This window comes from Molossus molossus, unplaced genomic scaffold (genome assembly GCF_014108415.1).
Source record: "Molossus molossus isolate mMolMol1 unplaced genomic scaffold, mMolMol1.p scaffold_m16_p_10, whole genome shotgun sequence".
Lineage (NCBI taxonomy): Eukaryota > Metazoa > Chordata > Mammalia > Chiroptera > Molossidae > Molossus > Molossus molossus.
In genome coordinates, this window is record NW_023425345.1 from 97,498,361 (window position 1) to 97,642,539 (window position 144,179).

Below are 144,179 nucleotides of genomic sequence, written 5' to 3' on the forward strand. Positions count from 1 at the left end.
CAGCTTCAGGTTAAAAGTACCTCCTTTTCTCCCCCTTTTTACAAGAGGAGGGGTGTCCCCCCCAGTAGCTTTTGTAGTCTGGGTAAGGGCACCCCTTCATTTCCCGTCTCTGTTAACCCGTAAGGAGGCAGGAGAAGAGCTGGGCCTGTCCTGGGCCTGCGGTAGTTCCGGCCTCCAGCCCCTTGGGTTGAAAGTGCCACTTCTTTCCTTTACAGGGGGAGGGGAGCCCCTGGGCTTCTGCAGCTTGAGAAAGGGCACTGCTGTAGCTCCACCCTGGAGGGGGAGAATTTGGAGCTTAAAAGATTCACTTTTATTTGTTTTCCTTTAATTATCTTAGCCTTGTTTACATTTTTAATGACCCAGAAGTTTAAACTGGGTAAGTGTCCCTCCCTAACGAGGGAAGGGGCATCTGGGATTCACAAGAGAGGCGTGACTAACAGTGAGATCCGGAGGCTGGGTGAGGGGAGCCTTGAGGACGACCTCCCACCCTGGTGACCAGCCAGGACGGGGCAGGAAGGGCCCTGGAGAGTGAGCCAGAGCAGAGCAAGCGGTTCCTGTGTCTAACAATGAACCTGCCACGTCGAGGGTCACCCTTGGCTCTGTCCTTTCGATATGATGTGCTTGTGGTGGGGCCGACGGGAGCATTTGGCCCTGTCAGTTCAAGGCCATGGTGTGGGTAGGTTCTGATCCAGGGATCCTCCAGCCCCTGGGACAAGCCCTCTTTCAGTGCAGGAACTTGTCACAGAGGGGGCATGGCCCTTGAGGGTCCCTCTTATCCACAGAAATAACACTGGCCCTTTGATGTTTCTAGTATTCCAGGAGCTAGGTGCCCTGAGGTGACAGATGGCTTAAAACTGAGCCATTTGTGTCTCTGGGCTGCCTTCTGGCTCTGTCTTTGCCCATCTCAGTTGTTAAAAACACTGGAAGTCATTGCTACCAGTTGCTCCGTGGGGGTCTGGGTCCTAAGGCTAGTTTTTTTAACCTTTCCCTAATGTCTTTCCTAACCCTAACCCTAACCCTTTCCCTAATGTCTTCCCTAACCCTAACCCTAACCCTAACCCTAACCCTTTCTCTAATGTCGTCCCTAACCCTAACCCTAACCCTAACCATAACCCTAACCCTAACCTGTTGGATAAAATCGATCCCCTAAGTGCTTGGTCCTTAACAGACCCAAAGAATTGCTTTAACAGGCTCCCTATGTATTATCCTTAAAGATAACATGTTAGGGTCTGGGTGATAATTAGCTTCCTCAGTTCTTAGGTAAATTCCCCAGGGTCATCTGTAAAACTCCCCAACCTGTCCTTTATGCCTATTAAAAAATTTTTTTTTCTTTATTGATTTTAGAGAAAGAGGAAGGGAGAGAAAGATAGAAACATTGATGAGAAAGAACATCAGTTGGCTGCCTCCTGCACGCCCCCCACTGGGGATCAGGCCCACAACCTGGGCATGTGTCCTGACCAGGAACCAAACCGGTGACCTCTTGGTGCCTGGGTCGATGCTCAACCAGAGCCACACCGGCCGGGCTCCTTTATGCCTATTAAATCTTGCATGTTAAATGGGACCTGAATTCTTATTATTCTCCCCTGTCCTGGGGCTTCCCTTAAGGGAAGAGCCGGGGTGGTATTTTTGTCTTCTTTCGGAACCGTTGCTTGGGCCTCCTCGGACCGACTGCCTCAGCACAGGCGGTGCGGCTCTGGGCAGCCGGGTGAAGCTCTGCGGGGGAGTCGGGTTCGCTCTCCATTTAGCTCCTTCTTTGCCTCGGCTGCTGGGAGTGCGGATCCACCTTAAGTCCTTGTGTGATTTGGAGATATTTCTCAGGGCCATGGAGACCTGGACGTGTGGTACTTCTGACCACTTGCCCTGCCTTCAGGGGATGAGTCTGATTGTAAGACTGTATTATGGTGTTGGCTCCCGCTCTCGGCCACACTCCCCCATCTCCCCATTCACACTGGGGCCGAGCTGGACTGCCAGACAGTCAGTGTTTTCTCTTTAAGGTCTGAGGGTCAAAGTGGTCCCAGTTCTTTCACACGTGTCCCAGTGGACTGGTGGTGCTGAATGTGGGTTTCCCACCTGAAAGCGAACAGAGACCCCAGGGGAGAGGGGCGTCCCCCTCCATCTCCTATGAAACCGCCTGGAGAAGGCGTCCCTGCTCAGCCGGGGGTTTCTAGACTCAACCTAGTCTCACCATGGAACCCGTAAGGATGTCCAGATTTAACCAGTCCTTACCGAGTGACCTGTGTCCTGGGTTCCAGACTTAACTCGTCTTTCTGTGTAATATCCTGCCCCCCAGGAGTCTCTATTCTCAGTGGACCTAAAACCTCCGTCCTCCAACCCCTCCTTCCCTGTGCTGCGGGGGAGGCCTCGTGCCTTCGGGGTGCGCTCCTAATCTATCCAGGGGGCAATGCCACCAGTTACTGGCCTGCCTTTCCTGCCAAGGCCCTGCTGGTAAGAGTTGTGGCATTTCTAGTCCCGCCAGCCTTTATAAAGACAGGACTCTTCCAAATTCTTGCACTATTCTTATTCCCTCGAAAAATGTGCTCTCCCATACATCTGTCCATTGGAATGTCTGAACATCTGCCTTTCCCGTCTGCTGCCCTGCCGCGGGGCCCCGGAGCCGTGCACAGCAGACGCCTGAGAGCACGGCCGGCCTTCCTCTGTCCACATCCAAACAGGTCAGGAGCTGAGAGCCCCCAGGTGTCGGTGAGGCTCGGCAGGACCAAGCCAACCTTCCGGCTGCGCCTGTCCGCTTTCTCAGGACATCTGACAAATTGTCTTGGAGAGTCAGAATTAGGTATCAGAGCCCAGAGAGCATGTACATGGAAAGGTCCCCTTATCCCATTTGTTCTATAATTGGTGCAGAACTAGTCCGCTAATTACTGGGGAGGAACGAAGAGCCCTAATTGGCCTGGCAGCACCTTTAGGATCCTGGCCTCAATCTGTTGGGCCAGAGCGGCCTGCTGAGGCATCTGTTCACGTGTGGGCAGAGCTGGTAACTCCTCAGGCCCGTCTCTCCGGGCCGTGTCTGCAAGGGCAGCCTAAGGCGGGAACTTCCTCTGGGATTTTGGGATAAAACTCTGAAACCTGAGGGATCCTTAATCGATTCTTTCCCCTGCAGCCCTGCAAATGCAACACTCTCCTGTCTGCATTTTCTACAAGGGGGACACACATGTAAATAGAGCTTCCAAAGCCGTGGGGTGGGGAGGGGCAGAGAGGACAGCAGACTGACAGCTGATGGGCAATTTAAACTCATTCTCTCCTGGCCATGCTCCAAGGCAGAGGAGCTAAGGGTCTCATGTCGGGGGTCGAATGTGCTGCCTGTGGAGGGAGCTCCCAGAGGCCGTGGGACCTGTGGCATCTCCGCTCCTCTCCCCGTCTCAGTGGCTCTCGCTGGCTGTCCTGAACAACCGTGGGACCCGGAGCGCTGGGGGACCGGGCCTTATGTGCACTCCCTGGCGAGTCAAAGTTTAATTACAGTTGTATTTTAGAGACCCTATGAGGCCCCTGCACAGCTTAGGGTTCAACCCAGACACCCCCCCTCAGCCCTTACTCACAGAAGGACCTTTGAGACTCCAACCAGAGGGAGGAATTTGCCTCTTTGTTCTTTGGAGCTTGGGTGGGAGCCCACTCACTCACTTGGCTTTATTTTTAACTGTCTGCCCCGGAGCACAAGCCTCGTATGTCTTGCTAATTTTTGTGATGCTGCAACCCCCTAACCCCAAAGGCAAAACAGGAAAAGAAATCCCGAGGGACTGAACTCACTGCGACCTGTTGGAGAGGATCGAGGACAACCGTGCAGCAGAGTTAACTGCAGTGATCCCTCTCAGCTCCCACCATGCTTTGGTCCCAGTCAAGGCACCAGGATGTGACAGGCACCTCTCACAGAAAGCACGGAGGGTTACTGGACAGCCCTCCCTGAGTCAGAGGGAGTGGGCCATCTTCAACCTTGATCCTTGCTTTCTCATATAAATGAGTTTACAGGAGAGACCTTGATTGCAATGTGTAATGTATTGTGAAATCATTAATGCAAGTGAATGTATTAAAACATTAAAGCGTGCACATGTATTAATGAAACAAAGCGAGCAAACCTATACATCTGGCTTATGAAGCACAGACGGGCTCTCAGCTAATCTGAGGAGCCACTGGGGTGGGCGGTTTCTGCCTTATACACCCTCTGTCTATAAGTTTTTAAAAGTTCCTTAGCTAGATATCCTGGTACAGATTAACTCTGAAAATCTCCCCTTTTTTTATGATCATTTTCCCACAATTTATGTGAAGCCCTTGGCTTTTTGTTTACACTCCTCTTTTCTCCTCCTCCCTGCTGTTGTAACAATTTCAGGATGATTAGCAGGAGTGGTCTTTGCTTCCTCCTCCTCTCCCCCTTCCCTTCCCCTCCCCTCCTGCATTCTTGTGTGAGAAGGAGAGGTTTTAACCTTGTTCTCAACATAAGGCTCTGCTACAAGCAGTCTGTAAAGCTTTTGGTTTTGTTTAATTTCCTGCCTCAATTTCCCCATTCCTCTTGTCCCAGAATTTTTCTAGCTTTTTATTGTCCTACAACAGAGCCAGGGCCCACCACTGAGGCACCGGGTGATGTCAGACCCACATTTGCTAGTGGGCAAAGCAACTTCGGATTCCCGTTTGAAGGGTTTAATCACGTTTTGCTGGACTGTGTTTTGAAGATTTTACATCCTGGCATGAACAGCTGCGTGTAACTCCAGGCTGCTTCAGAAAGTCACTGGCAACCAGAAAGCAGTTCTGGTGGAGTCTTCTGAGATCGGTTGCTTAGGAACCACTTGATAATCCTGCCTGATTAACCAGTGAACGAGGGGCGAGGGAGTTGCCTGAAATGTCCTTTTTACTGTCAGCTCTTCAAACACAGGAGGCCTTATATTTCTCTGTAAGTGGCTCAGGTTGTGGAGTCTGCCAAGCTGTTTAAGACAAAACCTGTTTTCAGAAGCCTACAACCCCAGTCTAGACACTGCCCTCCACGCCTGAATGTCCTCTGTGCACAAGGTTGCAGCTATGGGACTGGAAGTGACAACCAGCCGGACAGTTACACCTGAGCTTTACAAGAATGACAAGATTGAGGAAGAACAAGGAATAACCTCCACTATCCATCCAAGAGCATGAACATAGGAAGAAAGACATAAGCAGAAGAAAAAAGGAAGGTGTAATAATGGATTTTATTACATTAGAAAATTAGGACTACAGGCTCATAACTCACTAGCTACATCCCCAATGGCCAGAAGCTGAGAGGTTTCTTTGTCTTTCTCATTTGGTGGCAAAACTTGCCCTAAAACAATGTGAGGCAAATTAGGATCTTAATTCATTACACTTAGGGTGATGAAATGTTACGCTAGCTACAGAAATGTCAATGAGTTTAATTACGAGGAATTGTCCTAGACCCCGGGGCTATTACATAAAATAGGATGTTTGCACTTATCACCTTCCTAAAAATCTGAAAATTTCTGAAATCTAAACACATTTGGCCTCCAGGGTTCTGAATAAGGATTGTGGGTCGTCTCTGCATGCCCAGGAGGCAGAGAAAACAGCCACCAAGATGCCTGGTGAGGGAGGCAGTCTGGTTGCTTTGGACTCTGCTTCATCCTTCTCTCTTTGGGAAAGAAAATAGCCTGGCGGTAATTTGATTCACGTCTGCACTTGTTTTCTGGATGAACAGGCTTCAGATGTGTCTTGGTTTCCTATGGCGCTGAGTTCTGAGCAAAGTATTGGGTGCAGTGAATGATAAAGGAACGATAAACAATGGGATGCATGGAGCTGCCCTGCGCCTCCTCCCCCTCCATCTCTGCAGAGTTAGAACAGGGCAGATAACCGTCGGACTGGGCCTGAGCAACCTTCTACCTTGCAAAAGAACTGTCTGCAAAAGTAACTCGAAAGCAGTTATTACTACTCCTGGACTGATGACTCCTAGACTGAAAATTAAAACACTGTTTAGAATTAACAGCACTGTGCTATATTATCTGCACCAATAGAATTGTCTTCCTCCTAGTAGACCCAGAAACATGGAAGTAGGGCACAGACTAACATCCCTCGGAAGAGGGGGTGGGGTGGGTGGGAAGAGATAAACCACAGAATTTATATGCATGTATGCATGACCAATGGACTTGGACAACTAAGCCGGGGACGAGGTGGGGCGGGGGTGGGGAGGGGGGTGCCAATGGGGTAAAAAAGGTAAGATATCTGTAACAAAAAAATAAATAAATAATTTTAAAAAAAGAAAAAAAAAAAGAGAATTGTCTTCCTCCTATCGATGTAACTTCCCCTTCTCTTTCTTAGACATACCCGTTGTTTTTGTCTCCTAATCAGAACACAGTTTGGGCTTCTGCCTGAATTAATTTCCTGACAAGCTGTTCTTATGGATCTCAATACATGCCTGTCGCCTCTCACTTTGGAAGGTCCTTTCCTTTGAGGTTAGCAAAATGGACCTGGCCCAGGAGTTCTTCTGTGTGTGGCCAATGGGAACAAACTGCGCTGCTCCCAGTGGCATTTGTGTGTGTGTGTGTGTGTGTGTGTGTGTGTGCGCGCGCATGCCCACACTGATGTTGATTGCTCCTTGTTCATTCATTCATTCATTCATTCATTCATTCGTTCATTCGTTCATTCGTTCATTCGTTCATTCATTCATTCACGAGCAATTTTGACCCCTTGCTAAGGGCCAGCACAGAGCATGCACTGGCCGGCTTCCACTGCGGGGCACTTCCAGTACAGTAGAGAGATCCACACCGCACGGAACGTGGTAAGTGTGATGACAGAGGCAAGCACAGGGCGCCAGGAGAACTCACAGGAGGTAGAGTCAACCCAGCCTTGGGGGTCAGAGAAGAAACGTTTCCGGAAGAACGGAAGCGGAGGCAAGAAGGGGAGAGGGGAGGAGCCACAGGAAGACAGGCGGGGAGGGAAGATGACCCGCTTCACCGTACCGGAGGTGCACCCCGCTCGAGCCAGGGGTGGGCTGCAGTGAGGCAGCACCTGGATCTGAAGATGGGGCGGGTGTGGGAACGTCGCTGAGGACTTCTGGGAGCCCTGGTGTCTGGCGCCACATTCTGCAGTCCCCGTCAGGGGTGCTGCGCTGTCCCCGCTGCCCGGCCAGGCTCCGAGGTCAGGGGCAGGGGTGTCAGGAGCAACAGCAAAGCCGGGGAGCCAGGGAGACTCCTGGCATAGGGAGGGCTCTGCGTGTCCCTCAGGGGTCAGGCGGGCTTGAGGAACCAGGACTGTCGAAGGTCAGGCGGCAAAGCCCAGGGCCTAGGCAGCCACAGGCTGGCTGTCCAGGGAACAGACCGCGGAGCGTCTGCTTTCAGGCTGATGTTCTCTGCACTTCGTGGGTGTCCTGTGTCTCCTGGCGGAGAACCTGCAGGCACGGTTCCCGCTGGGGCAAAGCTGCAGGCAGAGGGCACGTGCTGCTGTTCCTCTGAGACCAGCCCCACACAACCTGCCGGGAGGGGCTCTCGGGGGCCGGGAGGGGCTCTCCGGGGGCCGGGAGGGGCTCTCGGGGGGCCGGGAGGGGGCTCTCCGGGGGCCGGGAAGGGCTCTCTGTTCCTTGCCAACTCATGCTCCTCTGACACTCAGCAAAACTGGGTGCTAGGAGGTCTCAGATCTCCCCAGAAGAGCTCATGGCCTTCTGTTCAAAGTCAAAGTGTTTTATTCCGACCTGGAGTCCATTGAATTAATTCCTCAGGAAAGTCAAGGATCCCCGTGAGTGTTGGGGTTCGCACAGCTGTGTCCTGAGTGGGAAGATCCCGGGACACTTGGAAAGCCCGAGGGAGGGCCAAGCCGGGGTGGGCGGGTGGTGTGTGTGGTCTGGATTAGCTGAGGTTCAGGCCCAGGTGATATTTACAACCCCTGCAACCAGGCGGAAGTCATTGTCCGGGAGTTACACACAGGCCTTGGGGGAAGCGCAGGGCTTAGAGGCTCCAGAATCAAGATCTGAATATGGGACAAAGTGAAAATAAAAGCAGAATATGGATTTTAAGCATTGCTAGTACATTTTTTATTGGAAAGAGAATGTATGAGCCATAGTTTTTGTTACCGGAAAGGGGCCCTGGCCCCCAGTGGCTCAGCCTAGGGCCGGGCGGTCGTGTGTGGGTTCTTGCTTCATGCAGGGAGTTTCACAACGCGAGTCCAGGTGATGTTAGAGGATGTTTATTAAATTGGGGACAGTGAAACAAGGAAGGGCTGGGGAATGAGCCTCGGCCGGGCTCTGGCTCACTAAGAAGCCAGAGGAAAGGGCAGGTTCAGGGATTAGCCTGGGATGAGCTGCCCTGCCCGTGGCTGCCCTGGTTGCAAGCCTCGTGGGGTCCCCAGAGTCTAGGAGATGGGGGCCTGGGGGCGCGGGAGGAAAGGAGGGGCATGGGCGTGCTCCTGGGAAGGAGAGTGGGTGCTGGCTCCTTTGTCTTGAGGCTTTTATTTCTCTCTTGCAGGTGGGCTCTTATGGGAGGTCTCAGGGCAGAGTTTCAACAGAATATTCATTAGTTTTCCAGGTGTGGTCCTTCAGGGTCGTGGTCATCACTGATTGTCAGATGAGGGCAGAGTGTCCTTAGTCATTGCAGCTGGTCCTGGTGTTGCTCACCTGGTTTTGCTGCTTTTCTGGGTCTGGAGCTGAAATACAACTGGGGCTTAGATGTTATTTCTAGGCAGGCGAGCTTCTGTATCGGCTGTAAATTGCTCTGCCTCAGTTTCCCTGTTCCACTTGTCCTGGCTCACTGGCCTGGCTCATTTCTTGCATCATAACAAATGCCTGTGACCTTCAGCTCTCACAACAGGGGTCAGCTCTCTGGCTTGAACCAACTCAGACATGCAGAGGTCAGAAAAGCAGAAATCTTGGTAAAAATACAAGTTGGCCACTTGAACCCATTTCCCTAAACAGCAGGTTGACGTCCGGTCTTCCATTTACTGTTGGTGGCTAAAGGCATTTAGACTTCTTTTTCTTGTGATTCCTCTGAACTAATTTTTTGGAGATAATTCTGAAAGCCTTGTTCCAAAACATGTAGGGAAAAATGCCCACCGAGGTGCTTATTTTGTAGAGAACAAGGCTTCCTTAGCTATATATTGTGGCATGTTCAGTTCGACTCGGTAAGTGTCTATGAAGCTCCTCCCACATGAGGGACACTGTGCAGAGGATCCTGTCCCCTGAAAGGTCATCACCTGGTGAGGGAGGTGGACATAAAGCAAATCAACAGTGAACGCAATTGTGACAAGCACTATGAAGGATGTTTTTGTGAGAAGGGGCATTTGGTTAGAACAGGAGGCTGATCCGAGCTCTCCCCTCTGTGACAGGGTCCACATGCCCGCTGGCTCCCCCAGTGAGGAGCGACGATGTGGTAGTCGAATGGGCCGGTGAAGGGACCAGGCACAGGAAACAACAGTGAGGAGCTCTTCAGTGAGTCAGGACCTCAGACAGGATAACAGGTCAACCCCACACTCAGGCGGGTGGACCTGACCTGGGTTCATGTCATGGCGGGAGTTCCCTGTAGTTCCCTGTGGTTCCTTGTGCTTCTGTCTGGTCCATTTGCTCTCACACTTCGTGCTGGCTGTAATACTCCTCAAGTCGCCAGAACCAACTCTTAGGCTGCCCCAAGTGATACGTTTTATTATTAAGGAACCAGAGAGGATAAAGAAAGTGTCACCCAGCCGGTGTGGTTCAGTGGTTGAGCATCGACCCATGCACCAAGAGGTCACTGGTTCGATTCCTGGTCAGGGCACATGCCCGGGTTGTGGGCCCGATCCCCAGTGGGGGGCATGCAGGAGTCGGCCAGTCGAAGTTCTCTCTCATTGGTGTTTCCACCTCTCTCTCCCTCTCCCTTCCTCTGGTCGGCTCCTTCCGGCTCCTGTCACCACACATCCGCTCAGCTCAGCTCTTGTCCTGCCTAGAGTCACAGAGGCAGCCACCCCTTCCGAACAGAAACATGTGGAAGCTTCGGAAGATACCAGATCTGTGTCTGTAAAAATATATTTATTTACCCTAAGGGTTTATGTCAACTCAGTTTGATCCATTTTGTTCAGAAATGTCGGTCACTACTTTCCGGATAGTTCTTTAAAAGAATCTCAATGGCCCTGGCTGGAGCGGCTCTGGGCTGAGGACCATCCTGAAGCCGTTCGTCCCTGCCGGTGCCCACGCTGGGCTGTGGGCTTGGTCCCGCTGGAGGCGGGCAGGAGGCGGCAGATGGGTGTTTCGCGCTCACATCAGTGTTCTCTCTCCTCCTCCCTCTCTCCTCCTCTTTCTCTAAAAATCAATAAAAAAATATTTTTTAAAAAATAGTTCCAATGAGGTGAATTTACCTGACTTGTTACCCAGAGGCCAGAATGAAGGGTCTGACTCTACAGGTGGGTTGAGCGGGTATTCGGTTGGGCACAGGCAGTTGCTAGGCTTCCTCTGACGACTTCGGTTCCTGAGATGAGCCAGGTCTCCAGGTCTTGGCTCAAGCTGTTCCTTCGGCCCGGAACACCCCTCTCCCTGCCCAGAGAAGCTCAGCCCATCCCTGGGTTCTCAGTTTAGATTGTGCTTCCTCCTGGAAGCCTTCTCATGCCCGGTGAGCCTGAGTGAGGTGCTGCTTCTCTGAGCTCCCAGCACCCAGTGTCTCCCCCGGGACGGTTTTTACCAAACAACATTTACTTACTTGGATCCCCATTAGACCTGCGCTCAGGGAGGCAGGGCTATGTCTGAGCTGCTGCCATGGTCCCAGGACCTACAATGACGCCGGGCACAGCACAGGCTGTAATGCAGATTGGTTGGCTGTGTGATGAACAGGTCCAGGGTCCCTCCCATTTCACTGTTGCTGGGCCACGGCTCCAGGGACTCGGGGACAGATAGAGCCGGGCTGTTCCCTTGGAACCAAGGACTAGCCTGGCCTTCTTCCTACCTGTATGCACACAACCAGTTAGGTAAAAAGTGACCTCTTCATTTATTATTTCATTAGAAACCTCCTTTGTAACAACTTTCTTAAAAATGTTGCTATCTACCTCAATGAATATCTAATATTTATTCCCATTAATCATAATAAAAATAATAAAGTCAATGAAGAAAAGACAAAAACCATTTAGCTGTAAAATATTATAGTAATTAAATGAATAGAACTATATTTAAGGTAGAATTTCTTATTAGCTATAAAAGTAGACTTTTCCAAGGAGAGTAACTCTCACAGTTGCCATTTAATTTAGATATCTTTTTGGGGATAGTTTATGCAAATGCATGTGTGTGTTTTTAAAAACATACTTTTTCCTGCCCGGCTGGTATGGCTCAGTGGACTGAGTGTTGTCCTATGGACTGACAGGTCCCAGTTCGATTCCAGTCAGGGCGCGTGCCTGGGTTGCAGGCTTGATCTCCAGTAGGGGGCGTGCAGGAGGCAGCCGATTGATGTTTCTCGCTCACATCAATGTTTCTAACGCTCTCTTCTTTCCTCTCTGTCTAAAAAAACAATAAAAACATGTTTAAAATAAAATAAAAACATACTCCTTAAACATTCAACAACTAAGGAAAACTTCTTATCAATAGATTACACCTTCTTTTTGGCTCATCACAGCCAAGAACAACACAGTTCAAATAACTTGCCTGGAGGCTAGATGAGATATTTTCATAATTTTATAGGGAAAGAAATCTCTGTTCTTCTTCTCATACTCTAATCGGTTCTGACCTTTCAAGAGAGGCCGTTCCTCAGATCAGTCCAGCGAACGGCCCTGACCTGTGGGGCAACGCAGGCCCGAGCTCCCCGAGGACGTCCTGCCGCAGACCCTGGCTCTGTGTCAGCACCTTTTGGTTTTCAGGACACAGGATCTACTGTGTTTATAATAATGTCCTCACCATTTTAACGTCAAGGGATGGTGACAGTATGCATTTGGATTTTTCACAGAAATTCTATATTTTGTGTCATTTGTGAAGCTTTGTAACAGCAGGGAGCATGCCGCTCAGCACACAGCAAGGCACTTCCCACAGGGACCAGCTCAGGCCTGGAGATTCCTCCAGCAGCTCCATCGTGTTACTTCTGAGGAAGGCTGGATGGTCTTCCCTGTAACGGGTAGAACTCTCAGGGAAGACAGAATCAAAGCTCACTCTTCCAGTCTACAGAATGTCATTGTGGCCCTATTGCCCTTAAGAAAAACCGACCTGTGGTTTCAGGTCTGCACTGCCAGAACTCAGCCTTTGCTTCTTTCGAAGTTGAGTTTCAGATGCATCGTTGTGTTGGGGCTGCAAGAAGTGAGCCTCACCCTCCCTGCAGGGCAGGTACTGAGCGAAGGCTCTGTGTGCTTGGACTCCTGCCTTGAACAAAGACCCGTTCCCAGGTGGGTCATTGCAGTGGAAAACTTATTAAAGTTTGGGAGAGTTTAGAGGCAATGGGGAATTATAACATACTTTTCCTTAACTTGTAAGAATGTATTTCTCACTCACACACAGACTTCTGGGGATCCGATGCCTTTCTAAGACAACTCCCTTCCATGTGGCAACTCAGGGATCCAGGCAGGTTCCATCTTGTTTTCCCCCCATCTCGTGATAGAGAAAGGGCAGTGAGTGTTCTCAGAGCAGAGGGACGTCTAGGGAGCATCCCTGGGATCCCTGTCCCCTTCACGCATTTGGGAGAAGTGGAAGTGTCACCTACCTGGCTTGACGTGAAACAGGAAGACCTGAGAACTTGGCTCCCTGTGTAGATATCCGGTCTCTTGCATAGAAAAGATTATGGTGCGTAGATTTTAAACAGTGGAAACTTTGTTTTCAGTCCCAGCTCCCAGTAGGGAAAGGGTGGGTTTCACCCCTACCCACTCCCGCTCCCCTCTGTCTCCGTCACAGAGAACCCATCCAGAAGGTGGCAGCAGTCCTCAGAGCAGCAACGCTGATCATGGCAGGAGACAGGGCCAGCCATGGGGCACCGGCTGAGAGACAGAGGCACAAATGCTGGGGGGCCTCTGGAACATCACCTCACGGCACAGCCGTCCTTAGAAATCAGTGAGGAAAGACTTGGCACGTCCAAATTTGACTGTAAGCAAGAACATGAGCAATCGCTAAGGTTTAGTAGTCAGGGCTCAGCATCCAGAAGCAGGTGTCCTAGGGCAGAATGTCAGCATGGGGGCACCTAGAGACACAAAGTGAGGAATCCAGGCTAGGCCACAGCGGTTCTTTAACCACAGAGACACATGCTGAGGAGCAGAGAAACGGAACTGAAAGTGTATTGAGCATTTACAATGCGCTGTAAGTGCTTTTCCCATCAAAACTCCCTTAATCCATCTTGCCCTAAGTCTGGAGCAAGTTTGGGTGTGACATAAACATTCTAAAGAGTATGGTCTAGCTGGTCTCAAAGAATATATATATTTCCTTTTTGTTGTTGTTGTTGTTCATCCTCACCCAAAGTTATTTTTTCATTGATTTTTAGATAGGGAGGGAGGGAGGGAGGAAGGGAGGGAGGGAGAGAGAGAAACATGGATGTGAGAGAGACACATTGACTGGCTGCGCTCCCCCCCCCCCCCCAGCACAACCCTGAGCGGGGCTGGAGATCAACCCTGAAACCCAGCTGTGTGCCCTTGACCAGGAATTGAACCCGCCACCCTTTGGTCCACAGGCTGACACTCTAACTGCTCAGCCAAACTGGCCAGGGCTCAGAATATTTTCTCTCCCGTGGTCAGCGAAGTGAGATACGAGGACTTCTAGACAAAGCCTTGTAGGTGCGGGCTGCCGATGGAGAGGCCTGTCATGAGCCCGTGGGTCAAGATTCTGGCCTGGTGAATTCCAGTATTAGGTTTTTCCCATCTGATCCCCCAAACAATGGTACTATTTATTCACATGAGCTTATAGTACAGAATTGAGTACAAATTAAAGTTGGTTTCCCCACCCCTGAAGCGAACCCTAAGACCTCCACAGTCAGAGCAGTTCCCATTGCCCTTGACCGAGTCCCTCATGCACCGCCCTGCACGGACCCCCAGGGGGCGCTGCACGCTCCATGTCGGCCACACTGACAGCTTCAGGCCCCAGAGGGGAACAGGCTCCCACCACAAGGCTCATGGAAAGTCCCTGGGGCCTGGAAGGTATTGCCTCTCCGTAAAAGCCTCTCTTTCCGTCTCAGAACGATTCAGAGAGCAATGCAGGCCCCGGGGAGAAGCCACTGAGCACCATCTTCGCAGGAGTGGAGGGGCCGGCCTGACAGCCTGAGTATCCGGAGCGTCAGGCAGGTCCGGGCTTGAGTGGCCATTCGTAGTGCGGGCAGTGGTCCTACTCACGTGACAGAACAAGCAGCCTCTGGGACAGCAAACCAGGGGGAGTGAGTTCCCTGAACAGGGACAGTGAGAGCTAGTGGGCTGTTGGGGCTCAACGGGGCCCCAAATCCCTTTGTCTTCCTGCCCGGCCACAGGACCTTTGTGCCCCTCTGAGCCCGGAGGGAGGGTGTGGGCAACACCGAGAAGAGCCTTCCCCAACCTTCCGGTGACGGTGACGGGGCTCTGACACGGAGGAGGAGTCTCCCGGAACCGGCAAAGGTCCAGGTCCGATGTGACACAGGGAGGGCTCCAGAACTCTGACCCGGCCGCATGGGCAGTGCCAGGAGGTCTGGGCTCACAGTGGAGGCTCCATGACGCTGATCACGGGCCGGTGTGAGCAGGAGGGGCCGCTTGGCTGTGCTGGGAGGTGGCTTTCCATGGCTGTGGAGGGGCTCCGGCTGGCTCTTGGCACCGATGGAGGCCTCGGTGGCAGCCCCAGCAGGGACCGCCCCAGTAGAGGAAAAGAATGGCAGACATGTCCGGTCGGTGTGGCTCAGTGGTTGAGCATGGACCTTCACCAAGAGGTCGCCGGTTTGATTCCTGGTCAGGACACACGCCCAGGTTGTGGGTCCGATCCCCAGTGGGGTCATGTAGGAGGCAGCCAATCAATGTTCTCTCTCATGGAGGTTTCTACCTCTCTCTCTCCCTTCCTCTCTATAAATATCAATAAATGAAAGAAAAAAAAAAAAAGAATGGCAGAAATAAGGGAGGAGCCAGGGTGTGCCGTTCATTCTCTTACTGTGATCTTGACTTTTACCCTAGGCGTGGGGAAACCCTACATGCTACAGTACTCTAAATCCACAGGCTAAAAGGGACTTTCTTTTCTTCCCTGGTTCCAAGCAAGAGCAGAAACCCCCCCAACACGAAGCTCCAAGGAGCTAATCCGTCTCCACGGTCACCCGTTCTGGAATCATTAGACCAAGACATGTGGGTGGCCTAGGCAGGCGGTCAGCACACCGGGCAGTCGTCTTTAAATACACCGTCACCGGCTGGTTGGGAGATGAGCAGAGACCGCTGTCGGCAGGAGTCCGCGTCCCTCTTACCATCAGCATTTGGGGGGCACAGTTCTCCTTCATGCCGACTTCCCTGCACGTTGCAGGTGGCCCAGCATCCCTGGCCGCTGTCCTCTAAGTGCTAGTAGCTCCCCCTAGTCTCCTGCCCCATTACTGCCCTAGGGAGGCAGTGTCGCCTTGAGAAGCACCTGCAGACACTGCTGAGCACAATAGAAACTCTGCAAGTACCCAGACCCTCCTCCTCACCAAGAAACCTCCTCCCAAACATCTGAGGAAGTCAGGGGGTTTCCTGCTGGGGCTCTACCCCCTAACGTGGTTTATCAGAACACTCTTTTCAACCACATCCAGTACATGCTTAACTTGAGAGACGTTCTGGAAAGTAAAATTTTTTCCATCTCATTGTATTTCATGCAGCCCCATGGAGCCTGCGGCCTGGCTAATCCACCCTTTAATCTACTTCTGGGGCCGTTGCTACCCTATCAGCTAGAAAGTGCTCTCTGGCTCATTTTCTGCTCGTTTTCATCCTGCTGGCCGACTTGTGAATCCACAGCCTCTCGCTCAGTTTTTGGTTGAGAATGGGACTCAACCCTGTTGAAGGCAAGTGTGTTTGCAGTCATCACTTTAATCTTTGCTCTTCTTTTCCTCCTCCCTCAATCAATCAAATTGAGAGCTCATTTATCAAAGTTTCTACATCAAACACTTTACTGTGCAGGTTGAAAATTTGATTTTATAGAATGTTATATACATTTGATACTTATTTTAGCTGCACCTATTGCACCAATAGCTTCTGACACATGTTTTTTTTTTAAATGTTTTTATTGATATTTTAGAGAGAGAAGAAGAGAGAAAGAGGTAGAAACATCGATGTGAGAGAAATATCAATCGGTGCCTCCTGCACGCCCCCTGCTGGGGATGGTACCTACCACCCAGGCGTGTGCACAGACTGAGAATGGGACCAGGACCTCTCAGTCATGGGCTGATGCTCCATCCTCTGAGCCACACCAGCCGGGCGAAACCTGTGTCTAGAGAACGCACACCTGCTCACATATCTCTGAATGTCTGTCCTCCTTAGTGGCTCCCCAGGACCCACGTGGGAGAAGTCAGAATTCTCTGGCTTGATATCCAGGCCCCTCATAGTCAGCCCTCCCCTCTTTCCCTCTCCAAGCTCCCCTCCCATGGACTTTGGCTGTACCCACCCTGGAAATGATGCGCACAGCTGTGGCTTTTCCAGGATCACAGGACAAACCTCACAGAGACAAACACCCAGTCACCCAGCAGACCCCTGGACTGTGCACTTCCTGGTACATCTGGGAAACTCGGTGATGTGGCAGCTCCGTCCAGCGCACAGTGAGAACACTTACGAGCGCGTATGTGTCAGACCCAAGGCACAGCGTGGACCACCCAGCAGCCCCTCATTGCTCAGGCCCTTACGTCACCGCGGCCCACCACCGCCCTAGACAGTGAGCATCCCCAACAGGAGGCTGAGGGCGTTGGTTTTTAGATAGTGTTTATCTAATGTTTCTCTTCTCGGCCCCTTGGTACACCATGATGCATGTCCTTGAAGGTCCCATCCGAACCGGGACAGAGAAACTTCCCCATGACGGAGCCACAGAATCACCCCCAGCTTGAATAATTAGAAAACTCGGCAAAATATATGACACAAGAGTTCTCATTCACGGGACGACAGGCACACAGGACACTGAGCTCCGAGAAAGGGGAATAAATGACATGAGCCTGCACTGCCTGCGTAGTGACCAGTAACCTACAGAGCATTTCTAGTCTGGTGCTCAGAGAGGGCCGTCCAAACGGAACGCGGCTAACCTGACCCGACAGCGTCAGGGTTCAGGAAGGCTGAATTGGCCAGAATTTCTGAGGAAATATCAGAGACAGGGGAGCTCACAGAGAGAGGGGTCCTGTGGAGTGTGTGTACTGTGCAAGGAGACTGTCTGAAGCCAGGAAAAGAACCATCAGAAAGAAGTAGGCAGAAAACTCAAAGGAGATCACAAAGAGCTAGAAATAATTTGTATTCCCATCAGCCAGGGTGAGACCTCAGAATCCAGAGGGTATCCGGTACAGATTTCAGAGGACATTGCCTTAAGGGTGGGGCCAAAGTAGCCCTAGATCCGCCCTGACCAAACAGAGAAACAAGGATTGATTCAGTCCTTAAAAGGACTAAGTTGCTTGCCAGAGCAGACCCCAATAATATACAAAGGAATACAGCACAATCCATAAAACGTATACACCGAATCAAACCCCATGCACGGCATCCACTAAAAAATTAGCACGTGTGAGAATCACCTGTGGGGCTTGTTAACAGGCAGATGACTGCCACCTTCTCCTCCACCCCCAGAGTTTCTGATTCCGTAAGTCTTGCGGGCGGGGGGGGGGGGGCAAGACTTTGCATTTTAACAGGTTTCCAGGTGATGCTGATGCTGGTCCTAGGATTACACTTTGAGAAACGTCAATCAACAGTCATCTCTCACAGAACACAAGCATGTTCTATTCTTCTCTGTATCCCTCACACCCAGTGTGGTGCTGGCACACAGTAGGTGCTTAGTATATGTTTTGGTAGAGTAACTAGATGGCTACATGGATTGATCAAAATACACTCTACTAACACCCCTAGCAGAAATTATTACAGCTTCTTGACCAAATTCTATACTGCTGTGGTGTAGCGACGTAAAAAACCATAAAATAAATATTAGCTATCTGTCACTTATATCTTGTCCGACTCTCTCACAAAATAATCTGCCCCTGCCCCTTCCCCAGATTGTTGTCCATGTCCACTGTTCATGCATACATGCGTATAAGTTCTGTGGTTCATCCCTCCCCCACCTCCCCACTCCTTAGGGGATTGTCAGTCTGTACCCCGCTTCCGCATCTCTGGGACTACCCCATTCATCAAACTGTTATGTTCATTATATTCCACAAATCAGTGAGATCATATGAAATTTGTCTTTCTCTGTTTGGCTTGTTTCACTTAGGATGATACTTTCCAAATCCCTCCGTGTAGTCTCAAAGGATAAGAGATCTTTCTTTCTTACCGCTGCGTAGTACACCATTGTGTATATGTACCACAGCTTTTTGATCCATTCGTCTACTGATGGGCACTTGGGCTGTTTCCAGATCTTAGCGATTGTAAATAGTGCTGCTACAAAGATAGGGGTACATATATTCTTTCTTATTGGTGTTTTATGCTTCTTAGGGTATATTCCTAGAAGTGGGATCACTGGGTCAAATGGAAGTTCAATTTTTAATTTTTTGAGGTAGCACCATATTGTTTTCCATAGCGGCTGCACCAGTCTGCATTCCCACCAGCAGTGTACTAGAGTCCCCTTTTCTCCACACCCTCGCCAACACTTGTTGTTTGATGATTTGTTGATGGCAGCCATTCTGACAGGTGTGAGGTGATACCTCATTGTTGTTTTAATTTGCATCTCTCTGATGATTAGTGATGATGAGCATTTCTTCATATGTTTCTTAGCCATTTGTATGTCCTGTTTGGAGAGGTGTCTATTTAGTTCCTCTGCCCATTTTTTAATTGGATTCTTTGTCTTCCTTTTGTGGAGTTGTATGAGCACTCTATATATATTAGAAATTAACCCTTTATCTGATATATCATTGGCAGTGATGCTCTCCCATACAGTGGGTAGCCTTTCCATTTTGATGATTGTATCTTTCGCTGTGCAGAAGCTTTTGAGTTTGATGTAGTCCCATGTGTTCATTTTCTCCTTTGTTTCTATTGCCTTAGGTGATGTGTCAGTAAAAATTCTGCTGCATATGATGTCTGAAATTTTGTTGCCCACAGTCTCCTCTAGGATTTTTATGGATTCATGAGTTACATTTAAGTCTTTTATCCATTTTGAGTTTATTTTGGTGTAGGGTGTAAGTTGATGGTCTAGTTTCATTTTTCGGCAAGTAGCTGTCCAATTTTCCCAGTACCATTTATTAAAGAGGCTGTCCTTACTCTACTGTATGCTCTTGCCTCCTTTGTCAAATATTAATTGAGCATATTGCCTTGGGTCTATTTCTGGGTTCAAGAGACATATAGTTTTGAGAGAAAAAAAAATGACTAATAACGGGAGAGTCACAAGTGACACATTAAGTTTTCAGCGCAGGGTTTCAATACAGCATGAACTCCCACAGTTTCTTCTGTGATGGTGATGTGTTGGAACGGGGCGGAAGCCTGTTTACTATTTGCTGTGCTTCCACACTCGGCATCTTACGAAATGTCACTGTCCGATACAAGAGCTGTCATCCGCTTCAGGTTAGAAGTAATGGGTCGTTACCTTTATTACTCAGATAGACCAGAATGGTTGCTTATGCTATTCTATTAATCCGATAAATGGGTATATCTTCAAAAATAGAATTAAGAAGACACTTAAAGTTGAGGTTTTCCATTTCTTATAAAACATATGGAGTATTTTGGCATCTTTATCATGGTTCTGTTAAGGGAAAAGAATATGTGCTTCGACCTCCTCCAGTAAGCGTGCCCTGCGGGACAACGCTCTGTCGCCTGGCGGGGCGAATCCACGCTGCCGCCCTGTCTCGGCTGGGCCCCTCCCCGCTGGCGAAGGAAGCTGGCAGGGACCCAGCTCTGTCAGCTGGTTAAACATTTCAGGACATGGTCCGGTTTCCTTGTCAGGCCCTCTGCTTTATCTGATTACAGGCTCCGCCGCTACATTTCACTTCACATGACAACAGGCAGGAGCACAATCCCTCGTCACGCGCTCCCTTCACACTAACTTGACTCTGTCGTGTGAAACGCAGGCCGTCGTCCCAGAGCCCTGCTTCCTGAGACCTGTGAGCTCATCCCCACCCGGAGGCTCGAGGCCACATCTCCAGGCAGCACAGGAGGAGGGGGGAACACCCAGACCGAGATCGCCCTCATACTTTCTTTGGCAAATAAATAGTTTTGCTTCTCTCATTAATGGCTATTTTTTTTTTTTTTTTTTGGTACGTGCCTTAGCGGGACCCGAACCCGGGTCTCTCTGGATTGCAGGCCGACGCTCTAACTGCTGAGCCAAATCAGCCAGGGCTGTTATCCTTATTTTACAGAAGAGACATTGGAGACTTAGTGAGGTCATGTAACCTCCCCAGAGTCATGCAATCCTGGTGGATTTCAAGGTGTGCGTCCTTTTCACCTCCGTACCCAGGTGTCCCCTGGCTTTGGTGCCTTCTTCAGCAATTCTTAACCGTGGAAGAGAGATTCCCCGACAAGGCAGGGCACGCTGTGCTACTTCCTCCTCCCCTTTCTCGGCCCCAGTAATGCCCATCCAGAAAGGGCTGCTAGGGCATTGCCTCTGGTCTTCCCTCAGGGGCTCGTGAACACCCGTTGCAGGTCTGGAGATCCCACTGCCAGCACGGACTCTGTCTCCTCAGACGGGCACCGTGGGCTGCAAGGCCAACACACCACTGTGGGTCCTGACCCACCACCACCACCACCAGCAGCACCGACAATCCTGGGCTGGAAGAGGGTGAGACGCTGCACTTACTCCGAGGCCCGGGCCTTTCTCCCTCGGGGGTCGGGACACTGAGTGTTTTCAGCTCACCGCCTCCATCACTGCAGGACTTGCCGTCACAGCCCTGGGACAAGACGCCAACTGCCCTGGTGGGCGAGTCAAGGCTGCAAAGGGGCCCTTGGGAAAGGGGCCTCGTGTTGTCTCCCCAGCACCTGCCTTGTCTGCGCTGTGCTGTGCAGCCTGGGTCAGAAAAACAAGGAAAAGTGTCAGCACCACACCTCCCTGGTCAGCCAGAGTCATTAAGGAAAAGATGGAGGCTTATACCCAGGTCTGCTCCTTTTCCTCGGACTTCTTCACCCCAATGCCTGGTATTCAAGCCTGTGGCTCTCGAGAGTGGAGCGCAGAGGGTGGGACCCGCGGTGCCCGCTCAGGGGCCCTTCTCACCTGCTCACGTCTCCTCTGGGGGAAGGTCTGCGCCTCACCAGGCTCTGCGAACACGGAGGCAGCAGCCCGACTCAGGTCTCCCCTTGTCTGTGTCCGGCTCCTGCTCAAGGAGCAACGGAGTCCGGCAGGAGCACAGCCCAGACGTAGCAGCCGATGCCCCAGGACAGACGCGCAGAGGAGAAGGGAGCAGGCCGGAGTCTTAAGCAAGGAAGGAAGTGAGAACAGAACAAGAGAGGCCGGGCCCAGGGTCAGCTATCAGGCCTGTTAGTCTGCTAGGCCGCTGTGACCAAGTTCCACCGACTGGCTGGCTTAAACCTTGGGGATTTATTCTCTCCCAATCTGGAGGCTCCAAGCCCAAGATCAAGGGGTCAGCAAGGCTGTGCTCCCTCTGAAGGCCCTGTCCCCACCCCTCCCAGCTCCTGGTAGCTCTGAGGTTGGCACAGCCTGGCCCCGTCTTCACATGGCATCGCCCTGTGTGTCAGTGCGTCTGTCTGTGTCCAACCCTCCCTCTTACACGGACACCAGTCACATTGGATTAGGCCCCACCGCACTTCAGTAGGGGTTTAACTATTTTTGTTTTTCTTTATTGATTTTAGAGAAAGAAGAAGGGAGAGGGAGAGAGAGATAGAAACATCGATGAGAGAGGACATCAATTGGCCACCCCCTGCATGCCCCCACTGGGGATTTGACCGGGAATCGAACCAGTGACCTTTTGGTGCATGGGTCGACGCTCAACAGCTGAGCCACACTGGGCCGGCCAGTCTTATCTTAATTACATCTCTAACAACCCAATTTCCAAACATGTAAGTTTCCATTCTGAGGTCCTTGAGTTTAGGATTTGGAGGATAGATTCAGCCAAAACAAAGTTCACCTCTGAGAACAATCTGAGAGTCAAAGTGGGGTGTAAATGAACAGGTCAGGGTGGAAGGTTCGGGAACAAGGTACCTTTCCAGAGGGGTTGGGGGACTGCCGATCCAAGGCCCGGGCTGCAGGCACAGGGAGGGGTTCGGGAGGCAGCGAAGGGCCCCCTCAGCCCTGACGCTGTGTGCTGGGCCTCCTGGTGCTCCTCGGTTCAGGGTCACCGAGCAGGCGTTTCCTGGGCCCGCCCGTGCTCAGAGCCGGGCACACTGTTGCTGCCCTCCCCCAGCACCCTCCCCAAGAGCTCACAGCTTTATGGTTAAATGGCAACATTTTTACAGAGTTCAGAACAGTTACATTACTTTTCTAAACACAAGTTTGTCTGGAGTTAGACAGAAAGCTATAAAAACAGTAAATCCAGCCCTGGCCAGTTTGGCTCAGTGGTTAGAGTATCAGCCCTTGGTCCAAAGAGTCAAGGGTTCAATTCTGGTCAAGTACAGGTACCTTGGTTGCGGTTTGGTGCCCGGCCCTGCTTGGGTCGGGCAGGAGACAACCAGGTGATGTGTCTCTGTCACATCGATATCTCTCTCTCTCTCTGTCTCCCTCCCTCCTATTCTTTTTCTTTTATTCTCACGTGAGGACATTTTTGCATTTAGCTTCAGATAAAGCGGGAGGAAGAGAGGGGAGAAGAGAGAGAGAAACATCCATGTGAGAGAGACACATTGAGTGGTTGCCTCCTACAGGACCCTAACTGGGGCCGGGGACAAACTGCAACTGAGGTATGTGCCCTTAGCGGGAACCAAACCCAGGACTCTCTGGTCTGCAGGTCAATGCCCCAACTGCTGAGCCAAACCAGCCAGGGCCCTCCCTCCTATTCCATCTGAACATGAATGTATCCTCAGGTGAGGATTTAAAAACACACACACAGTGAAACCATCAGCTACTGCTAAAATTTCAGAAGAAAAGTTGTGCAGTGTCAGCTTTCTGTTGGCTTCAAAGCAAATAGCAATGGGTAGTGGGGGGATCACACAGAGGGGATATCACTCTCTTAGTGGGGATGTCACTCTCTTAGTGGGGGCGGGGCCACACAGAGGGGATGTCACTCTCTTAGTGGGGGCGGGGCCACACAGAGGGGATGTCACTCTCTGCAGTGGGGGTGGGGTCACACAGAGGGGATGTCACTCTCTGCAGGTGGCTTTATGTTTACAGAAATGACAGTATCGTTGGCTCTGCTGAGACCAGGTTGTAGCAAATTTATGTCTGAGACTCAAGACAGAGCGTCTCTGCTCAAGGCTCCCAAGTTTGCAATCATTAATTTGCAGGTGTTTATATAACAGTCTCTTAATAGTAGTTAAGTTAATACAGCACATCCTGTTTGGAAAAGCCTGAATTTCATACCCAGACACACCTGTCTCCTGCCTGCCACCAACTCCTGAGCCACCTTGTTTCAGAGGCTGGGCCTGCTGTTTCTGGTTGGCACAATGAAAAACGTAATAAAAATTTTCTAGAATTTGGTGAAGATTAGATAGACAAGGTAACACATGAAAGAACCGAGCCCAAGCCTGGCGCACCGCGGGCATTTATAAAAATATTCCTGGGCTTGCGTCTGTGTCACTGTGGTTTCACAGGAGTTTTGAGGGGCCAGAGCTGGGCAATGGGGAGCAGGGTCGGGGGCCCAACACAAGGACTGGCCACAAAGGACGACAGAAACGGGGACACAGAGGCACCGGGAAGCTCATCGTCAGAGACCATCTGAACCACATCAGAGGCCACGAAACCCAGGAGGCTACTTCTGGGCCTGTGTGGCTACTTCCCAAATACCTTTTGAGTCTCACATCTGCTTCTGTCAACCCCACTGCCACCATCTGAGGTCTAGACACCTGAGCTCCTTCAGGTTCACCTAACACCCCCTTCCCTTCTGCCCCTCCGCTCCGCCCCTCTGCAGTAAGAATGCAAATCCAGGCTCATCCACCGGCCCTACAGCCTCCCTGACTGCTAGCGGCCTTGCATATGGAGTCACACTTCTTCCCATGGTCTGCAGTCAGCTAGCCCCTTGCTGACAGGTAGGCTGAAGAAACAGTCCCTCCGTCCTACCAAGTTGCATGTGGTGTCTGGGCCTCTGCACATTCTGTTCCCTAAGCTGAGACCACTCTTACCCCTTGTCTTCTTTCCTGGTGTCTTTTATTCGCCTCTCGGACCTTTGATTTTGCATGTTTCTTCCTCCAGGAAGACCTCCTTGCCTGTCTGCCCAGCCCAAGACTTAGCTACTCTCAGTTGCTTGAGGGCACCGCACACGGGAGGGAGCCGGCGAATGTTTGCTGGATACACAGATCCACCTGGAGGGAGCTGCAGGCTCCCTTAGCAGATAACGTTGAGATGATTTACCCTGAACCTCGCACTGTTTTTTCCCACTGATGTCAGTCAGGGCTCCAACAGGGACCAGACGGCTCAGGAAACCAAGACAATCGAGGCGACTGCAACCAAGCTGATTTTTACAGAGGTATAAGGGTCAAGAGATTCTAACCAGGGAGGGAGAAAAACCTTCCCTGGGACTGGGGACAACAACCCGGGCATGTGTCCTGACCGGGAATTGAACCGGGACCTCTCAGTCCATGGGACGACGCTCATCCACTGAGCCACACCGGCTGGGCAAAATAAAGACTTTTAAACCTTGGTTTGATTTGGACTCTGTGTCTTATTTGGAATTTAATAAAAGTTGCTTTTAAATTTCAATATAAATTTTAGATATCTGCTTGGAGATTTGTCCCAACCTGGCATATAACTCAGTCTACATCTGCCAGTGAATGTGCCCTCCGCCAAATGGGCCGGGATCTAAGCAACGGCCTTGCCTCTGAACCGAGAGGTGCCCCTTTCCGAGATGAGCGATGTCTCAACGGGGACAGATGACAGTTTCCCCCCTGCCTGGCCATCAGTCACGAAAGTTAAGTGCCGGGCCCAGCAGTACCTCGCAATAGGAGGGTTAAGATATTGTCACCTGGAAGACGTCAGTATGGAGTCAGGAACAGACGAACACTTCCGACCCGGCACATCCCCGAATAGCCAGCCTCCTGTCTGCTGAACCCGGTGCACTGTGATGATGCCAAAGCCAGGCAGTGCGCACGGGCTCCCCGTGTGTACGAAGTGCTTGCAACACCATCTGCTCTGTCTGTATTTAGGCGCTCAGTTTGTTAGCTCCCGGTGCTAACAAGTTAAGGTTGCAGGGGCCAGATGCTACCGGGGCCTCATTTCACTCAAAGCAAACCTAATATTCAACCACAACCAGAGCAACCACAACAGAAGACTTTTGTACATGCACCTCCTTCACTCTCCACCCAAGTTCAATACCTCTCCCCTAGGGAATCAGCTTCGAATGGCCACACGTCTGTGTGACGTGGTCCTGCTCTGTTGGGACTGCTTCAGGGGACCGTGACATCCTTGCTTAGAGCTGGTTACAGCTGCCTGAGCTGGACAAGACAGGCATAGTGCGTGGGTGCTGTGGACTGAGTGTGTGTCCTCCCAGTGTGACGTTGTTAGGAGGCGGGGTCTCTGGGGTGACTACGTCATGAGGGTGGACCCCTCTAGGTGGGATTCGTGCCTTTAGACAAACAGACATGGAAGAGATGCTGTCTCCGCCACGTGAGGTCGCAGCAAGAAGGTGGCTGTCTGCAAACCAGGGAGAAGGCCCTCACAGACACTGGGTCTGCTGGCGCCTTGACCTGGGATTTCTGAGCCTCCAGAACTGTGAGGATAAATTGTTGTTTGAGCCACACAGTCCATGGTGCTGTTATAGCAGCCTGAACTGGCTCGGACAGCGAGGATGTGAGGTATGTATGGTGGACACTGTGCTAAATTTTTTTTCTAAGATTCCTTGAGTGAAACCATTTAACTGTGGTTTGTTACCCAAAACTCTACGAAGCTGTGGCTATCCAGGAGAATTGGCCCAAATATATATATAAATTTGGATTTCCTGTTCCTTTTGGGAGGGGGGGGGTTTCATTTAAAATGTAGCTTATAGAAGAACAACTTTGTAAATAAATTGAGGAGCAAATCTGGGGAAGGGAGAGGGAGAAAAAGCAGGTAGAGAGGGTCCCCTTGAGTGGCTGGTGCAGAGGGAGGAGCGGGGAGCCCAGGAGAGCAGGCCAAGGCCATGGGTGTGGACTCGGAGCCGGATGGGCCACAGCCACAGAGCAAAGTCCTGAAACCGAGAACTTGGTCTCTTCCATCGATGGGGCTCTGAGCTCGGCGGAGACAAGTGCAGGGAATGAGGAGGCGGGGTCTGTCTTCAGGACCAGGGAGGTGCTTTGGGGACAGCAGGTGCCCCAGTACCTGGGGGATTTGCAGGCACTGTGTCCACTGGGCTGCGGCTTCTGGTGAAGGCCTGAAGTCCCAAAGGCAGGACATAATTTAACCAGCACAAGACCGAACTGAAAAGGGGGAGGGAGGACGATGGCTCTGTGGTCACGGAGACTGGCCTCCAATCCCGGGTCTACACCGTTCCTGATCTTCCCTGGACCTCCATTTCTTCCTCTGCAGGGTAGGGGAGAACAGCACTTCCTCACAAGGTTTGGCTGAGGTCTAAAGGTACTGTGTGCCAGGGACCCGCTCACGGTGGGTTCTCGGTAAAGGGGAGCGATCACCACCATGAGTGCAGGAGGAGGGCCTGGGTGGGGCAGATTTTCCAGAACCCACAAGTGCTTGCTGGCACACAAGGGGAGGCGCAAATGCTGTCAGTCCTGCATGCCGGTGACATGTGTTATTAAGCATCATTGTGTTGGGCAGGCTGTGAGCATGGACCTGACCAAGCCCGGGGCCTCCTGGAGACACTCCACGGGCAGGGGAGGAGCCTAGGCATGCAGACATCACTTCGTTCCTCCTCATCCCCCCCCCCCAAACTCAGCCATGTATGGAGAGATGGGACAAGGATGGCAATCAGTAGCTAAGCAAGTACACAACACACCCAATTAAACATGGTCTGAATGAGATGAGCCAGTCCGGCCATCAGACCCTCAAGTCAAACAGAGTGAGTGTAACTTTCTGTAACGACCCCTCCCCGCAGTCCCAAAGTGTGTATTCATAATGGAGCATCTCCATAAGCTCTGCCTCCCTCAGAAACCCATCTCAGACCCGCAGGACCATCACTGCCCACGCAGGATGTGCTGGGTCTTCCCAGGCCGGGACGCTTGGATTCCAGGGCTGTGGGTTCTGGGAGGCCTCCCGGAGCTGACGTCGGCTGAGCAGGGCTGAGCAGACCGTGCCGCCTGCCCGCAGCAGCAAGGGCCCCGGGCACAGTCCTGTAGCAGGTGGCGGAGGACCGCCGGTCCGGCTCTCAGAACGGGGACCTGTCCCACCAGGTTTCTGTGCGGCAGGCCGGCACAGCAGCATTAGACCAGGGCGGGAATACCAGCGGCCTGGCAGCGGACCCGTGCTGCTTGTCACACACACGGACCACGCGCACATCTGTCCCGCGGGACCGGAGCTCCCCGGCTCAGCGCTCCTGACCGGAAACACCGCTCAGGCCGGGACACTCTGGCCTCTTCCCCGTGGCTCGAACCCTGCAGGTTTGCAGGAGCTGCTCCGTGACACCAGACAGGACTCTTCAGAGTGCAGGCGGGATTTGAGCTCTGGAAGGTTCTAGATAAGAGAAAGACAAGTTAATTAAGTTGTCAAATCCTTCCTCTTACCACAAATGTGGTTAAGTTCTTGTATGGCGAAGCCTCGTTTCCCGGAGCCTATTCCTCTGTTTCTCCTCCGCTGGGCTCGGGCGCACGTGGCCAGTCTGGTGGTCACGGCGAGGCCGGGAGCATCCTGTGCCATGGGGCTCTCACCTGTGTGTCCGTGTAGGCGGAAGCTTCACGCATTGTTGACCGTTCAGAGTTGACTCGTGTTTTCCTGCCCAAACGTTGCTGCCCGCTCCTGAGTTAACTCATGTTTGCACTTGCAATAGCTACTTCAATTTTAGAAACTCAGGGTAATATAGGATTATGGTATTTGTGACTCTTCGCCCTGAGGGTCGAAGTTTGAAAAACAGCACATCCTTCTGTATTCTTGAAGTAGCGAGGGAATGGGTATCTGCTGGTTCAAGTGAATGCAGCTCAGAACCTATCGCTTCTCCTGGTGCTTCCAGAAGAGCTCCTGACATTGACTCACCTCTTAGGCTTTCAGGGCAACTAAAGACCACGTTTTAGAAAAACAGTCACTGGTATAAAAAAAAAATCCAACTAGCACGTGTAGTGTGTGTTTCAAAAGGAAAGCGCAGCGAAACCAGATATATTTGCAAAACGTGTTGGGACCATTACACGTAGGAGATTGTCACACAGTATACCGCACCAAAAAAATTACTAAAATACAGAATATGTATAAAATAGGTACATATGTACAAAGTTTCATTTACATTCATTATGCATAAAGTATACTGAGGTTTATTTAGATTGTTTCACTTTCATACTCAATTACCAAAAAACAGCCAGTGACATGAGATGACTTCTGCGTCAAGTTGCCGGGCAGCAGTGCTGACAGGTGCGAGGCGCTGACGCGGAGAGTCCAAAACTGTAAATAAAAGTTGCAGTTTTATTTAAATAGTTTTTTCTTTTGATATATGCCCCTAGCAGGAACCGAACCGGGACTCTCTGGTCCACAGGTCGACGCTCTAACCACTGAGCCAAACCGGCCAGGGCTTAAATTGTTTTGACATATATTTTTGATATTCATGCATTGTAAATATCAATGCTTTTAAAATTTCATAAATGGTTTTATATACTTTGGGAGAAAAATAAGTGTTTTGAAAACTAATTTTAATTTGCATTTTTGATGGAAACTTATTCAAAATTTATACACTTTGAATACAACCGCATGTATTTTTCAGTCCTTTGAGTCATTGAGCGTGAATGCAGTTGAGATTGTGACAGGTACAGGAAATAAAACATGGAGCTCAAAAAAGGAAAACATAGAAAATCTTGAAAGAGATTGCTTAAATTTTTAAAAACTGGAAACAATAAATCTCAGAAACCACATTTACCCTAGTGAGTATGGCCCACATAAAATGTACAGATAGAATGTAACCAATTCTTTGTTTAATGAAGATTTAATTACTAATCAAGACAATGGAAATGGATTAAATAAGAAAGAAAACTATTCTATAAATCAATAACTTGAATAGGTCAAATAGGATCTTTGAAACTTCATATTCTTACCATATGAAGATTTTATTACTGATCAAAACAATGAGAATGTAAGTGAGCCTTCCTGTCTGCTCTTGTCAGGGCCTCGGAAATGTTAGGGGCAGCCCTGGGCTGCGTAGGTTCTGGCTGTAAACCTGCGTGGGCTGGGGGTCCCCGGGCATAGATTTCCATACTCAGAACCCAGGACTTGCCACCAGACCAAGCCCATTGGAATAATGCATAATCTCAAAGTTCCCAGCACACTGGCTGGCACAAAACAGACTTCAATAATGCTTTTTATATTTATTTGAAAATACTCAGCAAGCTTGCAGTCCTGTGGATGGGAGCAGTTGGCTGTTCTTTAAATCAATCTATATTGAGTGAAGACAAGGACCTGGCTTCCTGGAGCTTTTAGTCCAGTGAAGAAGGCAGATGGATTCAAAGCCTCAGGCAAGGCGACCTTCAGAGAAGCATCACTGCTCACCCCAGCGACCCCTCCCACAGCGAGAGCCCAGGATGAAGGACTGGGTGTCCTGTGCATCCCTCCTGGCACTGTCCTCCTCTCTCCCTCCCTCTGCGAGTAACCCCTGTGGTTTCATGTGGGCTGAAACCTGAAATTCCTATTAGGAAGTGGCAGTATGCAAATGAATGGAAATTTGGCTAAGGGAGACAGCATTAGTGAAGCTTATGTTTAAAAAATCATCATGATGATGAACGGTCTCCGCGGAGAAGTGAGCGTGTCCTGCAGTGTGTGAGCAATGGAACAGCTGCCTCAGGCAGCTGGGCTGTGAATGTGGTTTGGAGATTTTAGCTGGTGCTGTAAACACAGGCTGTGGACAGAGAGAAAAATAAGAAGCTGGAGCTGCAGATGGGCGGAAGTCTAATGGATTCCTATAGAAATAGAGCATTTTAAATTAGCTTGGCATAAAAATAATCAGGGCCGTGGGGCTGACTTACTAAGTATATTCGCTGCCTGTCTCTGTTTTGGGAAATGCAGGGTGCATCTAGGCTCCCGCAAAGGCTCCATCCCAGCTCCTAGCCTCGGGGACTGTGGCTGCGGCTGTTCTGGGGAGTCTGCTCCTGGGGGCAGGCTCCACCTCCCACCTGGGCTTTAGACAGGAGCCTTCCTGTTGCCCCTGCCTGTTGGGGCAAAATTCTTAGTTTCCTCCTTCATGACATCTTGCTGCATTCCTACAGAAGTCCAGAAATCCTTGAGCCTTTTCATTTCATTTCATTTTATCTTTTCCCCCTGAGATTAACTTATTCAGTGACACAAGGGAACCTGGGCCCAGGACTTGATAATTAATACACAAGTAAATATTTTAATAAAGTTGAATGTTTAGGGTCTCAATGAAGAAGGCCTCTGACCATATGATAATCAACATACCTGTGTTTGTAAAGTAACATCATGGGTATAAATTTGTACCAAGATGTAACAAGTATCAGAAATGCTGCATTCCTTCGTTCTTCTCAGGCAATTGACCCCACTGGGGTGGTGGCAGAGCAGACCTCTGTCACTGTGAGGGTGACCCGCCGCTAGGGGACGAGAGGCTCAGGGCACCTGCTGCCCTGGGGAGAGGTCCCCGCCCTCTGTGCCCTGCCCAGGGCTCTGGGCACCTCCGACGGCAGAGTCTGCACCTGCTCCTGCAGGCAGGGGGCTCGCTCAGGAGCAGGGCTGTCATTGTGCCCAGGGCAGTGCCCGCGAGTGGGTGCTGACTCCCACTGTTCTTGGTCCTCCCAGACTTTGAAAGTCCTCCTGCCCTCCACCAGGTACCCTCCCCTCGCATCCTTCAGAACCTTCCTCCTCTGGGGTTCCCAGCTGCAGGCTTTATAAAGCTTCATTTTTTTTTGTTATTGACATTATGCCAAGGGAAATTAGTCAGAGAAAGACAAATACTACATGCTCTCACTTATATAAAGCTTAACTTTGAAAGACAAAGACCTAATACCCACATGCAAAAGAACTGCTTTGGGATGAGGGGAGATGGGTACAGGGTTTCCCTTCTGGGTGCAAGGAGGAGGCTTTGGGGAAGTTTCAGCTTTGCCGTCTCTGAACCTTGAGGAAACTTCCATGAGAATTTCAGATCAGCTCAAACCCCTGACTGAGTGAGGCTGGTACCTGCCCATGCAGGGCACCCCACCCCCCCAGCCTCACCCCACCCCCTCAGTCACAGCTGGTCTCCATTACAACGGGGTCTTGAGGGAGGAGGAGCAAACAGGTCACCACATTGTGTCTGCAGGGGGGCGCCCTCCTTGCCTGGTTCTGAGCTGCAGAGAGTGCCTGTGGCTGAGGCAGGCTGTCCTCAGCCTTGGGGGGCCGCAGGGTCACAGGGCTCAGGGGAACAACACGGGCTGGCTTGGCGCAGCCTTGGCTCAGGGTCAAGGACAAGGAGTGAGACTCCTACTTGGAGCAATGCAGCCATCCAAGGACGTGGCGTGGATGGGAATTCTGGGCAAGTATTGTCTTCAGCTGTTTTATGACTCCTCCAGGGAGGTGACAGAGGATTGTTTAGGTCTAGAGAAGAATTGGGAGGGGACCCGTGTTCATGGACCACTGATATCGGGGATGCCACCACGTGGTCTAGCTCCAGCCTGGGGATTCGGGGATGAATAATCTACAGTCCTGGCCCTCAGGAGCTGAGCCTCGGGAAGGACACCGCCAATGGGACATGTGTACATGCATACCGTGCGAGGGGAGATGGCGGCCACGCCAGCCTCTGTGACCTGTTACCGTGGGGCGGGGGGGGGGACTCTCCATCTCAGCTGTGGGGTCACAGTCAAGCCCAGTGTCAAGGAGCACAGAGCCGGTGGCACAGCAGGTACTTAGTAAGAGATCGCTGTGAGGCAAACCAACAAGGATTCTTGCAGGGGACCAGAGGCGGGGCAGGTCCCATGTTCCCGTCAGCAGCCCTGTGAGGCGGGTTCCAGTCTCACCTTCCTGAGTGAATCCTTGAGTGAGGGAGGAAGGCCCGCGGCTGTGTCAGGGGTCAGCCACAAACTCGCCCAGGGAAGGCTTTTATCTGCCTTCACCTTTCCTTTTGTATTATTTCCTCCCATGCTCATGGCGGAGTCATTGCAGCAAGTCATGAAGCTACTAAAACATAGAGTTGCCATTTTAAAGCCCAGGCTTCGCAGGCCGGGGGACAGGGAGGCCAGAGAAGAGGCCAGAGACAGGACGAAGGTCTCTGCAGCCGGGCTCTGGTCTTGGAAATGAAAACAGCTCTCATAACCCGAGTCTGATAGTCAGGCCAGTAATAACATTACCACCCATGCTCAGAAGATCGTACTAAGGGGACTCAGGGTCTGGGATTGCCTCCCAGGTACATGATCAGGACAGAAGCATGACATCTGGACACCGGCAGGGCCCTGACAGGCGCCGGAGGAAGGCGGATGTGACAGAAATCAGGGGCATGTCCCCAGTGCTGCTCCTCATGGGTTGATTTCCGACCTGGCTTTGCTTTTCCAAGGCCGAGTCCGAGCTCGGGGTAGAGGCCTTTCCACTCCTTCCTCTGTATCTGAATGTCTTTTCTGATGACGGAACGTGTTTCAATGCCCAACCGTAGCACTGGAGGATGTGGGCAGAGGGAGGCTGGCGACTCACAGCCTGGGAGGCACCAGTCCCCACCAGCTGTGTGTGCAGCCATCGTGACGGCCCTGGGGCCCGGGAGCCCCATGAAGACTCGATTGCTTTACTCGTGCAGACTTGGCGCGTCCCCTCAGCACCCTTTCCCGGAGGGTGCAGAATAAACCTGCCCCTGCTGTGGGTCACCAGGGGCCTGCACAGGACCTGTGCTTTGTTTCTTTTTAACAAATGTGTTTATTTTTATTACAGACGTGCCTACTGGTTTCGGGGCGCACGGCGACAGGACTGCGAAGGAGCCCTGCTGCAAAGCTGCAGAGCAGTGTGTTTCTGTCGTCACAGCCAGGCCACCTTGAAAAGGACGGTGGGAAAGCAAAGCTGGACTTGGAACACAGGCCAGAGCAGCACAGGGCTGGGCCGAGGGCGCTTCGCCCCGTCTCGCCTACAGGACCTTTGTTTGCTTATGATCCGAGACGGAATTGGGATGTGAAGACCAGGGCACGCCCAGGCCTGAGCTCAAACCCAGTGCTGGATTTGTGGAACCTGGGATAGTGCTTCCTCTCCCCCAGCCTCAGGTGCCCCACACGACAAGGTGGAGAAAAGCACCTTCACCGGAATTCTCTGCGGACAGACACACTGAATTTGTGCAGAGAAGCGCACTGTGGTCAGGCGTGGAACCTCAGCACACTTGCCAGTGCCCTGGGTGGTTTGGATCAGCGGTGGCACGGTTGGCTCGTGGACCAGAGAGGCCCAGGTTTGGTTCCTGCTGAGGGCACATGCCTTGGTTGCAGTTTGACCCCAGCCCCGGTGGCAGCCGCTCGATGTGTCTCTCTCACATCGATGTTTTTCTCTCTTCCTCCCTCTCTCCCTCCTGCTCTTTCTGAAGATAAATGCTAAAATGTCCTTGGGTGATGATTAAAAAAACCCCACAAACAAACAATAAACAAACAAAAACAAAACACCTGCCAACAAAATCGCCTTCTACAGAGAGTGAGCCTTGCTGACTGGCAGTCGGGCTGTTCTGGGGAGCGTCCTGGGCACATCAATACTCACGAAGCACTTGTGAGCAGGGAGAGAGCCCAAGGCCCAGTCCCTTCGATCCTGCCCCCACCCTTGCCTGGCCGGCTGCAGCCTCAAAGGGTCTCTGGGCGGTGTGGGTTGTTTCAGGACATTTGCTATATCTCCCTCCTCTGCCTTCTCTAAGAAATCTTCAGGAAACTTTCCCTCCTGCTCTGCTGTATGTCGCTGGAATTTGGTCCAGGGATTCCAAGAGATGCTGAGGCTGTGCTCAGATTGGCATGGAAGAAAAATTGTGTATGGCTGCAGCTAATAACGAATCTCATACCTCAAACCTGGCGCAGAGGAAGCCTCCACACACAGTGTCTGTGAGCACTTTCACCGTAAGGAAAACGAGTCTCTCCATCCCTCTTCCTGCCCAGTGCTGCCTGCTTCCCCTCCCGGTGGGCCAGATGCCGCAGCATCTGCTGTGTTCCCTGTGCTCAGCACCAAGGCCACGCTGTGTGCAGGGAAGGGCTGCAGGATCCAGCAAGCAGGAGCTCAGAAACCCTCAGACCCAGTTAGGGCCCCAGTCTTGGCTCCCGCAGGGGATCTGCTGTCCCTGCAGCAGTGCTAGTCAGGACCATAGTAGGCTGGGCTGCTCCTGTGATGTTGCTGCCTCCAGGCAGTCTGCCCAGAGCACCCAAGCACTTGTTTGTATTCTCTGACCTCATCACTCCTCCATGAGGAAGACTTACCTGTCTGCGGCACCTCTGGTGTGGCATTTTTTAATTTCCTCTTTGGTTTTTTTCATGCTTTCGATATGTTTATCACACACTGTTTGGCTTGAGCAACTTGAGAACTGGGGCGTCCTGTTCATTCCAGCATCTTGCACAGGCCCTGATGTGTGTTTCTCCCCAGATACCTTTCAGACTTTGGCATAAACACAAAACTCCCTCCCAAAGTGTTTTTTTTAAGCCTCACCCGAGGCTATTTTTCTGTTTATCTTCAGACAGAGTGTGAGGGAGGGGGAGTATGTGTCAGAGAGAGAGAAAGAAAGAAAGAGAGAGAGAGAGAAACACCGATGTGAGAGAGACACATTAGTTGGTTGCCTCCCACACGGCCTTGGTAGGGGACCAAACTGCAATCGAGGTACATGCCCTTGACTGGAATCAAACCCGCAACTCTTCGGTCGCAGGCTGAAGCTCTAATTACTGAAACAAACTGGCCAGGGCCCAAAGAACTTTTGACAAGGATTCTAGAAGCTTCAGCACCAGCCCACAAGGGTGTGCTGTAACCTTGAGTTGTTTATGCCCTGGAACACAGCGGGGCACAGGGGCTGACAGGCGCACCCTCACCGGAGCTTTATGACTGGGGTGACCAGACAGCTTCTTGCCCAAACCCGGGCACACAGAGAGCTCCCGACTCACTTCATTAAGCAGGATTCTACTGCAGCCCCCAGTCTCAGAACTGTCCCTGAGCCGCACGGGCCTCCGAGACAAGAGAGCCACCACTGAGTCATGGGATCCTGGAGCTAGAAGGGCTCCGGGACACTTCCTGTCATGCCCTTTACAGATGGGGAAACTGAGGCCAATTCACCCAAAGCAACGTGGTGGCAGAGTCTAGACTGAAACATTTTTGCACTTTGCCCATAAACCTCCATAACCAAACCCTGTTTCCCTGCCCTCAGGAAAGAGCTTTTTAAAATGCTATTTTTAAAATGCCCGTACACTCCGTGGTTCCTCTTCAGCTTATCTGTCTGCTTCAGGTAAGTCAGTGTCCACTCATTCATTCACTCATTTGTCAGGCTGGCAGACATGGACTACGGTCACCCTCCCAAACCCTGCTCCAGGGGACTGCTGCCCTCCAGGGCCCACAGTGCACCAGGAGCCACACTGGGGGAACTCGTGATGGGCAGAGCAGAGAGGCTTGGTTAGCCAATGGTGCGGGGCAGGAGGCAGGCAGGGGGAGGGGCCAAGGGATTCCCTGGAGACCAGGTGATGCTTAAACTGAATCTTAAAACACAAGCAAGTTTTTCTTTTGTTCTGGTTACAGCTTCTAGATCTGATCAGCCTCTTCCTCTGAAATCACGAAGAAGAGGAGGAGTCAGGAATTTCAAAAATTAAGATTATTTTGAGTTTAAAAAGAACATGTTTCAGAATTATATGCCAATTAGTCTCATACTGAGGGTAATTTAAAAATTCAGAACATGTTGAAGAACCAGTGAGAGTGATGCGTAGGCTTTTTTATTATTTTAATTTAATTTAACTTTTTTTTATCCTCACCCGAGGACACTTTTCCATTTTTTGTTCAGGTAGAGTGGGAGGGAGAGAGGAAGAGAGAGAGAGAAATATCGATGGTAAAGGGACACATTGAGGTGCTGCCACCCACACGACCAACCAAGGCCAGGGACAAACTGCAACCGAGGTACGTGCCCTTAGTGGGAACCGAACCTGGGTCTCTCAGGACCGCAGGTTGATGCTCTAACCGCTGAGCCAAACCGGCCAGGGCTGATACATAGGCTTTAAAGTCAATCTTTTTAGTCCTATGTCCATGGCCAACTTTTTTTTTCCCTCACCTGAGGACATTTTTTTTTTTTTCATTTATTTTCAGATAGAGAGGGAGGAAGAGAGAGAAAAAAACATCGATGTGAGAGAGACATTGACTGGTCACCACCCACACAACCCCAAATGGGGCAGGGGACAAACTGCAACGAAGGTACGTGCCCTTAGCGGGAACCGAACCCAGGATCCTCCGGTCCTCGGGCCAACGCTCTAACTGCTGAGCCTGTGTCCAGGGCCATGAACAACTTTTTGAAGCTAAGTGTTGTTATCTGTGGACCAGAAATGAAAATATTTATCTCAAGGAGTCAATGTGAGAATTAGATGAAAATGTAAAAGGTGTTTTGCACAGTGTCCAGCACAGGGTAAAGAGTCAATAAAATATGCTGTAATTTACAATATAGTACCTATTATTTACAGTATATATAATTTATAATATAATATAGTGAATAATGAGAAATGAATTCTTGTTGACTTAAAAAGTGATAGTAATTTAACATATATTTATATTTTGGTGTTAGCATAGCTATAGCCATAGTAAATCAGGATTTTAGCAGAAGTTGAACATCTCTAGTAAAATCTTTATCTTTACGTGACGGAAATTCTGGATAGTGATTGACTGGGGAGGGAGGGAGTGGAACAGGTCAGGCATGACTACAATGACTTTTCCTTAGAAACTCACTGACCGCCTGCAACCAGACTGAATCCACTGTCTTAGTCCGTTGGGGCCGCTGTAACAAACCACCGCAGACCGGGTGGCTTATGAGCAACGGAATTTATTTCTCACAGTTCTGGAGGCTGGAAGACCAAGCTCCAGGCACCAGCATGGGTGAGGTCTGGGGAGGACTCTCTTTCTAGTTCCTTAGCCCGCACCTTCTCCTGACATCGTCTGGGGCCTTTGATAAGAGCATGGATCCCATATATGGGGGCCCCACCTTCATGACCTAATCACCTCCCAAAGGCCCCAGTTTTCACACGGTCACATTGGACATCAGGATTTCAAGCTGTGAATGTGGGCGGGGGCGGGGGCACACATTCAGACCTCAGCACTGCTTTCGGTTGAAACCGCTCCATGAACAGCCCGGGACATTTAGCGACAGGTCATTACATTTGTTTTTTGCTGCGGTGGCGGGTGTTCTGATGCACTGGTAACAGTGAGAGCTGAGAGACCGGGGGCAGGGGCCATGCGAGGAAGAGCGCGGCCAGGAGGTGGGGAAGGAGAGGGGCCATGAGTGGAGGGATCCGAGGCGGGGACATCTCAGCCGCGCTGGAGGGGTGGGAGGTGTGCGCAGGAAGCAGGGGCTGGAAGTTCACTCTGAGATGGTGCGTTCCTGCAGACGAGGGTCCTGGTGAGGCTGAGGGAGGGGCCGAAGTTACCGCAGGGCCTTGGGGTGCAGGCATTTTCGTGGAGGTGAGGGAACTTTGTCCAGGGTGTTGGGGGTCATCCGCATGGATGGCGAAGTGGCAGGCGGTAGGCAGAGGAAGAGGCTGGGCCTGGGCCTGAAGCCCTGACCAATGGTGGGAAATGAGTTGGAGGCTGGGTGGGAAGCAGGTGACTGTGATGGCCTGGCCTCCAGCTGCATGAAGAGAGCCACCTGCGGGGGTGGGGGAGGCGCAAGGACACTGGACGCCCTGACCTCTTGTGTTCTGCTCCTGTGGGAGGGGAGAGGAGCCATCTGCGGGGGTGGGGGAGGCACAAGGGCACTGGCCGCCCTGACCTCTTGTGTTCTGCTCCTGTGGGAGGGGAGAGGAGCCAGTCAGCTGTGTGCAGCGAGAGGGTCTCCTCAGGGGCCTCCTCAGCTGGCGCCTGCTGACCTCAAGGAGCTCGATGAGCCCTGGGAGGGTGTGGCCTGTCCCTGAGGTAAGGGGCTGGGAGGTGTTTGTGTGTTGGGGTCGGAAGTTGGGCATATCTCTCTGAGCATGGGTAGCACTTGGGGATTTTGAGCTGATGGTGAGCTCTGTGTGTCAGCCTGGTGATGTGGTTGTCCCATACACTGACTTTAACTTGGAAGACCTTGGTCGAAGTATGGAATAGCTGTAGTAGTGTATAAAGGGGGTGATGGTCTGCTTCCCTAAGCATCTAGAACGTGGTATTTGGTTCTGGCGCCTGAGTTGATCCACATTTAGAGTGGAGGAATATTTGGAGGAGGGAGAGCAGAGTGGGAGGATCTGGACATGGGTCTGTGAGGATGATTTGAAGGAAGGTTTCTTAAAGTGGGGCCTCCAGATACAGTGCAGGGAGTTTGTGAACACCCCTGCCCCAGGTGTGTGGAGAATTGTACATCCATATGTGCATTTCCGGGGAGGGTGTGTCAATAGTTTTTATCAGACTTACAAAGGGTCCTTAACCCAAAAGAGATTAGAACCACTTGTTTAATGAATTTGGCATTTTAGCTTAGAAAAGGGAGAACTTGCCCAAGACATGGGGGTAAGAGAAGGAGAGAGCTATTTCTGTGTAGATGACCAGCTGCCATTTGGGGACAGGAGGGCTTGCTCTGAGTGAACTCAACTAGGGGAACTCAGATCACTGGGAGGGAGCAGAAGGAGCCTGGGTTTGGCTGTGTGTGTGTCTGAGGGAGCCTGAGAGCAGATGTCACAGGTGGAGTGTACATAGGGCAGGTGACAGAAGGAGGTGGCCTGTGATGTTTTCTATGCAAAAGCTTTGTCCAAACCTTGTTCTGAGGAGTAAATGGCTTTGGGTGTTACTGGGTTTCCCTCGTCCTCAGGCGGACTCTTGAGGGCTGAGGTTTGTTGGAGCGACGGAGCCCTTGCAGGTGCTCAGGTGTGCAGCTCTGAGGTGCAGAGGCCCCTGGAAGCCTGACCTCCTTTCTGGAAACAGCACATTCAACATCATCTCAGGGAGTGGACCCTCCATTTCTGGGGGCCTCAGGTCATTACATATTGAACAGTGTTTTTAAATGAAAAGTGGAGGTGGTTCAGCAGACAGTGTCACAGAGCCAGCAGGAGCTCTGGGCTTGGAAGTGAAGCTGGAAGGAGATATTCCATCTGACAGACAGCACACCCTGCATGGTCCTCGGAGGAAAATGACATCTTCAGAACTCATCGGAAGGGGACCCCTGAGCCCTGACTACCAAACCTCATTAAGAGGAGAATGTTGCCTCCTCCAAATAACTGTGGGCAAACGCATTCCTAGAATGCAGCCAAGATGTTCAAGAAACCACTTCTCACTTAGCAAGTAAAATCAATTTTAGTGAGCATTTGTATTGCCAACCACATCAGATTGACTCTTGATTTTTTTTTCTTTTTCTCTTTCAAACTAAAACACACGTTAAAGGGATCTACATTTTATGAAATATACTCTGGCTGTCACAAAATCCAAGTAATATTTTACAATGCAATGAAATTATCAGTTTATGTCTGTTCTGGTTTGATATGGCTGAGACCGTACGTTTTACTCTGTAGGGCTAATGTTCAAGGGATAAGCTTTGTACAATGTCTGTGGAATTGCTGTGGATATACCTGTGCCAGTTAACTATTGCATAACAAGCCATCCACTCTTGGCTTAAAAAATAGAAACACTTAGCCTGGCCAGTGTGGCTCAGTGGATTGAGCATAGTCCCATGCACTGAGAGGTCCTGGTTCTATTCCCGCTCAGGGCACATGCTCAGGTTGGGTTTCAGGCTCAATCCCCAGCAGGGGGCATGCAGAAGGCAGCTGATTGATGTTTCTCTCTCACATCGATGTCTCTATCTCTCTCTCTCCCTTCTTCTCTCTCTAAAAAATCAACAACAACAACAAAAGAAATACTCATTGTTCAAGAGTCTCAAGTCAGCTGGGCAGTTCTGCTGCTCTGGGCCAAGCTTCGCCGATTTTACTGGGCTCCTTCTTGCCTCTTTGGTCAGTTGGAGGTCCAATGGGGCAGGTGAGTTGGAGGACTACTTTATTCACATGACTGGTGGTTGACTGGCTGCTGGCCGGGGCTTGAGATAATTGAGGGCGTACACGTGTGCATTGAAGAGGCACGAAGAACAGGGATCAGGTCTGCGGGGAGGCCACTGAGGACCAATGTGACCTGCTTTGTATTTTGTCCACAGTCCTGAAAACTCCAAGAATAAGAGGATGGACTTTGAAGTCACAAAGGCCTGAGTTAAAATCTAAATTGGAGCAAGATCTTAAACTTTCTGAACCTCAGTTTCCTCATCTCTAAAATGGGGTTAGGGGTACCTACCTCCTGGTGTAAGATGAAGTGAAATATGTACCTAACTTACTTAGCGGGGTCTCTGGCTCACAGCAGATGCTCAGTAAGTGGAAGAAAACATTAGATTCTTAACCTTTTAGGGATTTAATTGCTCCTGTGAGTCTAGACCTCCCCAGGTTCTTCCTTCTCTTTGGCATGTACATATGGGCACCTTGGTATGATCTGGGGTGCAATGGGACCCACATTCTGTTTATATTATCATTCCCAGAAGGAGGGGGTTCTGGTTAAAGGCCTGGGTGGAGAGACAGTGGTCCCATCATTAGCCCTTGGACTGGCCCCTCAGAAGGAGACGGAAAGGAGGCAGCTGCTGTCCGGTTGGTCTCCAGCCCTGATGCTGGTGTCTGCCCCCTGCTGCCCACAGGCTCGGCCTAGAGGAGCAGCGCAGACGGCGCTGCCCAGGGCGAGTTTTGAACACAGGTGTGCGAGGCGTCCGTCCAAGGTGATGCTCCACAGGCGCCGGGCCCGGTGGCCCTCAGACCCGCCCCTGCCTGTTGGCTCACAGGGAGCCCAGAGCAGAGGCTCCACTCCCGAAATGCAGCCCGCCTTGGGGGAAGCTGTACTCGGGGTAACAGACACAAGCCGTCAGCGTAAAGGAAGCACTGAAGACCGGCCCAGGACCGCTGGGCATCGGTGGAGCACAGCTTGAAAATGACTGCAGAAATCCACGCTCCCCTCTGCCAACGCTGCTGGGGCAGAGCCGGGAGGTAGGGCCCTAGTGCTCACTGAGGGGTCAACCTATGTGGGCTCACGCCACACCCTGACAGTCATACCCGTCCTGGCCCTGTGCCTGAGCCCCTTGGAGTTTTCCTTCCTACAGAGCACGTCTGAGTCGATCTGAAGCCATTTCACTGTAGCTGGAAACAGAGGGTCCTTCAGAGGGTCGACCGTTGGCCCTTAGGCCGAGATGGGCAGGAGGCGTTTGCCACCAAGCGCCAGCGCCTTCCGTCTCCCAGGCACACGCTCCAGCCTGGACCTTCCACGCTGCCCCCAGGCTGGCACCAGGCCTGCCACTGAGCTGGCACAACAAGAGTTGTGAGCACACGGCAGATTGGGGGTTATTTTTAAACAGCTTCGCTGGGAGGCAGCAGTGACCTTAAAGTGAGTTGTCTCCCTTTTTCTGACATTTCAGTTTTCTCATAAAGACGTTTATTTGTAGAAATAGAGAATGCTAAGCTGCAAAAGCACCCACGTGATACAGATGGCAGATGCTGGATGTCTCCCACGTGGACGAAGGGAAGCGGGAGCGGCTGCGACACCCTCAGGGTGAAGGGCACAGCTGGCTGCCTGTCTTGAGAAGGACGGTCTGCATACAACATGCCTCCCCTCAGCCCCGGGAACCCGGGAACCCAGGGGGACCAGGAACTTCCTGAAGCCAGAGAGTCACCCCCAGGTTCTTCCAGGCAGAGGGGGCAGATGTCCTGGGGGAGGGGCACCACCTCCACTTTCCGCCGCAGTGCCCACAGTGATGGTGGTTGTCCGAGGAAGCCAGTGGCATTTCTTTTTCTTTCTTTTTTTTAATCCTCATCTGAGGACATTTTTGCATTTATCTTCAGATAGAGCAGGAGGAAGAGAGGGAGGAAGAGAGAGAGAGAAGCATTGATGTGAGAGACACATTGACTGGCTGCCACCCGCACAGCCCCAACCGGGGCCAGGGATGAACTGCAACCGAGGTACCTGCCCTTAGCAGGAACCGAACCCAGGACTCAGGTCCACGGGCTGACGCTCCAGCTGCTGAGCCAAACCGGCCAGGGCGCCAGTGGCATTTCTTACCCTCCCCTGGCTGACGTGAACACACTTCCTCTGTCCCAGTAACAGAGACAAGAGATGAAAAGGACTCAACTTCTACTCTGGGAGCCAGGACACAAGATAGATGCATGAAGGTTTGTAGGAATTCTCAGGACTCGGGTTTCTGAACAATAATCAAAACATAGCAGTGTACTAATATAGTATGCTCATGTAATACCAACATATTAATGAAATGATATCTTTACATAATATATGAAGTGAGACAATGACATATTAGTCTAATATTTTATACTGTTATTAATTGAGCATTATCACTTTGACGAGCAGTTCTGCACATTTTCTTAGATGCCTGTATCAACGCGTGCCAGACACTCAGAGTCCAAACCCTCAAGGGCTCACAGTTAGGGGGAGGGGTGCATAGACAGAGACCTTCAATCACCTACAGGGAGTCATGGAGGGAGCAGAACCGAGGAAGGCGGTGGGAGGCTGGGGATGGAGGCTCGGGGGTGACGTCACAGAGGGCTCCCCTGTGCCGCTGCTTGTCGGAGGCCCCAGGCTTCTGAAAGGGCCAAGCACAAGGGGAGCCCCTGGAACCATAGTCCCTGTTGATGCTCTGTTCTGGGCCTGGAACATCCTGCGCAGGCCCCGCTGGAAAGCCCAGCTTGATTCTCGCCGGGGATGCGGAGCCCTTGGCTGTGCGCCCAGCCTCCCCGCTCCCTTGCTCAGCACCGGCCGTCGCAGCCCCTCAGGATCTCCCCCACTGGCCCACGCACCCCGGCTGCCCCTCACCCTGTGCCCCCAGCGCTGGGCCCAGGGCCCCTCACACAGCTGGTCGCCGGTATATATTTCTGGAATAAATGAGCAAATGACTGAAAGAGAAGCACTAGAGAAGGTCGGGCTGTGTCACCTCGGTCTACCAAGGAGCCCGAGTGCGTTCAGCCGCAACAGGGCGAACATCCAGGTCCCTGCTCCCCGGGGCTCAGGCCCTGTGCCCAGGGAGCCCTTCATGCTTTCAGGGGCAGAGTAAGGAGCACAGGGGCTAAATGAGATGTTGTGCTGATGGGTATGCTCTCTTCTGAAATGAAAAGTTCACAAATCAGAAAAGCTCACTTCCACACAGACCGCAATCCGAGTGCCCAGCATCCAGTCCCGGGCCCCTACAGGCTTTGGGCAGCTTGGTTTTGGTCTCCAGCTTCACTGAGGAAGGGGGGCTCCCCCAAGGGGTGCTCACAAACGTCTGTGAACTCAGAGCCTGACTCCTGCTCCTGGAATCTGGGATAAAATCACGCACAGACGATTCACCGTGGGAAACGGAGGCGGAGACTGGACGGTGAGCCCGGGAGCTCGGCGATCAGAGTTCACCCTCACTGCGCTCTGTCCTCAGCCAGGAGCCCTCCCGTCTCTCTCCTGTGGTCAGATCTGTCCAGACCGAGATGTCCTGGGCCTGCTTTGTGGAGCCACCAACATAACAAGGTAATAAACCGAGATGAAAACCCGACATTTACAAATAAAAAACATCATCTCCATTTGATTCTGTTGGAATCACACTGAGCCAGGAACCTGTGTACAGGCTGACAATCTCCAAAAGGTGGACCAGAGGTCCTGCGAGTGACCCTTTTCTTCCTCTTCGATGAAATATGATTCCAGCAATTTTTATTTTTTAATCTTACCTGAGGATATTTTTCTATTTATCTTCAGATAGAGTGGAAGGGAGGGGAAGAGAGGGAGAGAGACAGAAACATCGATGGGAGAGGGACACAAAGACTGCCTTCTGCGCGACCCTGACCAGGGCTGGGGATGAACCGAAACCGAGATATGTGCCCTTGTCTGGAATCACACCCACGACACATTGGTCTGCAGCTGACACTCCAACTGCTGAGCCAAACCGGCCAGGGTGATGCCAGCAATTTGATTCACTCACCTCTTACTAGTTGGTGATCTCCTGAGCATTATACTAGATATGACAGAGCCAGACCATGAATACAGATATCAGAGATGAAATGTCAGCACGTTTATTATGCATAGCTCTACATATGACTGAATGCTTCCCTTATTTATTTATTTATTTATTTATTTATTTATTTATTTAATCCTTACCCGAGGACATTTTTGCATTTATCTTTATATAGAGTGGGAGGGAGAAAGGGGGGAAGAGAGGGAGAAACATCCATGTGAGAGAGAGGCACATTGAGTGGTCGCTACCCACACAACCCCAACAAGGGCCAGGAACAAACTGCAACCAAGGTACGTGCCCTTTGCGGGCCGATGCTCTAACTGCTGAGCCAAACCAGCCAGGGCCTGAATGCTTCCCTTAGAGAGATGGAATTTAAATGATTCTCTGAGGATATGTTATACTTGTTAAGACTGTGATGGACATGATTTTACTCCTAAGATGACCTGAGTATATTGAGAAGAGCCTTATAATATTGCTTACTTCTTGCTATTCGGTCCCTTATGATGAAGGGCAAAGAAGGATTTAAATAACAATTCTCACCATTTTTCACTTAATTATCTTGGCTTTTCTGTCATACAAATTGTGCATAAACATTTTTCCTCTGCTTTTAAAAGTATTTATACTTTTTTCCCCTGATGCGTCATATGCAGCTTTGAGCAGCTGAAGCTGAATAATAGAGGTGCGAGGAGGGGAGAGTAGGCAGAGCCTAAGATTTTGAGTCCTGGGTTTCGAGTTCAAGACCCAGCTCTGAGCTTCCTGGGCATGCAAACCTCAGGGCCCCTTTTTCTCCCCGCACAGTGAAGGTGATGCTGCTCTCCCTGCAGGTGTGTCCTGGGGCACAGAAAGCGCATCTGGTGGGCAGGGGGTAAGTGAAGGCAGCGATCACCGTTACCGTCATGGTAACTGTAACACACCTCTCTGTTCCAGTGCCCTTTCCACAACCTCCAAGATTCCACACTAAGGGTGATGTTGGCTGTCGGGGGTTCTGTGTGAGCTGAATCCTTCTTCCTCCTTGCCTCCAGAGTTCAAGCTAATTGAGAATGAAACAAAGATCTCAGAGGAAATTAACATGCAATATTCATTTAATTGCTGGCAGAGTATGTTGGAGAACCAGCTTGCTCCTGTTGCTGAAGTGGATTCCCTTCTTCTCTGCCCTCTCCCTTGCAGTCCAGACCGAGACTTGCATGTTGAGGGGTGAGGTCAACTTATACTCACTCCACCATGGACAATTGCAGCCTGCCTTTTATCCCAGAGAGCCGGAAGGGTTAACACTCAGAGAGCCAACCATGGGGCCAAGAATGAGCAGTTACACACAACATTTTACAAACACCCATTTGGGAAACAGAAATCAAAGAACGTCAGATTTTCAGCATTCACTCAAGGAGGAGGGGGCGTGGGGAGTATGAGGGAAATCAACAAACAAACATTTTATTCCCTGGTTCTTCCCCACTGAGGCAAGGTGCGTTGGAGATATTCCCAAATTATGAACCAGGGTAAGCATATAAAGGGCAAAGAATGTTTCTCTCTTTAATTTTTATTGATTGATTGATTTGAGCGAGAGAGAAGAGAGAGAGAGAAATTGATTTGTTGTTCCACTTATTTCTGCATTCAGTGGTTGACTCCTGTATGTGCCCTGACCTGGGATCAAACCTACAACCTTGGTGTATTGAGACGATGCTCTAACCAACTGAGCTAACCGGCCAAAGCATGCTTCTCTCTTTATTGGCTATTGGTTTAAGATATCTTTGTCAACTTATTTTAAGATACGGTTCTAAAAGCAACAAATTTATAAAATTTAATTCAACACATCTGTATGGATGGCCCCCAATTTATGATGGTTTGATGGAGGATCTTTCCACTTACAACGGATCTTACAATAATAGAAACTGTACTTTAAATTTTGAATTCTGATCATTTCCAGGATTAACAATATTAGGTATGCTACTCTCTCATAGCCAGGGCAACCTCAGCTCCCAGCCAGCCATGCAATCACGAGGGTGAACGGCATTGCCAGCATTTTCTGGACGTTGTGTTTTGTGTTTTCACATCCCAGCATGTCTACAAAACACCTCTCTGTGTCAAGGGCATTCCTCTTGAGATGAAGCTCAACAGAATTGCCCAAAGTAGGCTAATGTAAGTGTTCTGAGCACAATTAGGGTAGGCTGTGCTGTCCTGGCCAATGGGGCTCAGTAGTTAGATCATCATCCTGATGACTAAAGGGTCACCGGTTTGATTCCCGGTCAAGGGCACGTACCTGGTTGCAGGTTTGATCCCTGGCCCCAGTAGGGGTCATGCAGGAGGCAACCAGTCAATGTGTCTCTCTCACATCAATGTTTCTCACTTTCTCCCTCTCTCTCCCCTCCCTCCCTCCCACGCTCTCTAAAAAGAAATCAATGAAAAAATATCTTTGGATGAGGATTAAAAAGAAAAAAAGGTAGGCTGTGCTAAGCTATGATGTTTGATTGGTTAGGTGTATTTAATGCATTTTTGACTTACAATATTTTCAACTTAGGATGGATTTATGGGGATGTAACCCCATAGTAAGTTGAGGAGCATCTGTTTGAATATTCACTATATAAAAGACACTGTGACAGAGTTCATTGTATTGAATATTTCCTGTGTAAAAACATGGCAAAGTTTTATTTAAATTTAGAAAGATGGTAGTATGTGGTAGTAACTATTACAGGACTTCTCAGAGACTTTAACAGTCTAAACTGCTCTGTGAGGTTTCAGTTTCATGAAAGCAACCTAAGGCCCCTGGAGCCCATTCTGCCATCTGTTTACGTTTAACCATTCACTGGTGGCCAGGCCATGGTACAGTATAGAATGTAACATGAGTGCGGCCAAGGTTAAAAGGCAGACAAGTGCCCCTCTTGGGAGAAACCAATGCAGGACTTTAGAGCACTGAGTACAGAGAACATGCACATCAGGCCCAGGCACGGTGTTTACTTACAGCAAGAGGAGAGATGGGGTGTGGAGTATCCAGCCCCTTGCAGTGCACTGGTCCCTTGTGGCCGGTGGATCCAGCCCACAGCTGATATGGGCAGTAGAATTGCATGAAGCCCACTTTGTGCTGTTGTGGAAAGTCCCTGGCCCCTCCTCTGTGGTTCTGAAATATGGAAATCTGGGGGTGTACCTGAGGGCCATTGACACACGTATTTAGCAGAACACAGGCACACACATTGCTCCTGAAATGGAAAAGTGTTCCCTTGCAAGGAGACAGCCCAGGCTGAGCTGTGAGGGTCTCTGTCTCTCAGCAAGGAAATGTGCCAGGTCCACACCCATTCTTACACCACCTAGTGGGAGATCTCAGAATACACGATTGCCTTTTCCAACAGATCACAGCTAACATTCTGAATGGGACACACACAAATCCGAGTAATCTGACTCCAAAAAAGTATATAAAAGCAGGTGATTGATGAGGAGAGTTAACACTTTGACCACACAGGTGCGTGTCCATCTCTCTCTCTTGCTCTCGGAGCTTTCTCTGAGAGTGGCCTTTAGTCGCTGAGAAATGTGGCAGGTGATCTTTAAGAAGTAAAACTCCAATAGAAACTACACCTTTATGGTTGCAAAACTAAGAATAGTTATCTCCTGAGGGCTAGAGAGTGAGGGGAAAAGCCCCAAATGGAGAAAGCCAGGAGGAGGGGGCCTCCTAGTTCTGTTCTTAACCCCTCGCAGGTCCCAGCATTACCCCGAGTGATACACGCACACGAAGCAGATCCCAACCAGCATGTACAGTCTGTGAGAGCGAACTGGGACGTGAACCACTGCCCACAGAGGTGAGACAGAATTAACCAAAACCATCAGCACCCTCCACAGTATTATAACGAAACTCAGAGTGGATACGACATAACACTCACAATGTTCAGGATACAATCCAACATGTCCCAATATACAAAGAACCATAAAAATGTGACCAGTGCTGGAGAGAAAAAACAACAACAGACTCCCAAACCAATGTGACCCAGATGTTGAGGTTATCAAAGACTTAAAGTAGTATTAAAACTATGCTCCATGAGGGGTACAAAATATACTTGAAACAAAAGAAAGTATAGGCATTCTCATAAGATAAATAGGAACTATAAAAAGAAACCAAGTGGAAAAAATTTAAATATAATATATGAAACAAAAAATTCACGTAGTGGGCTCCACAGCAGAACAGATGATGGGAATCAATGAAATTGAACCCAATGTGAAGACTGAAAATAAATGGACGCTCAGGGCTCTGTGGGACAGGACTATATCAAAAGTACTAACATGTATTTCATTAAATCTAAGGAGGGGAAGAAATGATTGAAACAGAAAAATATTTAAGTAAATGAGGGTCATCAGTTTCCCAAATGTGATCAAAAACATAAATTCACAAATTTAAGAAGCTCATTGAACACTAGACAAGACAAATTATCTTAAAATACCTAGACACATCATAATCAAACTGCCAGAAGCCAAAAAAGAAAAAATAATTTTGAAGCAGTTGGAGAAAAGTGACATATTATGTACAAGGAACAATTCAATTAATTGTAGAACTCTTGTCTTCAAACACCACGGAAACTAAAGGAATAACATCCTCAAGGTACTTGCAAGAAAAGAACTGTCAACTCAGTATTCTGAATCTAGCAAAAATATCTTTTTTTTTTTTTAATCCTCACTCGAGGACATTTTCCCATTTTTGTTCAAATAGAGTGGGGGAGAGAGAGAAGAGAGAGAGAGAGAGAGAGAGAGAGAGAGAGAGAAACATCAACATGAAAAGGCACATCGAGTGGCAGCCTCCCTCACGACCCTAACCAGGTCCGGGGACAATTTGCAAATGAGGCAGGTGCCCTTGACCAGAATCGAACCCGCAACTCATTAGTCTGTGGGCTGACGCTCTAACTGCTGAGCCAAACCAGCCAGGGTCAAGAAAAGCTAAGAAAATTCATCAGCCGTAGACCTGCTCTAAAATGTCAAAGGAAGCTCTCGGCTGTTCCAGATACGATAGCAGAGAGAAACGTGGGCCGTGGAAGGAAGGAAGAGCAAAAATGGCAAATAGCTAAGCAAATATAAAAGACCATTTCTCCTTCAAGTTCTTCACTATATATGACCCTTGAAAGCAAAAATTATAAAATTATATTTGTCATTTAAATGTATGCAGCTGTAATACATATGACAACATAACAAAGATCAGTGTAGGAAGATTAAACTTTCAAGTTTTTAATTTGTCTTAATATTAAATTTAATATTAAGGTAGATATACATATTTTAATACCTAGAACAACCACTAAAGAACAAAATGAAGCCAAGAAGATCAAACACATTGATTAAAATGGAATGTTTAAAAATATTCAAATCATCCAAAAGAGGCAGGAATGATGAAGAGAATAAGAGAGAGAGAGAGAGAGAGAGAGAGAATAAATGTTAAAATAATAGACCTAAATCTAATCACGTTAATGATTATGCTAAAAATTAACAGTCTAAGCTCTCCAGTTAAAAAATATAGGTTAAGTGAGTAGGTAAAAAGCAAGACTCTGCTATATTCTGTTTATAAGACACAGTTTAAATATAAAGGCTCAAATTGCTTAAAAATAAAAGATATACTCTGCAAACAGCAGGCGTTAGAAGGCAACAGTGACTATTTTAACATCAAGTAAAATAGACTTTAAAACAAAGAGTTCACCAGAGACACATGGGCATTCCATAAGGAGGGGGTTCATCAGGAGGGCGTACAAACCTGAGTGAGTCCATACTGATAACACAGACTCATGATGGCAACACTGACAGAATCGGAGAAATAGGCCATTCTACACTTATCTAAACAATACATAGACCGACTGAACAAAAAACCCAAAAAAACAAAAAAACATCAGTAATGACAAAGCACATCTGAACAACACTACTAGCCACCTTGATCTTATTCAGATTTTTAGGATAAATCATCTGATAACTGCAGAATAAACATTCTTCTCAAATACACATAGTAATATATTCACCATAAAACAAGTGTTCCAATAGATTTAAAACAAAATTTAAATCACACAGAGGGTATTTATTCTCTGAGTGAATTGGAAGTCAGTAACAATATGATATCTAGGGAAACTCTTAACATCTAGAAGTTAAACAACACACCTGCAGATAACTCAGAGGTGAGAGTGCACCATGATGTCCTTGGGGAGGCATGAAGTACGCGGTGCTGGTCTAATCTAATTGAACACAGAGGTTTCCTGTCTTTTTGTTTTTTTTTTGTGGAGCACTTCCTAAGGCTAGTGCTTCATGGAGCACATTCTGGGAAACACCTAGAATTTGCCCCTGAAACTATAGTCTTTTTTTTTTTTTAAGGAGAGAGTGATATTTTCATCTATACACACAGGGAGCATTCTACCCATCATAAATGTTTAGTGAATTCATGTTGATGGGGAAAACCCCCAGCATGTCATTCTCCACAGGAGAAGGTTGTTGCTTTTCCTGGGTGGAGATTCTTCTGCAGGGACACAGTGAGCTTGTATTTCAGCAATAACAATTCATCAAGTAATTGACAAGCGAACAGGCTAAGCTGGAGGAACAGGCACAGCTTAACCTGATCTTTCTGACGGAATGCCACCCAACTAATAATAAACCAGAGTCCAACGGAGAAGGAGGGAGTTCCTTCCATAGGCCCTGGGAAAGGATAATTGCATTTCAGAAATAGGAAAGGAGCATGACTTTCTGTTTTTGTTTTCTTTAAAGAAAAATTCTGGGCCCTGGCCAGGTGGCTCGTTTGGTTGGGCATTGTTCTGTACACCCAAAGGTTGCATGTTTGATTCCCAGTCAGGGCATGTACCTAAGTTGCCAGTTCGATCCCCACTTGGGGTGTGTACAGGAGGCAACCAATCAATGTTTCTCTCTCACATTGAGGTCTCTCTTTTCTCTTTCTCTCTCCCCTCCTTACTTTCTCTCTAATGTCAATTTTTAAAAATTCCATTGAGAGACCTGTATCTGAAGGGGGAATGTGGTGGCTGGCAAGACCGGAGTGAGGGTGAGTGTGTGAGAGGGTGAGTATGTGTGTGCAAGAGAGACTGTGAGTGGATGTGAGTGTGAACGACCAACCACACAGAATGGCAAAACTTAGGGCAGATGGTTCTGGTGCTGTGGACAGGGGAGCTGTCGGCTACCACTGTGTGCTGCTTGGCAGGGCATTTCTCCCCGCCCGGGGCTGGAAGGCCCTGACATTTTGGGAGATCTGCTGGGTCCTCCTTGAAAGGAAGCAGCAGGGAGTGGCGAGGGCCCAGTGCCCCAAGGCCACAAATGCGCCCGGCACCATTGGACCAGTAGCTCCCGCTGTGCCAGCACAGGCCCATGCACTGAGCCTGCCACTGAGACAGCTGCACCGGGCAGCAGCAGTGCCTTGGGAGCCGAGCTGAGCCTGGCAGCAGTGGAGCAAGGGAGCCAAGCTCCACCCAGAAGCAGCAACTCTGGGGGAACTGGAAACACTGACCTCACCCCAATAGGACCTGCACAACCCAATAGCCCCTAGCTAGACCCAAACACCCCAGCAGTGCTCCAGCCAGACCCAGACCTGTGTACCTAGCAGTGCCCATAATGACACATGAACACAAGCCACCAGCCGTCAATCATCCCCGACCCACAAAAAACAGAGGAATGCCAGCCCCAACAGCCAAGTGTCAGCCCAGAGCTATGGACCCCACAGACCCCACAGCAGTCAAGAGCTGCCAGCACCCCAGATGATCAAACTGGATCTGAGATCTGGCCCCACCATGACCAACACCCTGGTTGCACTGACATGCCAACATGACCTGGTGCACCAAGAACTTCCAGTCTGTGAAAATGGTGAGACAAAGAAACAGCCCCCAAATGAAAGAAGAGAAGGAATTGCCAGAAAAAAAAACAAAAAACAAAAAAAAACAACTAAATAAAATGGAGGCAAGCAGTTTGTCAGATAAAGAATTCAAAGTAATGGGTGCAAGTTTGTTCAAACAACTTAATGAGAATTACAAGCAACTTACTGAGAATTATAAAGAACTCATTGGGAGCTTGAAAAATAGAGCTATAAGCTGTGAATAGGAATCAAGCAGAAGTGAAGAATGACATAGTTGAAATAAAGAACACCTTGGAAGTAGTCAATAGTAGATTACAAGAAGTTGAGGACATAATCAGCAAGATAGAAGACAGGTAAGAGAAAAACACCCAATTAGAGCAGCATATGAAAAAAAATTAAAAAGCAGAGGAGGGTTTGAGGGAGCTTTGGGACAACATGAAATATAACAACATTCAAATTATAGGGTGCCAGAAGGAGAAGACTTGGAGAAAGGAATAGAGAGCCTGTTTGAAGAAATAATGACAGAAAACTTCTCTAACCTGGTGAAGAAAAAGTCATACAAGTCCAGGAAACACAGAGAGTCCCACTCAAGATGAACCAAAAAAGCCCCACACCTAAACACATCATAATTAAAATGGCACACATTAAAGACAAAGAAAGAATCTTAAAGGAAACAAGAGAGATAGAAAGTTACCTACAAGGGAGCTCCCATTAGACTGTCCGCTGATTTCCCAATAGAACAGTGGTTTTCAACCTTCTTAATGCTGTGACCCTTTAATACAGTTCCTCATGTTGTGGTGACTCCCAATCATAAAATTATTTTTGTTGCTACTTCATAACTGTAATTTTGCTACTGTTATAAATCATAACGTAAATATCTGATATGCAGGATGTTTTTTCATTGTTACAAATTGAACAGAATTAAAGCATAGTGATTAATCACAAAAACAAAGAAAGGTATATTGTGAAATATTTATTTCTAATTACAAATAAATAAAATTTTGTCTTGAAGCATGGTGTAGCATGGGTAACAGTCTTAATATAACAACAGAAAATTACATTGCTACATTTTGCAACAGTATGCGTAAAAAGCCACCGTTAGTGCAAAGGTTGAGATTGCTTCTTTCTCACCAGACCAGAAATTCTCGGGTCAGTCTTTTCAAGAGCACAGAGAAGATCATCTTCCACAGAACGTCTACTTCTGTATTTAGACTTGATAACCAACAAGCTAGAAAACCCTGTTTCACAAAGATATGTTGTTAGAAATGGAAGAAGAAGGCACAACACAGTCTCAGACAGAATAGGATATGACTGCAAACACTTGATCCAGAATTTTGTAACTGGCATTGTAGAGAAATCAGTTCTCGCTGCAATGCTGTTAATAAGTTCAATGAACTCCTCTTGTGCTGTCTCAGGAACATCTTCAACTTTGTGAATGGGCTTTTGGCAAGTGCAAATGGGGTTTGAGATAGATTTGGAAAGTATGATGAAATTTCATATGTAAGAATATGCAAGTGTTCTTTTACAGAAATTATCATCATAATCCTTTTGTCTGGTTCAATGTCATCTTCCTCAAAGAAAGCAGATAAGGTAGGTAACATGTAGATTTTATTTTCATCCCATTTTTTTTTTCCCAAAGCTGAAGTTTTATTTGGAATTATTGGATCTTTTCAGACAAATCAAGGCATGTTGCATTTGGTCCTTGCAGTGATAAATTTAACTCATTCAAGATGGCAAAGATGTCAACCAAGTAAGCTATTTTCTGCAGTTCACTGTTATCACTGAAAAGTGCTTTGAACTGTAGTCTTGCTTTCTGATTAAAAAACGTTTTGAGTTCATCATGAAGCTCAAAAACACGTTTTAAAACCTTTCCTGTAGACAACCTTCTCACTTCAGTGTGAAATAGCAGAGCGTTATTTGGTATATCTAACTCATTGCACAGTTGCAAAAACAGTTGACTGTTTACAAAAACAAAGAAAGGTATATTGTGAAATATTTATTTCTAATTACAAATAAATAAAATTTTGTCTTGAAGCATGGTGTAGCATGGGTAACAGTCTTAATATAACAACAGAACTTATGACACTTTTCATTATTCCTTGTAACCCTTGTGACAGCATCTTCATTGCTAATATTTGCCAATGAATCATACAATGAGTTCCAACGACTTTTGGTGACTCATTCAGCACCAAACATTGAAATCCAGATCAACATCCTAGCATAGCTGGATCACCATCTGTGAAAACATTACAAACCTTTCCCCAAGAGATCTTATGCTCTTTCAGAAATGAACCAACTGTGTCAAATACATCACGTGCAGTAGTTGTTGTTTCAAGAGATTTGCAAAGAAGAAACTCACCTTTAAAGTCGCCATCATTAATATACCTCATGTAAACCAATAACTGTGAACAGTTTGCAATGTCTGTAGATTCATCAAACTGGATGCTAAATATTGGAAGTGGAGCAGATTTAATTTCCTGGATTATCTGATCAAGAATATCAGCAGGCATGTTATCTATTCTTCTGCGGACAGTGTCATTAGATATGAAAATTGCACTCAATTTTCTAACAAATTTGTCTCCAATCATAAGTCAGACAATGTCTTTGGCCAATGGCAACAGTAAATCCTCAGCAATGGTGTGAGGTTTCATAGCTCTCGTGATTCTGAGTGCCACTAAATATGAAGCTTCAACGGCTGTTACTTTTTGTTTGTGGTACTTACCACCAGTGTCAATTCTGGCTTTCTTGAGTCCATCAGCTTTGCTTCTAAAAGAGTTGGTATCCTTTCAGGCAAAGATCAGATGCTTGCTATCAAAATGGCCTTTTAGTTTGTTCAGCTTCATAGATTCAGCTGATAGAACTTCACAACAAATGACACATTGCGGTTTCTCAATTCCTGCAACAATTATTGAGGTAAAACCATACTGTAAAAAAATCCTCACTATATTGACTTTTCATAATGTTCTTCTCTACACAATCCATTGTCATGCGATAGTTTGCTAATGAAAATAATATATAACAATAGCTTTAATAATCCAAAAGATGATACATGGCATAGTTTAGTCAATACAGTTCATTAAAGTTTCCTGTGATTTACCATTCTCTGTTTTTTTTTTTTCCTATATACTTGTTACTATCATAAGGGGGCAGTATTCACATCAACCACAACTGAATACAAAAAGATCTACCAGCATCCAGATTAAGTTTCCTTAGTACAGATATTTTTTGCAGTAGTTGATGATATTACAGTACATAATTTTACATTTACCCAATAATTATAATTCATGAAGTGTTGTTTTACCTCCAATACTGCTGATTTCTACACAGTAGGTGCTCTCTACACATATGTGACTGGACCACATAAGTACATTATGGCACCAACCCTGTCACATACACCTGTATTTGTACAAAGTGTATGTGATGGGGTTGGCACGATGATGTTATCACGCCGGGTACTTCTCTGTGGGTCTATCTGTATGTGTGCATACCTGCATGTGGGCAGACCTGCCTGGAGATGGATAGAGGAGCAATGTCTTGGTTCCTAAGACCATCAGAAATATGTGTTTTTTGATGGTCTTAGGTGACCCCTGTGAAAGGGTCATTTGACCCTCAAAGGGGTTACAACCCACAGGTTGAGAACCACTGCAATGGAAGAAAAGGAATGGCATAAAATATAAAAAGTAATGAAAAGCAAGGGACTAAATACAAGACTGTTTTATCCAGCAAGGCTATCATTCAAAATTGAAGGTGAAATAAAGAGCTTAGCAGACCAAAAAAAAAAAGTTTACCCCCAAACAAGCATTGCAAGAAACACTAAAGGGACTGTTGTAAGAAGAAGAAAGAGAGAGAGAGAAAGAGATAGAGATAGAGAGAGAGATGGGGGGGGGGCACAGGCATAAAAAACCAAAAATGGCAACAAATAAATACCTATCAATAATAAACTTAAATGTAAATGGCTTAAATGCTCCAATCAAAAAGCCTAGGGTAGTTGATTGGAGGAGAAAACATAACCCAAATATATGGTGTCTCCAAGAGACCCACCTCAGAACAAAAGACTTAGACAGGATGAAAGTGAAGGGATGGAAAAAGTTTTTTCATGCAAATGGATGCAAACAAACAAAAAGTCTAGTGTAGCAATACTCTTATCTCATAAAAAAATACTTCAAAATGAGGGCTATAACAAGAGACAATGAAGGGCACTACATAAGATTAGAAGGATCAATCCAACAAGAAGATGTAACCCTGGTAAACATATATACATCCAATATAGGAGCACCAAAATATATTAAAGAACTGCTGGAGAACATTAAGGGAGAGATTGACAGCAATGCAATCATAGTAGGGGACTTTAACATTCCACTGACATCACTGGATAGATCTTCTAGACAAAGAATCAACAAGGAAACAGAGACTCTAAATGACACACTAGATCACATGGATTTAATTGTTATTTACAGAGCATTTCACCCCAAAGCTGCAGAATATACAGTTTTCTCAAAAGCACATGGGACATTCTCAAAGATTGACCACATGTTAGGACACAAACTAAGTCTTTACAAGTTTAAGAAGATTAAAGTCATATCAAGCATATTTTCAGATCACAGTGGCATGAAACTAGGAATCAGTTACAATAAAAACTTTCAAAATCATTCAACGACATGGAGAGTAAATAGCATTTTTATTAAATAATGAATGGGTTATCAAGGAGATCAAAGAAGAAATAAAAAACTTCCTGCAAACAAATGAAAATAAATACACAACAACATAAAATCTATGCGACACAGCAAAAGCAGTCCTGAGAGGAAATTTTATAGCATTATAGGCCCACCTCTAGACACAAGATGACTTAAAAAATTAGAAAGATTTTTGGCTAGTTTTGTTCAGTGGTTAGAACATTGGTCTGCAGACCAATGAGTCTTGGGTTCAATTCAAGCCAAGGGCATGTACCTCGGTTGCGGTTTGTCCCTGGCCCTGGCTGGGGCCGTGCTGGAGGCAACAGTCTATGTGTCCTTCTCACATCAATATTTCTCTCTCTCTCTCCCTTTCTCTCCCTCTTTCTCCTTCCACTTTATCTGGAGATAAATAGAATAATATCCTCAGGTGAGGATTTAAAAAAAGGAATTAGAAAGAGAACAAAAAGAAAAGCTCAGAGTTAGCAGAAGGAAGGAAATAACAAAGATCAGAGCAGAAATAAATAACATAGAGACTAAAAAAATAAAATAAAAAAGATCAATGAGCCCTGGCTGATTTGGCTCAGCAGTTAGAGCGTTGGCCCACACACAAAAGAGTCGCAGGTTCTATTTCAGTTAAAGGCATGTACCTTGGTTGCAATTTGGTCCCCGGCCCTGGTCAGGGTTGTGAGGGAGGCAGCCAATCGATGTGTCACTCTCATATCAATGGTTTTCTCTCTCTCCCCTCCCACTCTGTCTGAAAATAAATAGAAAAATATCCTTGAGTGAAGATTTAAAAAATAAAAAGATAAACGAAACCAAGAGCTAGTTCTTAGAAAATATAAAAAAGACTGATGAACCTTTAACAAGACACACCAAGAAACAAAGAGAGATGACCCAAATAAGTAAAATAAAATATAAAAGATGTGAAGTAACAACTGACACTGCAAAAATACAAAGGATTGTTAGAAAACACTATGAACAATAAATCCCAACAAATTGGACAACCTGGGTGAAATGGACAAACTCCTAGAATCATACAAACTTTCCAAACTCAACAGGGAAGAGTCTGAAAACCTGAACAGACCAATAACAACTAAGGAAATGGAAGTAGTAATCAATAAACTTCCAGCAAACAAAAGCCCAGGCTCAGGCAGCTTCACTGGAAGTTTTACCAAACATTCAAGGAATTATCACCTATTCTCCTCAAACTATTCCAAAAAATTCAAGAGGAAGGAACACTTCCAAGCTCTTTTTATGAGGCCAGCATAATTCTAATTCCAAAACCAGATAAATACACTACAAAAAAAAAAAAAAAAAAAAGAAAATCACAGGTCAATATCCCTGATGAACATAGACACCAAAATCCTCAACAAAATATTAGCAAATTGAATCCAGCAATATATTAAAACAATTATTCACCACGACCAAGTGGGATTTACCCCAGGGATGCAAGGCTTGTACAATATTCACAAGTCAATAATATAATACACTACATTAAAAAAAATCATATGATTATATCAATACATGCTGGAAAAGTATTTGACAAAATCCAGCACCCATTTTTGATAAAAACTCTCAGCAAAGTGGGAATAGAGGGATTAATCTCAACATAATAAAGGCCATATATGACAAATCTACAGCCAACATTTTACTCAATGGGCAAAAACTAAAACCATTTTCCTTAAGAACAGGAACAAGACAGAAATGTCCGCTTTCACCACTCTTATTCAACATAGTACTGGAAATCTTAGCCACAGTGATCAGACAAGAAGAAAAAATAAAAGGCATCCAAATTGGAAAGGAGAAAGTAAAACTGTCATTACTCACAGATGACATGATATTGTACATAGAAAACCCTAAGGACTTCACCAAAAATCTACTAGATTTAATAAATGAATTTCGCAAAGTAGCAGGGTACAAGATTAACATCCAGAAATCGATGGAATTTTTATACACCATAATGTGCACTCAGAAAGAAGAACTAAAAAAGCAATTCCATTTAGCACTGCAACAAAACAATGAAGATACCTAGGAATAAACTTAATCACGGAGGTAAAAGTCCTTCTCTCAGAAAACTACAGGATATTGAAAAAAGAAATAAGGGAAGATATAAAAACATGGAAGCATATACTATGTTCATGGATTGGAAGAATCAGCATCATTGAAATGTCCATGCTACCCAAAGCAATCTACAGATCCAATGTAATCCCCATTAAAGTACCAACAGCATATTTCAAAGAACTAGGACGAATACTCCAAAAGTTTATACGGAACCTAAAAAAGACCCCAAATAGCCACAGCAATCTTGAAAAAGAACAAAGTTAGAGGGATCACAATACCAGATATCAGGTTATATTGCAAAGCCACTGTAATCAAAACAACCTGGTACTGGCACAAGAACAGGCATATAGGTCAATGGAACAGAACAGAGAACCCAGAAATCAACTCAAGGCATTTGCTCAATTAATATTTGAGAAAGGTGGCAAGGGTGTACAATGGAGTAAAGACAGTCTCTTCAATAAAGGGTGTTGGGAAAATCGGACAGCTACATGCAAAAAAATGAAACTAGACCACCGATTTACACCATACACAAGAATAAACTTAAAATAGATAAAACACTTAAATTTAACTTGTGAAACCATAAAAATCCTAGAGAAAATGTAGGCAGTAAAATCTCAGACATCACATGCAGCAGTGCAAGAGAAACAAAGAGAAAAATTAGTACATGAGACTACAGCAAACTGAAAAGCGTCTGCATAGCAAAAGAAACCAACATCAAAATGAAAAGGGAACCCACTGTATGGAAGAACATATTTGCCAACGATAAATCAGATAAGGAGTTAACATCCAAAATATACAAAGTACTCATAAAATTCAACCAAAGAAGACAAATGACCCAATTAAAAATTGGACAGAGCGCCTGAATAGACACTTCTCCAAACAGGACATAAAAATGGCCAGGAGACATATGAAAAAATGCTCAATGTCACTAATCATCAGAGAGATGCAAATTAAAAGACTATCACCTCCCACCTGCCGGAATGGCTGCCATCAACAAATCCTCAAACAACAAGTGCTGGTGAGGGTGTGGAGAAAAGGGGACTCTAGTGCACTGCTGGTGGGAATGCAGACTGGTGCAGCCAGTATGGAAAACAATATGGTGTTTCCTCAAAAAATTAAAAATGGAACTGCATTTGACCCAGTGATCCCACTTCTAGAAATATACCCTAAGAAGCCTGAAAAACCCATCAGAAAGAATATATGCACCCCTATGTTCACAGCAGCGCTATTTACAGTAGCTAAGATTTGGAAACAGCCCGAGTGCTCATCAGTAGATGAGTGGATGAAAAAGCTGTGGTACATTTACACAATGAAATACTATGCAGCTGTATAAAAAGAAAGATCTCTTATCCTTTGAGACAGGATGAAGCGACCTGAAGCTCCTTATGCTAAGCAAAACAAGCCAGTCATAAAAAGATAAGTATCACATAATCTCATTCATTTGCGAAATCTTATGAACAAAATAAGCTGATGCACAAAATAGACCCAGAGACATGGAAGTAGGGAACAGACTACCTCAGAGGGAAGGAGGAAGGGGCAGGAAGTGATAAACCAAAGATCTTACATGTGTACAGGCATAACCAATGGACACAGACGACAATGCAGTGAAGGGGGGGCAATGGGAGTGGGGAGGAGGGTGTCAGTGGGGGCGGGGAGGAGGAAATCTGTAATACAACAATAAAGTTTTTTAAAAATTTTGTTGAGTTGCCAATCCTAGAGGGAGCAGCTTGTCGTTGTTTAGGGGTAGTAGTAGATAATATTCATCAGGACTTGCTGAGAGGATGAAATTCAGATTGGAAATGTATGCTGGAGACAAGCGGTGCAGGAGGACTGGGGTGGGCCGGGAGTGCTGTGAGGGGTCTGGGCTGGCAGGGGCTTGGGAGGAGGGCCCGACATTCTCTGGCTGGAGCTGCAGCTTCTGAAGAGCCTCCCCACACCTGAGACCTCCCTTCTGTGCCTCGGTTTCCTCAGGTGCACCCAACACCCGGCAGAGAGTGCCCCGAGGGCTGCAGCCCGGCACTGGGGTGAGATGGACGCGCTGCTCTCTGAGACAGTCTGTACAGTGTCCACTTAGGAGATTTCCAAAAATACATTTCAGAAATAAATTTCTGATATTCAGGTACTGATCAAGAGAGCTAGCTATTATTCCAATTGTAATGTTTGTCAGTTAAGATCCCTTGGCCCAGAAAACAGCAGCCACAGCCCCGAGATCCCTGCAGACGGCAGTATTCCAGCTTCAGATCCATCTCACACAAGAGCACTAAGCAATTTTCCTCTTGCTGTTATCACCGCAGTTTAGCATCTGGAGACGGGAGGCTGCCACAACTGAATCCTCAGGACAGCCTTTCAGAGACAGATTTCTGGGTCCCTTGTGCAGAGTGTGGTCTGGCATGTCTGCCATGGGCCCGGGGATCTGGAATGGCAAGCTGTCCTGGTGAATTTCATCTGCAGCCAGGTTGAAGGAGCCCTGAGCTTAGTAGCCTCAACTTGCATGAGCATCTTTTTTTTTTTTTTTCATTGATTAATTTTTTTTTTTTTTCTTTTTTTTTTTTTATCCTCACCCGAGGACATTTTTCCATTTTTTGTTCAGGTAGAGTGGGAGGGAGAGAGAGGAACAGAGAGAGAGAGAGAAACATCGATGTGAAAGGAACACATCGAGTGGCTGCCACCCGCACAACCGACCAGGGCCGGGGACAAACTGCAACCGAGGTACGTGCCCTTAGCGGGAACCGAACCCGGGTCTCTCAGGACCGCAGGCCGACGCTCTAACCGCTGAGCCAAACCGGCCAGGGCCATTGATTAATTTTTGTTACAGATGTTTCTACTTTTTCCCCCACTGATTCCCCCCTCCCTCTTCCTCCCTGCCCTTTCCCCAGTTTGTTGTCCATGTCCACTGTTCATGCATACATGCATATAAATTCTGTGGTTTATCTCTCCCCCACCACCCCCCTCTTTAGGGGATTGTCAGTCTGTACCCCACTTCCACGTCTCTGGGACTACCCCATTCCTCAGACTGTTATGTACATTATATTCCACAAATAAGTGAGATCATATGAAGCTTGTCTTTCTCTGATTGGCTGGTTTCACTTAGGATAATACTTTCCAGGTCCCTCCATGTAGTCTCAAAGGACAAGAGATCTTTCTTTCTTACAGCTGCGTAGTATTCCATTGTGTATATGTACCACTGCTTTTTTATCCATTCGTCTACTGATGGACACTTGGGCTATTTCCAGATCTTAGCTATTGTAAATAGTGCTGCTATAAACATGGGAGTACATATATTCTTTCTGATTGGTGTTTCAGGCTTCCTAGGGTATATTCCTAGAAGTGGAATCACTGGGTCAAATGGAAGTTCAATTTTTAATTTTTTGAGGTTACACCATATTGTTTTCCATAGGGGCTGCACCAGTCTGCATTCCCATCAGCAGTGTACTAGATTCCACTTTTCTCCACACCCTCGCCAACACTTGTTTGATGATTTGTTGATGGCGGCCATCCTGACAGGTGTGAGGTGATACCTCATTGATGTTTTAGTTTGCATCTCTCTGATGATTAGTGATGATGAGCATTTCTTCATATGTTTCTTAGCCATTTGTATGTCCTGTTTGAAGAGGTATCTATTTAGTTCCTCTGCCCATTTTTTAATTGGATTCTTTGTCTTCCTTTTGTGGAGTTGTATGAACACTCTCTCTATATTAGAAATTAACCCTTTATCTGATATATCATTGGTAATTATGCTCTCCCATACAGTGGGTAGTCTTTCCGTTTTGATGATTGTATCTTTTGCTGTGCAGAAGCTTTTGAGTTTGATGTAGTCCCGTGTGTTCATTTTCTCCTTTGTTTCTATTGCCTTAGGTGATGTGTCAGTAAAAATTCTGTTGCGTATGATATCTGAAATTTTGTTGCCTACAGTCTCTTCTAGGATTTTTATGGATTCATGAGTGACATTTAAGTCTTTTGTCCATTTTGAGTTTATTCTCGTGTAGGGTGTAAGTTGATGGTCTAGTTTCATTTCTTTGCATGTAGCTATCCAATTTTCCCAGTGCCATTTATTAAAGAGGCTGTCTTTACTCCACTGTATGCTCTTGCCACCTTTGTCAAATATTAATTGAGCATATTGCCTTGGGTCCATTTATGGGTTCTCTGTTCTGTTCCACTGGTCTATATGCCTATTCTTGTACCAGTACCAGGCTTTTTTGATTAGAGTGGCTTTGTAGTATAACCTGAAATCTGGTAATGTGATCCCTCCAACTTTGTTCCTCCTTTTCAAGATTGCTGTGGCTATTCGAAGCCTTTTTTGGTTCCATATGAACTTTTGAAGTAATTGTTCTAATTCTGTGTAGTATGCCATTGGTATTTTGATGGGGATTGCGTTGAATTTATAGATTGCTTTGGGTAATATGGACATTTTAATGATGTTAATTCTCCCAATCCATGAACAGGGTTTGTGCTTCCATTTTTTTTATATCTATCTCTATTTCTTTTTTCAATGACCTGTAGTTTTCTGCGAATAGGTCCTTTATTTCTTTGGTTAAGTTTATTCCTAGGTATCTTAATTTTTTTTTTTCAACAATGGTAAATGGAATTTTTTTTTGTTTGTTTCCCTTTCTGTGAGTTCATCATTGGTATATAAGAATGTGATCGATTTCTTGACGTTAATTTTGTATCCTGCTACTTTGCCAAATTCATTTATTAAGTCTGGTAAACTTTTCATGGAGTCTTCGGGGTTTTCTATGTATAGTATCATGTCATCTGTAAATAATGACAATTTCACTTCCTCCTTTCCAATTTGGATCCCTTTTATTTTTTCTTCCTGTCTGATTGCTGTGGCTAAGACTTCCAGTACTATGTTAAATAAGAGTGGCGAAAGTGGGCATCCTTGCCTTGTTATTGTTCTTAAGGGAAATGCTTTTAGTTTTTGCCCATTGAGTATGATGTTGGCTGTAGGTCTTTCATATATGGCCTTTATTATGTCTAGATATGATCCCTCTATTCCCACACTGCTGAACGTTTTTATCAGAAATGGATGCTGGATTTTGTCGAAGGCTTTTTCGGCATCTATTGATATGATCATGTAGTTTTTATTCTTCATTTTATTTATGTGGTGTATCACATTTATTGACTTGTGAATATTGTACCAGCCATGCATCCCTAGGATGAATCCCACTTGGTCATGGTGAATAATTTTTTTGGTGTATTGCTGGATCCAATTTGCCAGAATTTTGTTCAGGATTTTGGCATCTATGTTCATCAGGGATATTGGCCTGCAGTTTTCGGTCTTTGTAGTGTCTTTTTCTGGTTTTGGAATTAGAATTATGCTGGCTTCATAAAACGAGTTTGGAAGTCTTCCTTGTTCTTGAATTTTTTTGAAATAGTTTGAGGAGAATGGGTATTAGTTCTTCTTTGAATGTTCAGGAAAATTCCCCCTGTAACCGTCTAGGCCTGAACTTTTGTTTGCTAAGAGAGTCTTGATTACAACTTCAATTTCTTCTGTTGTTATTGATCTGTTCAAGATTTCTATCTCTTCCTGATCCAGTTTTGGGAGACTATGTGTTTCTAGAAATTTGTCCATTTTGCTTAGATTGTCGAATTTGTTGCCATATAATTGTTCATAGTAGCTGTTAATGATCTTTTGTATTTCTGTGGTGTCGGTTGTTACTTCTCCTCTTTCATTTCTGATTTTGTGTATTTGGGTTCTCTCTTTGTTTCTTGGTGAGTCTAGCTAAGGGTCCATCAATCTTGTTTATCTTTTTGAAAAACCAGCTCTTTGTTTTATTGATCCTTTAAATTGATTTTATTTTTGGTCTCTATATCATTTATTTCTGCTCTGATCTTTACTATTTCCTTCCTACTACCTGCTCTGGGGTTTTCTATTTGTTTGCTCTCTAGTTCTTTAAGTTGTGAGGTTAGATAATCTATTAGAGATTTTTCTTGTTTCTTGAGGTAGGCCTGTAGTGCTATGAACTTCCTTCTCAGAACTGCTTTCGCTGCATCCCATAGATTTTGTGTTCTTGTGTCTTCATTTTCATTGGTTTCCAGGAAGTTTTTGATTTCTTCCTTGATCTCTTCGGTGACCCATTCATTGATTAATAACATGCTATTTAGTTTCCATGTGTTCAAATGTCTTTGTATGTTCTTCTTGCAATTGATTACTAGTTTAATGCCATTGTGATCTGAGAAGATGCTTGATATGATTTCAATCTCCTTGAACTTGTAGAGACTTAGTTTGTGCCCTAACATGTGGTCTATCTTTGAGAATGTCCCATGTGCACTTGGGAAGAATGTGAATTCTGTAGTTTTGGGGTGTAATTCTCTGTAGATATCTATTAAATCCATTTGGTCTAGTGCTTCATTTAGAGTCTCTGTTTCCTTGCTAATTTTTTGTCTAGAGGATCTATCCAGTGATGTCAGTGAGGTGTTGAAGTCCCCTGCTATGATTGTATTGCTATTGATTTCTCCTTGGAAGTCCTCCAGAAGTTTTTAAATATATTTTGGTGCTCCTATATTGGGTGCATATATGTTTATCAAGGTTATATCTTTCTGTTGGATAGATCCTTTCAATATTATGTAGTGGTCTTCTTTGTCTCTAGTTATGGCCTTCATTCTGAAATCTATTTTATCAGATATGAGTATTGCTACCCCAGCTTTTCTTCTTTTTTTTTGCTTGGAGGATTTTTTTCCATCCCTACACTTTTAATCTATGGGAGTCATTTGTTGTGAGGTGGGTGTCTTGTAAACAACATATAGATGAGTCATGCTTTCTTATCCAATCAGCTACTCTGTGTCCTTTTATGGGAGCATTCAATCCATTTACATTTAAGGTGATTATTGATGTTCTTATTTATTGCCATTTTTGTTTAGTGTGGTTCTATTTTTCTTTCCATTTCTCCTGGTAATTAAAGCAGTCCTTTTAACATTTCTTGCAGTGCTGGTTTGGTGCTAATGTATTCCCTTAGCCTTTTTTTTTTTTTTTTTTTTTGTCTGGGAAGCTCTTTATTTGACCTTCTATTTTGAATGATAGCCTTGCTGGGTAGAGTAGTCTTGGATTCAGATCCTTGTTTTTCATGACCTTGATTACTTCATGCCATTCCCTTCTGGCCTGTAGTGCTTCTTGTGAGAAGTCAGCTGAGAGCCTTATGGGGTTTCCTTTGTAGGTAAGCTGTTGGTTATGTCTTGCTGCTTTTAGGATTCTCTCTTTGTCTTTAATTTTTGGCAGTTTGATTACTATGTGTCTTGGTGTGGGCCTGTTTGGGTTCTTCTTACTTGGGGCTCTCTGTGCTTCTGGAACTTGAATGCCTTCTTCCTTCACCAAATTAGGGAAGTTTTCTGTCACTATTTCTTTGAATATATTCTCTAACCTTTGCTCATTTTTTTCTTCTTCAGGGATTCCTATGATGCGAATATTATTCCGTTTGCAGTTGTCCCACAATTCTCTTAAGCTGTCTTCCTGTTTTTTAATTATTTTTTCCTTTTGATTTTCTGATTGGTTGATTTTTTCTACCCTGTCTTCTAATTCACTGATCCGGTCCTCAGCTTCTTCTACTCTGCTTTTTAGACCTTCCAATGTGTTTTTCATTTCTGATATGTTGTTCTTCATTTCTTCTTGGTGGTTTTTAATTTCCAACTGGTTGATTTTCAACATTTCTATGTCTTTACTCATAGTGCTCATATCCTTACACATGCTTTTGAGGTTCCTCAACATCATGGCTCTAAACTCTAGTTCTGTTAACTTGCTTAACTGCTCCACATTTATCTCATCTTCAGTCGAAGTCTCTTGTTCTTTCATTTGGCTTTTGTTTCTGTTTTTCACCATTTTGGCTATCACAGTGGGCTTTGGAGTCTGCCACATATTCCCTGTGGGTGTTGATGTTCTGCTGTTTGTGGCTCCCTCTCCTGGCTTTGGATGAGCCAGGGAGGACACACTTTAAACACCACTGTCAAGTCTTAGCTTTTCTGATTAGTGTTGCTAGCCCAGGGAATGGTAGTTATCCTCTAGCTTTTTTTGCCTGGAGGCTACTGGTAGCAGTCACCTGAAGAACCTTGGTTTCTGAGTTGAATGAAAAACTCCCTCAGGTGCTCAGTGTAAGGGGATTTCCCGAGGGTGGGGCAGATGCTGGTTGTTAATGGGCCTCAATTAGCATTTCAATGGCCACCAAGTGGGGTTGAATCTCCGAGGGAGGGGCCTCCCCTCTCCCCAGGGCCCTGGGAAGGAGTAAAATGACCACTGTCCTGTGTGGCTGCACTCAGCAAAAGCTCTGAACACCCTCCAAAACCCGAGTGTCCCCACACAGTTCCAGTCCAGTCTGCCTTCCCTCTGCCAGGGCCCAAGGTGAGTGGCTGCTGGCAATTTAGCCTCTGTCTAGACTCTGCTTCTTGGTGCCGCCTGGGACTTTTAACCCGAGGGCGCTGCTTCCAGCCATGGGCGTTGCACTCAGTGCATAAGCATCTTAATGCAAAGCCCTCTGTGTAGGCACCAGACCCTGTGTAGTTCCTGATCCACCTCTCCCTGTCCTGGTGATTGTTCTTTTGACACAGTGGGATGTCTGCATGCCTTGTGTCCCCTGTAAGCTGTGACTATTTGGTGCAGAACCTTGGCCTAGCCTTTGCTGCAGTCTCAGCTGAACTCCAGCGGTGCTGGGTGCTCTTTCGGCCACTTGTAACAACCTGTTGCCTGGTGCATCATAGGTCGAGAGGCTCCATGTGCTGCCCCCCTGCCCACAGTGCTTTCTACAGAAAGTCTTCCTCCTGTATCAACATCCCTGCTTCACATGAAGCAGCTGCCCTACCATCGCCTGGCTTCAACATATCCCCTGGAGGTCTGAGGTTAAGGTTTTACAATATTCTTTGGAATATTTCATTTCAATCCTAGAAATGTACACCAATTTTGCATTTATCTACACAGTAAAGCTCTGACAAGCTTTAAAACCTGCCATCCTGCCTTGTCCAGTCTTGAAGCGCATGGTGCTGTGTGTGGTGTTCATCGTGTGGGTTGGATTGTCCAGCACAGAGCATCATGCTCCCAGGGCACGCAGACCCCAGTGGGAGGAATCTAGGACTGAGCACAGATTCACTCCAGTCCCCCAGGATGGGGCCAGGGCCCTGGAGGGGCCAGGTGGGGGTTACCCAGCAATAGGCTAAGGGGCAAAGGGGATAAGTGAAGGAGATAACAGGAGACAACCCAGGGGCCCCCAGAGGCCCATCTGAGACTTTCTCTGAATGAGGTGACTTGAGAGTACAAGTGAAGAAAGGTGTTTTGCCTAATGGGCTAGGCATCTCTGTGTGGCTGATGGGGTGACTGGTTTCCCTTCTGGCAATGGATGGTTCAAGCACACTTTTCCCACAAGGCAGGGCAAACCTGAGGCTACTAGCTCCAGGTTATGATAGGAGGCTGAAGCACATGTTGCCCTGTTTTGAGTAGTTCTGTCCTTTTCCGTCAAAAGGGTGTCATCTGGCTTTGAACAGAATGCAACCGTCAGCAGTCTGCGTTTCTCCTTTAAGCACGTTGCTCTCCATTCCCTCCAGAGAGATCACTTGTTACAGGGCCTTAGATGTCCTGCTGTTAATTGCCAGCTCCTTCCCCTTTGAACACCACGTGCTTGATGATCCGGCTCCCAAGATGGTTTTTGGATTTCGGAGAAAGACCGGAGATGAGGTCTGCTCCTGAAACTATGACAACCTATCCGCAGAGCAGCGGACTCAGTGGAATAAACTGGTCCCCATTGCCCTGTCATTCATCTTTATGACTCAAAGAAAATTCATGGGGAGCAGCCCCGGTGCTCACATGTCATCAGGCTTTTGCAGCCAAATCTGTGTTTATCTGGCAAGTGTACCCGTTGACAAAATCACGTATGTTCACCTTTGCAGATGGAGGAGGAAAGCGAGGTGATGCAGGAAGAATTACGTCCATGCGACAGAATCTGTTCGAGAAATGTTTCCTGCCTCCAGTTTTGGCAGGTTTCCCTCTACCCTGGGAACGGCCTCCGTTGCTCACTCATTCAGTTCCTCCTAATACATGGTTGCAGAGTAGCTTCCATCTTTTTGCCCTGCCTAGGGTGCATTTTCCCAAGAAGGACCAGAGAAGCTTCTCTGAGCACTAGAGGGTTACTAAGGGGAAGAAAGGCCTGTTGCAAACCCTGCCTGGAGAAGAAGCAGAAAGGGATTTCTGGACTCGAAAGCGAACAGGGATTTAAAGTTGTTTTAGTCACAGGATAGCAGCAGCTGATTAGTAAGGTCTAATCTACAAGAAGGCACTGATTAAAATCATTGAAAAACACCGAGTTTTTGTGTAGTTATAGAACAAGGAAATCATGGAACAAGTCCATAGATTTTTTTTTCCCCCTAAGAAATACAGAAAATTTATATCTCACCATTTCTCAGAACTTAAGAATGAAATAAATCAATTTTTCTTAAGGCTTACATGCAAAGCAGTCTGTTTGGCAATGTGAGCCACAGGGACTGATATTTTTTTAATTAATTAATTAATTAATTTTTGTTACAGATGTTTCTCCTTTTCCCCCCACTGATACCTCCTCCCCCACCCTCCCCTCCCTGTCCCCAGCTTTGTTGTCCAAGTCCATTGTTCATGCATACATGCATATAAGTTCTGTGGTTTATCTCTGCCCCACACTCCCTCTCCTGGGGATTGTCAGCCTGTACCCCACGTCCACGTCTCTGGGTCTACCCTGTTCCTCAGACTGATATGTTCATTATATTCCACAAATAAGTGAGATCATGTGATATTTGTCTTTCTCTGCTTGGCTTGTTTTGCTTAGGATAATACTCTCCAGGTCCCTCCATGTTGTCTCAAAAGATAAGAGATCTTTCTTTCTTACAGCTGCATAGTACTCCATTGTGTATATGTACCACAACTTTTCTATCCATTCGTCTACTGATGGACACTTGGGCTGTTTCCAGATCTTAGCTATTGTAAATAGTGCTATTATGAACATGGGGATACATATATTCTTTCTGATTGGTGTTTCAGGCTTCTTAGGGTATATTCCTAGAAGTGGGATTACTGGGTCAAATGGAAGTTCAATTTTTAATTTTTTGAGGTAACACCATATTGTTTTCCACAGTGGCTGCACCAGGCTGCATTCCCACCAGCAGTGTACTAGAGTCCCCTCTTCTCCACACCCTCGCCAACACTTGTTTGGGGATTTGTTGATGGTGGCCATTCTGAAAGGTGTGAGGTGATACCTCATTGATGTTTTAGTTTGCATCTCTCTGATGATTATTGATGTTGAGCATTTCTTCATATGTCTCTCAGCCATTTGTATGTCCTGTTTGGAGAGGTGTCTATTTAGTTCCTCTGCCCATTTTTAAATTGGGTGCTTTGTCTTCTCTTTGCTGAACTGTATGAGCACTCTATATATATTGGAAATTAACCCCTTATCTGATGTATCATTGGCAATTATGCTCTCCTGTACAGTGGGTTGCCTTTCCATTTTGGTGGTTGTTTCTTTTGCTGTGCAGATGCTTTTTAGTTTGATGTAGTCCCATGTGTGCATTTTCTCCTTTGTTTCTGTTGTCTTAGGTGATGTATCAGTGAAAATTCTGCTGCTATGATGTCTGAAATTTTGTTGCCTACAGTTTCTTCTAGGATTTTTATGGATTTATGAATCACATTTAAGTCTTTTATCCATTTTGAGTTTATTCTTGTGTATGGTGTAAGTTGATGGTCTAATTAAATTTTTTTGTTGTTTAACCTGTTCTGGGACTAAAGGCCGCTAGCCAGCCTCAGGAGGTTAGAGCTTCGATTTTCCCTGCAGGAGGCTTTGTCCATGGTCCTGATCTAGCCTGGATGATTCCAAGCTCTCCTTGAGACTCTGGGCAGGGACAGGCTGGGTCTGTCACTCCTGGGAACTTGGATAAGTCACTTAACACCTCTCAACACTCCCACCTGCAGTGGGCAGGGTCCTGCCCCAGAGGGTAGAGAGGACACAGGAGGTGACACACGTGAAGAAAGCAGGGAGCTCTGGGACTGCATTCGGGTGTTGCGCCTTCCATGCCAGGACATTTACCTCTGAATGTGCAGCATTCAGACACTTTGACTTCCTTTTCTTTTTATATGCGACACTTTTATATCATTCGACAGAATGACTTTTGGTTATTTAAAAAAATTTTTTTCCTAAAGGAAATAGGAGGTGAGGGGCAAGGGAAGAGGAGTCAGGAAGAATGAAGAGACCTCTGGCCCCGGTAGTGGAGAGGAGGGTGGTGTTTTCTGGGTCGTATTCTGGTTCTACCACCTCTCAGCTGTGTGCCTTTGGGCAAGACATCCAGCTGTTTGGGCTGCTCTGTGCCTGCACCATGGTGACTCCAGTGGAACCCGCAGCACAGGCTTTGTGAGAAGTGAAGTGATGCGTAGGAAGCTCTCAGCACCGTGCTTGAGTTATGGTTCGCTCCCCAGAATTGAGCACTGTTATTATGTATAACTATGGCCAATGTGATCAGTAGATTTGTGGGCTGAGTGGATTCATGAAGTAGTCAATAAAAAACCAAAATGGAGGAAATTAAAGACTGAAGAAAACCTCCTCTGAATCTCAACAGTCAGAATCTGCAGGACGGTCAACCAGGGTGTACCGATCTGGCCTCACGTGACCACTGGGGCCCTGTCCGCAGCACAGTCCCTCCGCGCCCCGTGCCGACCTCCGCAAGGCCAGGCCGTGTTCTAACGTCGGTGGCACTCCATGCTTCGCAGTAGTGGCCCAGAGCACTGCCTCCCTCACGCGCCCACCGCAGGCCCAATTTTCCAGGCACCGTTCGAATGCCGCCTCATCTGAGAGTATTTCACGAATCATTCTGAGTCAAATATTCTTTAAATAGGCTAGCGGAATTTTATCGTTGTTGTTCATTTGTTTTCCCAGCTTTACACTTTCTGCTGACTCCCTGTCCTTCCAGTCCCATGGGCCAGGACTGCAGGGCCAGGAGCGCCCTCCCGCACCCCAGGTGAGGCACTGGGACCTTTCCCAGGCGGAGGTACCTCCTAGTGATGCCGGTGGAGGACATGGTATCACCTGTTTCCTTGTGTGTAGAATGAAGGGGTTGGACTAGTCGTTTGAGACTCCTACAGCTCTAAACCCCTCCTGTGCTCCAGGCTAGGGGAGCCTCGCAAACCAGGGGTGGCCATTTGCCTCAATTCCAGCTCAGATTTCTAGCTCTCAAAGATACCACAGCAGATGACAAAAACTCCTGTCTTGCTCCCCAACACACACAGAAACTGTGTGGCTCATCTCCCTAGTAGATTATCGATTGTCCCCCAGGACTGCCTGGCCTTGTGTGCAACAATGTTACAGATTTATCTATTTTTTGGTATGTGACCCTGTCAGGAATCGAACCTGGGACTCTCTGGTCCACTGGCCAACGCTCCAACAGCTGAGCCAAACCTGCCAGGGCAGTTGTTGGTGTATTTATAGATTCCCTGGGACGCTGAGTATTATCTCAGTCTCCCAAAAGGGATCATGGGACTGAAGCAAAGCAATTCACCCTGGGGAGAGGCTGTGAAAGGTAACAGGTAGGTGACAGGCACACGAGCTCTGTGTTATCTGTGGGGGGTTTAGCTGTAGTGGGTCACAGCAGTCACCCTTTGTTTAAGGAAAAACATGCTCCATTCCCTGGCACCATCCCCTACCCCCAGTCTCCACAAACAGTGTACAGGGGAATTTTCAGGCGTTAAAGTCCTTTGGAGAGGTAAAGAACATCTTTAAGTTTGTTTTCACCTTGCAGTTTTTGTCAGATAAAATGCCACTTCGTGATACTCTGATAGCGGTTGTGGTTGGTCAGGGCCCTGAGGAGAACTGATAACTGACTGAAATTCCATGTCACCATGTGTACAGGTTCCATTATTCCAGGTCCAAGTGCTGTTTTCAGGCTTTTTGCTTGACATTCTATAGCCATCGCCTTGGACTAATTATAATTCATCCGGCGGTCTAATTCCAACGGTCTATTTTATCATTCTGTAATCAAGCATCTTCCGGCGGCATGCTCTCACCAGGAAAAGAAAATATTCCCTTTCCTGTTTTCAGAGCTGGTTGAGCAAGACAAGGGAAGGTAGTCGTACCCCTTTGTTCTATGCTTCTTCTGAGCAATGGTTTTCCTTAACTTATGGAGGAATCCAAGAAAAAGCATTTCTTTTTTCTAGAAAGAGGCAAATCAGTCAGTACTGATCAAATACTTGACCCACGTTTTGCAGTTAAAGATCCAAGGTGAGAGTGAAGAGCTTCCTCAGCAGTATGTCCCACAACTGGTAACATCGTGTGTCTGAGAGGCAGAGGCTGTTCGTTGCTGTACAATATCCGATGTCCTCCGAGTGTATCGTGGGAGGAGGGTACCTGGCTGAGGAACTCAGTTCCCAGTCTCCCTTGCAGAGGGGGATGGTGAGAAAAACCGGCCAATGAGACGAAAGCAGGGTTATCAGGTAGCATTTCTGCAGAAGATTCTCATGAGCATGGTGGACTCAGCTGGAGGTATGTCCCGGAAACTTCTTCCTGCAAGAAGAACTCGAGCACTGGAGCTCAAGTAGCCTCCAACGACCACGAGGCCAAGAGGAGCGCAGAGGCCTCAGCGCTGACATCCTTCCGCCGGGAAGCCCGCACCAGCCCTGCCAGCCCGAGACTCCCCTGTGATTGAAAAGCAACTCCCTGGGTGATACAAGCTGCTCTGATTTGGCCATTTGGTTACACTCACGCATTTATCTGTTCATTTTCCCTCCTCACTAGGCTATAATTCCACAAGGGATCAGCTTTGTTGGTTACTGTATGTTGTGTCTGGACTGGCACAAGCCCTTGGTAAGAACCTGACGAGCACTGAATGGATGCAGCTGATTTGTTTCCTGACCCACCTGCCAGCCAGTCAAAGCGAATGGGTCACTGGGTCTTCTCCAAGCCACATCTCACGCTCGGAGAGTACTGAGGAGCAACTCGCCTCGCATAGAAAACTATTCGTTCAGCCCTGGCCGGGTGGCTCAGTTGATTGAAGCATCATCTCATACACCAAAAGGCTGTGGGTTCGATTCCCAGTCAGAGCACATGTATGGGAGACAACCGACCCATGTTTCTCTCCCTCATCTCTCTCTCCCTTCCCCTCTAAAATCAGCCAGCATGTCCTCGAGTGAGGGTTAAATAAGAAGAAATAAATGAATAAAATTATTTATTCAAACCATGAAACTGTCATGATATTTCCACACAGAAGTAAAATGTATTAGTTATTGATGACTTCTCATTCACACACCTCCATAATACACAACCATAGAGTAAAATAGGAATTTTAGAGCTCTCCCTTAGAAAAATACACCTGCCCATGACGAAGCCTCAGAGTCCAGTCTTGGGCCAGGAAGGGCTGGCCACTGCCCTTGAGAATCCTGGAAGGCAGGCTGACACTCTGCCCTGTGCCCTTGGGGAGGACTGTCACAGTTGCTCCCCGAGAGCTGGCCCATGGCGGGGCAGACACCCCAGGAACCCCTCTCAACTCCTTGTCTGAAACAAAGGCAGGGGGCTGGGGGCTGGGCTTGGCGTGTCTGACCAGCCAGCACCTCAAGGTGCGTCCTCACTCGAGAAGCCACATTCTGTGCATCTGGACCCTCGCGTTCCTTCTGTCTGAAGTTCCTTGGCGGTGTGCGTCACGCATTTACTTGGTTGCTGTGTTCTTGCTTACTCCTGCCTCTCAGTATGTAGTCCACACTGGATACACGGGGTCATTTCCATTCCAGTTCTTCTCCCTCAGGACTGTTGTATCTAAATCCTGTGCGACTTGTAAACAGAGGGAAGACTCCAGGGGTCACTGGTACCCCCAGGGCAAGCTTCTCTGGGAAGGTGTTCAACAAGGGTTCCAGAGTGTGGAGTCATGAAACTTTTACTTTCTGTCTAAACAGAAACTTTACTTTGGTCCCTGTTCCCAGCTGAACTGTGTCCCTTCCAAAATCTGAACACCTCCGAAAGTGACTGTATTTGGAGATCAGGCCTTTAGAGGGGTAACTGAGCAGAGTTCACAGGGGTGGGTCCTAATCCAATCTGACTGGCGTCCTTATTAGAGGAAGACATTCGGACACAGACGCACACTGGGGGAGGCCACGCGATGCTACAGGGAGAAGGCTGCCGTCCACCAGCCAAGAAGAGAGGTCTCCGGAGACCCCAGACCAGCGCCACCCTGATTCCAGACTTCCAGCCTCTGGAGACCCCAGACCAGTGCCACCCTGACTCCAGACTTCCAGCCTCTCGAGACCCCAGACCAGCGCTACCCTGACTCCAGACTTCCAGCCTCCGGAGACCCCAGGCCAGCGCCACCCTGACTCCAGACTTCCAGCCTCCAGGACCGGGAGAAAGGCCTCTGTCGTTTGAGCCCCTGCTCTCTGCAGCTTTGCTACGGCAGCCCTAGCAGACTAATACAGTCCCTTTAAAAATGTTTGTCTTTATCAAATCAAGGAAAAATAATACTTTTAAATCTGTAAAAAGACACAGATTCCATAGGCATCTTGGTCAAGGACATTAGGCTACTTCATTCAAAATTAAGAGATTTAATTTTAATCACTTCTAACTTCACTCCTTGAAGAGCTTTTGTCTTGATCCCTTTTGGAATCTGAGCCCTGAAGAGGAACATCTTCTCATGGTCTATTTGCTCCTATGCTTCTATCAGACAGGCCTCCTACCCGGCCGCGGTTCCGCTCATCCCGGCCCACGAGGTCTGTGGGTCACCCCCGCACAGATGAGGAAGCTGCTAGCAGAGTCTGCAGGACTCGTCCCATCTCACTCCACCTGAGGGGAGCTCCAGGAGCATATGTTCCAGGGGTGTCTCCAGGCCCCTCATAGCCTCCCCCCGGCCCCCGTCAGCCCCCGGAGTGGGGGAGTAGCACAGAGCCCAGGCCCTGGGAATACAGCACAGACAGGCCTGGCGCCTGGCACAGAATATTGCCAATAAACAGTGAGTGGCCGGCTTACACTTTGACTGCCACATACCCATTTGTGGACTATTCTAACCACTAGGTTTTTGTTCAGATGAAAGGCACATTTCCAGTGGTTTCTTCATTTACTCCAGCTTAGTGTCGTGGTAAGATAATTAAACTAGGAATTGGAACTAGGTTTGAATTCTGGCTTTAAAACATTCTAGTTTTAAGGCCATGGACAAGTCCCACTGGTCCCAGGTTTGTTTACTCCCCTGGTCCTAGGTTTTTCATCTGTGAAATGAAGGTCTTATATCAGATAATTAAAAAAATTCCTCCCAGCTCTATAATGCCATCATTGCAAGAATTTTGATAAGAAATGCTCGTGTGTTCCTAGCTTCTGCTGCTTCTCACTTTTCACACATACGGAGTGAGCTTTACCTTCTACCGACAGTCAGTCATCTCTCAACGATCCCTGGGGAAAAGGCAACTCGGGGTTGAAGGAGTTTTGCCAGCCTGAGGCCAAGGGCCTGCTTCCCGGGGCAGGAAGGAACCCGGGGCTGCAGGGAGGCCCAGGGAGGTGGCAGAGGGGCCTGGCCCGTCCTCAGCAGGCCTCTGCCTTCTGCAAAGGCTCCCGGCCCCCAGCCTCAGTGTCCCCAAGCTGAGCCTTGTGGGTCTAGACACTGTGCCACCAACGTCCTGGGGCCAAAATGGACGAGAACTGGGCATGCTCCACTGGCACCACACCTGGCTGCACGTCATACACCTGGACCTTGCTGTCGTTCCCCTTCCTGCGTCCCTGTCACTGCTGCTGATCTGGGTTCCCAGGTCTGGGGCAGGGACCGTGCTCGGTTAGCACCACCGAATTAGGGCGCTGCCGGAAATGCAAACGTGCTCCAAGGGAGAGCGCCTGCTCTGGCCGGGCTCTGGTCCGCTCGGGACTCTCACTGCTCAGTGTCCCACTGTCCAAAGGGACATCAATGGGGCTTCGTTCCCCTGGCTTTTCCCAGGTGGTTGGAATTACACGGTCCTGAAGAAAGTCTGCTCTTAGGTAGTTCAAGTGGCCTCCCGAGTTCCTAAAAGAGGACACGGTATAAAAAGCAATAGGATTGAAATAGCTGACCTCTGTCCTGCAGTGGAGGCGAGCCCCCCCCCCCCCCACGGGTTCTGTTTAAAGCCCTGCTCTGGACGAGGTTTCTGTGAGCTGTCGGGTCCCACGCGGCGCCCTTTGCAGTCCTGGGCTGCCGGCTGGCGTGCGGCTGTCTTCACAGCCTCCGGGCTTACGGTGCTGACTGGGTGTCTGTTTTATCAACTAACCAGATTCTTTTTTTCTTTTTTGATCCTCACCTGAGGATACTTTTGTCCATTTTTATCTTCAGATAGAGTGGAAGAGAGGGAGGGAGAGAGACAGAAAGAAACATGGACATGAGAAAGACACATTGATTGGACATGAGAGAGACATGAACCTGACCAGGACCAGGGACTGAACTGCAACTGAGGTATGTGCCCTTGACTGCAATTGAACCCAAGACTCTTTGGTCTGTGGGCCAACACTTTAACCACTGAGCCAAACCAGTGAAGGCACTAACCAGTTCCTACAAAACCAAACAATTGGCCCTGGCCCATGAGGCTTGGTTGTTTGAAGCACTGTCTTATACATCAGGGGGTGGTGGGTTTGATTCCCCATCAGGGAATATACCCAGGTGACTGGTCTAATCAGGGGGGGAGGCAGGGGGTGGCTGACTCATGTTTCTCTCTCACACTGATCTTTCTCTCTCTCTCTCTCTCCCCGTCTCTCTCTCTCTCCTCCCTTTCTCTCTCTCTCAGAATCAATTTGAAAACAAAACAAGCCCTGGCCGGTTTGGCTCAGCAGTTAGAGCATCAACCTGCGGTCCAGAGAGACCCAGGTTCGGTTCCCACTAAGGGCATGTACCTCGGTTGCAGTTTGTCCCCGGCCCTGGTTGGGTTGTGTGGGAGGCAGCCACTCGATGTGTCCCTTTCACATTGATGTTTCTCTCTCTCTCTCCCTCCCACTCTATCTGAACAAAAAATGGAAAAAATGTCCTCAGGTGGTGAGGATTAAAAAAAACCAATAAAACACCAAACAACTGGGTGTTGCACAAATCAGTGACTTTCTTTGGCTGCAGAAATGGTCTTGGTTAGAACCTGCCAGTTTGACAGGATTTGTTTCTTCTTTATTCCATGTCCCTTTAAGCCATCCCAAGCTTAAATATCAACCTAGCCTCTGCTCATGACAGCGGCTGCTGTCTTTCTTCTAGACACTGACTAAATGCCCGCCGGCCTGGAGAACAATCTTCAGGGCCGGGCGGGAGGATGCAGGAGGGCAGGCTCATTCAGAGAGAGTGGGGAGCGTGAGCTGGGGCCCGCAGGGTGTGTGGGTCCCGGGTAGGGACCAGGTTAGAGCACCGGCTGTGTGGCCACAGAAGTCTTCACACTCAGGAGGGTTTATTTTATTTTTTTTTATTTATTTTTTTATCCTCACCCGAGGACACTTTTTCATTCTTTGTTCAGATAGAGCAGGAGGGAGAGAGAGAGAGAGAGAAACATCGATGTGAAAGGGACACATCGAGTGGCTGCCACCCGCACGACCAACCAGGGCCGGGGACAAACTGCAACCGAGGTACATGCCCTTAGCAGGAATCGAACCCGGGTCTCTCCGGACCGCAGGCTGACGCTATAACCGCTGAGCCAAACCGGCCAGGGCAGGAAGGTTTAGAATTTCCAGCTCACTGCTGGGGGGTGGACGTGAAGGACGTGACAGCGTCCAGCCTTCTAGGCTGAGCTGCATTTCCCACCTCCAGAAGCTGTCCTGCTGGCCCTCCATCGCACCGCCCCTCAGGCATTTTAGTCTTTAGAATAAATATAATTATATAAAATATACATAGAAGGAAAGAACAACTATTTTCTTAGAACAATAGGATCGTGAACTACTTGATCAATTTTTTACTTTTCTTTAACACTAAAAAAAGCAATGACAACTGCTCCCTTGGTTTCCTGGAGTATTCTCCTGGTGGACTTGCGTGTTTACGGTGCTCAAGGACAGCCTCTATGTGCTGTCGTGGTGGAAAGGCCATCTCTGGAGTCAAGTTGCTTGAGCTCACAAGCCTGGGTCTGACCCTTTCCAACTATGTGGCCGTGAATGGCTCATTTTGTCTTTGTTTTTTCATCTGTAAAATGGAAGGTCATAAAAGCACCTGGATTCTAGAGAGAAATTTTAATTGTTCACATTTCCCACAGTGAACTGAATGGGCAAACTTATTACACTCTAAGCTGTGGGAAGCACCAAAATAAAAGTTGCAGGCAAAGCTGTGAATCAAGGCAGAATCCTAGCTGACAAGTCAGAAGCAGGTCCAAAGGCTTCTCCCACTCCAGAAAAAGAACTAGACCTGCCAGAAAGAAGCAGAATGGACTGTTGAGGGACAGTAAGTTCAGTGAGGAAAAGAAGGTAGTCCTTGGGAAAGGGCTTAATGCTGTATTTTTTTTTTTTTTTTTTTTTTGCCTATACCCTATGTCTATCTTTTTGCCCGAATCTATCTATTTGTCTGTTTGTCTATGTATCTATCTATTTATCATCTTAAACTTTTGGAAAATTTTAAATGTATCCAGAGTAGAAAAAATGGTAAACTCTTAGATACCCATTACCCAGTGCCAACAAAATCAATATTTCATCTATTACCTGATCTATACTTTCCTGGATAATGTTGAAGCAATAATTTTATTACTACACCCATAGGTACTTAGGTAGTTTTATCACTACATTCATAAGAACAAGAGATGCAAGCTCTTTTCTTTGATACAACCACAACATATTGCCACCTCAGAAGTTTGCAGTAATTCTTTTTTTCTTTATTTTTAGACAGAGAAGAAGGGAGAGGGACAGAGAGATAAAAACATCAATGAGAGAGAACATTGATTGGCTGCTTCCTGCATGCTTCCTACTGGGGATGTGGCTGACAACTTGGGCATGTGGCTTGACTGGGAATTGAACCAGTGACTTCTTGGTGCATGGTTCGATGCTCAGCCTCTGAGCCACACCAGCCAGGCTGCTGTGATGGTTAAGAATGCCATTTGAGGACTTATTTCACAGAGAGGTGAGTAGGAGGGTCTGCTGCATTAAGTAGTTATAAGGGAACCCAGGACCATTTGTCTGACTTCACACCTTCCCCCATCACACAGAACAGGCAACTCTGAGAACCACCTGGGGAGCAGCTGGTAGATTTTGCACAGGGCTTTGCACTAGAAAAGACCAAAGTGAGGGTCTGAACTCTGGAGGAGTGCTCCAAATAGACCCAAAAGAAGTAATCTAACAGGATACTAAAGAACAGTGGTTTTAAGCAGAGTCCACACGGCACAGGGATGACTTAAGAATAAGAAGAGGCAGAGGAGAGATTGAAAAAGCTGCACCCCACCCAACCCAACCATCGAGTTGACTTTCATCTGTTTCATCACCCAGGCTTCAAGAACAGTATCATGGAAAATTCCAAAATGGCAGTGGAGTGAATAGAAACTACACCGACCATCTCCCAGGACCATACTGGAATTACAACTAAAATAAAGACAAATCATCAGGAAAAAGCAACAAAAAAGCAGCTTGGAAAAACCATATAACCAGGGACACTGACTCAATCTTGGTAGGATTGCAGAGGTGTGCGAGGGGACTGGAAGCCCACAGACAGCAGTAGCTTTAGCTGTGAGCAGCGCCTTCAGGTTATACTCTCAAGCAGCTCCACAGCACAGAGCCAGGACGAACACTAAAATAGCCAAAGCCACTCATCTTGGGCTTCGGTAGAGGGAGGGTGGACTGGACTGGAACTGTGCAGGAACACTCAGGATTTGGAGGGGGCTCAGAGCTTTTGCTGAGTTGCGGCCACACAGGACAGTGGCCATTTTGCTCCTTCCCAGGGCTCTGGGGAGAGGCAGCAGCTCCTCCATTAGAGATTTAATCCTACCCAGATGGGCCATTGAAATGCAAATTGAGGCTCACTAACAACCAGCATCTGCCCCACCCTTGGGAAATCCCCTTACACTGAGCACCTGAGGGAGTTTTTTATTCAACTGATAACCCAAGGATCTTCCAGTAACCACTACTGATAGCCTCCAGGCAAAAAGCTAGGCGATAACTGTACCATTCCTGGGCTAGCAACTCTAACCAGGAAAGTAAGACTTGACAGTGGTGTTTAACATGGGTCCTCCTTCACTCATCCAAACCCAGGAGAGGGAGCCACAAACAGCTGAACACCAATACCCACAGGGAAAATTTGGCAGGCTCCAAAGCCCACTGTGATAGCCAAAATGGTGAAATACAGAAACAAAAGCTGAATGAAAGAATAAGAGACCTCTACTGAAGATGAGATAAATGTGGAGCAGTTAAGCAAGTTAACAGAGCTATAATTCAGAGCCATGATCTTGAGATGCTCAACAGCATGAGTAAGGACATAGAGATGTTGAAAATCAACCAATGAAAATTAAAAACCACCAAGAAGAAATCAAGAATGACATATATAAATAAATAAAGAACACATTGGTCCCTGGATGGTTTGACTAAGCGGTTAGAGCATCAGCCTGTGGTCCAGAGAGACCTGGATTTGGTTCCTGCTAAGTGCATGTACCCCGGTTGCAGTTTGTCCCCAGCCCTGGAAGGGTCATGCGGGTGGCAACGACTCGATGTGTCCATTTCATGTTAATGTTTTTTTCTCTCTCTCCCTCCCACTCTATGTGAACAAAAAAATAGAAAAATGTCTTCGGGTGAGGCATAAAAAACAAAACAAAAAACACACTGGAAGGTCTAAACAGCAGAGTAGAGGAAGAAGAGGACCAGATCAGTGAATTAGAAGACAGGGTAGAAATAATCAACCAATCAGAAAACCAAAAGATAAAAACAATTAAAAAACAGGAAGTCAGCATAAGAGAACTGTGGGACAATTGGAAACGTAATAATATTTGCATAATAGAAATCCCCAAAGAAGAAGAAAGTGAGCCAGGGTTAGAGAATATATTTGAAGAAATAGTGACAGAAAACTTCCCTAATTTGGTGAAGGAAGAAGGCATTCAAGTTCAAGAAGCACAGAGAACCCCAAGTAAGAAGAACCCAAACAGGCCCACACCAAGACACATAGTAATTAAAATGCCAAAAATTAAAGACAAAGAGAGAATCTTAAAAGCAGGAAGAGATCAGCAACAGGTTACCTACATAGGAAACCCCAAAAGGCTCTCAGCTGACTTCTCACAAGAAACACTACAGGCCAGAAGGAAATGGCATGAAGTAATCAAGGTTATGAAAAACAAGGATCTGAATCCAAGACTACTCTACCCAGCAAGGCTGTCATTCAAAATACAAGGTCAAATAAAAAGCTTCCCAGACAAAACAAAACAAAACAAAACAAAACAAAACAAAACAAAACAAAACTAAGGGAATACATTACCACCAAACCAGGACTGCAAGAAATGTTAAAAAGACTGCTGTAATTAGTAGAAGAATTAGGAAGAAAAATAGAACCACACTAAACAAAAATGGCAATAAATAAGAACATATCAATAATCACCTTAAATGTAAATGGACTGAAAGCTCTGATAAATAGACACAGAGTAGCTGACTGGATAAGAAAGCATGACTCATCTATATGTTATTTACAAGAGACCCACCTCACAACAAAAGACTCACATAGATTGAAAGTGAAGGGATGGAAAAATATCTTCTAAGCAAAATAAATGGAAAAAAATCTGGGGTAGCAATACTCATATCTTATAAAATAATTTTCAAAATGAAGGCCATAACTAGAGACAAAGAAGGCCGCTACATAATATTGAAAGGATCTATCCAACAGGAAGATATAACCTTAATAAACATATATGCACCCAATATGGGAGCATCAAAATATATTAAAAATCTTCTGGAGGACTTCAAAAGAGAAATTGACAGAAATACAGTCATAGCAGGGGACTTTAACACCCCGCTGACACCACTGGATAGATCCTCTATGTCCGATAGCCTGGGAACTGGCACTAGGCAAACTGCTTGACCATTGTTTGGCTTGCTCAGCATTGCCTCCCACCCTGTTCTGGGAATGACCTGCCCCAGGCTTATAGACTAACTCCCATCCTGCTCTTATCAGCTCACATTCCAGAGGCTCCCATGCATATCCCCCGCAAGGTCAAACCCTAACAGACAAATCTCAGCTGCAACGGGCAGATATAAAAAAGCACAAACTCCAGCATCGGGCGCGGCTTCTAGGACTCAACCCCCGGAGTCTGTGAGCCCGGCTGAGTGTACCCAATAAACCCTGATCCCTGTTTATTCGGCTGATTGGCTCTCCAGTCTCTTCTCTGTTTTTCGGCTGCGCCCCCGATTCCTTACACTCTAGACAAAAAGTTAGCAAGAAAACCTATACTCTAAAGGAAGCACTAGACCAAATGGATTTCATAGATATTTACAGAATTCACATTCTTCTCAAGTGCACATGGGACATTCTCAGAGATAGACCACATGATAGGACACAAACTCAATCTCTACAAGTTCAAGAAGATTGAAATCATATCAAGCATCTTCTCAGATCACAATGGCATGAAACTAGAAATCAATTGCAACAAGAACATGCAAAGACATTTGAACACATAGAGGCTAAATTGCATGCTATTAAACAATGAATGGGTTACTGAGGAGATCAAGGTAGAAATTAAAATCTTCCTGGAAACCAATGAAAATGAACACACAACAACACAAAATCTATGGGATGCAGCAAAAGCAGTTCTGAGAGGAAAGTTCATAGCACTACAGGCCTACCTCAAGAAACAAGAAAAATTTCCAATTGACTGTCCAACCTCACAACTTAAAGAATTAGAAAGCAAACAAAAAGAAAACCCCAGAGCAAGTAGAAGGAAGGAAATAGTAAAGATCATGTTTCTAGAAATTTGGCCATTTTGCTTAGATTGTCGAATTTGTTGCCATATAATTGTTCATAGTAGTTGTTAAAGATCTTTTGTATTTCTGTGGTGTCAGTTGTTACTTTTCCTCTTTTATTTCTGATTTTGTACATTTGGGTTCTCTCTCTTTGTTTCTTAGTAAGTCTAGCTAAGGATTTATCAATCTTGTTTATCTTTTCAGAAAAACAGCTCTCAGTTTCATTGATCCTTTGAATTGATTTTGGTCTCTATGTCATTTATTTCTGCTCTGATAATCTCCAAAAACTGGACTGGGAAAAGATAGAAAACTTGAACAGACCAATAACAACTAAGGAAATTGAAGAGGTAATCAAGACTCTTTCAGCAAACAAAAGCCCAGGCCCAGATGGCTTCACAGGGGAGTTTTACTGAACATTCAAAATAGAACTAAAACCCATTCTCCTCAAACTATTTCCAAAAATTCAAGAAGAAGAAAGATTTCCAAACTTGTTTTATGAGGCCAGCATAATTCTAATTCCAAAACCAGAAAAAGAAATTTCAAAGAAAGAAAACTACAGGCCAATATCCCTGATGAACATAGAAACCAAAATCCTGAACAAAATACCAGCAAATCAGATCCAGCAATACATCAAAAGAATTATTCACCATGACCAAGTGGGATTCATCCCAGGGATGCATGGCTGGTAGAACAGCTGCAAATCAATAAATATGATACAGCACATAAACAAACGAAGAATAAAATCCACATGATCATGTCAATAGATGCTAAAAAAGCATTAGACAAAATCCAGCATCCATTTCTGATAAAAACACTCAGCAATGTGGGAATAGAGGAATCATATCTCAACATAATAAAGGCCAATTATGAAAAACCTACAGCCAACATCATACTCCATGGGCAGAAACTAAAAGCATTTCCCTTAAGATCAGGAACAAGACAAGAATGCCCACTTTTGCCACTCTTATTTAACATTGTACTGGAAGTCTTAGCCACAGCAATCAGACATGAAGAAAAATAAAAGAGATCCAATTTGGAAGGGAGGAATTGAAAGTGTCATTATTTGCAGATGACATGATATTATACATAGAATACCCTAAAGACTCCAACAAAAATCTACTAGACATAATAAATGAATTTGGCAAAGTAGCAGGATACAAAATGAACTTCAAGAAATCAATGGAATCGTTATATACCAATGATGAACTCACAGAAAGAGAAACTGAAAAAATAATCCTATTTATCATTGCTGCAAAAAAATTAAGATACCTAGGAATAAACATAACCAAAGAAGTAAAGGACCTATTTGCAGAAAACTACAGGTCATTGAAAAAAGAAATAGAGGAAGATATAAAAAAGTAGAAGCACATACTTTGTTCATGGATTGGAAGAATTTACATCATTAAAATGTCCATATTACCCAAAGCAATCAATAGATTCAATGCAATCCCCATCAAAATACCAACAATATATTTCACAAAACTAGAACAAATACTTCAAAATTTCATATGGAACCAAAAAAGTCCCTGAATAGCCACAGCAATCTTGAAAAAGAAGGACAAAGTAGGTGGGATCATAATACCACATATCAGGTTATATTACAAAGAGGCTGTAATCAAAACTGCCTGGTACTGGCACAAGAACAGGCATATAGACCAGTGGAACAGAATAAAAAACCCAGAAATGGACCCAAGGCAATATGCTCAATTAATATTTGACAAAGAAGGTAAGAGCTTACAATGGAGTAAAGACAGCCTCTTTAATAAATGGTGTTGAAAAAAATGGACAGCTACATGCAAAAAAATAAAACTAGACCATCAATTTACACCATAGACAAAAATGAAGTCAAAATGGATAAAAAACTTAAATGTGACCTGTGAATCTATAAAAACTCTAGAAGAAAATGTAGGCAACAAAATTTTGGACATCATATGCAGCAAAATTTTCACTGATACATCACCTAAGACAACAGAAACAAAGGAGAAAATGAACACATGAGACTATATCAAATTCAAAATCTTCTGCACAGCAAAAGATACAATCATCAAAATAGAAAGGCAACCCACTGTATGCGAAAGCATAATTGCCAATGATATATCAGATAAGGGGTTAATTTCCAATATATAGAGAGTACTTGTAAAACTCAACAAAAGGAAAACAAAGAGCACAATTAAAAAATGGGCAGAGGAGCTAATGGACACCTCTCCAAACAGGACATACAAATGGCTAAGGGACATATGAAGAAATGCTCAACATCACTAATCATCTGAGAGATGCAAATTAAAACAACAATGAGGTATCACCTCACACCTGTCAGAATGGCCAACATCAACAAATCATCAAACAACAAGTGTTGGTGAGGGTGTGGAGAAAAGGGGACTCTAGTACACTGCTGGTGGGAATGCAGACTGGTGCAGCCACTATGGAAAACAATATGGTGATACTTCAAAAAATTAAAAATTGAACTTCCATTTGACCCAGTGATCTCACTTCTAGGAATATATCCTAAGAAGCCTGAAACATCAGTTGCAAAGACTATATGTACCCCTATGTTTATAGCAGCACTATTTACAATAGCTAAGATCTGGAAACAGCCCAAGTGTCCATCAGTAGACGAATTGATAAAAAAAAAAAACAACAAAAAAACCAGTGGTACATATATGCAATGGAGTACTATGCAGTTGTAAGAAAAAAGATTTCTTATCCTTTGAGATGACATGGAGGGACCTGGAGAGTATTATCCTAAGTGAAACAAGCCAAGCAGAAAAAGACAAATACCACATGATCTCACTTATTTGGCAAATATAATGTACATAACAGTCTGAGGAATAGGGTAGACCCAGAAACATGGAAGTAGGGTACAGACTGACAACCCTCAAAAGAAGGGTGGTGGGGGGAGGGAAGAGATAAACCACAGAACTTACATGCATGTATGCATGACCAATGTACATGGACAACAAAGCCAGGGATGGGGCGAGGGGAATGAGGAGGAGGGTGTCCATGGGTTAAAAAAAAGAAACATCTTTAACAGAAATAAATAAATTAATTTAATTTAAAAAAATAGTATCATATGAAAAGCTGTCCCCTGCTGAGACAAACCTCTGAGCCGGAGAGGTGCCTCTGCTGGCCAGGGAGGCCTCTGTGCAGAGGAGTATGCGGGTAGTCTCCAGAGCACGGGACAGGACAGTCTCCAGAGCACGGGACAGGAAACCCGAGACCCCACCTCCACTTGGCTTCAGATCAGCCACTTCCCCTCCAACACATCACCTGCAAAATGAGGACAACACCTGCCCTTTCACAGATTAGATGAAATTATTTATGGGACCACATCTAGCATATATTGGGGATTTCATACATTTTATTCTGATCTAAATATATCTGTCAAACTGATGAACTGTCATGTTGAGAAGCTTACAAGATATTATTCTTCAGAAAATTGGGAGAAGTGTATTGTCACATTTCTGCATATTGGTACATGTTCATTTGCATAAATGACTCTGTCTCTCCTGGTGACCTAATTCTAAACCTGTGGAATCAGCTACCCTCTGGCAAGCAAATTCCAGTCCAGCGTTCACAGTCACTGCACTAGGCAAAGGAGGGCCATCTGAGGAATTATTCTCCTGAGCATGATGTAGCCAGAGGTTAGCGGACCAAGTGACAAGTGTCCTGGATCCTAGGAACAGTTGGTGGCCCTGAGGATGGAGTCTTCCCAGTATGAAAGTTTATTGTTTTATGTTGGGGAAATTAGACTTACTCTTAGACATTTTGAAGTGTGACTTATAGTGACTCCATCTGCATAAAACCAGGGCATTGTCTCCCAGGGGAGAGGTAGGTGACATTATTTGCAGTGACTCACCTCTGCACAGCAAAGAGAAACTGGGCTGTGAGGAGCCCCCTCTTTGGGGGTGGTGAGCAGAGAGGGAGACCAGGAGGCTGCCAGGTGGGGGCGTATCGGGGAGTCAGCAGGCTGGTGCAGACTGAGGTCCTGGAGGGTGGATTTGTCTCCTGCTGCAGCACAGCTGAGCTCCGCTGGGACAAACCACACCCCTCATGTGTCTGAGTTGCTCTCCCCTGTCAGTCTCCCCTCCCCGGCAGAGGCGGCCCAGTCTGGTCACAGGATGAGGCTTTCTGAATCCCTAGGGGCCTGCCTGCTTACCGGGAGGGCCCTGCTCCCAGCTAAGGGGCTGGGACTTCCCCCTGAGGAAACTGCCCCTGCTTGCAGCTCACCACGACCAACACCCTTCCGCCCACAAAGAAAACAGGCACTTTGAGCCCAGAATCCGCACTGAGAGAATTTCTTCCATCCTCTTTGGTCCTGGAGAGGTGGAAACAGGAGCCTGAGATCGGGTGCGCACAGGTAAAACCACAAAGACGGAGCCTTGGGTTTGAGCTGGAGGTTTCCTGGGCCTCCTCTGACATTCAAAGTCAGGCTGAGCCCCGCCGTGTGCTCAGTGGATGGAGATCGTCCCATGGACCCCAGGCCCTGATTCAGTTCCTGGTCAGGGCACATGCTCGGGTTGTGGACTCATCTCCACTAGGGGGTGTGCAGGGGGCAGCCGACCCACGTTTCTCTCTCACATTGATGTTTCTATCTCTCTATCCCTTTCTCGCTCTAAAAAAAAAAAATCAATGAAAACATATTTAAAACAAAGTCAGGCTGGGTGGGTGACCGCTCCATGGAAACTTCGCTCAGGGAGGCTCTGATGTGGGAGACCTTCCCACTCCCTGAAGGAGCCCACCCCAAACCCTCATGAATCCTTTCCTCTTTCTCTCAACACCCGCCATCCTTTCCCTCAAACACACTCGACTGCATTGGACTGATTTTAGTAAGGGGCTTTTATAAATGGGGTCCCCAGAGCTGCGGGTCCCAGGTGTTTAAGGAGCCCCTGGTTCTCACTAACCGTTTCTCCCACCAGGGATGGAATGAGAACCCCGGATCTTGCACAGAAGCGTTCTCTTGGGACAACTGACAGGGTTAAGAAATGCATCCCTGGGAGCAAGTGGTGGGAGGGGGTGTCTGTCTTGGGAAAAACGGTAGGACGTATCAGCTCTCGGAGACTATTGCTTTGTTTCCGAAGGGCAATACTGTTACCGTGTACCAGCTCCCCCCTTCCTGAGTAGTCTCTCCTGACACTGCTCCCCTCACATTTACGCTGCTTTCCATCTTCTCTCCTCCCGACCCTGCTACTGTCTCCTCCTCTGGCGGGCCTGCGACGCTGTGCTGCGCGCTCTGCTCCGTGGGAGGATTCCTGCCCTTGGCTCCCGGGACGCTTCTTCCTTCTAGTTTTCCTGCCACCTCTCTGTCCACGTTTTGGAGACCTCTGGGTTTCTCTTTCTCTGTTTGCCTCTTAAATATCTGTGTCTATCAAGTGTTTCTTTGGTCCCTTACTTACTCCGCATCCCCTCTCAGGGTGATCGCTCCCAGCCGTGGCTCTAGCCGGCAGCTGTGGTCTCATACTCCCGAAGTCTTGCCTGGGATCAGGGTCGGGACCCACACTGAGTCTCCTCCTGAATGTCCTCCCTGCACCCCCACTCACTCTAGGCCCTGCATTGGATTGTGGGGAATGAAAGTGGCCTCTCAATGATGGGGTCATTAATGACTGAGTTCATAGGTTTTATGATATTTTTGGCTGTGCTTATTTGATGTGCTTACATTGGTTAATGGATCCAATGGTGATTCCACCTTTTTACACACTCATGTCCGAGAAAGCAGCAAGGGACCTGAACCTGCATCTGAACGGGTCTCACACCTCTGGGACACTGACCTTTCCCTGTGGGCTGGGATAACAGGTTGACCTGCTCACTGCTCTCTTTTAGTGATAAAAAGGGGACTGACCTGGACTTAGCAAAGCCCTCCAAATTCACTAAAATCCAGAACCAACTTGCTGTGTTTGGGCTCAGCGAGAAGAATGATTCCACGGGAAGCTGGGCAGACCTGAACCCAGACTCTGACAAGAACCCTCTCGTGGAGATGACTCCCAGACCCTCTGGGAATTTTAGTTTCGGTGATCTCCGTCCACCCACCGCAGGAGCCAGGCAGGGAACCTGCTGATTGCAGTTCTAAGTGCAGTGGCCACGTGCTCCCTGAGTGTGAAGAGAAAATGAGCTCTTGCAGTAGAAAAAGTGTGAAAAATTAGTTCTGTTGCTCAGTTTTTAGTTCTCAAGTGATGGAGGGAAAAGATGAAGGTCATTATTTTTTGAATTAGGAAAGAATTTGGAAGTTTTTTACTGTAAATTTAATTTCAGTCATAGAAAGTAGGCCTGAAACTGGAAGGTGCTATTTTAGATGGCTTGTTTGATTTCTAATTTTAAAAAATTTTAAGCCTACAGAAAATAAATAGAACTGTTTGATGAACACATGGGTACCCTTCCCTACTTTTACCAATTTTTAATATTTTACGATAGACTAGGTTTTTAACATGTGTTTCTTGACATATTGGCAATTTTGGTGTTCATTTATAATTTTAACAATCGAAAATAGATGTTTATTGAGAATGAACCCACAGAAGCCAACACTGCCCCAGGCCCAGAGATACATCTGGAACATGTCTGCACAAAACGAAGGGGAGACAGACAGAAGATAAATAAATAACTGCAGTATAATGCAAAAGAACTTGAGGCAGTAGAAGGACTTAACTGACTCGGTTTAAATGCCTAGAAGCCCATCAGCTGTGAACCTGGTCATGGTGCTCAAGCTGTCTGTAAGGGACCTTTCGGGACCAGGCGGAGGCAGTTGGAAGCCCACTTTTGGAAAGTGCTCATTCCCCTGGGCAGTGCACAGAGGCGGAGGGGCCTGTCCTTTCCTTCTAGAAGTTTGCCTGGGAAGGGCAGGCTATGGGCTAGGCTGGCAGCCGAAGGGATGGGGGTAGGGGACCCCACATGTCCAACACTTTGGGGCGGAGGAACGTTGGGAGGGCAGGGGTGGGAGGCAAAGGGAGGAGTGGGGGACAAGCAAAGACCCTGGGTCCCTGAGAAAGTGCAAAGGACGGGACCAGAGCCAGGAAAGGAAATGCACCTTCCTAGGAGAGAAGACACATCTCCGTGGAAGAAGGAGAAAGGGAAGAAGTCTGCACCAATCCGGATGAAGGCTTAGAGTCCTTGCTGTCGAATCCAGGGCCCCGGAGGTGAGGCTGGCTGGGGTGGGCAGGAGGAGAGCAGGAGCTTGAGCATTCGCTGTAGAAACCTGAGAGCAAGGTGTCGGGTTTCCAGTGCTGCTCTGAAACCTTTTCCGGGCCGAACCTGCACGTGCCATTCTAGAAGCTCCCACCTGCCTTTTAGCGAAGAGGATTATATATAAAAGGCCCGAGCACCACTCCGCCCCCACCTCCCTCCAGCGCTGTCAGAGCTGCAATGCACGGGGCTCCTGCTCCTGTCAGACACACAGAAGGGAGGTCTGCAGCCCTGGCCCGCATTCCTGGGGTCACCTGGCAGGGAGGTGACAGGGTGAGGTGGCCGAGTTCGCCCGAGGACAGGCCAGAGCTGGTTTCTGACGTGGGCAGGGAGTGAACACGGTCTGAGTAGGGCAGAGACTGGATTCCACCTTTGAACAGGATGACGGGGTCCCTGAAGACTTCTGCCCACAGAAATGAACATTGTAGCTTATTAGAAAGGGAAAGACCTGAGTGAATATTGAGTATAGCCTGTGTAAATGCTTAATTAGAGTGAGTTTCTCAAAACCTTTCCGTAGCTGGCTGATTCAAAGGTATGAGGAAGGCTATATTGATCACCCCTCCAGGGCCAGGTAGCTCATTAAGAAGAAAGTGAGAGTTTCTAAATTTCAACAGCCTTTCCTTCAGCAAAGCTCTATAGATTGATCACTAAAGACATTTCCATGTGATTGATTACAAAGCCGTTTCTTATGCCCCACGTGTCAGGGGCTGAGGGGGAGGGTAACTGGAGGATGGCTGGTGGTTCCTGGGAATGAGGAAGGGGAAGAGAAGGGCCCTGGGCTTTAGGTGTTATGACCTGCAGTCGACAGGCATTCTATTTCCTGATCTCAGTGCTCGCGATAACCACACACAGTAGACATCTCTCCCTACCACTCGCCTCACCCCAGGTCCCATGGAAATGACCGACTTCATATGAGGGTCAGACCGTTATGTACGTTGCTTGAAGATTCAGAGATCATAAGAAAAGGATCCTCCGGTTCCCAAAGCCAATGAAGAAAAACAGTATGTGTGTGATTTTCTGGTTTAGATAGATGGGAAATTCTCTCCAGCAATAAAGACCCATGAGGTACCTGCTGTGACCCAGGCATTCCTCTGGATTGGTTGCCATTACAGATGAATACGATATATTCCCACCGGCAGGAACTCTGAAGGTCCCAAATTAATCTGGCACCCCCTTAGTGAGCCAGCGCTGTGCTATGGAGGAACCAGAGGAGAATGTGAGTCCCTACCTTCACGGCGCTTCACTGGGAAGAGAAGACATCTAGGTAGAAATGTCCAAGAATAAACCAACACACCCATGGATTCATGTAGGTGTCAGAGCACGTGGGGCAGAGCTGTGCTCCAGGGGACATGGGAGGAGTGATGGTGGAGGCCCAGCTGCTGGGAGGGGGTCTGTGCACGCAATAGGTCACGACTAGATGATGCATCTGTGGGTCCACAAAGGGCCCCTGCTCAAGTAATCTCCCCTCTGGGTCCTTCCACAAGCTGTCAGGGAACATTAATTGGGTGATCTAGCCCTGACCCCGCTACTCTCAGCTGGACAACCTCACCCTTTTGTCTAGGCTTTGCTGTTTGTCTTGTCATCCACAAGGAAGTGAGGTGTGAGAGCCTTTTTAACCTTTCAACACCCCACAGACATCACAGATCCTCTAGACAAAAAATTAGCAAGGAAACAGAAACTCTAAATGAAGCACTAGACCAAATGGATTTAATAGATATCTACAGAGAATTACACCCCAGAACTACAGAATTCATATTCTTCTCAAGTGCGCATGGGACATTCTCAAAGATAGACCACATGATAGGACACAAACTAAATCTCTACAAGTTCAAGAAGACTGAAATCATATCAAGCATTTTCTCAGATGACAATGGCATAAAACTAGAAATCAATTGCATCAAAAACATGCAAAGACATTTGAACACATGGAGGCTAAATAGCATGTTATTAAACAATGAATGGGTTACCGAGGAGATCAAGGAAGAAATTTAAAACTTCCTGGAAACCAATGAAAATGAACACACAACAACACAAAATTGATGGGATACAGGGAAAGCAGTTCTGAGAGGGAAGTTCATAGCACTACAGGCCTACCTCAAGAAACAAGAAAAATTTCTAATTGTCTAACCTCACAACTTAAAGAATTAGAAAGCAAACAAAAAGAAAACCCCAGAGCAAGTAGAAGGAAGGAAATAGTAAAGATCAGAGCAGAAATAAATGACATAGAGACCAAAAAAACAATTCCAAGGATCAATAAAACAAAGAGCTGGTTTTTCGAAAAGATAAACAAGATTGATGGACCCTTAGCTAGACTCACCAAGAAATAAAGAGAGAGAACCCAAATACACAAAATCAGAAATGAAAGAGAAGTAACAACTGACACCACAGAAATACAAAAGATTGTTAACAGCTACTATGAACAATTATATGGCAACAAATTCGGCAATCTAAACCAAATGGACAAATTTCTAGAAACACACAGTCTCCCAAAACTGGACCGGGAAGAGATAGAAAACTTAAACAGACCAATGACCACTAAGGAAATTGAAGAGGTAATCAAGACTCTCCCGGCAAACAAAAGCCCAGGCCCAGATGGCTACACAGGGGAGTTTTACCGAACAATCAAAAAAGAACTAACACCCATTCTCCTCAAACTATTTCAAAAAATTCAAGAAAAAGGAAGACTTCAAAACTCATTTTATGAGGCCAGCATAATTCTAATTCCAAAACCAGAAAAAAACACTACTAAGAAGGAAATTATAGGTCAATATCCCTGATGAACATAGACGCCAAAATTCTGAACAAAATACTAGCAAATCGGATCCAGCAATACAACAAAAATATTATTCACCATGACCAAGTGGGACATCCTAGGGATGCAAGGCTGGTACAATAGTGGCAAATCAATAAATGTGATACACCACATAAACAAAATGAATAATAAAAACTACATGATTATATCAATAGATACTGAAAAGGCATTCGACAAAATCCAGCATCCATTTCTGATAAAAACGCTCAGCAATGTGGGAATAGAGGAATCATATCTCAACATAATAAAGGCCATATATGAAAGACCTATAGCCAAGATCATACTCAATGGGCAAAAACTAAAAGCATTTCCCTTAAGAACAGGAACAAGACAAGAACGCTCACTTTCACCATTCTTATTTAATATAGTACTGAAAGTCTTAGCCACAGCAATCAGATATAAGAAAAAACAAAAAGAATCCAAATTGGGAAGAAGGAAGTGAAACTGTCATTATTTGCAGATGACATGTTATTATACGTAGAAAACCCTAAAGACTCCATCAAAAATCTACTAGACCTAATAAATGAATTTGGCAAAGGACCAGAATATAAACTTAATGTCAAGAAATTGATGGCATTCTTATACACCAATGATGAACTCACAGAAAAATAAACTGAAAAAAAATCCCATTTACCATCATGGCAAAAAAAATGAAGGTACCTAGGAATAAACTTAACCAAAGAAGTAAAGGATCTATTTGCAGAAAACTACAGGACATTGAAAAAGAAATAGAGGAAGATATAAAAAAGTGGAAGCGCATACTTTGTTCATGGATTGGAAGAATCAACATCATTACAAAGTCCATATTACCCAAAGCAATCTATAGATTCAATGCAATCCCCATTAAAATACAAAGACATATTTCACAGAACTAGAACAAATACTTCGAAAGTTCATATGGAACCAAAAATGACCCCGAATAGCCACAGAAATCTTGAAAAAGAAGAACAAAGTAAGTGGGATCTCAATACCAGATATCAGGTTACACTACAAAGCCACTGTAATTAAAACTGCCTGGTACTGGCACAAGAACAGGCATATAGACCAGTGGAACAGAACAGAGAACCCAGAAATGGACCCAAGTCAATATGCTCAATTTATATTTGACAAAGGTAGCAAGAGCATACAGTGGAATAAAGACAGCTTCTTTAATTAATGGTGTTGGGAAAATTGGACAGCTACATGTAAAAAAATGAAACTAGACCATCAACTTACATCACACATAAGAATAAACTCAAAATGGATAAAAGACTTAAATGTGACTCATGAATTCATAAAAATCTTATGAGAAACTGTAGGCAACAAATTTTTAGACATCGTACGTAGCAGAATATTTACTGATATATCACCTAAGGCAACAGAAACAAAGGAGAAAATGAACACATGGGACTACATCAAACTCAAAAGCTTCTGCACAGCAAAAGATACAATTATCAAAATGAAAAGGCAACCCACTGTATGGGAGAGCATAATTGCCAATGATATATCAGATAAGGGGTTAATTTCCAATATATATAAAGTGCCTGTACAACTCAACAAAAGGAAAACAAAGAACACAATTAAAAAATGGGCAGAGGAACTAAATAGACACCCCTTCAAATAGGACATACAAATGGCTAAGAGATATATGAAGAAATGCTCAACATCACTAATCATCAGAGAGATGCAAATTAAAACAACAATGAGGTATCACCTCACACCTGTCAGAATGGCCGCCATTAACAAATCATTGAACAACAAGTGTTGGTGAGGGTGTGGAGAAAAGGGGACTCTAGTACACTGCTATGGAAGCAGAATGGTGCTGCCACTATGGAAAACAATGTAGTGTTACCTCAAAAAATTAAAAATTAAACTGCCATTTGACCCAGTGATCCCACTTCTAGGAATATACACCAAGAAGCCCGAAACACCAATCAGAAAGAATATATGACCCCCAAGTTCATAGCAGCACTATTTACATTAGCTAAGATCTGGAAACAGCCCAAATGTCCATTAGTAGATGAATGGATAAAAAAGCTGTGGTACATATACACAATGGAGTAATATGTAACTGTAACAAAGAAAGATCTTTTATCCTTTGAGACGAAGTGGAGAGACCTGGAAAGTATTATCCTAAGTGAAACAAGCCAAACAGAAAAAGACAAATACCACATGATCTCACTTATTGATAAAATATAATGAATATAACAGTCTGAGGAATAGGTTAGACCCAGAATCATGGAAGTAGGGTACCGACTGACAATCCTCAGAAGAGGGGGTGATGGGAGGAGGGAAGAGAAAACCACAGAACTTATATGCATGTACGCATAACCAATGGACATGGACAACAAAGCCAGGGACGCGGCGGAAGGGATGGGGAGGAGGGTGTCAATGGGGTAAAAAGGGAGAAACATCTGTAACAAAAATAAACTTAAAAAAAATAATGGCTCTCCTCTAACCCAAACAGAAGATAGGATTATACCAATGTTTGCATCCGTCATTCATACAAGACCCTCAGAGCCTTTGCTGCTATCTAGTTCCCTTCGCATTCTGGTGGCTTAGTGTTGTCTTCTCATTTTAATTATTAGGTTTTAGCAGCTTGCTTCTAAATTTTTTCAACTTCTTCAGAGATGTCAGGCAAGATTTATACTCCTAAAAATTGTTTTTAGAAGTAGAAACTTAAAGAACATTTTAAACAATCTCAATGCAGACCAATATATTATCCCATGTTCTCTTAATAAATAGTGCTTTCATCAAAAAAAAAAAAAAAAAAGAGAGAGAATTGGGGTTTGTGCATATTAATAAAGTCACTGGGGAAAAAGGATGAGCAGGAAGGAGAAGGTGACAGGCTACATTCTCATCATTCTGAGCAGATCGTCCACAGATGCTATTTCTCAGCCTGTGGACAATCTGCTCAGAAAGATAAGAAACAGAGCTATTAGTAATCGACATAAAAGCTTTAAAAAAGAGAAAAAGACTCAGCTTGCCGAGAATGAGTCCAGAGAGGGAATTGTAAGGACAGATATATTGACATTTTATTTTGTTTGTACCCTCCTGTATGCTTAATTATTTTAAGTACATTCATGGGCTACTTTGGGAAGGAAGAAAGGAGAAAAAGAGGGAGGGAGGACGAGAAGAGAGGGAGGCAGGCGGACCACATCTCTTCTGCCTGAGGAGTCCTGAGATATGGTGCTCAGGTGGCAGAAGTAGGTCAGCTGAGCTGGAAACTGGGGTGTAGGTGGACGGGCAGACACACAGCCTTCTGCCTAGACTGAGCTCGATGGGAGGGGAGAAATGGGCTCAGCGGGTTGAGAACCAGCCACCAGAAGACACTGGCTTCTGGGTTGGAAGGGTCAGGCACTCTGCCTGACCTGAGGGGAGCAGCCTTCTCTGGGTAGGTAATCGCCACAGTCCCCTTCTGTTCTGACAGCACTTCAGAAATTGAACACTATCTCAGAAAATAAAGTTCCCGAAGCCCATCATTTATTCTACAAGGACCTGGAATAAACTGAGGGGATGCACCGGCCACAGCGCCTGCCACCTGGAGCTGACCGTGGGAAGCAGGGCCGTGAAGATGGGCAGCGCTTGTGGAGAAGGGACAAGACGCCAGGGCTGTGGACAGGACTTGTGAGTGTGCACAGGAAGCAGCCAGAGTCCGGGCCTGGGAGCCAGACAGGACCTGGCTCTGCAGCCTGGTTAGCTGACCTGTTTCCTCTCTGTAAAGCGCCCGAACAAGCCTGGCCAGGCGCACAGTAAGTGCCTCAGGAAGTCAAGATATACCCACGAGGCTGCTCAAACAGGAGCTGGGACCCAGGGAACACTGCTCGGGTGCAGTGTCACAGCCCAGGGCTCGGGGATCCGAGGAGCAGCAGCTTTGGGGGAAGTTAGGTCTGGAAGGCTCCATGGGAGGGGGGCCTGGAGACCGGACCCTTGCTCTCAGATAAGCCAGCTGAAGCCCAGAAAGTGCCTGAGGCAGCCTGGCCAAAGCTGCAAAGCGGTGTGGGGGCCCTGCTGCCCCTCCCCCTCCCCTCCGCCCTGCCCCTCTGCTCCTGAAGACTGGTCCTTCTCAACCCTGGTCTTGTTTCAAGGCCATGGCCCCGCCCCTTCCAGGAGGGGGAGGTGCCTGAGCTCCAGGTGGACAACCAGGGGGTTCAGAGTGGAGGAAGGGAAGGCATGTGGTGAAGCAGAACTGCTGGGGGGGGGGGGGGCGTGGAGGGTTGGGGGAGTGGGGGCGTGTGGGGGTGTGGGGGAGTGGGGGAGGGCAGGCCCCCTGAGGTGGTCCCAGGTCAGTGTTCAGGGTGCAGAGACTGTTAGCTTTTGTTATTAACGTGGTCAGAAAGATCACTGGGCTCATCTTGCTGGGGACCCACATTCCTACTGAGAGGGGGGTGGGAGTGGGAGACATTCAACTTGCCCTTGGACACGTTTTTAATCTTTTCTGTTTCAAAACCATCTCTTCCATTTCAACAGCCACTGAGTCCCGCTCGGAGTCGGACTGGCTGGGTCCCGGAGCCCTGGCTGCTGAGCCGCGCTGGGGCCCGGGGTCTTTGAGGGGCGGGCTGGCAATCGGGGTGCAGTGCAGCCGGAGGCCCCACAGCCACAGCCCTCCGCACACTCCAAGCCTCTTCTGCAGACCCCCACTTCTCTCCTCTTTCCCGAAAGCATGGGAGCTGGCAGGTCCCTCTCCTTGTTGCCATAACCTGTGCGCGGCCTGTCTGGGGCTCATGTGTCCGATGCCCCCTCTGCTGCGGCACCACTGGGACCACCAGCCTGGTGCTCTTGGGCTCGCTCCCCGCTTATCTGGGGTGTCTATTGAGATGCCTATTGTCTGGTTCCTTTTCCCACGTCCTCAGAGACCAGAGCCGCATCTCTGTCCAAGAGTCATCTCTTTCCAACTTCCCTCGGCATCTCCCGCTATTAGAAGGGGTGTTTGCTTCTGGGGGTAGGCTCTCCCCTGACCTCACATCCTGCTCTCCCTCCACTCTGTGTCTTAGGTAATTCTCCGTGTTGACACAGCAACGTTTGTTCTTGGCAGAGAAACGGAAGCCTTTCTTTTTGTTCATCCAAAACAATCAGTCAGAACCTTGTGTTACATTGATCGAAAGATATGTTGTGTGCTATTATTAAAATCTTATTTTATTCAGGACTCTTATGGAGAGGTTTAGTGATATTCCAAAGATAAAAATTATGTAAAATTTTATTTTAGGCAATGTTCTATTTACTTTATAGTCATATTTTAGTGGCCGTATATCAGAAAAATGTAGATTCAACAATTACCAACATTTTGCATATTTGCTATATTAACTGTTTATTTTTCTACCCACCATCTATTTAAATTGTACTGAACACCTTTAAAGTAAGTTTGGCATATCACGACACTTACCCCTGAAATATTTAACCAAGTGTCTACTAAGATTAGGACATGCTTGAACATAGCTACAAGTTAGTAAATCATCTAAGAAAATTACTACTAAATTTGTAATATCCAATGCCCAAGCTATTTTCTAATTTTAATACAGAGATTTGAGTTATATTTTGCAGAAATTTAAATAAAAAACTTAAATAAATTCTTATTTAATTGCTCTACATCAGCATTCCATATTAATATAAACATTGGACTATTATAATAACTACTTCTATATAGGAGTTTTAAAGGAAGAATTATTAAAATATTAAATCTTTAAAGAAATTTAATTAAAAATTAAATGAGTGGTATTATTTCTTGGTAATAAGATTATAACTTGTAATTGCATTACATTTCATAAAATGTGGAATTTTGATGTGCACTTAAAATGTATTCTAGATTACCATTTCAAAATATTTTTTATGCCTGGCCTGGCTGGCTTGGCTCAGCGGTTAGAGTGTTGGCCTGTGGATCAAAGAGTTGCAGGTTCAATTCCAGCCAAGAGCACGTATCTTGGTTGCAGTTTGTGTCCGACCCTGGTCAGGATCATGCAGGAGGCAACCAGTTGATGTGTCCCTCCTACTTCAATGTTTCTCTCTCTCTCCCTCCCTTCCACTCTATCTAAAGATAAATGAAAAAATATCCTCGGGTGAGGGTTAAAAAAACAATACTTGTATGCCCCTTATCATTAATCAATATGATATGTTTTTGTTTGTGGGAATTAGAATGATAATATGTCATTTTATTTTCTGTAATTGCCTTCATTTATATCTGTGCAAACAATCAAATGACTTTATTGGTAAAAGCATATTCTTTTTCTTTTTTGTCTTTACCCGAGGACATTTTTCCATTTTTATTTTTGTTGTTGTTCTGATGGAGTGGGAGGCAGAGAGAAGAAGAGAGAGAGAGCAAGAAAGAGTGAGAGAAAGAAATATCAATGTAAAAGGCACACATCAAGCCCTGGCCAATCTGGCTCAGTGGTAAGAGCATTGGTCCTCAGACCAGAGAGTCCTGGGTTCAGTTCCTGCCAAGGGCACATACCTGGGTTGCAGTTTGTCCTCAGCCCTGGTTGGGTGGCAGCTGGTCGATGTGTCTCTCTCACAATGATTTTTTTTTCTTTCTCTCTTCCTCCCTCTCTCCCTCCCACTCTATCTGAAGATAAATGCAAAAATGTCCTTGGGTGAGGATAAAAAAAAAAGGGGGACACATTGTGTGACTGCCTCCCACGTGACCCCAACCAGGGCCAGGGACAAATTGCAACTGAGATCCATGCCCTTGACCAGAATCCAACCCACAACTCATCAGTCCATGAGCTGATGCTCTAACTGCTGAGCCAAACCGGCCAGGGCAAGAAATTCTCTTAAGTAAATTCACCCATGAGGTTAATCTTCATAGTAATCTTATGATAAAAGATGGAAAAAAAAAATCACCCTATCAGTATATATTTGTTTGCTTTAAAGACAAATAACTTTAACTTCAATGCTTTAAATAGTTTACTTTCATTTATAGGCAACCTGCACACTCATAGAAAATGTACATGTAAACCCAGTGACTGATACCAATTTAGCCACCTTGCTATCAAAAAATACATGATTATTTTCAAAGAATTTTTTACAAAACTGGGTTGACTTGAGGTTGTAAGTTTTTTATTTATGCAATATGCTAAACAGAAAAACAATGTTTATTTGAAAAAAATTAAAAGGAACATAACCAATTATGTTGATTTAGTAACAGTAGAATTTTTTTCAACTTACATTGACATTATCCAAGTTTGTATGTCCAGACATGAGAGGAAATGCCTAGGAAATTGTTTTTTTCAAAGTGCATTCACATCTTTCAGACTCTGAGAAAGGGGCCAAACATTGTACCAAGTAAAGGCATTGCAGACATCATGGAAGTATTCTATGCTCTTCTGAAGCTTACGGAAAAGTGAAAACAGGATTTGAAGTATCCCTGGTGCAGGCATCTGGCTTGGGAGAGCTGAGCCAAGTGAACAGCAGCTTTGGGTGGAGATCTGTGGCGGAGTAGGCAGCAGAGCTCTACCGCCACCTGTCTGTGAGGGACCAGATAACAGGACTTGCAGTCAGTACACACCACTTCCTCTACTTCACACCCTCACTCTCAGCGTTCTGTTATGAGATTTCATTGGGAATTCTGTTTTCTGGCTAGAGAAACTAACATGGTTGCATACAGCCACTGCACACCTTTTAAGGTATGTCTTAAAATTGCATACCCATGGGAATAGCATGACGCAGAGAAAGCATCTGGTTCTGTGCTTTGCTTCTTTAAGCTATTATATTAGAAATGCACAAACCTTCTTATTTTCAATATATGATGCCAACAAAAAAGAAACTATTTTGACTTTATTAGCTGTGAAATTTGAAAAGATTAGATGAAACAAAAATACTGAAATTATTTTAGAATGCTAACTATAAAAGGGATTACTGATAGTGTAGAGAATGACACAGGAGTCCTAATATTTGCATTCAAATTTGTGTCCACTACATTGCTGTAAAACTCTGAACAAATACTTTATGTAGATCTCAGTTTCTTTTGTTAGGTAGGAAAGATAGCTGCTAGAGCAAGAGAAGGAGAAAAGGGAAGTTTATCTCACCCACTGAACAAAGAAGTCAGCAGTCTTAAACTTGCCAAGATAAAATCACAAGACGTTCTCATAAATTCTGGGGAAAGCCACAACAATACAAAAAGGGGGACCTTGAAATCTAGTCTATCCAGCAGATAGACTTGAAACCTATAAGGACAAAAAGTATAAAACTCGTGAGCTGTCACCAGGCGGGGCACTCAGATTAGCTGATTTGACAGTTTGTGCTTTATATCAATTATATTCTTAGTAAATGTGCTTGCTTTGCTTTCTTAATACATTTTCTTGTTTATTTCAATGGTGCTGTCTGTCATGCCTCTGAATTCCTTCTCATCAGCTGACAAGAGCTGAGGAGGGAAGAGCCAAGCCACCTTCAACTTGGGCGGACAACTCTTTGGTAACACTGTGACTAAACATTAAGGTCATTAGATCACATTTCATGAGTTACTGAGAAGATAAACTGAGGGAAAAAATTTACAAAGGAATTAGAAAATTCCCTGATATGTGTAATTATTTTTAATGTCCTCATAATTATTATCTTAGTTTTATCAGTGTAACAAGAAACACTGTTTCCTATAACATTTCCATGACTTTTCAATAACCTTTACCCTTTCTTCAACTTTATTACTTTTAATGCAGGAATCAATGCATAACTATTTTTTTTTCTAGTTATCATTGTCTCCTGTTTCTAGATTTAGAATAAATTTCATCCCAGTAAAATGATATTGCCATGTGTGGCATTCTCCTTTCTGATCTTAAATCTTGTTTCCTCTTTTCTGTACACCTGACTCTATTACATTTTTCAGCATCCTTAGCAAGCACATGATAATGTGGCTAACATAGCTTATGGAACAAAAATAATGCCCCCTACATTTAGGCCAGACCTTGAAACTTTCTCATACATGATCCTCTTGGTATTTCCTCTTTGCTGTTTTCATGCAGGGGAGCAATGGAATCCACATTTTAAATATGGAAAGAACACACCATGGGTGGTTTGGCTCAGTGGTTAGAGTATTGGCCCAGGGACCAGAGAGACCTGGGGTCAGTTCCCGCTAAGGGCATGTAATTCAGTTGCAATTTGTCCCCGGCCCCGGTTGGGGTCGTGTGGGTGGCAATTACTCGATGTGTCTCTCTCACATTGATGTTTCTCTCTCTCTCTCTCTTTTGCCCTTTCTCCCCCCACTCTATCTGAAGATAAATGCAAAAATGTCCTTGGGTGAGAATAAAAAAAAATAAAATTAAATAAATAAATAAATAAATACAGAAAGAACACAAAGAGGAAGGGGCGAGGGTCTCTCTATATCTTGCAAAAGGACTATCTATATAGTGTATTCACCTGTTTGGATTTACATGATTGGAAAGTAAACTTTGGTTGTGATTAGTCTCTGATATTTGAGAGTGTAACTCTTAGATCAGGTCTTATTATCTTAACTAAAATATCTCTTATTAAAGAGAAAATCACAGGCGCCAAATGGCATTATTTGTGCTAAAGCCCATAATACCAAACCCAGCTTTATTACCTGACCTTATTGTTGTTTGAAACTTTCCAGAAATATAATCTAAAACAAACCAGTTTGAAAGTTTCTGATCAAGCACCAATCGTTTATCAAGTGGTCATTGTTCATCTCCCCCACCAGAAAGAAAAAATCCGCGCGATAAATACCCTTGCCCTCCTTTACCCCAGAAGATGATGTCCCAGTCTAAAAAGAATCCTTTCTTTCCTATTGATAATGGTTTCTTTGCTCCAACCTTCTTTCTATAAAAACCTTTCACTAGTACAAACCATTGGAGCATCCTTCTTGTTGCTAGATGAGATGCTGCCCTACTCATAAATTACTTAATAAATAAAGCTAAATATATTGGTTGAATTTGCTTTTGCAGTACTCTCAAAGATTTCATATGTAACATTTCAAGCCAGAACAAATATTGAAATTATCCATAATCTGAAAAAGTTTCTTATATCAGGCATTTAGAAACCAATTGCTCTCTATATAAGAATAAAAATTTATTACCATTTTTTCTACACATTAAAACTTTATTTTTATGTGGGGTGTGTCTGGTTCATGATTAGATATTTTCTTCTATTATTTCTTAAGAATAATCAGAAACTTACATGTAAGTGACATCAGAGGTAGAAATCCATGTTCTGTGAAGCATGAGTCTCTCATTAAGTTTTTTCTGTGTAGGAAAATGGATTCATAAAACGTATATGGTACTTGGAATCAGCCATACTGAATTTAAATCCCAGCTTTCACACTATTCTTTTCTCTGTGTGCTCATGGGCAAGCTATTAAAATTTAGGTATCCAGCCTATAAATTTGGACTATTAACAGTAACTACATTAAATAATAATTACAGAATTTAATATATACCTATGTAATATATGCTTTTCTTTTTAATCCTCACCCAAGGATATTTTTTCATCTTATCTTCAGATAGAGTGGGAGCAGGAGGGAGAGAGAGAAACATCGATGTGAGAGAGACACATCGACTGGTTGCCTCCCACATGACCCTGACCATGGCTGGAGACTGAACCGCAAACAAGGTATGTGCCCTTGATAGGAATCAAACCTGATACCCTTTGGTCTGTGGGCTGACACTCTAATCGCTGAGCCAAACTAGCCAGGGCTATAATATATACTTATATACCTCTATACTCATGAAACAAAGTCTAGAAAGAGGAAAGGAGTTAACGCTGACTGTCTATGCCCCATGTGTCCAGCACTGTGCTAAATATCTTTAAACATAGATGCTAACTTATTTAACAGTCCTTAAACCCCAATGTGAGCTCCTTCAGGAAACATATCTTCTGCATGTATTCCCAGTAACAAGGGGTTCACTATAATAACTAAGCCAGGGGAAAGGCCATGAAGGCTTTGGCTCGTGAATAAGACAGTCACTAACCTCTTCAGCCTCCACTCCTGGCACAGATGGAAAGTCCAAGTCTCAGAGCTGGGACCACAGAGTAGAAGCTGAAGATCTGCAGAGCCGCCTTGCCAGTTCAAAGCCCTCCATCGAATGAAGCCACTGTTGTCTGACCTTCATCTATTTCTCTATCTCAAATGAGTTCTCATTGGCAAACTCTCACTTGGAACAAAGAACTGTGAGAAGAGCAATTCCTAGCCTTGTTCAGAATTGGCAGTGCTGATGTTGACCTGAAATAGATGGTATCTTCCCTACAAATACAAGAAAGGAAGAAGAGAAGAAATTATAGTGAAAGCAACAGTGTGTCTGGCATTAACTATGTTCTAGGCACACTTCACACAGATGTTATATTTGCAGTCCCTTAATTTTAACAAGCTCTCTACCAGCTGTACATTTAAGAATAATAAGGGCAACAACTTAAAGCAACGTGAACATGACCTAGAGCTGCTTAGTAGAGCCAAGCTCAAGGCCCATTCTTTCTGCCACCAGAGCTTGTGCTTTTAGAGGGTGAGACCAGGGATACGATTCTGATCTGCTTAAATGCAAAGCCCCTGCCATTGACACCCTATCGCTTCTATGATACAAAACTTGGCATTATATCTTTCAAGGCATTTGACAACATAAAGATAGATGATATAGCAATATATAGTTACAGTGCCATTAAATTATATTGTATAAATATGGTTAAAATCATTGGCATAGATGAGAGTGGTCACCTAAGTTTCAATGAAAAACAACTCCACCAAGACACATAAATGGAACTTTATAACAGGACCATTATGGACTAAGTTGCACTGAAGCCCTGACTCCCAGCGTGACTGTGTTTACAGAAAAGGCCTTTACAGAGGTAATTCGGGTGGAATGAGGTCATGAGGGTGGGCGCTCATCCAGTAAGACCGGTGTCCATATGAGGAAGAGACAGAGGGATGTGCACACAGAAAAGGTCACGTGTGAAAGGGCAGGAGGTGAATATTTTCAAGCCAAGGAAGAGGCCTGGAGAGAAACTAAACTTGTCTCCACCCTGATCCCAGTCCAGCCTGCACGACTGTGAGAAAGAGAGTTCTGTTGTTTTATCTGTCTTGTCCTGCAGTCCTAGCGGGCTACTATAATTGAGTGGGAGAGAGGATGGGTTTGGATATGCATTGGTATAATAGGAACAACTTTTAATTTCACATAACTATGTACTGCTTTCTTTAAATAATACCTATATCAACCAGGATTCCACTGTAACAGTCATCACCCTACGTTAAAGCAGAAAAGGGTGTTCATAGGACAGCTATAGCTAATACCATATGAATGGTGAAAGACTGAATGTTCTACCCTAGATCAGCAGCAAGACAAGAATGTCTGTTCTCAGAACTTCTATCCAGCATATTACTGGATGTGATACCTACTGCAAACATATAAAAAAGAGAAATATAAATAAAAATCATCCTATTGGACAGAAAGAAGTAAAATTATCCTTATTCACAAATCAAATGATCTCTCTTGTATAAATTTGATAGAATCCACAAAAAGCTATTAGAACTACTGAATGTCACAAGTTTCTACAATGCAAAATCAACACAAAAAAGTTGTCTTATTTTCAGATACTAACAACAGTTGAAAACTGAAATTAATAAAGAATATACTAAAGAGAATCATTAAAAATATGAAATATTAAGCATATCAAAGGTCTGTAAGACATAAATAAAAACTAAAATATGGAACAGAACAGAGAACCCAGAAATGGACCCCCAAATGCTCCATTAATATTTGACAAAGAAGACAAGAGCATAAAATGCAGAAAAGGATGGCCTCTTTAACAAATGGTGTTGGAAAGATTGGACAGCTACATGCAAACAAATAAAACTAGACCACCAACTTACACCATACACAAGAACGAACTCAAAATGCATAAAAGACTTAAATTTAACTTGTGAAACCATAAAAATCCTAGAAGAAAATGTAGGCAGAGAAATCTTAGACATCATACATAGCAGAATTTTCAGATACATTGCCTAGAGTAAGAGAAATAAAGGGCAAAATTAATAAATGGGACCACATCAAAATTTAGGCTTCTGCACAGCAAAAGAAACCACCATCAGATGAAAAGGGAACCCACTCTGTGGGAGGACATATTTGCCAATGATACATTAGATAAGGTTAATATCCAAAATATATAGAGTGCTCATACAACTCAACAAAAAGAAGACAAATAATGCAATTAAAAATGGGCAGAGGACCTGAATAGACACTTCTTCATACAGGACATACATATGTCCAGGAGACATACAAAAAAATGCTCAATGTCACTAATCATCAGAGAGATGCAAATTAAAAGACTATGAGATGTCACCTCACATGTACCAGAATAAGTGCCATCAAAAAATCCCCAATAAACAAGTGCTGGCGAGGCTGTGGAGAAAAGGGGACTCTAGTACACTGTTGGTGGGAATGCAGACAGGCGCAGCCACTATGGAAAACAATATGGTGTTTCCTCTAAAAATTAAAAATTGATCTGCCATTTAATTCAGTGACCCCACTTCTTGGAATATACCCTAAGAATCCTGAAACGCCAATCAGAAAGAACATATGCACCCCTATGTTCATAGCAGCACTATTTACAATAACTAAGATCTAGAAACAACCCAAGTGCCCATCAGTAGGTAAGTGGATAAAGAAGCTGTGGTGCATGTACACAATGGTATACTATGCAGCTGTAAGAACGAGAGATCTCGCCCTGGCCGGTTTGGCTCAGTGGTTAAAACATTGGCATGTGGACCAATGAGTTGCAGGTTCAATTCCAGTCAAGGTCATGTACCTCGGTTGCAGTTTATCCCTGGCCCTGGTTGAGGTTGTGCTGGAGACAACCAGTCTATGTGTCCCTCTCATGTGTGTGTTTCTCTCTCTCCCTTTTTCTCCCTCCTTCCCACTCTATCTGAAGATAAATAAAAAAATATCCTCAGATGAGGATTAAAAAAAGAGAGAGAGAGATCTCTAACTTTTTCAGATGATATAGAGAAACTGGAGAGTATTATGCTGAGCGAAATAAGCCAGTCAGAGAAAGACCAGTACCACTAGATCTCTCTCTTATTTCTGGAACATAATGAACAAAATAAGGCGTCGAACAAAAGAGATCCAGAGTCATGGAAGTAGGGAACAAACAAACCTCAGAGGGATGGGTGGTGGGAGCGGTGGGAAGAGATAAACCAAAGAATTTATAGGCATATGACACAACCAATCGACAAGGACATTCGGCTGGGGAAGGTAGGAGGGGGTGGGCGCAGGGAGGAGGGTGTCAATGGGAGAAAAAGGGGAAAACTGTAATACTTTTAACAACAAAAATAAATAAATAAGTATAATCAAATTCCATGTAAAAGTAATAATAATAATAATAATAATTAAAGTAATGAAAAAAACAAACAAACAAAAACCCCCCCCCAAGAAATACAATTATCGCTGGGAGAAAGGGTAGTCCCAGGTGAGAATGTGATTCCTTTTCTGATCTAATTTTTTAGACAAATAGAGGAATATGGAGCTTCCACACTGTTTCTGTTCATCTGATTAATATGAAGCAAGAGAAGCTAATGACACTCTGATGTTCATAAATGTAAGAGGACCCAAGCAGCTTTGTTGTTTTTGCCTTGTTCAAAAAGAGACCTTTAGCCCTGGCTGGTTTGGCTCAGCAGCTAAGAGCATGGGCCCTTGCACCAAAGGGTCAAGGGTTCAATGTCCAGTCAAGGGTACATACCTGGGTTGCCGTTTGATCCCCAGCCTCGGTTGGAGTCGTGTGGGAGACAGCCAGTCGATGTGTCTCTCTCACATCGGTGTTTCCCTCTCTCCTTCCCTCCCTCCCTTTCACTCTCTCTACAAACCAATGGACAGATATCTTCCCGGGAGGACTGACCAACAAAGAGAGACCTTGAGATTTTTGTTACTGCATCAAGAAGTCACATATGAAAGTTTAAAAAAAACAATAATAAAACAAAACAAAAAACAAACTGTAACTACTATAAACTTTAAGCAATTTTAAAATCAGACCATAAATAATGTGATGGCCAATGCCAGGGGTTCTTGATACTGGAAACACTTTATCTGGTCAGATTAGAGATAATACTGAAATTCTTATTATAATAATGAATATAATTTTCCTGTCTTTTTATTGTCTTATTTATTTAAAATAGCTTTTACAATTTGCAGGCATATTTTTACATTTTATTCATATTCAAAAGAAGTAAAAAGACCTTGTATCTTCATTTTGAGCATGTGTGTGTGTAAGAAGGTCTAAACAACCCTACGAGTGCCTATGAGTTCAGGACTAAAGCAATGAAAATAGGAGGTAGTTTGAATAGGGTGCTATCCTCTTCAAGTCTTTGTGTTTTATTATTTTCTTTGTATTGTTTTTCAAAGCAACCAAAATTTTTTCAGGTATACATTTATTTACTTCTATGGGTTTGCAATAATAGTCATATTGTATAATCATGGTCTTTGTTTAAACACCCGTGTCAAACTTCGGTGATGCTTTAGGTAATAGTGGTCATTTAAATAAAAATACAGTACTTCCAGATAATTCTGAAGGGTCTCATTGGGAATTTTGATTTCATCAGGAAGATATTAACAAATCTATTTAAATAATATTACTGTAAATTTATAATGTGTAATTGTGGCATCAATTTAGTAAGAGTATCTAAACTGAAGAAAGAACAAACAGAATTAATGGAAAAGAAACACAGGCAGATGCTGTGACCTATTGTACGTGTTCAAACTGAGCCTGTAAAAGCTGAGTCAGATCAGGAACTGACCCTGGATTCTTGAGCTCTTACTGCAAGAGGGTCCTCCCAGGGGCCTGACGAGCCACATAAAGATGCCCTGCACCTTAGGGCCTCTGAGGGCCACCGTGCAGGTTTTGGAACAAAAGGGCCTGGCAACACAGGGCCTCTGTGGGCTGTGATTAGAGCACCAGGTACAAAGGGGCCTGGAATATCACAGCCTCTGTAGGGTGCTAGTGGAGTTCTATGGGCAAAGGCAGGGCCTTTAGGGCCTCTGTGAGCTGTGGGTGGAACACCACATACCAAAGGGCCTGGCACATCAGGGTCTCTATGGGCAGCTGGTGGAGTATCAGGAGCAAGAAGGCCTGCATTTCAAGGCCTCTGTGGGTCTCCAGTGGAACACCACAAGCTAAAGGTCCAGGCACATCAGTCCTCTGTAGGATGCAGGTGGAGGACCAGGAGAACAAAGGGCAGGCGCATCAGGACCTCTGTAGGACGCAGGTGGAGGACCAGGAGAACAAAGGGCAGGCGCATCAGGACCTCTGTAGGATGCAGGTGGAGGACCAGGAGAACAAAGGGCAGGCGCATCAGGACCTCTGTAGGATGCAGGTGGAGGACCAGAGAACAAAGGGCAGGCACATTAGGTCCTCTGTAGGATGCAGGTGGAGGACCAGGAGAACAAAGGGCAGGCGCATCAGGACCTCTGTAGGATGCAGGTGGAGGACCAGAGAACAAAGGGCAGGCACATTAGGTCCTCTGTAGGATGCAGGTGGAGGACCAGGAGAACAAAGGGCAGGCGCATCAGGACCTCTGTAGGATGCAGGTGGAGGACCAGGAGAACAAAGGGCAGGCACATCGGGTCCTCTGTAGGATGCAGGCGGAGGACCAGGAGAACAAAGGGCAGGCACATCGGGGCCTCTGTAGGATGCAGGTGGAGGACCAGGAGAACAAAGGGCAGGCGCATCAGGACCTCTGTAGGATGCAGGTGGAGGACCAGAGAACAAAGGGCAGGCACATCAGGGCCTCTGTAGGATGCAGGTGGAGGACCAGGAGAACAAAGGGCAGGCGCATCAGGACCTCTGTAGGATGCAGGTGGAGGACCAGAGAACAAAGGGCAGGCACATTAGGTCCTCTGTAGGATGCAGGTGGAGGACCAGGAGAACAAAGGGCAGGCGCATCAGGACCTCTGTAGGATGCAGGTGGAGGACCAGAGAACAAAGGGCAGGCACATTAGGTCCTCTGTAGGATGCAGGTGGAGGACCAGGAGAACAAAGGGCAGGCGCATCAGGACCTCTGTAGGATGCAGGTGGAGGACCAGAGAACAAAGGGCAGGCACATCAGGGCCTCTGTAGGATGCAGGTGGAGGACCAGGAGAACAAAGAGCAGGCACATCAGGGCCTCTGTAGGATGCAGGTGGAGGACCAGGAGAACAAAGGGCAGGCACATCAGGACCTCTGTAGGATGCAGGTGGAGGACCAGGAGAACAAAGGGCAGGCACATCGGGTCCTCTGTAGGATGCAGGCGGAGGACCAGGAGAACAAAGGGCAGGCACATCGGGGCCTCTGTAGGATGCAGGCGGAGGACCAGGAGAACAAAGGGCAGGCACATCGGGGCCTCTGTAGGATGCAGGCGGAGGACCAGGAGAACAAAGGGCAGGCACATCGGGGCCTCTGTAGGATGCAGGCGGAGGACCAGGAGAACAAAGGGCAGGCGCATTAGGACCTCTGTAGGATGCAGGCGGAGGACCAGGAGAACAAAGGGCAGGCACATCAGGGCCTCTGTAGGATGCAGGCGGAGGACCAGGAGAACAAAGGGCAGGCGCATTAGGACCTCTGTAGGATGCAGGTGGAGGACCACGAGAACAAGGGCAAGTGTCAGAGCTATAACATAAATAGTTTTCTTAAAACTTTTTTTCCGTATATGTACTATTTCTAATGTATTATATGTCCTCTGTCAATCTGAGTTAAATATCACAAATTTGGGCAATTTGTGTCTGTTTTGCTAAAATAATATTTGTACATATATAGCAGGAAAATGTGCATCTGTATGTTAATTTATTTAAAGTTGCATTTATTTTTTAGATTTTTTTTTGTTTGTTTTTTTCTTTCTTTTTTTTATCCTCACCTGAGGACACTTTTTTTTATATTTATCTTCAGATAGAGCGAGAGGGAGAGAAGAAAGAAGTGAGAGAGAGAAACATCGATGTGAGAGAGATACATCAAGTGGTTGCCACCCACACTACCCCAACCGGGGCCAGAGACAAACTGCAACGGAGGAACTTGCCCTTAATGGGAACCAAACCCAGAACTCTCTGGTCTATGGGTCAAAGCTCTAACCACTGAACTAAACCAGCCAGGGCTGTTCTTTTCTTTTTAGTAAAACATATTTGAGATATAAAAATCGGTTGCTTGTTTTATTATTGAGTTTTAAGGGTTCTGTGCAAATTTTGGAGACAAATCCTTTATCAAATATGTGTACAAACTGTTTTCTCCCAGTTTCTGGCTTACAAGTTTTTCTTCACATTGTCTTTCACAGAAAAGAAGTTGAAATGTGGGAGTCCAGAAACCTTTCATTTAGTCCAGGCTCTGTCGCTTTCCAGCAGTGTCTGTGCTGGTCTAACATTCCCAGAAACCTTGGAAGTTTCCTGTGTGATTCAGAGGAGCCGGCACCTTTAGAAGAGAGTTCTCTACAGATTTTTTCTGGATAAACCCATTTATAACCCTGGCTTCTGCTACAAGGGTTTTGTAGATCCATGCATTGCATGCCTAATTTTTTGTTAGAATATTTTTCCAGCCACATTATCAGATTTCCTCATTTTAGCTGCGTTTGAAAATCTGGATAGACTGAGAATTTCCCAAATCATCAAATGCTTGTTCATTTTTGCTTAGCGATTACTTCCTCAACTTACCTCTTTCCTCCCACATTTTACTATAAGCACACGGAGCAACCAGGCAGCATATTCAATATTTGGCTTGAACACCTTCTCAGCTAATTTCATCCGTTACAATTCTGCTTTTCAATCAACAGTAGAATAAATTCAACCTGGGTTAATGGTGCTTTAGAACAAGAATTGCTGTTCCTCCGGTCTTCAATAACATGTTCCTCATTTCCTTCTGAAGTCTCGCTAGCCAACTGGACATCCATATTTCTACCACTGACTTCTTCAGAACAACCCAGGGTTTTTCTAGCATGTGCATCTAAATTCTTCTCACCTCTACCTCTATTCCAGGTCCAAAGCCACTGCTAGATCTGTAGGTATTTGTTACAGCAGCACTTCACTATCAGCACTAGCATGTGTATGTTCCTAGGGCAGCCTTAACAAATGACCACAAACTTGTGGCTTAATACAACAAAAATCCATTCTCTCATCGTTTTGGAGGCTTGAAATCCACACTCAAGGTTTTGGCAGGATGGATTTCTTCTGGAGGCTCTGAGGGACGATCTCTCTCTCTCCTGGATTCTAGTGGCTAGCAACAAGTCTTGGTTTCCCTTGGCTTGTTTATATATCACTTTAGTCTCTCTTTCTGCTTATAAGAACATAAGTCATTGGATATAGGGCTTACATTTAATCCAAGATGCATAGGGCATAAAGTAAATAATATTATAATTGACTGTTGTGTGATTAATATTAAGGTCTATTCATCCTTAATGACCTCAGTAAAGATCCCATTTTTAAATAAGTTTTCATTCCCATTTACTGGAGGTTAGCATTTGAACATACCATTTGGGGGCCACTATTTTTTTTTTAACTTCTTTCATTATTTTATTTTATGGTTTTTTTTTTTTTTTCACTTTAAATTATGTTTTAGCTTTTAATTATAGTTGACATACAATATTATATCAGTTTCAGGGGTATAACCCAGTAATTAGACATTATATAACTTGTTAAGTTATCACCCCAATAAATCAAGTACCCATCTGGCACCATACATAGCTATTACAATATTATTGACTCTATTCCCTATGCAGTACTTCACATCCCTGTGACTATTCTGTAACTACAAATTTGTGCTTCTCAACCTTTCCTCTTTTTTTTTATTAATTAATTAATTTATTTTTGTTACAGATGTTTCTCCTTTGCCCCCCCCCCCGATTCCTCCCTCCCCCTACCTCCCTGCCATTTCCCCAGCTTTGTTGTCCATGTCCATTGGTCATGCATACATGCATATAAGTTCTATGGTTTATCTATCCCCCACCACCACCTCTTCTAGAGATTGTCAGTCTGTACACCACTTCCACGTCTCTGGGACTACCCCATTCGTCAGACTGTTATATTCATTATATTCCACAAATAAGTGAGATCATGTGATATTTGTCTTTCTCTGTTTGGCTTGTTTTGCTTAGGATAGTACTTTCCAGGTCCCTCCATGTAGTCTCAAAGGATAAAAGATCTTTCTTTCTCACAGCTGTGTAGTACTCCATTGTGTATACGTACCACAGTTTTTCTATCCATTCGTCTACTGATGAGGACACTTGGGCTGTTTCCAGATCATAGCTATTGTAAATAGTGCTGCTACAAACATGGTGGTACATATATTCTTTATGATTGGTGTTTCAGACTTCTTAGGGTATATTCCTAAAGTGGGATCACTGGGTCAAATGGAAGTTTAATTTTTAATTTTTTGAGGTAACACCATATTGTTTTCCATAGTGGCTGCACCAGTCTGCGTTCCCACCAGCAGTGCACTGGAGTCCCCTTTCTCCACACCCTCGTCAACACTTGTTGTTTGATGATTTGTTGATGGCAGCCATTCTGACAGGTGTGAGGTGATACCTCATTGTTGTTTTTATTTATTTTTTATTTTTATTTTTATTTTTTTTATCCTCACCCGAGGACATTTTTCCATTTTTTGTTCATGTAGAGTAAGGAAGAGAGAGAGAGAGAGAAACATCGATGTGAAAGGAACACATCGAGTGGCTGCCACCCGCACGACTGATCAGAGCCAGGGAAAAACTGCAACCGAGGTACACGCCCTTAGCAGGAACCGAACCCGGGTCTCTCAGGACCGCAGGCCGACGCTCTAACCGCTGAGCCAAACCGGCCAGGGCCTCATTGTTGTTTTAATTTGCATCTCTCTGATGATTAGTGATGTTGAGCATTTCTTCATATGTCTCTTAGCCATTTGTATGTCCTGTTTGGAGAGGTGTCTATTTAGTTCCTCTGCCCATTTTTTAATTGGGTTCTTTGTCTTCCTTTTGTTGAGTTGATGATTGTATGTTTCACTGTGCAGAAGGTTTTGAGTTTGATGTAGTCCCATGTGTGCATTTTCTCCTTTGTTTCTATTGTCTTAGGTGATGTATCAGTGAAAATTCTGCTGTGTATGATGTCTGAAATTTTGTTGCCTACAGTTTCTTCTAGAGTTTTTATAGATTCACAGGTCACATTTAAGTTTTTCATCCATTTTGAGTTTATTCTTGTGTAGGGTGTAAGTTGATGGTCTAGTTTCATTTTTCTGCATGTAACTGTCCAATTTTCCCAACACCATTTATTACAGAGGCTGTCTTCACTCCACTGTATGCTCTTGCCACCTTTGTCAAATATTAATTGAGCATATTGCCTTGGGTCCATTTCTGGGTTCTCTGTTCTGTTCCACTGGTGTATATGCCTGTTCTTGTACCAGTACCAGGCTGTTTTGATTACAGTGGCTTTGTAGTATAACCTGAAATCTGGTAATGTGATCCCTCCAACTTTGTTCTTCTTTTTCAAGATTGCTGTGGTTATTCGAGGTCTTTTTTGGTTCCATATAAACTTTTGAAGTACTTGTTCTAATTCTGTGAAGTATGACGTTGGTATTTTGATGGGGATTGCATTGAATCTATAGATTGCTTTGGGTAGTATGGACATTTTAGTGATGTTAATTCTTCCAATCCATAAACAGGGTATGTGCTTCCACTTTTTAATATCTTCCTCTATTTCTTTTTTCAATGACTTGTAGTTTTCTGTGAATAGGTCCTTTATTTCTTTGGTTAAGTTTATTCCTAGGTGTCTTCACTTTTTGCCGCATGGTAAATAGGATTGTTTTCTTAGATTCTCTTTCTGTGAGTTTATCCTTGGTGTATAAGAATGCCATCGGTGTCTTGATGTTAATTTTGTATCCTGCTACTTTTCCAAATTCATTTATTAAGTCTAGTAAATTTTTGATGGAGTCTTTGTTGTTTTCTACATATAGTATCATGTCATGTGCAAATAATGACAGTTTCACTTCCTCCTTTTCAATTTGGATTCCTTTTATTTTTTCTTCCTGTCTGTCAATCTTTCATCTTTTCACCCATCCTCATAACCCCCATCCATCTTAAAAAAGACTGTTTAACATTTCTTGTAATATGAGTTTGGCGGTGATAAACTCTTTTAGCTTTTTTTTTGTCTAGAAAATTATTTTTTTCCCTTTGATTTTAAATGATAGCTTTGCTAGGTAATCGTGGTTGTAGGTCCTTGCTTTTCATCTCTTTGAATATTTTGTGCCAATCCCTTCTGCCTTGCAAAGTTTCTGTTAAGAAATCAGCTGAAAGTCTAATAGGAGCTCCCTGGTAGGTAACTAAAAGTAGTAACTAGAAGCTTTTCTCTTGCTACTTTTAAAATTTTCTGTCTTAAACTTTTAGCACTTTCATTGTGATGTGTCTTGGTTTGCACCTTTTTAGTTCATCCTGTTTCGGGTTCTTCTTTGAGGTATAAGTCTATTTTCGTCACCAAGTTAGAGGAGTTTTCCATCATTATTTTTTTCAGGTAGGTTTTCAATTTCTTGCTCTCTCTCTTCTCCTGCTGGCACCCTCATGATGCAAACGTTGGTATGCTTGAAGTTGTCCCAGGCTCCTTATACTATCCTCATTTTTTTTGGATTATTATTTTTTCTTTTTGCTGCTCTGAATGGGTGCTTTTTTATCTTTCAAATGCACAATTTGATCATCTTTTTCATTATTCCACTGTTGATTTTCTATAGTTTTTCTTCATTTCAGGTGGCGTATTCATTTCCGACTGGTTCTTGTTTTATTTTTTTCCAGTTCCATTTTTAAGTTTCGCATTTCTTCATTGAAGTTTTCACTGAGATCACTGAGCATCCCTATAACCAGTGTTTTAAACTCTGCATCTGGTGGATTGCTTGTCTCTGTTTTATTTTGTTCTTTTTCTGGAGTGTTGCTTCATTTATTGATTTGAGATATATTTGTCTCATTTTGGCTGCCTCCCTGAGCTGGTTTCCGTGTATTAAGTAGAGTTCCTATGTCACCAGGGATTGGTAGAGTGGCCTTGAATAGTAGGTGTTCTGTAGGGTCCAGTGTCACAGCATCCATTATCACCTAAGCTAGGCACTCCAGGTGACCCCCCACCCTATGAGGGCTGTGTATACCCTTCTGCTATAGCTGAGCCTTGATTTCTGTTGGCACATCAGTGGGAGTGGTTTACCCAGTCCTATTGGCTATGGGGACTGGCTTAGACTACAGTGGGGGATCGGGGGCTGACCCCACAAAGCAGGACTTCAGTGGGGCTCCACTGCCCATTGAGTCTGCCAGCCCCTCGAGTGTGTTGCTCATGGAGGTGTCTCTGGGGCCTCCCAGAACGTGCACACCGATGTCAGTCTCCACTTGTGTCGTGCCCGGGGCCACCTAGCATGAGCTACACAGCTATCATCAGATGGCTGCTACTAGTGCTAGGCTTGGAAGTACCTAGGACAGGCCAAGCTGTGGACCAGGGCCAGCTGCCACTAGTGCCAGGCCTGGGGCAACTCAGTGAAAGGTACAGGGCACACAGGGGCCAGATGCTGCTTGTTTGAGAGATTTGAGGCAAGTCTGAAGCATGAGCCATGACAGGCAGGTAGTATGGAAGCCACTGGAATTAGCTTGGGTGGGCCTACATGTTGGATATGGTGAGTCACAGGGATCACCGAGGCAGGGTGAACAGTGCCGGCCAAGTTGATGAAGACTCAGTATGGTGCCTGCCTGATGGCTCTGTGCAGGGAGGGCTCAGAAAAGGAGCAATGGCTTCTGCCAGCACTTGTCTCTGGGAGAAAGCTGCCCCTCCAGCTCTTGTCCCGATGCCAGACAATTCAGTTCCTCTGGAATGTCCCTCATGCCTTTCAAGTTGCTGTCCCAGTGCTAGAGCTAGGAGTGAGTGTGTCCAACTAAGGCTGTGCAGGTCCTTTAAGAGAAATGTCTGGGACTCCAGAAGCTCCTGTGTTACTCAGCCACGCTCCCCACTGGTTCCCACAGCCAGAAGTTATAGGAACTTCTCTTACCAGCACTGGAAGCCCGGGTGGGGGCTGAAGCTCCTCAGGGGACCTCCACAGCCAGTCATCCCTCCTGATCCTCATCCACCACACGTGCGTGTGGGCCCCCCTTCCTACCAGTCTCCCTGTGGCTTCCTCCTCGTATCCTCTGTTGCAGGAGTTCTCTTCAGCTAGACTTCAGCCAGTTCTCTGGGGCCATATTTAATCCACTACACTTCCCAATAGAATATTTTTTCATGACTGAAGAACTTTTGTGCCATTCTTGTAAGGCCTATCTGAAGGAAGTTTTGAGGCCCTAAAACGATAACCATTCAAGTCTGTGTTGCACAATTTTAATTTTCTAAAACTAGTCATACGCATCAGAAAATGGGGCAAAAACCTTATATTAGACACCTTTTATATATAAGTAGAAGATATATACATCTATCTATCTATCTATCTATCTATCATCTATCTATCTATATCTATATATATATCTATATATATAATAACATAAAGACAAAAAGAATACAGAAAAAACTATAAAGGATGAAAGAACTCTAAAGTTTTTTCAGCTATGAATTTAGGGATAAACTAAGGAGCCCCATGAGGGGAGACATTCTGCCAGAGGATGGTGCAGTCCACCATAGCCCAGTCTTTGGAGAGCAAGGGTAACAGCTCAGCTCAGTCGGATGGGCTGGGAAACTTTCCAGGGGCCAGTCTGACACATGGTAGTGGGCAGGCAGTTTGCAGATGTAATTTCTTTTAGGGAAGATTTTTAGTTGGGGGAGAAGAGAAGATAAAAGTTTGGATCAGAAATTTTTATTTATTCTTTAAATTCCTCGAAGATACAATAATAACAATATCAATAATAATAATAAAAGTAACAAAAAAATCAAGAAATGGAATTATTGCTGAGGGAGATCATATTCTCAGGTGAGAATGTTGATTCCTGTTCTGATATTATTTTTAGAAAAATAAAGAAATATGGGAGCTTCCACACACTCCATTTGTCTGACTAATATACAGTAAGAGAAGCTGATGACACTATGATGTTTGGAAGTAGGAGAGGACCCAAGCAGCTGGGTTGTTTCCTCCTTGTGAAGAACGAGACCTGGAGGTATTGTGTTAATGCATCAAGAAGTCATACATGAGAGGTTAAAACAAACCATTAATACTATGAAAACTAAACAATTTTTAAAATCAGATAATGAATAATGTGATTGCCAATGCCAGGGGTTCATGAGGTTGTAAACACTTCGTATGCATCAAATTAAAAATTATTACATTAATGAATACAATTTTTGTCTTTTTATTGATTTATTAAAATATCTATTACAATTTGACACAATATTTTTACATTTTCTTCATATTCAAAACAACTAAGAAAATCTTGTATCTTCATTGTGAGTGAGTGTGTGTGTGTGTCGATAAGAAGGGCTAAACAATCCTATGAGTTTAGGACTAAATTATGAACTTAGGACAACCATAAGGAAAATATTATATAGCTTGAATTGGGTATTGTCCTGCTCAAGAGTTTTTGTGGATTTTTTGGTTGTTGTTTTTTGCACTGTTTTTAAAAGCAACCAAAATGTTTTCAGGTACATATTAAGTTACTTCTATGATTTGTAAAAATAGCCAGATCATACAATCATGGTCTTTGCTTAAACATCACCATCACACTTAGATGATAGTTTAGGTAACAGTGTCATTTAAATAAAAATACAATACTTTTAGTAGATAATACAGAAGGGTCTCAAGGAGAATTTTATATTCAGAAGAATAATATTAAATGATATATATAAGTAATACTACTATAAAGTCTACTTTATAGTACAGTGTACTACAAAGGGTAATTGTGGCAACAATTTAGTAAGAGTATATAAACTAAAGAGAGCAAACAGAAGTAGTGAAAACAAACACAGGCAGGTGTTGTGTCTTGTTTGTGGGTGTTCAGGACCAGCAGCTGTAGAAGCTGAGTCAAAACAGAAGGTGACCCTGGATTCTTGAGCTCCTACTGCGAGAATGTCCTTCTAGAACCTGATGATCCAGGTGCAGATGCCTAGCACTGTAAGGCCTCTGTGGGCTGCTGGAGGTTTAACAGGAACAAAAGGACTTGGTGCTTCAGGGCCCATGTAGGCCTCGGGTGGAGCATCAGGAGCAAGAGGACCTGGCACTTCAAGGCCCCAGCAGGGAGTCAGTGGGGCAGCAGGTACAAAAGGGTTTATAACATCATGGGCTCGGTGGGCTGCGAATGGAACACCAAGAGTAAAAGAGGAACTGACACTCCTGGGCGTCTGTGGGCTGTGTGTGGAGTGCCAGGAGCAAGATGGCCTTGCAATTCAGGGCCCATGTGGGCCTCAGGAGCAAGATGGCCTGGCAATTCAGGGCCTATGTGGGCTCAGGAACAGGATGGCCTGGCAATTCAGGGCCCATATGGGCCTCAGGAACAGGAACAAGATGGGCTGGCAATTCAGGGTCTATGTGGGCCTCAGGAACAGGATGGCCTGCCACTTCGGGATCTCTGTGGGCCTCCGGTGAAGAATCAGGAGCAAGATGGCTTGTCACTTCAGGAACTACGTAGGCCTCAGGTGGAGCATCACTAGAAAGAAGGCTTGGAACGTCTGAGCCTCTGTGGGCCCTGACTAAAGCACCGGGTACAAAAGGTCCTAGCATATCAGGGCCTCTGTGGATCAGGGCTGGAGCATCATGAGTAAAATGGCCTCGTATTTCAGGGCTCCTGTTGGCCCAGGATAAAGCATCAGGAGCAAGAGTGCCTGGAACTTGAAGTCCATTGTGGGCCACTTGTGGACCATTAGGATCACAGTGGTCTGGCACTTCGAGGCTTCTGTGGGCCTCAGGAACAAGATGGCCTGGCAATTCATGGCCTATGAGCATCTCCGGTGCATCAGCGGCAGCAAGGTGGACTGGTTCCTGAATTTCTCTGTCGTCCAGGGAATGAACATTAGTAACAAGATGACCTGGCACTTCGGGGCCTATGTGAGCCTCAGGAACAAGAGAGCCCGGCATGTTGGGAGTTCTGTGGGACTCAGGAACAAGATGGCCTCGCAATTCGAGCCTATGTAGGCCTCCGGAACATGATGGACTGGCAATTCAGGGCCTATGTGGGCCTCAAGAACAAGATGGCCTGTCAATTCAAGGCCCATGTGGGGCCTCAGTAACAAGATGGCTGGGCTCTTCACTGCCTATGTGTGCCACAGGAGCAAGAAGGCCTGGCACTTTATGGCCTATGAGCATCTTCTGTGCATTAGCTGCAGCAAGATGGCCTGGTCCCTGTATTTCTTTGTCATCCAGGGAATGAACATTAGTAACAAGATGTACTTAAACTTCAGGGCCTATGTGGGCCTCAGGAAGAAGTTAGCCTGGCATTTTGGGGTTTCCGAGTTCCTCAGAAACAAGATGGCCTGGCAATGCAGGGCCTATATGGGCCTCAGAAATAAGATGGCTTGGCACTTCATGGCAATATGTGGACATTAGAAACAAGATTGCCTGGAACTTCCTGGCCTATGTAAGCCTCAGGTACAAGATAGCCTGAAAATTCAGGGCCTATTTGTGCCTCAGAATCAAGATGGCGTGGCACTTTGGGGCTTATGTCGATCTCAGGAACAAGATGACTTGTCTCTTCAAGGCCTATGTCGATCTCAGGAACAAGATGACTTGTCTCTTCAAGGCCTGTGTGGGGCTCAGGAACAGGATGGCCTGGCAATTCAGGGCCTGTGTGGGCTCAGGAACAGAATGGCCTGGCAATTCAGGGCCCATGTGGGCCTCAGGAACAGGATGGCCTGGCAATTCAGGGCCCATGTGGGCCTCAGGAACAGGATAACCTGGCACTTCAGGAACTATGTATCCCTCAGGTGGAGCATCACTAGAAAGAAGGCTTGGAACTTCTGAGCCTCTGTGGGCCCTGATTAAAGCACTGGGTACAAAAGGTCCTAGCATATCAGGGTCTCTGTGGATCAGTGGTGGAGCATCATGAGTAAAATGGCCTCGTATTTCAGGGCTCCTGTTGGCCCAGGATAAAACATCAGCAGCAAGAGTGCCTGGCAATTGAAGGCCACTATGGGCCACATGTGGAGCATTAGGATCAAAGTGGTCTGGTACTTCGGGACCTCTGTGGGCCTCAGGAGCATGATGTCCTGGCACTTTGTGGCTTAAGTGGGCCTCAGATACAAGATGACCTGGCACTCTGGAGCCTCTGCAGAACTCAGGAAGAAAATGGCCTGGCCTTTCAAGGCATATGTGGGCCCCAAAACAAGATGTCCTGAAATGTTGAGGCCTCTGTGTTCTTCAGGAACAAGATATCCTGGCTCTTCTGGGCCTATGTGGACTTCAGGAACAAGATGTCCTGGCATATTGGTGCCTATGTGGGCTTCTGCAATATGATGTCTTGGCTCTTTGGGACATATGTGTACCTCAGATGCAAGAAGATTTGGCACTTCACCACGTATGAGTACCTGTGGTGCAGAATCAAAAGCAAGATGGCATGGTTGCTGAAGTCGTCTGTGGGCCAGGGAAGGATTAACAAAAATAAGGTGGACTGGCACTTCAGAGCCTATGTGAGCATCAGGAACAAAATAACCTGGCAATTCAGGGCCTATGTGGGCCTCAGAAACAAGACAGCCTTGCAATACAGGGCCTATGAGGACCTCCAAAACAAGATTTCCTGGCACTTCGGGGCCAATCTATGCCTTCAGAACAAGATAGCCTGGTGCTTCAGGATCTATATGGGCCTCAGGAGCAAGAAGGCCTGGCCCTTCACCACGTATGAGGGCCTCTGGTGCAGCATCAGGATCAAGATGGCCTGGTCCCTGAAGACCTCTGTGGGAAAGTAAGGAATATCAGGAACAAGATGGCCTGGCTCTTCGGTGCCTATGAGTACGTCAGAAACAAGATGGCTTGGGACTTTGGGGATTATGTGCGTCTCAGGAACAAGATGACTTGTCTCTTCCAGACCTATGTGGATCTCAGGAATAAGATGGCTGGGTTCTTGAGGACCTATGTGTGCCACAAGAGCAAGAAGGCTTGGAAATTCACGGCCTATGAGCACCTCCAGTACATCATTGGAAGCAAGATGGCCTGGTCCCTGAAGTTCTCTGTCGTCCAGGGAATGAACATTAGTAACAAGATTGCCTGGCACATCAGGGCCTTTGTGGGCCTCAGGAACAAGATAGCCTGGCAGTTAGGTCCTTATGTGGACCTCAGGAACAGGATGGCCTGGCACATCGGGATCTCTGTGGGCCTCTGGTGAAGAATCAGGAGCAAGATGGCTTGTCACTTAAGGGCCTATGTGAATCTCAGGAAAAAGATGGCTGGGCACTTCGGTGCCTATGTGTGGCACAGGAGCAAGAAGGCCTGGCAAATCATGACCTATGAGCAATTCTGGTACATCATCGGAAGCAAGATGGCCGGGTCCCTGAAGTTCTCTGTCTTCCAGGGAATGAACATTAGTAACAAGATGGCCTGGCAGTTTAGGGCCTATGTGGGCCTCAGGAATAAGATATCCTGGCACTTTGGGGGTTCTGTGGGCCTCAGGAACAAGATAGCCTTGCACTTCGGGTTCTAGGTAGACCTCAGGAACAGGGTAGCATGGCACTTTGGGTTCTCTGTGGGCCTCTGGTGAAGAATCAGGAGCAAGATGGCTTGTCACTTCAGGAACTACATAGGCCTCAGGTGGAGCATCACTAGAAAGAAGGCTTGGAACTTCTGAGCCTCTGTGGGCCCTGATTAAACCACAGGGTACAAAAGGTCCTAGCATAACAAGGCCTCTGTGGATCAATGGTGGATCATCATGCTTGAAATGGCCTCATATTTCTGGCCTCCTGTTAGCCCAGGATAAAGCATCAGAATAAAGAGTGCCTGGCACTTTAAGGCCATGGTGGGCCACTTGTGGAGCATTAGGATCATGGTGGTCTGGCACTTCGGGGCATCTGTGGACCTCCGGAACAAAATTTCCTGTCACTTTGGGTCCTATGTGTGCCTTCAAAACAAGATGGCCTGGTGCATCAAGAGCTATATGGGCCTCAGCGCTAGAAGACCTGGCACTTCACCACATATGAGGGCCTCTGGTGCAGCATCAGCATCAAGATGGCCTGGTCCCTGAAGACCTCTGTAGGCCAAGTAAGGAATATCAAGAACAAGATGGCCTGGCTCTTTGGTGCCTATGAGTGCATCAGAAACAAGATGGCTTGGCACTTCCAGGAATATGTGGGTCTCAGGAACAAGATGGCTGGGCTCCTCAGGGCCTATGTGTGCCACAGGATCAAGAAGGCTTGGCACGTCACGGCCTATGAGCACCATCGTCGGACGCCAGATGGCCTGGTCCCTGAAGTTCTCTGTCGTCCAGGGAAGGAACATTAGTAACAAGATTGCCTGGTACTTCATGGCCTTTGTGGGCCTCAGGAACAAGATAGCCTGGCATTTTGGGATTTCTGTGGTCCTCAGGAACATGATGACCTGCCTATTAAGGGCCTATATGAGCCTCAGAAATAAGATGGCTTGGCACTTTATGGCAATATGTGGACATCAGAAACAAGATTGCCTGGCACTTCCTGGCATATGTAAGCCTCAGGAACAAGATAGCCTGAAAATTTGGAGCCTATTTGTGCCTTAGATTCAAGATGGCCTGGCACTTCGGGGCTTATGTGCGTCTCAGGAACAAGATGACTTGTCTCTTCAAAGCCTATGTGGATCTCAGGAACAAGATGGCTGGGCTCTTCAGGGATATGTGTGCCACAAGGGCAAGAAGGCTTGGCACTTCACAGCCTACGAGCACCTCCGCTGCATCATCGGAAGTAAGATGGCCTGGTCCCTGTAGTTCTCTTTCCTCCAGGGAAAGAACATTAGTAACAAGATGGCCTTACACATCAGGGCATATGTGGGCCTCAGGAGCAAGATAGCCTGGCATTTTGGGGTTTTTGTGGTCCCCAGGAACAAGATAGCCTGGCTGTTCAAGGCCTATAAGGGCCTCAGAAATAAGATGGCTTGGCACTTATGGCAATATGTGGGCATCAGAAACAAGGTTTCCTGGCCCTTACTGGCCTATATAAGCCTCAGGAACAAGATAGCCTAAAAATTCAGAGCCTATGTGTGCCTCAGAATCAAAATAGCTTGGCACTTAAGCGCTTAAGTGGGTCTCAGGAACAAGATAACTTCTGTCTTCAAGGCCTATGTGTGCCTCAGAAACAAGATGGCTTGGCACTTCGGGGCTTATGTGGGACTCAGGAACAGGATGACCTGGCAATTCGTGGCCTATGTAGCCCTCAGGAACAGGAACAAGATGGGCTGGCAATTCAGGGCCTATGTGGGTCTCAGGAACAAGATCGCCTGGCACCTTTGGATCTCTGTGGCCCTCCGGTGAAAAATCAGGAGCAAGATGGCTTGTCACTTCAGGAACTACTTAGGCCTCGGGTGGAGCATCACTAGAAAGAGGGCCTGGAACTTCTGAGCCTCTGTGGGCCCTGATTAAAGCACCGGGTACAAAAGGTCCTAGCATATCAGGGCCTCTGTGGATCAGGGCTGGAGCATCATGCGTAAAATTGCCTTGTGTTTCAGGGCTCCTGTTGGTTCAGGATAAAGCATTAGGAGCCAGAGTGCCTGGCACTTGAAATCCATTGTAGAGCATTAGAATCACGGTGGTCTGGCACATCAGGGCCTCTGTTTGCCCCAGGAACATGATGGCCTGGCACTTCGGGGCCTATGTGGGCCTCAGAAACAAGACAGCCTTGCAATTCAGGGACTTTGTGGTCCTCCAGAACAAGGTTTTCTGGCACTTTGGGGCCTATGTGTGCCTTCAGAACAAGATGGCCTTGTGCTTTAGGGTCTATATGGATCTCGAGAGCAAGAAGGCCTGGCACTTCACCACGTATGAGGGCCTCCGGTGCAGCATCAGGATCAAGATGGCCTGGTCCCTGAAGACGTCTGTAGGCCAGGTAAGGAATATAAGAAACAAGATGGACTGGCTCTTCCATGCTTATGTGTGCCTCAGAAACAAGATGGCTTGGCACTTTGGGGCTTATGTCGATCTCAGGTACAAGATGACTTGTCTCTTCAAGGCCTATGTGGATCTCAGGAACAAGATGGCTGGACTTTTCAGGGCCTATGTGTGCCAAAGGAGCAAGAAGGCTGGGCACTTCACGACCTGTGAGCACCTCCAGTGCATCATCGGAAGCAAGATGGCCTGGTCCCTGAAGTTCTCTGTCATCCAGGGAAGGAACAATAGTAACAAGATGGCCTTGCACTTCTGGGCATAGGTGGGCCTCAGGAACAAGATAGCCTGGCACTTGGCGGTTTCTGTGGGACTCAGGAACAAGATGGCCTGGCAATTCGGGGCCTATGTGGGCCTCACGAACATGTGGCTGGACTCTTCAGTGCCTATGTGTGCCACAAGAGGAGGAAGGCCTGGCACTTCACGGCCTATGAGCATCTCCGGTGCATCAGCGGCAGCAAGATGGCCTGGTCCCTGAATTTCTCTGTCGTCCAGGGAAAGAACATTAGTACAATATGGCCTGGCATTTTAGGCCCTAATTGGGCCTCAGGAACAAGATAGCCTGGCACCTTGGGAGTTCTGTGGGACTCAGGAACAAGATGGCCTGGCAGTTCGGGGCCTATGTATGCCTCAGGAACACAATGGGCTGGCAATTCAGGGCCTATGTGGGCCTCACTAACAAGACGGCCTTGCAATTTGAGGCCAATGTGGGCCTCAGGAACAAGATGGTGAGGCTCTTCAGTGTCTAAGTGTGCCACCGGGCAAAGAAGGCCTGCCATTCATGGCCTATGAGCACCTCCAGTGCATCATCCGAAGCAAGATGGCCTGGTCCCTGAAGTTCTCTGTTGTCCAGAGAAGAAAAATTAGTAACAAGATGGCCTGTCACTTCAGGGCCTTTGTGGGCCTCAGGAACAAGATAGCCTGGCATTTTGGAGTTTTGGTGGTCTTTAGGAACAAGATGGCCTGGCAATTCAGGGCCTATGTGGGTCTCAGGAACAAGAATGCCTGGCACTTTGGGATCTCTGTGGGCCTCCGGTGAAGAATCAAGAGCAAGATGGCTTGACACTTCAGGAACTACGTAGGCCTCAAGTGGAGCATCACTAGAAAGAGGGCTTGGAACTTCTGAGCCTCTGTGGACCCTGATTAAAGCACCGGGAACAAAAGGTGCTAGCATATCAGGGTCTCTGTGGATCAGGGCTGGAGCATCATGAGTAAAATGGCCTCGTATTTCAGGGCTCCTGTTGGCCCAGGATAAAGCATCAGGAGCAAGAGTGCCTGGAACTTGAAGTCTATTGTGGGTCACTTGTGGACCATTAGGATCACTGTGGTCTGGCACTTCGAGGCTTCTGTGGGACTCAGGAACAAGATGGCCATGCTCTTCAGGGCCTATGTGTGCCAGAAGATCAAGAAGGCCTGGCAACTTCACGGCCTATGAGCATCTCCGGTGCATCAGCGGCAGCAATATGGCCGGTCCCTGAATTGCTCTGTCGTCCAGGGAATGAACAAGAATAACAAAATGGCCTGGCACTTCAGGGCCTATGTGGGCCTCAGGAACAAGAGAGCCTGGCACCTTGGGAGTTCTGTGGGACTCAGGAACAAGATGGCCTCGCAATTCAAGCCTATGTAGGCCTCCATAACTTGATGGGCTGGCAATTCAGGGCCTATGTCGGCCTCAGGAATAAGATAGCCTGGCACTTCAAGGCCTATGTGGATCTCAGGAACAAGATGGCTGGGCTCTTCAGGGCCTATGTGTGCCACAGGAGCAAGAAGCCCCGGCAATTCATGGCCTATGAGCATCTCCAGTGCATCAGCGGTAGCAAGATGGCCTTGTCACTAAATTTCTCTGTCTTCCAGGGAATGAACATTAGTAACAAGATGGTCTCGCACATCTGGGCATATATGGGACTCAGGAACAAGATGGCTTGGCAATTCAGGGCCTATGTGGACTTCACTAACAACACGACCTGGTAATTAGAGGCCTATGTGGGCCTTAGGAACAAGATGGCCTGGCAATATAGGGCCTATGTGTGCCACAGGAGCAAGAAGCCCTGGCAATTCATGGCCTATGAACATCCCCGGTGCATCAGCGGCAGCAATATGGCTGGTCCCTGAATTGCTCTGTCGTCCAGGGAATGAACAAGAGTAATAAAATGGCCTGGCACTTCAGGACCTATGTGGGCCTCAGGAACAAGAGAGCCTGGCATGTTGGGAGTTCTGTGGGACTCAGGAACAAGATGGCCTCGCAATTCGAGCCTATGTAGGCCTCCATAACGTGATGGGCTGGCAATTCAGGGCCTATGTCGGCCTCAGAAATAAAATAGCCTGGCACTTCGAGGCCTATGTGGATCTCAGGAACAAGATGGCTGGGCTCTTCAGGGCCAATGTGTGCCACAAGTGCAAGAAGGCTTGGCACTTCACTGCCTACAAGCACCTCCAGTGCATCATCGGAAGCAAGATGGCCTGGTCCCTGTAGTTCTCTGTCGTCCAGGGAAGGAACATTAGTAACAAGATGGGCTGGCAATTCAGGACCTATGTGGGTCTCAGGAACAAGATCACCTGGCACTTTGGGATCTCTGTGGGCCTCTGGTGAAAAATCAGGAGCAAGATGGCTTGTTACTTCAGGAACTACGTAGGCCTCAGGTGGAGCATCACTAGAAAGAGGGCTTGGAACTTCTGAGCCTCTGTGGGCCCTGATTAAAGCACTGGGTACAAAAGGTCCTAGCATATCAGGGCCTCTGTGGATCAGGGCTGGAGCATCATGAGTAAAATGGCCTCATATTTCAGGGCTCCCATTGGCGCAGGATAAAGCATCAGGAGCAAGAGTGCCTGGAACTTGAAGTCCATTGTAGGCCACTTGTGGATCAATAGGATCACAGTGGTCTGGCTCTTCAGGGCCTATGTGTGCCACAGGAGCAAGAAGCCCCGGCAATTCATGGCCTATGAGCATCTCCAGTGCATCAGCGGTAGCAAGATGGCCTTGTCACTAAATTTCTCTGTCTTCCAGGGAATGAACATTAGTAACAAGATGGTCTGGCACCCCAGGGCCTTTGTGGGCCTCAGGAACAAGATAGCTTGGCATTTTGGGGTTTCTGTGGTTTTCAGGAATAAGCTGGCCTCGCTATTCAGGCTCTATATGGACCTTAAAAATAAGATGGCTTGGCACTTCATAGCAATATGTGGGCATCAGAAACAAATTTTTCTAGCACTTCCTGGCCTATGTGTGCCTCAGAATCTGGATGTCTTGGCACTTCGGGGCTTATGTGGGTCTCAGGAATAAGATGGCTTCTCTCTTCAAGACCTATGTGCATATCAGAACAAGACGGCTGGGCAATTTGTGGCCTATGAAGCCCTCAGGAACAAGATGGCCTGGCACGTAGAGTCCTATGTGGGCCAGAGGAACAAGATCGCCTGGCAAAGTGGCTTCTCTGTGGGCCTCCGGTGAAGAATCAGGAGCAAGATCGCTTGTCACTTCAGGAACAACCTAGGCCTCAGGTAGAGCATCACTCGAAAGAAGTCTTGGAAATTCTGAGCCTCTGTGGGCCCTGATTAAAGCACCGGGTACAAAAGGTGCTAGCATATCAGGGCCTCTGTGGATCAGGGGTGGAGCATCATGAGTAAAATTGCCTTGTATTTCAGGGCTCCTATTTGTTCGGGATAAAGCATTAGGAGCAAGAGTGTCTGGCACTTGAAATCCATTGTGGGCCACTTGTGGAACATTAGGATCACGGTGGTCTGGCACCTCAGGGCCTCTGTGGGCCTCAGGAACATGATGGCCTGGCACTTGGGGGCCTATGTGGGCCTCAGAAACAAGACAGCCTTGCAATTCAGGGACTTTGTGGAACTCCGGAACAAAGTTTTCTGGCATTTTGGGGCCTAAGAGTGCCTTCGGAACAAGATGGCCTGGTGCTTCAGGGCCTGTATAGGCCTTGAGAGCAAGAAGGCCTGGCACTTCACCACGTATGAGGGCCTCCGGTGCAGCATCAGGATCAAGATGGCCTGGTCCCTGAAGACCTTTGTGGGCCAGGTAAGGAATATAAGGAACAAGTTTGATTGGCTCTTCTGTGCCTATGTGTGCCTCACAAACGAGATGGCTTGGCACTTCGGGGCTTATGTGGGTCTCAGGAACAAGACGACTTGTCTCTTCAAAGCCTATGTGGATCTCAGAATCAAGATGGCTGGGCTCTTCAGGGCCTATGTGTGCCACCGGAGCAAGAAGGCTTGGCACTTCACGGCCTACGAGCACCTCCACTGCATCATCAGAAGCAAGATGGCCTGGTCCCTGTAGTTCTCTGTTGTTCAGGGAAGGAACATTAGTAACAAGATGGCCTTGCACATCTGGGCATATGTGGGCCTCAGGAACAAGACAGTCTGGCACTTTGGGGTTTCTCTGGGACTCAAGAACAAGATGGCCTGGCAATTTAGGGTCTATGTGGCCCTCATGAACAAGTTGGCTAGACTCTTCTGTGCCTATGTGTGCCACAAGAGCAAGAAGGCCTGGGACTTCATGGCCTATGAGCACCTCCGGTGCATCAGCAGCAGCAAGATGGCCTAGTCCCTGAATTTCTCTGTCGTCCAGGGATTGAACATTAGTAACAGATGGCCTGGCACTTCAGGCTCTATGTTAACCTCAGGAACAAGATAGCCTGGCACGTTGAGAGTTTGTGGGACTCAGGAACAAGATGGCCTCACAATTCCGGGCACATGTAGGCCTCCGGAACACGATGGGCTGGCAATTCAGGGCCTATGTGGACCTCACTAACAAGACAACCTGGCAATTTGAGGCCTATATGGGCTTCAGGAACAAGATGGCCAAGCAATTTAGGGCCTATGTGGGCCTCAGGAACAAAATGTCCTTGCAATTCAGGGCCTTTTTGGGTCTAAGGCACAGGATAGCTGAGAACTTTGGGGGTTCTGTGGGCATCAAGAATAAAATAGCCTGGCAATTTGGGGCCTATGTGGGCCTCAGGAACTAGATGCCTGGCACTTCAGGCCTATGTGCACCTCAGAAACAAGACAGTCTTGCAATTCAAGGCCTATGAGGACCCCGAAACTAGGTGCCCTGGCGCTTCAGGGTCTATGTGGGCCTAAGGAACAGGATAGCTTGGAACTTTGGGGGTTCTGTGGGCCTCAGGAATGAGATGGCCTGGCAATTCGGGGTTTATGTAGGCCTCAGCAACAAGAGTCTGGCACATTGGGGCCTATGTGGGTCTCAGGAAAAAGATGGCTTGAAACTTTGGGTCCTGCATGGACTTCAGGAACGAGATCTCCTGGCTCTTCTTGGCCTATGTGGGCGTCAGGAACAAAATAGCCTGGCACTTTGGGGCCTATGTGGGCCTTCGGAACAAGATGGAGTGGCGCTTCTGGGCCTATGTTGGCCTCAGGAGCAGGAAGGTTTGGCACTTCACCACGTATGAGGGCCTCCAGTGCACCATCAGGATCAAGATGGCCTGGTCCATGAAGTCCTCTTTGGCCAGGTGAGGAATATCAGGAACATGATGTCCTGGCTCTTCGGTGCTTATGTGGGCCACAGAAACAAGATGGCTTGTCTCTTCAGGGCCTATGTGGATCTCAAGAACAAGATAGCCTGGCACTTTGGTGGTTCTGTGGGCCTCAGGAAGGAGATGGCCTGGCAATTTGGTGCCTTTGTTTGTCTAAGCATTGAGATAGTCTGGTTCTTCGGAGCTTCCATGGACTTCAGGAACAAGATGTCCTGGCTTTTCAGGGCCTATGTGGAACTCAGGAACAAGATTTTCTGGCCCATTGGGGCCTATGTGGGCCTCAGCAACAAGACAGTCTGGCACTTCGGGGCCTATGTGGGTCTCAGGAACAAGATGGCCTGAAACTTTGGGGTTCATGTGGGCCTCAGGAACATGATAGCCTGGCACTTTGGGGGTTCTGTGGGCCTCAGGAACAAGATGGCGTGACACTTTGGGACCTGTGTTGGCCTCTGGTGAAATATCAGGAGCAAGTGGCCTGGCATGTCAGGAAGTATGTTGGCCTCAGGTGGAGCATCAGTAGTAAGAAGGTCTGGAAGTTCTGGGTCTTTGTGGGCCCAGATTACAGGACCGGGTACAAAAGGTCCTGGCATATCAGGGCCTAAGAGGACCTGCGATGGAGCATCCCAAGTAAAGCCACCTTGTATTTTAGGGACCCTGTGGGCCCAGGGAGTGGCATCAATAACAAGAATGCCTGGTACTTGAAGGCCACTGTGGGCCTCTTGTGGAGTATTAGGATCAAGGTGGTCTGGCACTTTGGTCCTCTGTGGGTCTCAGTAACAATATGACCTGGCACTACAGGGCTTATGTGGGCCTGAGGAACAAGACAGCCTCACACTTTGGGGCCTATGTGTGCCTCATGAGCTATGGCTTGGTAGTTTACCACGTATGAGGGGCTCTGGTGCAGCATCAGGAGCAAGATGGCCTGGTCCCTGAGTCCTCTGTGCACCAAGGAAGGAATATCAGGACCAAGATGGCCGAGCGCTTCAGGGCCAGTGTGGGCCTCAGGATCAAGATGGCCTGGAGCATTGGGAGTTCTGTGGGCCTCAGGAACGAGATGGCCTGGCAATTTGGGGCCTACATGGGTCTCAGGAAGAAGAACGCCGGGCTTTTCAGGGCTATGTGTGCCACAGAAGCAAGAGCACCTGGCACTTCACGGCCTATGAGCACCTCTGGTGCATCTTCGGGAGCAAGATGGCCTGGTCCCAGAAGTTCTCTGTCTTCCAGAAAAGGAACATAGGTAACAAAATAGCCTGGCACTTCAGGGCCTATGTGGGCCTCAGGAACAATATAGCCTGGCACTTTGGGTGTTCAGTGGTCCTCAGGAAGAAGATGGCCTGGCAATTCGGGGCCTATATGGGCATGAGTAACAAGATGGACTGGCACTTCACGAACTATGAGCACCTCTGGTGCCTCATTGGGGGCAAAATGTCTTGGTCCCTAAAGTTCTCTATCTTTCAGGGAAGTAACATTTGTTTCAATGGCCTGGCAATTCAGGGCCTAGGTGGGCATTAGGAACAAGATAGCCTGGAACTTTGGGGGTTCTGTGAGCCTCAGGAATGAGATGGCCTGGCAATTCGGGGTTTATGTAGGCCTCAGCAACAAGAGAGTCTGGCACTTCAGGGCCTATGTGGGTCTCAGGAAAAAGATGGCTTGAAAGTTTGGGACCTCTGTGGACTTCAAGAACGAGATCTCCTGGTTCTTCTTGGTCTGTGTGGGCGTCAAGAATAAAATAGCCTGGCACTTTGGGGCCTATGTGGGCCTTTGGAACAAGATGGCGTGGTGCTTCAGGGCCTATGTGGGCCTCAAGAGCTACATGGCCTGGTACTTTACCATGCATGAGGGCATGTGGTGCAGCATCAGGAGCAAGATGGCCTGGTCACTGAAGTCCTTTGTGCCGCAAGGAAGGAATATCAGGAACAAGATGGCTGAGCACTTTGGGGCCAATGTGGTCCTCAGGATCAAGATGGCCTGAAACTTTTGGGCCCATGTGGGCCTCAGGAACATGATAGCCTGGCACTTCGGGGGTTCTGTGGGCCACAGGAATAAGATGTCCTGGAACTTTGGGTGTTCCGTGGGCTTCAGGAACGAGATGGCCTGGCAATTCGTGGCCTATGTGGGTGTCAGGACGATGATGGCTTGTCTCTTCATGGCCTATATGGATCTCAAAAACAAGATGGCCGGGCTCTTCAGGGCCTATGTGTGCCACAGGAGCCAGAACGCCTGGCACTTCATGACCTATGAGCACCTCTGGTACATCACTGGGAGCAAGATGGCCTGGTCCCAGAAGTTCTCTGTATTCCAGGGAAGTAACACAGGTAACAAAATAGCCTGGCACTTCAGGGCCTATGTGGGCCTCAAAACAATATAGACTGGCACTTTGGGTGTTCTGTGGTCCTCAGGAAGAAGATGGCCTAGCAATTCGGGACCTATGTGGGCATCAGTAACAAGATGGACTGGCACTTTATGGCCTATGAGCACCTCTGGTGCCTCATCGGGAGCAAAATGTACTGGTCCCTAAAGGTCTCTGTCTTTCAGGGAAGGAACATTAGTTTCTAGATAGCCTGGCAATTTAGGGCTTATGTGGGCATCAGGAACAAGATAGCCTGGAACTTTGGGGGTTCTGTGGCCTCAGGAGCAAGATGGCATGGCAATTTGGGGCTTATATGGGCTTCAGCCACAAGATAGTTTGGCACGTCAGGGCTATGTGGGTCCCAGGCAAAAGATGGCCTGAAACTTTGGGACCTTCGTGGACTTCAGGAACAAGATGTTCTGGCTTTTCTAGGCCTATGTGGGCCTCAGGAAGAAAATGATCTGTCATGTTGGAGCCTATCTGGGCCTCCAGAACAAAATGGCCTGGATCTTTTGAGCCTATGTTTACCTCAAAATCAAGAAGGTTTGGCACTTCACCACATATGAGTGCCTGTGGTGCAGCATCAAGAGCAAGATGGCCTGGATCCTGAAGTCCTCTGTTGGCCAGGGAAGGATTATCAGGACCAAGGTGGCCTGAAAGTTCAGAGCCTATGTGGGTGTCAGGAACAAAATAGCCTGGCAATTCATGCCCTGTGTGGGCCTCAGTATCTAGATGGCCTGGCACTTCGGGCCTATGTGGGCCTCAGAAACAAGACAGCCTTGCAATTCAGGGCCTATGTGGATCTCTGGAACAAGATTGCCTGGCACTTCGGGGCCTATGTAGGCTTCAGGAACAAGATGGCCTGGCACCTCAGGGCCTAAGTGGGCCTCAGGAACATGATAGCCTGTCACTTTGGGAACTCTGTTGTCCTCCGGTGAAAAATCAGGAGCAAGATGGCCTGGCACTTCAGGAACTATGTTGGCCTCAGGTGGAGCATCACTAGTAAGAAGGCCTGGAAGTTCTGGGCCTTTGTGGGCCCCAATTAGAGCACGGGGTACGAAAGGTCCTGGCATATCAGGGCATCTGTGGACCAGGGGTGGAGCATCACGAGTAAAGTAGCCTCATATTTCAGGGACCCTGTGGGCCCAGGGAGGAGCATCAGGAACAAGAGTGCCTGACACTGGAAGGCCACAGTGGGCCTCTCATGGAGCATTAGGATCAAGGTGGTTTGACACTACGGGGCCTTTGTGGGCCTCAGGAACAAGATGGTCTGGCACTTTGGGGTCTAAGAGTGCCTCAGGAACAAGATGAACTATCACAGCAGAGCATCTGCAGGCCTCAGGATCAAGGTGGTTTGGCACTTTGGGGCCTATGTGGGCCCCAGACACAAGATGGCCTGGCAATTCGGGGCCTATGTGGGTCTCAGGAACAAGATGACCGTGCTCTTTAGTTACTATGTGTGTCACAGGACCAAGAAGTCCTGGCACTTCACGGCCTGTGATCAGTACTGGTGCATCATCGGGAGTAAAATGGCCTGGTCCCTGATGTTCTCTGTCTTCCAGAAAAACAATTGTACTAACAAGAAGGCCTGGCACTTCAGGCCTAGGTGGACCTCGGTAACCAGATAGCCTGCAACTTTGGTGGATCTGTGGGCATCAAGAAGGAGATGGCCTGGCACTTCGGGGCCTATGAGAGCCTGAGGAGAAAGATACTTTGGAAATTTGGGGCCTATGTGGGCCTCAGGAACAAGATGGACTGGCACTTTGGGGCCTATGTGGGCCTCAGGAACAAGATAGCCTGGCAATTCTGGGCCTATGAGGTACTGGGAAACCAGATGGACTGGCACTACGGGGTCTATGTGGACCTTAAGAATAGGATGGACTTGCTCTTCAGGGCCTATGTGGACTTCAGGAACTAGGTGGCCTGGCTCTTTGTGTCCTATGTGGGCCTCAGGAAAAAGATGACTTGGCAATTCGTGGCCTCTGTGGGTTTCAGAAACAAGATTGCTTGTGTCTTTGGGGCCCTTAAGGATCTCAGGAGCAAGAATGCTGGGCTCTTCAGGGCCTATGTGTGCCACAGGAGCAAGAAGGCCTGGCACTTCATGGCCTACGAGCACCTCTGGTGCATCATTGTGAGCAAATGGCCTGGTCCCTCAAGTTCTCTGTTTTCCAGGGATGGAATATTAGTAGCAAGATGGCCGAAAACTTCAGGGCTTATGTGGGCCTCAGGCACAAGATAGCCTGGAACTTTGGGGGTTCTGTGGGACTCAGGAACAAGATGGCCTGGCACTTTGGGGCCTAAGTCAGCCTCTTGAGCTAGATGGCCTGGTACTTTACCACGCATGAGGGCCTATGGTGCAGCATCAGGAGCAAGATGGCCTGCTCCCTGACGTCCTCTGTGCACCAGGGAAGGAATATCAGGAACAAGATGGCTTAGCACTTCGGGGCCTATGTAGACTTTAGGAACAAATGGCCTGGCACCTTAGGGCCTATGTGGGTCTCAGGAACAAGATGGCTGGGCTCTTCATGGCCTATGAGCACTTCTGGTGCATCATCGGGGCAAAATGGTCTGGTCCCCAAAGTTCTCTATCTTCCAGGGAAGGCATATTAGTAACAAGATGTCCTGGCACTACAGGGCCATTGTGTGCCTCAGGAACAAGATAGCCTGGATCTTTGGGGGTTCTGTGAGCTTCAGGAATGATATACCCTGGTAATTCGGGGCCTATGTGGGCCTCAGGAACAAGATGGCCTGGCACTTTGGGCCCTCTGTGGGCCTCAGGAACAAGATGGCCGGGCTCTTCAGGGCCTATGTGTGCCACAGGAGCAAGAAGGCTTTGTACTTCACAGCCTGTAAGCACCTCCGGTGCATCATCTAGAGAAAGATGGCCTGGTCCCTGAGGTTCTCTGTTTCCAGGGAAGAAACATTAGTAACAAGATGGCCTGGCACTTCAGGGGCTATGTGGGCCTCAAGAACAAGATAGCCCGAAACTTTGGGGGTTCTGTGGGACTCAGGAACGAGATGGTCTGGCAATTCAGGGCCTACGTGTGCATCAAAAATAAGAAGGCTTGCCACTTGAAGGCAATATATGGGTATCAGGAATGAGATAGCCTAGCACTTCGGGGACTATGTGGGCATCAGGAACAAGACAGCCTGAAAATTCGAGGCCTATGTGGGCCTCAGGAACAAGAGGGACTGGAACTTTGAAACCTATGTGGCCCTCCAGAAAAGAATGGACTGGCTCTTCGGGGCCTATATGGACCTCGGGAATTAGGTGGCCTGGCACTTCGGGGTCTATGTGGGCCTCAGGAACAAGATAGCCTGGCAATTCTGGACCTATGTGGGACTCAAGAACTAGGTGGCCTGGCACTACATGGCCTATGTGTGCCTCAGGAGCTACATGGCCTTGTACTTTACCACGAATGAGGGTCTATGGTGCAGCATTAGGAGCAAGATGGCCTGCTCCCTGAAGTCCTCTGTGCGCCAGGGAAGGAATATCAGAAACAAGATGGCCTAGCACTTCGGGGCCTATGTAGACTTCAGGAACAAGATGGCCTGGCACCTCGGGCCTATGTGGGCCTCAGGAACATGATAGCCTGGCACTTCGGGGGTTCAGTGGTCCACATGAACAAGATGGCCTGGCATTTTGGGACCTTCTTTGGCCTTCGATGAACAATCAGGAGCAAGATGGTCCTGGCACTTCAGGAACTATGTTGGCCTCAGGTGGAGCATCACTAGTAAGAAGTCCTGTAACTTCTGGGCCTTTGTGGGCCCCAATTAGAGCACCGGGTACAAAAGGTCCTAGCATATCAGGGCATCTGTGGACCAGGGGTGGAGCATCATGAGTAAACAACCTCATATTTCTGGGACCCTGTGGGCACCGGAAGTAGCATCAGGATCATGAGTGTCTGGCACTTGAAAACCACTGTGGGCCTCTTGTGGAGCATTAGGATCAAGGTGGTCTGTCACCTCGGGGCCTCTGTGAGCCTCAGGAACGAGAAGACCTGGCACTTCATGGCCTATGAGCACCTCCGCTGCATCATTGGGATCAAGATGGCCTGGTCAATGAAGTTCTCTCTTTCCAGGGATGGAACATTAGTAACAACATGGCCTGGCATTTCAGGGACTATGTAGGCCTCAGGAACAAGATAGCCTGGCACGTTGGTGGTTTTGTGGGCCTCAGGAACAAGATGGCCTGGCAAACTGGGCCTATGTGGGTCTCAAGAACAAGATGGCTTGTCTCTTCAGGGCCTACGTGGATCTCAGTAACCAGGTAACGTGGCACTTCAGGGTCTTTGTGGGCCTTAGAAACTAGATAGCCTGGAAATTCAGGGCCTATGTGGGCCTCAGGAACAAGATAGCCTGGCAATTCTGTGCCTATGTGGCACTGAGAAACAAGATGGACTGGCACTACGGGGTCTATGTGGGCCTCTGGAACAAGATGGCTTGGCAATTCGTGGCCTCTGTGGGTTTCAGAAACAAGATTGCTTGCATCTTCGGGGCCCTTATGTATCTCAGGAACAAGAATGCTGGGCTCTTCAGGGCCTATGTGTGCCACAGGAGCAAGAAGGCCTAGCACTTCATGGCCTACGAGCACCTCCGGTGCATCATCGGGAGCAAAATGGCCTGGTCCCTCAAGTTCTCTGTCTTCTGGGGATGGAATATTAGTAACAAGATGACCTAAAACTTCTGGACTTATGTGGGCCTCAGGAACAAGATAGCCTGGAACTTTGGGGGTTCTGTGGGACTCAGGAATGAGAATGCCTGGTACTTCAGGGCCTATGTCAGCCTCTTGAGCTAGATGGCCTGGTACTTTACCACGCATGAGGGCCTATGGTGCAGCATTAGGAGCAAGATGGCCTGCTTCCTGACGTCCTCTGTGCACCAGGGAAGGAATATCAGGAACAAGATGGCCTAGCACTTTGGGGCCTATGTAGACTTCAGAAACAAGATGGCCTGGCACCTCGGGCCTATGTGGGCCTCAGGAACAAGATGGGTTGGCACTTTGGGGCCTCTGTGTGTCTCTGGAGCAAGATGGCTTGTCTCTTCAGGGCCTATGTGGATCTCAGGAACAAGATGGCCGGGTTCTTCCGGGCCTATGTGTGCCACAGGAGCAAGAAGGCTGTGCACTTCACAGCCTATGAATACCTCTGGTGCATCATTGGGAGCAAGATTGCCTGGTCCCTGAAGTTCTCTGTTTCTGGGGAAGAAACATTAGTAACAAGATGGCCTGGCACTTTAGAGGCTATGTGGGCCTCAAGAACAAGATAGCCTGAAACTTTGGGTGTTCTGTGGGCCTCAGAAACATGATGGCCTGGCAATTCGGGGCCTATATGGGCCTCAGAAATAAGAAGGCTTGGCACTTGAAGGCAATATGTGGGTATCAGGAATAAGATGGCACTTCGGAGCCTATGTGGGCCTCAGGAACAAGATGGACTGGCACTTTGAAACCCATGTGGGCTTCCAGAACAGAATAGACTGGCTCTTCACGGCCTATGTGGACCTCAGAAGCTAGGTGGCCTAGCATGTAGTGGCTTATGTGGGCCTCAGGAACAAAATAGCCTGGCAATTCTGGGCCTACGTGGGCCTCAGGAACTAGTTGGCCTGGCATTACGGGGCCTATGTGTGCCTCAGGAGCTACATGGCCTGGTACTTTACCATACATGAGGGCCTATGGTGCAGCATCAAGAGCAAGATGGCCTGCTCCCTGAAGTCCTCTGTGCGCCAGGGAAGGAATATCAGAAACAAGATGGCCTAGCACTTTGGGGCCTATGTAGACTTCAGGAACAAGATGGCCTGGCTTTTGGGGACCTTCTTTGGCCTTCAATAAAAAAATCAGGAGTAAGATGGCCTGGCACTTCAGGAACTATGTTGGCCTCAGGTGGAGGATCACTAGTAAGAAGGCCTGGAAGTTCTGGGCCTTTGTGGGCCCTTATTAGAGCACCAGGTACAAAAGGTCCTGGCATATCAGGGGATCTGTAGAGCAGGGGTGGAGCAGCCTTGTATTTCTGGGACCCTGTGGGCACAGAAATGAGCATTAGGAACATGGTGCCTGGCACTTGAAACCATTGTAGACCTCTTGTGCACTATTAGGATCAAGGTGGTCTGTCACTTTGGGGCCTCTGTGAGTCTCAGGAACAAGATTGCCTGGCATTTTGGGGCCTGTGTGTCATGCGGAACAAGATGGCCTGGCACTTCGGGGCCTCTGTGGGCCTCAGGAACAAGATGGCCTGAAATTTTGGGCCTTCCGTGAACTTCAGGAACAAGATGTCCTGGATCAAGAGGGCCTGGCTATTGGGGTCCTATATGGGCCTCAGAAATACGAGGGCTTGGCACTTTGGGGCAATTTGTGCACATCAGGAACAAGATTGCCTGGCAATTCTGGGCCTATGTGGGCCTCAGAAACTAGGTGGCCTGGCACTTCGGGGACTATGTTTGCCTCAGGAGCTAAATGGCCTGGTATTTTACCTCACATGGAGGGCCTCTGGTGCAGCATCAAGAGCAAGATGGCCTGTTTCCTGAAGTCCTCTGTGAGCAGGAAAGGAATATCAGGAACAAGATTGCCTAGCCCTTTGGGGCCTATATAGGCCTCCGAAACAAGATGGCCTAGCACTTCAGGGCCTATGTAGGCTTCAGGAACAAGATGTCCTGGCACTTCAGGGCCTAAGTGGGTCTCAGGAACATAATAGCCTGGCACTTTGGGGGTTCTGTGTGCTTCAGGAACAAGATGGCATGGTGCTTTGGGAAGTCTGTTTTCCTTTGGTGAAAAATCAGGAGCAAGATGGCCTGGCACTTCAGGAACTATGTTGGCCTCAGGTGGAGCATCAGTAGTAAGAAAGCCTAGGAGTTCTGGGGTTTTGTGGGCCCCAAATAGAGCACCGGGTACAAAAGGTCCTGGCATATAGGGCATCTGTCGACTGGGGTGGAGCATCATGAGTAAAGCGGCCTCATATTTGAGGGACCCTGTGGGCCCAGGGAGGAGCATCAGGAACAAGAGTGCCTGACACTGGAAGGCCACTGTGGGCCTCTCGTGAAGCATTAGGATCAAGGTGGTCTGGCACTAAGGGGCATTTGTGGGCCTCAGGAACAAGATGGCGTGAAACTTTGGGGCTTCCGTGGACTTTAGGACCAAGATGGCCTGGCTCTTCTGGGCCTATGTGGACCTCAGGAACAAGATTTCCTGGCACTTTGGGGCCTATGTGTACTTCAGAATCAAGAAGGTTTGGCACTTCACCACGTATGAGTGCCTGTGGTGCTGCATCAGGAGCTAGATGGCTAGATGGAGCTAGATGGCCTAAAGTCCTCTGTGGGCCAGGTAAAGAATATCAAGAACAAGATGGCCTGGCACTACAGTGCCTATGTGGGCCTCAGGTACAAGATGGCCAGGCTCTTCAGGACCTATCTGTGACAGAACAGCAAGAAGGCCTGGCACTTCACGGTCTTTAAGCATCTCCGTTGCATCAGCAGCAGCAAGATGGCCTGGTCCCTGAAGTTCTGTGTCTTCCAGGGAAGAAATATTATGAACAAGGTGGCCTGGCACTTCAGGGCCCACATGGGCCTTAGGAATAAGATAACCTTGAACTTTGGGGATTCTATGAACTTCAGGAATGAGATCACCTGGCAAATTGGGGCCTAAGTGGGCCTCAGGAACAAGATGGCTGGGCATTTCAGAGCCCATGTGGGTCACAGGAAATAGACAGCTTGTCTCTCAGGGCTTATGTTGATCTCAGGCACAAGATGGCTGGCCTCTTCAGGGCCTACGTGCTTCACAGGAGCAAGAAGGCCTGACACTTCACAGCCTATGAGCACCTCCGGTGCATTATCGGGAGCAAAATGGCCTGTTCCCCGAGGTTCTCTCTTTTCCAGGGAAGGAATATTAGTAACAAGATGACCTGGCCCTTCAGGACCTTTGTGGGCCTCAGGGTCAAGATAGCCTGGGACTTTGGGGGTTCTATGGGATGCAGGAATGAGATGGCCTGGCAATTCGGGGCCTATATGTGTCTACTCAACAAGATAGCCTGGTACTTTGGGGCCTATGTGTGCCTCAGGACCTAAATGACCTGGTACTTTACCATGGGAGAGGGCCTCTAGTGAAGCATCAGGAGCAAGATGGCCTGCTCCCTGAAGTCCTCTGTGCGCCAGGGAAGGAATATCAGGAACAAGATGGCCTAGCATTTCAGGGCCTATGTCGGCCTCTGGAACATGATAGCCTGGCACTTCGGGGGTTCTGTGGGCCTCAGGAACAAGATGACCTGCACTTTGGGACCTCTGTTGGCCTTCAGTGAAAAATCAAAAGCAAGATGGCCTGGCACTTCAGGATCTATGTAGACCTCAGGTGGAGCATCACCAGTAAGAAGACTTGGAAGGTCTGGGCTTTTGTGGGCCTTGGTAGAGCACCCGGTACAAAAGGTCCTGGCATATCAGGGCATCTGTGGACCAGGGGTAGAGCATCATGAGTAAAGCGGCCTTGTATTTCAGGGACCCTGTAAGCCCAGGAATGAGCATCAGGAACAAGAGTGCCTGACACTTGAAGGCCACTGTGGGCCTCTTGTGGAGCATTAGGATCAAAGTGATCTGGCAGTTCTGGCCTCTGCGGGCCTCAGGGAGAAGATGGACTGGCACTTAGGGGTGTATGTGAGCACCAAAAACAAGATGGCCTAAAACTTTGGGGCTTCCGTGTATTTCAGGAACAAGATGTCCTGGCAATTCAGGGCCTATGGGGGCCTAAGGCACAAGATTGCCAGGAACTTGGGGGTTCAGTGGGCATCAGGAACTAAATAGCCTGGCAATTGAGGGCCTATGTGGGCCTCCGGAATGGATCGCCTGGCAATTCAGAGACTATGTGGGGCTCTGGATTTAGATGGTCTGGCAATTCAGGGCCTTTGTGGGGTCAAGAACAAGATGACCTGGAAATTCAGGGCCTATGTGGGCCTCAGGACTAGATCGCCTGGCAATTCAGGGACTATGTGGGGCTCAGGAACAAGATTGCCTGGCATTTCAGGGCCTTTGTAGGCCTGAGGCACAAGATCGCATGGCATTTTGGGGGTTCTGAGGGCATCAGTAACAAGATGGCCCGGCAATTCCATCCTATGTAGGCCTCAGGAACTAGATGGACTTGCATTTTGGGCCTATATACAACTCAAAACAAGATGGCCTGGCAATTTGGAGCCTATGTGGGCCTTAAGCACCAGATTGCCAGGAACTTGGGGATACTGTGGGCATCACAAAAAAATAGCATGGCATATCAGGGCCTATGTTGACCTCAGGTAAAGGATGGCCTGGCAATTCAGGGCATATGTGGGCCTAAGGCACAATATTGCTGAGAACTTGGTGTTCTGTGGGCATCAGGAACATTATAGCCTTGCATTTGGGGGCTATGTGAGCCTTGAAACAAGATGCCCTGGCTCTTCAGGGCCTATGTGGGGCTCAGGAACAAGATGGCCTGGCAATTCAGAGCCTATGGTGGCCTAAGGCACAAGATTGCCGTGAATGTGGGGGTGTGTGGGAATCAGGAACAAACTAGCCTGGCAATTCAGGGCCTATGTGGGAATTAGGAAAAAGATGGCCTCGCAATTCAGGGCCTTTATGGGGCTCAGGAATAAGATGACCAGGCATTCAGGGCCTATTTGGGCCTCAGGAAAAAGATGGCCTGGCAACTGAGGGCCTATGTGGGCCAAAGGCACAATATTGCCGGGAACTTGGGGGTCCTGTTTGTATCAGGAACACAATAGCCTGGCAATTCAGGATCCTATGTGGGCCTCAGGAACTAGATCGCCTGGCAATTCAGGGACTATGTGGGGCTCAGAAACAAGATGGCCTGGAATTCAAGGCCTATGGCATATATGGGCCGAAGGCTCAGGATTGCAGGCAACTATTTGGGGGTTTTGTGGGCATCAGGAATGAGATGGCCTGGCAATTTGCATCCTATGTGGGCCTGAAATACTAGATGGACTTGCATTTTGGGCCTACGTGGAATTCAGAAACAAGTCAGCCTTGCAATTCAGGGCCTATGTGGGGCTCAGGAACAGATGACCTGGCAATTCAGGGACTATATGGGACTCAGGAACATGATGGCCTGGCAAATCAAGGCCTTTGTGGACCTAAGGCTCAGAATTGCAGGCAACTTTGGGGGTTCTGAGGGCATTAGGAAGAAAATAGCCTGGCAATTCAGGGCCTATGTGGGCCTCAGGACTATTTTGCTTGGCAAATCAGGCACTATGTGGGGCTCAGGAACAAGATAGCCTTGCAATTCAGGGATTATGTGGTGCTCAGGAACAAGTTGGCTTGGCAATTCAGGGCCTATGTTGGCCTCAGGAAAACGATGGCCTGGCAATCAGGGCCTATGTGAGCTTAAGGCACAATATATCCGGGAACTTGGGGTTCTGTGGGCATCAGGAACAAAATAGCCTGGCAATTCAGGGCCTATGTGGGCTTCAGGAACGGGATCGCCTGGCAAATCAGGGACTATGTGGGCCTAAGACACTAGATTGCCAGAAATTTGGGGGTTCCATGGGCCTCAGAACAAAATAGCCTGGCAATTTAGGGGCTTTGTGGGGCTCAGGAACAAGATGACCTGGCAACACAGGGACTATGTTGGACTCAGCAACAAGATGGCCTGGCAAATCAGGGCCTTTGTGGACCAGAGACTCAGGATTGCAGGCATCTTTGGTGGTTCTGTGGGCATTAGGAACAAAAAAGCCTGGCAATAAAGGGCCGATGTGGGCCTCAGACGAGATCGCCAAACAATTCAGACACTATGAGGGCTTCAGGAACGAGATCAGCTGGAAATTCAGGGACTATGTGGGCCTAAGGCACAAGATTGCCGGAAATATGGGGGTTCTATGGACCTTAGGAACAAAATAGCCTGGCAATTCAGGGTCTATTTGGGCCTCAGAACTAGATCGCCTGGCGAATCAAGTACTATTTGGAGCTTA